We start from the raw sequence: 115,981 nt of genomic DNA, 5'->3' as shown, positions 1-115,981 counted from the left end.
GATGGGGGAAGAGTGCCCACCACCACCACCGCCGAGAACAAGGGCACCACCACCGCGAATCGAGAACCACCGCGAAGTGGTTCAGCGGTTGCGATCCTACGACAGGTGATACGCGAAAGGAAATGCTCGCTCTGCTCCCCGAGATCGCCTAGTTATTTATGTGACAAAATTTTGCAAATAATTGGATTGACTGATCAAAGCGATAGTTGGCAGAGAACGGCGAACGGAATTGGAATTTAATTCAATTAAATGCGTACTGCGGTGCAATTCCTCAAGTGACCTGGCAGTTGTCGTGGCCACAGTTTTATCTTCGAATCGAGTGAACCAGTTAGTATATACCTACCCATGCCTACAAGTAGAAGGCAGCTGACCCAGCTGACCCCAAGTTTTGTCTCCGCTGATGTCTTCATGCGACTGATATACGATCGAGTCCCCAGCTGAATGATGAGGGGACGCTTATTAAATATGTTATTTGTGCGGCAGCAGACGGCGGCCCTCTTGTTGTTGTTATTAATATTTCTTTTGGGTAGGACAAAAGCTTTCCCATAATTTGGGAATTATTAGGGCTTTATCCAGCGAAGCACCCATCGGAATGGCTGGCTATCCTAATTGGATTAGGCGGAATCGATCGAATCGAAAACAAAATCAAAATCGAATTCGAAATCTCTACAGCGATATGCGAATCATGTTTGTCATTTCCCTGGGCTCGCCGGATTTTACCTGGAAGCATTGCCCCAAAATTGTGAAATTGTTCAGTTGAGCGGATCAGCCGTGTCGCAATCTATGACATCCGCGTAATGCTGATATCCATGGGAAAATGCCCCTCCCTATATATGTATATAGTCCATGGTATACTTGATATTTTTTTTCGGGCAGTCTGAGAACGTCCCAAGATGGGACTGGAACCACAAAGACCAACCTGTGAGTCACCTATTAGGGTTTGTTGAGACAGCTTAACGCTAATGATCGTGCGGTGGAGTCAGTCAACCCATTCTTGAGACCAGTTGAGTGTGTCCCTCCGGAGAAGTAACCCGCAATTTGAGGCCACGACTTCTCCACTACACTTAATTTGAACCTATTATTTGGTCTTGCCCAAAAAGCGACTGGGTCATTGTACCCCCAACCAAACAAAAACCATTCAAATAGGGGCAGAACCTCTGAATCTTTTATGCACCCCATGCATTTCTGATTTCCAGAATGCAAATTATTAAATTCGAAATGCAAATTATTGTTACGTTTAAATTGTGGCCACTTCCCTAGCATTACCATTAATCGAATTCGAATGGGACCAACCGAAAAGGTTTGTTTTGTGGTCGGACATGTGACTTGTGGTTGCTCCCGGACTCCATTTCTTGCCTCACTGCCTCATCGACATTGCCTCAATTATACGCATGGATTGTAATGGGAATGGGGATGGTATCAAGGATGGGGCAAGCTGAGTTGGGAGTCCGGAACTCGGTCAGATGTTGGTTTACCCTTTCGGTCATGGGTTACACCTCCTGGAATTCTCTTCAGCTTACTTTCGAGGAGTCATTACTAATGCAAAGCAGTCATTAAAATAACAAATATTACTGCAGATGCCCTTAAAATTAGGGGACTGCGATAGCACTTATGGGTGGTTATATTTTAATAATTTTTAGAATTTAATTATTACCACATGTTGAGTTGGGAGTTTTAAAGGGGAGCTAAGATAAAGGATTCGGACCTAAGTTTGGTTTATTCTTGATAAAGTATTTTCTTCTCAGCTATGTGTAATTTTACTGAAGGACACAATGCATTTTGAACTCTTCATATTCCTATTTTAATTTAATTATTAATTCATTCATATTAAGTACCCACTTCTTACTTTTATAATTTTACCTATTACGGCTTGTTTATATAACAAATTCATTTACCTTATATACACACAAAAAAATTTGATTGGTAAAATTGACCAACAAAGATAGTTACGTAACTATTAAAATTGTTACGTGTATTTTGTTTTTGCTTTGGGTTTGTGTCTTTGCTAATTGTGTGTATTTTGTTGTTGTGAAATGACTATTTACTTAGTAGAATTGACAATTTTGCTGGTTGGGGCCTGTTTGACAATTATTACAGTTGATTTTACCAAGTTTTTTTTTTGTGTGTACATACCTACCCAATGGTACTACCCATGCCAAAAACTTTAGCAAATGACAAACTTAAGTACTGGTTATTCGTCTTTGTGGCAGTTCAAAAGTATTATCGTTTGAATATAATTATTTTCGTGGCCATTTTCCCGTACATCCCAGCACATCCCTTGGCTGAGGCCCAACTTTATGGACAGTAAGACAGCACAATAAATAAAGATAGCCCAGCCAAGTCGAACTGTCTGTCTGTCTGTCTGTCCGTTCGTCTGGTGCATGATTATAATGGCATGGTGGCTACTGCAGTGGCTAAAGCTCCATTCCTTGGAAGCCGACTCCGGATGGTTATGGCCGTAAGCAGCGTTGGTAAGTGCGCTGATCGCCATCGCGAGTGCTTCCTGTGCACATGGGCGGGTATGAGGGGGGTATATGTGTGGATAACCCGGGGGTTCTGGTTCTCTGGGACAACTGGCTTTGGCATGGCGGACCAGACCATGGAACTCGAGTCGCGCTTTCGAGTGCTATTCGTCTACGAAGGCGTTGTGCGGCGGTTAGTGGTTGCTTGGTGCTCGAATTTGGACCAGATAATGACCATATTTACCATTTGCATTCGCTCCCTGTACGTATAAAAATATATATCTACGTATAAACATAGAAAGTGTGCGTGTGTGTGACTGGGTAATTACGAGCAATTTTCACTCCTTTCCATGAGCCACAGGCTGACTGACTGACTTGTCCAGCGCCAGATGGCCCGGCACTGCCACGCCCCCTTTGCGCCGCACACCCCGCTTTTTACCGCCTTGAGTGGCCGCATTACACAACCTCCATTGTTTCCGTTTTCCGCACAATTATTACTTATACAAAATGTATAAATTAATAAAAAGAAAAGGCCATTGCAGTTGCCTTTGCCTTTACCTTTGGCTTCGGCCTTTTTGCCATTGCCGTGACCGCTTTTACGGCCACTTAACAAATAAATAAATGGGCCGCAAATTGCCAGGCAAAAAATTGGAAAAAAAAATAAAAATAAGAACCGAGCAGGACGTAATGTCTAACCACACTGCAAGGACCGAAACTGGCGGACCAGCCCAACCGTTTTGGGCCAAGATTAATAGCTGTAATTGTTATTCATTGAGCGCCGTGAACTGCCATTGTCTCAACACTTGGACCTCTGAGCCGAAAGGGCCCAGAACAGCTGCCTTCGTTCCGAGTATTTTGACTTTTCACTAATATCTCCAACCACAAGATCCGGGGTCATGAATTTTGCCCATACTTTTGCTCCTTCCTGCCTCTTCCGATCTCCGTTTTGCGATCCCAAATTAATATGTTCCGCTTCGGCCCCAAAATGTTTATTTAATTTGCTATAATTTCCATAATCTTCAACGCAAGATGCTCTAAATGAAGACGTCAGTGACACATATGCGAATTAATTGATTGGGATGAGACTAAATTATAGAGTAGAAGAGATGCAGAACTCTATAAACGATGTGGTGACTATAGTAAGACATAAGGAATAAGAATCCGAATTCGTTATCAAAATTTTTAGCTTGACAATTCTTCTAAGATATTTGTGGATCATATTTATATCAAAGTTCAAGTCCTTACACAATAAATATGTATATAAATATAACTTAACTACTTTAACTAAAATTTTGACTTTACTTCATTTATTTGTTGAATTTAAATTTTTTATTCCCTTTATTTTATCTTAAATGTCTTTTAAGTACAATTCAGGTTTGGAAATATTTTAAATAATTTATTTTTCTTTCTATATATTTAAATATTACTTTTCAATATATTGTCCTTTCTTTTACTTATTTTCGTTTTTATTCCGCATCATTTTTATAAAAAGTCCTCCCTAACTTTTTTCCTTGACATTGATTTATAGTACGAAATCAATTCTTAAGATCACTCATAAATGTTTTTTATCCCACTTCCTTACAGATATTTCATATTCTCAAATCAGAGCTCTTAACAAAAGTCCTTCATGGCATTGGCTTCCGTCCAAATCGGTGGATGTGACAGAAGCATATTGCGGACTCAGTCAGGGCGACAAATGTGGCAATAGCTGTGAAATGGGGGCCGAATGGAGGCAGAGGCAGAGGCGGGTAAAAAACACCGAGAACAAAGCAAACTTGGGGCGGATTTGGCCAGGTTACCAGGTGGTGACCGACGGTGGTGCGGAATCGCGGCCGTGTCCAAGTAGAAGCCGCTGGCAAAACCCGGGCGCAGAGCCAGCGAACAATGTGCAAGTGAAGCCCCATAAATATTGTTTAATCGATGTTTGCTCTACGTTTTATTGCATTTATGGCGTTTTTAATGAGCGCGCCGGGTCGCCGAAGACCCAAAGACTCGCATTCGTATTGGGATTCGGATACCCGGATGGCGAGCGTGCAACATTTTAATTTTATGTCTCGTCCGGCGGACGAATGGGGCGACTTGTAAGCCGCCAGCAACAGCAGCGGCCAAAGAAATTGCATTTGCAACCAAAGCGACAACGGCAACATCGACCGCGGGCGGAGGCATTAAAAAATCGCACAAAAGTCGGATGGTTAAGAGCGGCTTACAACATTTTTGTCAGTGACTTGGTGACTTTGAACCACAGCTCCAGATAGGATGGGGCATTACGTCTACGCGCTTTCTGCGGGTTGACTGTTACCGGCAAATGCACAGAAGAAATTATAAAGATACAAACTATTCCTAAGGCTCATCAAAAATTTACAATAAAAATATAATTAAAAAATATTTTTTCATGAAAAAATTATTAACTTTTCCTATTTGCTTGTAATTGGAAATTTGTATGGTAAAAATTTATTCTTGAAAAATATGACCAAATAAAGGAATCCTAATTCAATATTATAGCATATTCTGAAATAAAACCTAAAACAAAGAAATAAGAAAATTAGTTCCCAAGAACATTTAATCTGTAACTGATATTTTTTTTATTAAAAACTGAACTGCCTTTATAATATCATCACATTAAAAAACGATATTTTAAAATATTAAAATGCCTACACTTTTTTAACAGTCCTCTAAAAAAAATTGATCATATGTTGTTTCCTTGAAAATTGTTAAATCCAATGCCTTTTTCCCATTTCCGAAAAATGTTCAAATATTTCCCCATCCTAGAAAAGAAAATTTTTGGCAGTGCCCGCCACCGCCGACATTCATCAGCAGTTAATTTTGTGCGCCTCGGCAACAATGTAAGTGGGCAACCAGGACTGCAGCTGAGATTGGCGGAGGAATGGCATTGGAGCTGGGATTTCACTGGCAATTGGCTCGTAAAATGCGGATTTCGACGGACTACGCGTATTGTTTGTATTGGCTGGCATAGAGCGGTATCGCTTTAACGGTGATTTAGCGATCCTCAAGCGATCGCCTCGGCGTGCCATTAAAGTTTCTCATCAAGTTTTATCGGCCATTAAAGCGAAATCCGTATTTAATTAACCAGCCCAAAATGTGAGCTTGAATTGGCCAGCGGCGATTACTCCAGCGGACTCCTATTTAGTTTGTTGCTGATTATGGGCCATAAAATGGCTGCTCTGCCCAACAGGATCCACATCCACATCCCCGTCCAGAGCATCCATCTCAGAGAGATGCCGATCCCATTGCGCAGGCGTGCCAAATTGGTTAACAAGCGCCGAGCCCAGAGACTTAATAGCAATCTCAATCCAGGACCCCGACCGGACGACCTGGCAGGGTGTTGAGTGGCAGATTACATGCATTAGGCTGCCCAGGCTGTCTGGGAGACCCCTCGCCCGCCCCCTTCAGCCCCACACATCCAATTTATCGCGCCATGACAAATTTACGGCTTGTAATTGCAGTCAGCTCGAAAATTAAACCGGCGAAAAATCCACAACTTCATAAACACAAAAAGCTGCAGATGCAGACTTGAGCTCCACCCCGGCTGCAGCTTTAGTCCCACTCCCTGATCTCCCTGATCTCTCCCAGATCTCAGATCCAATTCCAGGTCCAATCCGATCGTCAGACAATTGTCGGCAGTAGTCCGCAGTCCCCATCCAACCGTTGGTTGATCTTTCGCCTGAAATGGCGCTACCCTGCAATTTGCGTCTTGAGTTTCCTGCAAGCTCTCGAACCCTGACACTGCCCCGCATTATTCAATTTTGATCAATACACTGCAAGTAAAATATCATGACTTTTTCCAAAATATAAGCTGAGATATATTCCATTGAAGTACCGATGTATTAATTTATAAGATTTAGTCTTGTCGCATCGGGATAAAACAAATAAATAATTTAATTTAATACTTTAAATATGTTCTATTATTTTAAATTTTAATTTATTTTAATTCTATTATTAAAAGCATTTGCTAAGGGCTGTCAAAACACATTTTGTCTTTATAAATATATTTTTTAAAACATTTTTAGTATAAAACGTATTTTTAATAAATTAGAAACTTTTAGTTTTTGTAATCCATTCCGTTATACTTTCAGAAGAATTGATTTTATCAAATGTATGTTATAAATAAGGATATTCTATATACAAATAATTGTTCTATTGATCTGATTTTTGCCCAGTGCATATTGGTTTCCGACGATGCTCACCCGCCGCCTTTCACTGCAACACCGATTGCGGGCTCAAATAGCCGGTATTGACTACCGGTGATTGGCGATTTTAATGGCCGTCGAATTGCGGCCACTCCGCCCGCATAGTGTCACATAATTTATTCGTAAATTAGCCTGGCCAGCTGGCCTGCCAGCCACGTCAAAGCAGCAGACCACAAACACCCCCACTGGATGGATGTGGATGAATGAGTGGATGGATGGCTAGATGGATGGCTGGCTGACTGGCTGCCCGGCCAGTAGCCACTTAGCTCCCACTCACACCCTTGGATTTCATGACTGAGGGGTGTACTATACTATATACGCTATATACGGGGTCGGGGATACAAAGGGGGTTTTGGGTGAGTAAGGAGCGGATTCGGGTGCCGCCCATTAGCGTGCGTCCGTCGGCCATGTTCATGTTGCTATTGCAGTGTCCACTGGAATTTCTGCTGCCATACAGAAAGGGGCTGAAAGTATTCAAGAATTATGTTGGCTTGTGCCACCCCCTTCGGCTGTGTTCATTAATGGATAATGTTAAATCTGCCCACTTTCTGGGCCCTTGGATTACTAATCGGCCAATTATAATTATAAACCATATTATGTGTGCTGTGTTTATATATTTGCTTGCACTCTCAATGTAAGCTTCTAAAAATATTAGCTTAGTGGTAAAAAATTATTATGAAAACATTAGAATAACAAGTATTTAAATTGCCTAATTAAGAAATATAAATTCACAAACATTTTAAACATGAAAATTTTTCATTTTTAAACAACTTCTTTGGGAAAAAAGTGTAATGGAAAATTTTATGTAATTAAATTAATTGGTTCATAAATTTCAAGTTTTTGTATACTATTATTAAAACAGATCTACCTGTAAAGGGAAACCAGTGGGAATATTTAAAATTATTGGTCGGTTTTTCTATAAAAATATTTAATTTCGAATGGGTAGGTGTTTGATGAAGCTATCGAGTGATTGTCATCTGTGGCTGGTCAGACACATTCTTGGCACTCAAACCTACCGAGAAGATGGAGTTAAGAAGGGCTTCTTCTCAACCTCGTTTCTCCAGCTGTCCATCCGCAAGTGGCTGGGTAAAAAATGAAGCCAACGTGATCGACAAAAACGCAAATAAATTATGAATTGCCGGCCGAGAAATGCGCGGCTGTGCGAGAATTGTGTTCGGTGTCCATTTGCGGCGCTATCTGCACGGTCTGATTGATGGTTCCGCGCCTACGCCGCACAACGGGGAATTAAATGGTATTATTAAAAGGTAACAAGCTAAACGCCTTTTAAAATTTTCGGTGAGTGGCCGCTGTAATGGCAGGAGCTGTGGACCGGACCAAGAAAAAAAAGGGCTGAGAACGTGTTATTTATGCATTAGTGGCGGTGGCAGAAGGGTCATCATCTCGATGCTACCGATATTGGGGGAGCTGCAACTGGAACTGCACCTGCCAAAATGGAACGGGGGCGACGAACCCCCTATGATGTGACTGACTGACTGGCTCAGTGACTGACTGCACCCTTCGCTTCCCTTTTCCTGGACCTTTGTGGATTTAAATAAATTCCAAATTAAGAAAAACCAAAAGGGTTCGCTGTTCGGCTAGGCGTTTTTCCAGCAGACCAGACCCCATCATCAATTCATCAAAACATGGAAAGGTGAAAAAGGGTCCAGGTTTCAGGCACTCGGTGATTAAAACAAAAAGGACGATAAGCAGCGGAAAAAATTAGAGCAATGTGGCCAAGGACTCGGTGAATATGGAATAAATTTGGAAAAAATGTTTTCGATAATGACGCAACATTCGAGGTTTTTGTGCGTTAGTCTTCTTTTTGTTTTTTGTTGAATAGCCGGCGGAAATGCCGATGAACAGACAGGTGAGTTTCAGCTTTTGACGCACGACAAGCCAGAAGGAGCCAGATACCAGATATAGGATGGAATGTATCGGGGACCGGGACTCAAAAGATCCCCAGATACGCATCATGCGCGTGTCCAGCGTGCGCTGTCTATGAAAATTAGCCCACACTTCAAAACTCGAACTCCGCGGTGGTTTTTTAATCAATCGCGTGCGCGCTCAGCAAGTTCGATCTTCGGATCGGGAGCGGGAGCTCAAGATCCCCAATTCATCGATATGGATGCTCTAATGCCGGTGTATCTATAAGAGCGGGCTCGCATGACGGCTCATCACCTGCCTGTCGGATGAAGCAATCGCAATCGACCTTTCGCAGTTCGTGCTCCTTCAGCTGCCGCTGCATTTAGCTCACTCATCTTGGAGTTGCGTGATTTTAGCATTTGTTTCCTGATCGACTTTAATTACGGGCTCGCTCTCTGCGATCTCGCAGCATCTGGAGTATGCCATCCGAATCGAGCCCATTGAATTGGACCACCTCGATATTCAGGTACATCATAAGTATTCAAATGTGTGTGTATTTCGATTCCATATATTCCATATTCCATATTAAAATATTTACTAATGTATGGAGAAACATTATAAAAAATTGTAAATGATTAAATCCTTTTTTGAATAAAAAGAAATAATTTTATACATTTAAAAAAAATTAACAAATGTGAATTTACAAAATATCATTTCAAAACTTTAAAAACTAGAATAGATTTTTTAATTGTAATTCAATTATATTTGCTTATATTATACTAAATTATGCAGAGACCTGCACTTTTTCTCAGTGGACTTGCATACCTGCTCGTAAAGCATTTATAATTATTGCTTTACAATAAAAACAGATTTCATTACATCTATCACCTGTTTATGTCAATGTTTTTAATGGTTTATTTTTTTATTTGACTACTATTATCGAAGGATGACGATGAATGGAGATCACATGTGTTTTTCAACTTGTTTGCCCGAGGACTTGTCTTCTAGGCAAACATTCTTAATGCTGCGTTTTATTGACTCGAGAAACGGTTAATTGGTCACGTCCCTCGTTATTGATAAATGTTTGGCAATTTATATGGCTGATCGCCCAGAGGGGAAGCTGAATATGAGGCAGTCAGAGTCGCGCGACTTCAATCGGTTAGCTGCCACACCAATTTACAGCCGGATAGTTAGCGCTGACGTTAACCCCCTGCGAGTGTCACGTTGCTCATTATTAAGATTGATTCGAGGTCTAATCACGTGTTAACACAAATGAACAGTCATTACAAAGTACGTGTGTGTGCGAGGCTTTCCCATACTCATAATTTTCACCTCCATAGAGAGGCGACAAGTGCGACACAGGCACCCGGGAGCTTCAAATTTTATATTCACACTGAAAAAATATCGGTTTTTTGTCTGGCTGTTTTGTAAAAATTATTATTACAAAATAAAAAAAATGCAATTAAAAAATTTCTCATTAAATTTATTCATTCTTTATTTGAATGACATCCTTATATTCTTGTATTTATATTCTCACTTTGTAAAGTCAATTATCTTGAATTTTTTAAAGAAAATTATATTTAAAAATCTTTAAAATATTAAAATATTAAATTATTAAACAATTACTTTTGTTATTTTACTTTAACTTGGTAATGGATAGTCATGGAATATTTGTTCATAAGTACCTTGTACTGGTAAAAATTTTATAAATTCCTTGGATGTACGAAAGATTAACTTGTGATCCAGGTTGTGCATGTTTTGAAAACTGTTGCCCAGCAAAGAGGAAGCAATAATTGCCTTAGGAATTAAATGTTTAATGTCTCTGGTACTCTAATGTTTTCGACTGAATTCCACTTTCGACTCTATTCCAATCAAAACATACCACTAATTGTTCATTTATTATTAGTTGTCTGAATAAAAACCAAACTAGAGCACTTTCAGATTTCATTTAAAACCTAGTGATTGCTGACTTGTATTTTTAATAAAAATCGTTCTTAGATTTCACATGAACAATGTTTTTCTCTCAGTGCACTCACCCCAGCGGCGTATCTTTCATAACCTTTTATCAGCTTCGACGGAAATCTCTTGTTCAACCCACACAGGCACCGCCGGCTCGTCCTTTATGAGCTCTGATACCTCAATACAAAACATCGATCCCTTTCCGATGATGATTTTTGATTAAGTGGCCTGCGATTTGTCAAAATATTTCACGCTGCCGCCAGAGGAGTAAAAAACAAAAAACAAACCGAAAAGAGAGATGGTAAGGGGCGCACGTGAGCGAAGGGGGGAGGACTGTACAGATCCAGGTTTGTGCGAGACTCGGTGTCATCGGGAATCTGTCTCTATATCTCGACGGCCTGTCACACGGCGGCACTATCCAATATCCAATATCCACGGTGACAGCGACACCGACAATGACAATTGCCGGCCACTCGGTTACCTGCAACTGTGCGACTCCCGGCCAAATACAGGTGAGCACACCAGATCCATATCCAATCGGGCGACTGACATTTAAAAATGCCCATAATGCGTTATACGCTTTATGTTTCAATAAATGGCCGGCAAGACAATGCCGAAATAGTAAACAGCAAAAAGCCCGAGGTATTTCGTTGAGAATTGTGATTCCTATTCCGTGATTCCCGGCGACAAAGAGTGACTAATTGACGACAGTTCGGTATTGATCTGTATTATCAATGATTTGTGCCACTTTGCTTTTGCTGCCGGCGGTATTTGAGATTTTTGTCCGATGCGAACACCCGCCTGAATGCCAGCTAATTGATGTGCACCAATAAATCTGGAATCTTAAATTCGCTGCGAGTGAGTGAGAGTGAGTGCGTTCCCAGGGGCCATCTTTTAGGAACTCAAGCGATATTTTGGCAGTGCTGGGAAGCCAACTCAATCCAATTACCCGCAACGCCCCAAGAGCCCAGTTAAGTGGGGCTAAGCCGCTGCCCCGGAACGAAACGGATCGAACCAAACCGAAACGGAACGGAACCAATGCCAATGTCCAACTCGATCGAGGATCTTGCCAATGCCAATGCAAAAAGGCTGGAGGATCGCGAAAGGGGGCGCCGCGCCGGGTGACACATGCGAGCTATCTGCTGCCATAAAAGCAGCAACAGCAACCTGGATAAAAGCGGCTTTCACGGGTCCGTGGACAGTGGGTGAGATTGGGAAACAGTATGGATACAAATATTTATTTTTGCCAGCTTAAAGAGCCAAGTTTTAAAATATTTGCAGAGTTTGTACTTATACAAATTTAAGAGATAAATATTTGGATAAGGACAAATATATATTTTAAGTTTAAATTTAATTACATCTTAAGTTCGGAACAATACTAGATTTTATAGATAATTACATTGTTTCAAATTAATGATTTCCATACATAACATTTTATAAGTACACACAAAAAAATTTGCTTGGTAAAATTGACCAACAAAGGTAGTTACGTAACTATTAAAATAGTTACGTGTATTTTGTTTTTGCTTTGGGTTTGTGTCTTTGCTAATTGTGTGTATTTTGTTGTTGTGAAATGACTATTTACTTAGTAGAATTGACAATTTTGCTGGTTGGGGCCTGTTTGACAATTATTACAGTTGATTTTACTAAGTTTTTTTTTTGTGTGTATTCAATACTTTGGCTATCATACGCGGATCCACGGGGGGTGATATGGGTGATAGATCACCCCCCACTCGGGTGAAAAATTAAAGGAATTTTGGTATTTGAAAAGTATGCAACAAAAAATTTTTCTAGTTTCACCCCCCATAACAAAATCCTAGATCCCCCACTGTTGGCTATCATAAGTTATTAACATGTTTATAAACGATTTGATTATTTAAAAAATATTTTTGCAGTTGCCTTTATCTATAAAAAATATTGATTAAATATTAAATTAGTAACCATTTTCTTTAAGAGTTTACAAAAGTATTCTAAAATTGAATAATTTTATGATTATTTTATAGTTCTTATAAAGTCATATGTTTCCCCTAAAAACCGCAGCTGTGGTTTAAAATTGGGGCAGATTGGTGTTTCAATTTGCCAACTCGGATCCCAATCTCACCCACTGCACTATGGTCCAAAAGTCGATTTTTTTGGCATAAACTCTAAAAATTGAGTCACAGACTTCAAACTTTACACATTCTGTTTTTTTACAAAGAATAGTATGCAAACAAATTTTTGAGTCTGTGCGACCACGCCCTCTTTTGCCTCCCATACAAGCAAATTCATAATACTACACTGTGTTATAAAATTTAACCTTTTTTTAAATACCTCGATAAAATCTTAAAAGTCCTATTTGCTTTAAATAATCAGCGCTCTAAATGTGCTCTCGAAAAAATGTTCACACCCAAGGATTCTAAAAAAAAGGACACTAAAGTTGGAAAAATTCTGTTTTTGGCAAACTTTGAACCTATTTTGCAGACGAACGGATTCTTCGTATGTAATGTAACTCAAAACATTTAAAAAGTGCAACTCTGTATCTTTCAAACCTCACACTCATAATAATTTTTGTAATTTTTTTAACGGAATTATAAGCAAAGGGAGACATTTCCTTTTCTTTCTCTTACGAATGCTTAACAAAGAAAAATTCAAAATAACTACTTTCTTAAATTTATTTTTGATGTTTTATCATCTTTTAAGTGGTAATTGATATTTTTTACAGAAATGCAATCCGAAAAAAATTAAATTTTCGGTTTTTGCTGCGCCAAATATCCTAGAGATCGCTGCGAAGAAACTTTAAGGTCCCTGAATAGTGTGGAATTGCGTGAAAAGGGGGACGAACGGGGAAAAGGTGTTAATTAGCGCTGAAAAACGACATGTATATGTACAAACTGGCGTACTTAGTTTTTGTGGGCAGACGTCGGGTCGTTAGTTTTATCCCACTAAATACAGGGAAAAAAATTTTAATTTTCTATAAAAATACACATAAATTGGAAATTAAACACAGGTCGAACACTAAGATTACACATAAATGTACTATACACACTAAATATTACATAGCTTGATTTTTCATTTCCATAATTTACTTAATTTAGTCGGGACAAAGAAGTTTTATTTTTTTGCACAAACGTAAAGAAAATATTATGGCGCCAATTTCTTAGTCCTAAGCAGCTGATCGATTGTGTACTTTTGAAAGCTCATAAAAAGCGTTAGTGTAGCTTCTAACGCTTTTTTTTTTTAAGTTTGTATATGTATGATCTATTAACTTTAAGAATTTAAAATAAAAAATACAAAACATTAACATAAAAATTTCGACTTTATGCCAAAAAATCGGCCGCTCGGACCATAGTGCACTGTGCAAGGGGACGACCGGCTCGGCCGGGCAGCGGCGACAAAGGCTGACGCTGAAGTGATGACCGGACAACAAACTACATTCAGCAGATAAATACTGAATTTATGACTTAATTTAACTGCGAGCCAACGACAATTTTGATGATACGGAGGGGCGGGACGCGATCGGCGGACTGAGTGGGCAGTGGCAGCCACGGAGCGGACACAGGCAGAGCCACAGCCCGAATCCAGTACATTAGCCAATCCTGGTCGCACATCGCTTCATTCACAGCCCGAGACACACATAATTCAAGTGGTCCCGAGAGTGGGAAAAGTGGCGAAGGGACTGGGGGCTGCGATGGGTTAACGCCGATGGTGATGTCTCTATTGGCCGCAGAATCAGGGAAGCTGGTCAGAGTTTTCCCCGAAGCCTAAATGCGAGCTGGGGAACAGGATCTGGGCAAAAGGGAGTGGGTTCGGGGGGCGATGGATCGGCGGATCGGGAGGAAACGATGGTTATCACTCAGCTAGTTGGCCAGGGCATCAATTAATTTATGGCCATGCGCAAGGCACAAATTGAGGCTGAATTAGAGCAACACCAGCTGAAAAGGGGGGAGATTCTCAGTTTAGACAGGCAAAAAAATACAACAAAACGTGATCTCTAGGGAATTTGGTTTACCTAGAGTTACATACCATCTTAAGGTAAATAGAATGAAAATATAATAATTATACTTTAATCTTGATAAATAGGTTTTGTATATCCCAAAATGGGAAACAAATTAAAAATTATTTAAATAACTTTATTTAATTCCAAGATAATTATGGGATCTTTGTGAGAGCACCAAATACCAAATTTTTAAAAACACTATATTATTTATTCAATTTATAAAACTCAACAGATTAATTCAAAAAGATTAAATAAATGGAAAATTAATCAGCATTTCAGTTAAGATTTAAATAGATCTCCCTAAAAGAAGACCGGATGTAAAACATACTGCTCGAAGCGCCAAATATAAACTGTAACTTTTTAAAAGATTATACATTTTTGAGCCCAAGCAGTTTATCAAATTATGGTCTAAAACTCTTGTAATTAAATGACAATATGGATCTTATATTTTAAATGTATTTTCCCAGGCAGCAACAGATGACGGAGCAGGAGCACTGAAATCTGACCGAGAAGGAAATCACTCAGATTCGACTGACATTCAGCCAACTGACGGTTGAATTAGCCATGTCGGGGTCATGAAGTTAAGGTTCACTGACAGGAAGGAAACGCAGCTCGCACACAAAATGTGTTCTGCACCTCTGACTGGCCTTGCGTGTTCCTCCAGGTGGGTCTACGCCTTTGTCTTTTCCACAAAAGATTTTCACCTGCAATTCACCTCCAATTCCACATCCAAGTCCACTTCCAATTCCGATTCCCAAACACTCCATCTCGACCTCGTCTTTTGTGACAGCAATTAACCGTCTCAGTCAGCCGGATTGTTCCGTCTGGAGGCGGGTCAGGTCGCCTTTCCTTCTGGCTTCTTTCACCCAAAAATTCAAACTACAAACTACAAACTGTTGCCCTCCAGTTCACAGGGCCCCGCGATGAGCGTTTCGTGACCCAAACAAATTATTAATTATTAATTGGGGAAAATATGCTGTAATTGTAGCGGTCGCTTCTTCTACTGCTCTTTCTTTTTTTGGCTGACTGGCTGACAATGCCCGAAAATTAAATGAAATTAGCCAGCCAGCCGGGTAATTTCACTTTGCATGTGACGAATTTTCCCGGGGAGAAAGGTGCGTGAGCAGTGGCAGATATCCAAAGACTTGCGGTGGTATCGTGGTTGGCTGGGTGATCCGTTTGATTGAACCGACAGCTGGAAATGCGACTCATCCTCTCGTTTTGCAGGCGATAATTGAGGCACTAAATGCAATAACCAAAAGAATCGCCATAATGAGCACAAGATTTGTATTTCGTTCATTCCCACAAACGAGCTAATGGAGAGATGATGCCGGGGATCTCGGGCTTAATTCAAACTGCCCAATCAGTCGCGACAAGTTTCGCAGATTGAATGCATTTAACACTTTCGAGCAGTTAACAGGCCCAGTTCCTGACGCCCCTGCCCCCTGCTCCATTTCGATTCGGATTCTTCGGAGCCACAGAACATATAATACACACATACGTTCGCCTCTCCGGAGTCTGCTGGGTCGATAATTTTGATTTATGTGGGTAAATCATGAAGGGAACGCAAAGATTTACGATGGATCAGGGGCAGATTTATTACTTTTTGATAGCGGGCGAGAGCCGAGAGTCAAGAGTCGAGTGAAAAGGATTCGCAGGTCTCTGGTTTTTCCCCCCTTGAAAAATCGAACCGCAGTGAGTAGAACAGAACTGAAATCGAGAGGAGCTGGTCGGATGCCGATTCCTTTAGATGGTATCGCCTGCAGCCGCTTAATGCGTGCCGCCGTGTATTTAAGTTATTCTAATTTGCCTGCCGATGCAGATGCCTCTTGCTGTTGTTGTTCTCAAGGTGTCAGCGGCACAAAAGTGTCCCATTGTCGTCGCCCCGCAGAGGATAAGGTGCCTATAAGGTGGAACTGCATAGTCAGGTAACAGGTCAGTCCCTGAGATAACCATCTGTGGCGGTGCCCGGGCAACAGCCTCCTTAATATGACCAATTTATTCAAATTCACCGCTCTTTATCAAGTCACTGAAAAACAGAATTGGTTGTACATTGGTTGTATAGACGAGTATAGTCGCTTTGATTAATAATGATTATGATTATAAGCTTGGGCTGTCAATTCTAATTCGTAATATTGCTGATTCTGGTTTGGATATAATATTTTAAATTACTTAAAGTAAACAAATGTGTCTTGTTAGCAAGGAAGAAATCTACACATTATTTGATATTAACTATTTTAGTTTACTTCCCTATTAAGAGGTGTTTGCCTCGATCTTTAATAATAATATGGAGGTATTTTATAAACATGTATTTTTGTATATTTTGTTTTACTTATGATATTTTGAGCGAAGGTAAATAAAATTAAGTCAAGTAAAAAAGGCAAGATTTCCGATTCATGCGAATTCAATAAGATTTTAATAAAATATAAATACAGAGATTCACCAAATTAAATTTAAATTACATACTTTCACACTTGATTTGTGAACAATAATAAAAAAAAATTCGTCTTCTTACTTTAAATTACAAATCTTTCTTGGGCAGCAAAACATATTAAGTCCGAAGTCTTTTAAAATATGTAATACCAAGAGGGTGCCATCGTAAAACTTAAAAAAATTGTAATACCAACCATCGTGGCTGTTTGTGTCTGCCATTTAAACGAAGTTTCGAAATAGCCAAGCGGATTGGGCTGCCAAGGGAGTCTCAACTGAGCAGCTACTGCAATTAGTGGCAACAACATCTTGTTGGCGGTTTCGATTTTCCACTGTGTTTTTCCATTTCGGATGGGAGTAGCGGGCTGAAAGCTAAAAACGGCAAAGCTGAAAACTGAAAACTGCGAACTGCAATCGCGATTTCTAGCTGGGCTTCGAGTGCAATTATAACGGTGCAGCGTGGTAATTACCTGTGAATGGCATTTGCATAATAACAGCCGTGCCGGCGGCACAATGGGTGATATCAATGCAGGCTAGTGGGGTGTGGGTGGTAGTTGGTGCTTGTGGGAGGCGGTGGGGGTTGGCACTGGTGGTGGAAGAGGAGTTGGGGGACGCGGGTGGTCGCGTTTCTGCAGCCAATGCCCCGCCACTCGAACAAAAACAATTGCAATTACCAGAGTAGAAGAGAGAAGTGAGTTGGTGGTATTACTCGAAGATGGGGCCAAAGGGCTCCACGGAGGACTGGGAACACCATCAACAAAAGAGCTTGGTACACTGAACTTAGGAATTTAAAAAAAGAAAAATCCAAATATTTTTATTAGCTTCAACGTTAAAATATTAACTAAAGAAATAAAAGAATAAAGACTTTTCCACATTTTTTACTCTAAGTAGGTACTATAGTATAATAATATAATTATAAGATTGATGCCCCAATTTAAAGAAATATGAAACATTTGACAGTAAGTTCTGTCTTCAAAATTCTAAAACTTCTGGGACTTACCATCCATGCCCGGATCCACAGGGGATTTGGGAAATAAATACCCCCACTCAGGTGTAAAGTGAAATAAACATTATTATTTAATTTAAAAGGTATTCAACAACAAATTGGATTTGAAACCCTCACACTACCAAATCCTTAATCCGCCTCGGTTATTATCAAAAAGTAGTAATATAATTATTTTGAAGTGTTGCTCAAAAATTAATTTTTAAATAAGTAAATAAATAGTCTGAAATGATTACTTAGTCTATAGTCTCCTATACACACAATTGGTTTTATATTTAAAGATATAGTTATTGAAGTTATATTTTCAATCCGATAACACCAATAAATATAATCGTTATTTTACAAGATTTAGTGGTTGATTTCCAGGAATCGGGTGTATTATATCCCATCGATTTCTTTCACTGCACTGGGTCGAGGCCATCGCCGTGGCAGTAGCAGTAGCAGTCCCTTGCTCAGCGACCCAACACGCTTGATGGCATCACCATTAGCAGCGGTGGGGTGTTGGTTTTGGCTTGGTTTTGGTGTTGATGTTGGGAGTGGAAATGCGGATTCCGGAGGGGAGGAGTTCGAGGAGTACGGGCGGTTCGGTTTGGGGTCGGAATCCAGGCTGTTGGTGGTGTTGTTGCCACGCTCTGACGGCTGTTCCGCCATTTTGTTGCGCTGTTACTGTTGCCACTGCACTTGGCTGCAATGTTGCGAGTTGCTCGTTGCTGGTTGCTGTTGTTGCCCCCCTGCGGCGCCTCTGGCTTCCCACACGCCCCCTTCTCTTTAGGCGGTCGACAACAATGTTAATCGCTCCTATGGTTTGCTCAAGATTCGGGTGACTAAAGACGTTTCTACGTCCATTTATATGCAAATTGCGGTAGTTATCGCCATTTTGTTTTCCATGTTTTTCATTTTCATTTTCCCCGTGTTTTTCCTATTGCGCTTTTTGTGCAACTTCTAATTGCAGCTGCAGTGGAGCTCGGAGCTTGGAGCTTGGAGCTAAGAGCTCGAAAACCGTGGAGAAACCGTCGTGGAAACGGGAGCTACTGGATCTGCATTTAATTAACCCTATAACGGTTCGCTAGCCATTCGATGGTTTGAATTTGAATTCGTGAATTATATGATGCGGTCACTAGCCACGGATTTTTCCCCCATTTCTTTCGGTTTTTCTTCTTCGACGAAGTTCGAATCGAAATTCGCCCCGACATGTTTTTGAACGTGGCTCTGGAGGAGCGGCTTTTGTTATCGAATGCAAAACTATTTAGCCATTGCATGTTGTTAATAATTTTAAAATCAGATTTCCGCAAGTTTGACGCAGACACGAAGGTAGAGTCGGTCGTCGCCTTAGCTGGAGGAGCTTTATACGTGTGTTTTTGTGTGCTTTTTTCTGTAGTTTTTTAGCCCCATGACGTGTCCGTGTCTTGATTGCGGTTTCTGCCCTTAAAAGCGGCGACTGCGGGGCCAGCGCCAACTGCTACTTAAGGAGGGTCATTCAGGAGCGGATCGGATTGGAATGGGGGGCCAGGATGAAGGGGCATATAGCTCCTGACAATTGTTGCGCAATTACACAGAAGACCTATGGGCACGCAACTTTTGGACGGTTTTGCGGTCCACAGTGCGGACTTTGGCTCAACTCAAACTCAAAACTGGGAGTCAAATCGCATCGAAGTCCAAGTCCAGGCAGACGCTTAAACTCAAATCACGCCTCAGAAAACTGCAGCAGCAACACAAGTTGCTGCTTGACGTGGCTAATGTTGCTGCTGCTCTTGATTTTGCACGGTGAGAAATTAAGGAACAATCAGTTTACTAATGCATTGATGTACCATAACCATAAAGTCATTACTAGGAAACAAATACGTTAATTTTTCTGTACGTACTTACGTATTTCCTGGATATTTTCAAAAATTGAATTACTGAATCCGGTTTAAAAACAGGATTAAAGTACCCTTAAAAATAAATATGAAATATTATTGGCACCGAATCGTGTTCTTTATGTAAAGTAAGCTTTTAGGTAAAGTCGCATTTTATTGATAAAGATAATATAATATGTGTAACTTCAAAATCCTAATAAATGTTTTGTAAAATTTTTGTAATACAACTAATGACATTTAGAAAGCTCTTTGCTCAATTGTAAGCTACATCTTAAATCATTAGCTTAAAATTAAAAAACAAAATTAATAAATATTCAACTAACTACAGATTTGAAGGACATTTTTTCTATGTGTGCGTGATGATGTTGCTGTTGCTACCGCTGCTGATGTTGCTGTTGTGCAGTTGCTGTTGCTGCTGCCCGTGTCCTCGGGTTCGTCCTCAATCACGCCATCGCCATGCACATGAACTACATTCTGTCCGTCTTTGTCTTGGAGCCGCTTAACCCCCACATGCCCCCGAATCTGCCGTCGAGTGTATCGAATCCCTGTTTGGATGTTTCTGTTTCTGCAAAATCAATGTTGACGCAAATACGTGTATGTAGAATCATTTTGCCGACAGTTCAGACTTATTTCTTTCGCTACCGAATTTAATTGGATTTTCTCCCTGACTTAAGGGCTTTAACTGCTGTGGTATGTGGAAATCATTTCTGGCCCCAGTCGCAGACACGCAATGCGATGCCCCCGAAGCCCCTTTTCCCGCTCCTTTTCAGCTGGCCAACTGCAAATTTACTCATGTCGATGATGCAGGAGCCCCGGCACTGCGACATTCTGCACTCCCCACACCTCATAGCCATAGCCTCATCCCGATCCGGGCAGCAGTAAAAACTCACTTAATTTAGCAACTGCGAAAAGTTAATCATTACATTCCGCCGGCCGAGTGGTGCGTGCTCGCCGTGATATTGAGGCACATGACTCAGTCGCCCGCCAATTTCAGTATCTAAATTTGAGTGACGGACCCGAGAAATGGATTAAGGGATTATAACGTTACAGTACCAAACGACAAACATAAACAATTGAGGGTCTCAAATCGCTTAATAAATTTGCAATTGCATTCTACCTATTTCCTACAAAATTTTAAAGTTGTCATTGGTTCCTTAAATAAAGAGAGATATATAACAGTATTTTTCATCAATTTGCACATTGCTTAGCCATCCAAAAATGGCAATATAAAAATAGGCTAAGATATAAAAATTATTCATTATAGAATCGTTGCAAAATAGGAATTAATTTACTAGAAAAAGTACAATTACTATTACAACTTCAAAATAAAATTAGATGAAACGTTTAAAAAATATTTACGCGATAGTTAATGGAAATAGTGCCTTATCTTTCCTTAAAATAACCTCCAGCAAACACCGTTTGAATTAATGGCATTTCCAAATCAATTTCGCTGTTACATCTACTTTTGAGAAGAATCAGGAAGTCTTTGCAATTTAACCTACAATAGAGTACGTAGATTTGTTCGCTTTCGCATTAGTCAGCAAATTTTGAGGAACATTTGTATGCAAATGGGAAAAGGCAACTGGAGCCAGACAAAAAGCGACACTTTAATCATTCTGAGCAAGCGCTAAACATTTCCGACCAACAAAAACAGAAACTTGAGCATATTTCCGCTGGCTCTAGTCTCTGGTAAGAAGGTCTTACGCTGAAAAAAAGATTTTTTGTTGGGAATTTTAAAAATAAATATTTAACTTTAAAAGCCCAGATCTTACTTAACTCAATTAATCAAAAATTGAGAATTTCAAATGAAAAATAGTTTAAAAGTCTGATTCAAACTTAGCTTGCTAAGTTTCCATTTTTTCATTGGGCTCTGAAGGTAAATATTTAAAAAGGCTTTACAATATTAAAATAATTGGTAAGCTGTTTAATTAATGTTGCAAACAGTGGAATTTTTTACTGAGACCCAGAAATGTATTTCGCATCATCTCCTGAAGTCCATTTTCTCGTCAGCATTAAAGATTTAAATTTTAAATTTAACATGAAGTCGAGAAAGCAATCTCGACAATCTCTAATTTCTTAGTGTTGATTTTTTCTCTGTGTAAAGACCCTCTAGCGAAAGGTGGCCGCTGGTTTTTCTCCATAAGGAAGGTACAACGCTGGCCTAAAAGTTATTTTCTATTTGTTTGTTAACATTACGAAATTCCGATTCTCCGTTGGTCCGGAGTAGAATTCTACCCCAGGGTTTTTCACGGTTCACCAACTCGACGACCCACTCCCTTGCCCCCCAGCCCCCGCTCCGCCCCCAAAAAGTAGAACCCCCTAACCCGTCCGGTGGAAATCAGCATATGCATATGCCTACATGTGGGTAAACACCACCGCGTCGCTAACCACGGGCACAAAAACTCCGCCCGGCCTGAGCACTTCTTGTCTACATTGTTTGGAATATTTTCAGCCGGACAAGCGGACAGCGGACAACGGACAGGCGAGCAAACAAAAACAGGAAGCGTGGCCACCACAAATATGCACGGCACACAGGGCTTGGCTCTAAGTTCGGGTAAGTTTGGGCTGGGATGTAGATACTAGATGGCTATCTGGCTGGAACTTGGCCACTTTGCTACCGAAATAATGGCGGCCGGCAGGCGTTAGCCAAGGCGGCCATAATTAATGCGCCCATCCCCAAAAAAAAGTTGCACGAGACGCAATTAGAAGCAGGCACACAGTCGAACATCCCTAAATTGAATTGGCATCTGTTTTATAAATTCAACTTTAATTATTAGAGGAATTCAAAAAATGTTAATAGTGTAAGGAAATCGTCGTTTCCTGCTTGTTTGCTCGTTTAAATTATAAAAAATTTTGAAAATTTTACTTTAAATAATAGTTACAAAAACATTAAGACAAAAATCTTAATCGTAGGCTAACATAATTTTGGAAAAAACATTACTCATTATAAAAGGAGGTGGGATAGTTAGGAAATTAAATTAATTCTATTTGCAATTGAATAACACTTTAAATTATAGTAATTGGGTATTCCGTTTTAAATGGAAATAAATATCAAACGTTCCAGTTATAGAAGTTGGCCTGTAGTAGCAGGCATAATTTGTGCTACTTTGGGAGGGTTAATTTGAGCCCCTTCGGGCGGTTTGTGAGATACAGTGATAAATGTTTAATTAGCCGCGTTATTAATCTAATCAATCATACCGGCCGAAATCAATCAGGAGGGGGCTAGCAGAGGGGTTAGGCAAGGCGAGTTAATTCCGCTGCCTAACATCCGATCCCCACTAAAAAACCCCCTTCCCCCTTTGGTTTTCTTTGAGTTTTCTTGGCCTTCTGCCATTGGGCTACCCATTTGCTTGGGGTTCAGAGGAGAGCAAGAGGGACAGCTATAGAGGCCAGTTCGCAACTGCGAGCCTGCTCTTCAGACACGCCTCTCACTTGCTCTCACTCAATTTGATAGCCAGTTTGAGTTTGGCTCAAATTATGTAAGGTGAGCCGAACTCAACGAGCTTGTGTTTGCCCTCTCTTTTACACATCCCCCACCCCACCCTCTCTTTCTCCCTCTCTCTACCGACATATAAATATTTTTTAGTGGAAGCAACTTTTGCCTAGTCTTTTATCAACATAAATAAATTAATGCGACTGTTTCGAAAAGATCTATGTGCGTGTATTGGCATTTTGAATGGCCAAAGTTGTGCCTTTCAATTTGCGGAATTATTGTTATTTTGCGCTGGCAAATTATAGGCCATTAAAATTGATTATTTTGCATTATCAGTGTGGGAGGGAGGTTGGCCGTTCGCCGCCTCTCTGTCACACCCCCTTGGCAAAGGCAATGGGTGGAAAAAGAGAGGCAGCGATGGGGAGTTGCAAAAACAACACCTCCGTTTATGCAAAAATGCAAAAGTCATTTAAAGTTTAAGGGCCAAATGAAGAGACACACTCGCACACAAGTGCAGTTCGGCGGCCATTATTACACGGCTCCTGATTTCTGTAATTCAGCCAACCAACCAGCGAACCAGTGGGAGTGAGAGGGGAACAGTGGGCGAAATAAATCAATTAGCCGACCCATCTTCACCTCGTGCCGCTCCTGTCACTCCACTGCAGTTGCATTGCCTCCCTCTCGCTCTCGCATCCTTTTGCTGCGCAGGTTTCTCTCGCTCCCTCTTTCTCTCTCTGTTGAGTGGCGCTAATCGGTTACGCCGCTGCTTACCACCTCCTTACCACCCCCTTCCCCCACCTGACTTACCACGTAACCAAGACAGTGGTTGGCCAAAACGAGTGGAGTCGCGTCCAACGCGGATTCATTGGTTTCTCGTCCGGCCGAGTCACTTATGTCCGCCGATGTCCCGCGTAATGCGTTTTTTGCACGTCCCCGTTTTCAGGAAAGAGTTGGGGCCACGGGAGCTAGGGAGCTGTAACTGCGATCACGCAGAAAAATTACATATCTTAAAAATTGATTTTAACTAATTTGTCAATTTTTTGTGTAATTCAAATGATTAAAAAATTGTCATTTTATGTTACAAAATTGGTTATTTACTTTAAGGGGTTATATACCTTTTTTGAGCGAAAAAATTGGGGGAACTTTGGATTTTTTTTTGGTGTGTAGCAATTATTTTATGACAGTGAAGTTATTATTTATTGATAGTACATGTTTTTATCGAAACAACAAGCCTTTGTTCTTGAAAAAATAGGAATAATTTACGAAGTTATGGCAATTCTTTTGGAACCCTTTTTTTTTTATAGCGGCTTGCGGTGACCACGATGGAAGTCCAGCAGGTCAACTTATATCAAAAAACCAAAAATTTTTAGTTAGTATAATTCGTGAACGATTATTTTTAAGAATATTTGCTTTTTTCTGCATACAGTAACAATTTTTCCAAAAAGTTGATTTTTCGAGTTCTAAAAATTTTATTAAAAAAATCTGATCTGCGAAATTAAAATTGGCGCATAAAAACTGAATCGTTCACGAACTCGGCACAATCATTACGAATAATTAAAAAAAAATTGAAGAAGATCGATCAAATAGTTCTTGCGCAATCGTGGTCACAGCGAAGGCACTTTTGGAAAAACACGACTTTGAGATAATCGCATTCAAAGTTTTACGTTGACGTTGCAACTATTGAAGTCGAGCGCGGCAAAACGCTGTTTTCCTATCGAACTATTATTCGGATCTGTATGAAAATTTGGGAAGATGTTCTCTAGGGGATATACTTTAGGATTCAGCAAAAAAAAAAATTTCGTTTTTTTGAAAACAAAAAAGGTATATAACCCCTTAAAAAAACCTTAAGTTAATATTTTTATAAATTTTTATTATTTGTTTTCTTATATATAAAGAGTAAATGAATTATACCTATACAAAGTGCATTATGCCGTAAGAAAATATTCTGTTGAATAAATTTAAAATGTTTAAAGTTAAACAATTTATTTAGAACTTTAGAATTTCAATGAAGACAATAAATAAATAAAGGTAGATAAAATCTGACACCCAACTAAAATACATGAAAACCAATTTAATATTAATACATATTTATCAGCAGTTTTGTGAAGAAATGTATTTATTTATAATTTTTATGTTATTAAGATAATGTAGACAATAAAATTGTATTTTGACTGTTAATATTAATCTCCTAATTATTTTTATTCTGGTCTAAGCAACACTATATATTCTAAAACATTCAAAATCGTTTTCTGTAAAATAATTAAACCTTAGTAAACAGCCAACTTTACTTTTCAGTGTTTGCTTCGCTGATCGATGATTGACAGCCATTTCTTGGTGTCGGCATATCCATAAAAAAACTTTTCGAACTCGCAAACACCACGTATGTATTACCAAACAAAATCGGTCGTCAATTAAAAGGCCGAGAGCAACTGGTAGCACAGGTCTAGCCTGAAAGTTTGATAAACAATGCACTGAAATCGAATGCCCGAGTAATTAATTATTGAACTTTTACAACTGTTTCGGTTTTGGTTTGGGTTTCGTTGGCTTAATACATATTTTTTTTTGTTTTTTTTCCTCTCATTTCCACAGTGAATACGCTCAATGGGGCGACGCTCAAACGTACACACACTCACAGAGGCAGGAAAATAAAAAAAACCCCTGAATGCTCAGTGGCAAACCGACCACAACCACAGGCAAACCAGAATGCAGCAACAGCAACAGCAAAGGCAACCCGATCCGATCCGAGTTTTAGCCAAGTAAGATATTGCGCTGCCGGTGGCTCTGAGCTCAGTCTCATTCAGCGAGTCGGCGGGCGTTGAGTTTGAGTGCGAAGTGCGGTGCGCGTCGAGTCAGCGAGCGTTGAGCAGCAGCAACAACACGGCGACAGCAGCAGCAGCAACAGCGGCAACACCACCAACTAGCAACTAGCAACACCAACGGCAGCAACACAAGCGAGCGGTTCCGGTTCGCGTTTTCGAGTGGCGTCTGAAACGGCGAAAAAAGCATAGAGTAGCACGAAAAAAAGAACCGTCGGAAAAACAGGGGTCCACAAAAATGAAGCCCTTTCACTAAAAGTCCCCAAATTGAATCCTCCTCCCGTTTCGCTGGTCTCACAATTTGGAAGCGTGGCATGGCAGCCACCACATCACCCGGCCCCACAAGGACAACCAATAAAGTTTCCATACCACTAGCAGCAACATCCGGGATTTCAGGGAGCGGCGAATCCCCCGGAGCAATCATGCCCATGGCCGCCGTGCCATTGCCGTCGCATCTGCAACTTTTGGGCAGTCCCGCCGGAGGCGTCGGCCAGCCGTCGGCAATCACGCCCGTTTCCCCCACGGCAGCGGCCACAGGTAAGCGATTACAAAATGTACAAAGCTTGTTTACAAACAAAATTTATTTGTTATACAAATTTAGATTTTTTACAAAAATATTTAATTTTAAATTATTATTCTTTTGATTTTATTGGGAGAATAAATGGATCATCGTCAACTTGATATAGACTTTCTTAAACGGCCAAAAAAATTGGATTTCTTTTTCTTAAAATGTTTATGATTTAAAATAGTTCATTCAATAGTTGTTTCAAATAGTTCACTTTTGGTAACCATTTACAACATCCCTTTTTCTAAGATGAAACAGTTTTGACGGTTTTTTTAATGTTCAAACCACCATACGAAATAATCATCTTTTCCCATTTTTAAATACGGATAAACCTATAAAAAACCAAATTATGTTTTCTTTGGAATATTTTTTATTTCGATATCAACTTGATATTATTACAAATATATTCCATTGTAAGATTAATGTTTTCAAATTGTTATTTGTATGTTAAACTAACCCAAACTATTTTAGTTCGATTTAAGTTGTTAAGTTAAAGCTACAACTTAGACTATCCTAGCTACCGAATCCGCTGACTTTGCTATTGCTTTTACTACTAATGTTGCTTTAAAAACCGGCGATGTTTCAGCGATATCCGCTGATATCGCCTGTATTATTGGTGTTGCCTTTGTAGCGTTGCTGTATTGCTGCACGCTCCATTCGAGCCGCAAGATTCGGGCGAATTCCGTGAACTGACAGGGATATCTGAATCGGGGGCCCGAAACAGTTTAAAACAAAAGCCAGCCACAAGAAACTGGTGGCACTAGTCAAATGCCTGCTGGAGAAGTGCAATGATTTGGAAATTTCACAACAGCAACAGCAATGCAGCAGCAGCAGCAGCAACACACAGCACAAATCGCACAGCACACAACTGTGGCAACTGTTTTGGTCTTTCGCACATCAGTGGCAATTTGTTTTGCACAAGTATGGGTTGTCAAATAAAATTAGTTCACGTCGGCGGCCATCGAGTGTATCTGCAAGATACACACTGGTTCCCTGATGGAAAATAGGGGACTCTGGGGCGATGGGGAGGGCAAAGCTTTGACTTGTCTCTTCGAAGGTGTTGGAAGTTGCACAATAAATAAATAATTATAAAAAGAGCCCCGTCGGCGAAGTAGAGAGCGAGACGAGAAACGCTGGAAAAGAGACACGGAGACCCCAAAGCGGTGGCCAAAAGGGGGATTCGGGGGTTCGAGGGACAACAGGGGTACATGGCATACATTGAAGTTTAAGCATAGGGCAGAAACCATACTTAGGGGTCTCAGGTTACGTGGTGCGTGTATTCGCATTATTCTTAGAAAGCCAAGCGTATAAAAGGTGTGCACAATGATTTTGAAGAGTGCCCCGGCTCGGTTTAGTATGGTATGGTATAGCTTGGTTCCAAAATGCACATGGTCCGAACTCCTTACGTTACTTTTGCCTTGCGTTACGTACATGCATATGTGTGTCACCCCAGTTGGTGGTTCTGCCGCCTAAGGAACCCGGGTTATCATTTCACAACTCTTTAGGCTTTCTTAAAGAGTCGAAAAAGGAAACAGTGATATTATTGCCGACCTAAGTGTGTCGCCTCTGTAAATAATTACCCAAGTGTTTTAGAACGCAATGAAGATTTATCATTTCATAAATAGTAAATAACTTTATTTAAATCATAATTTTAAAGTTTAAAGCCATTAACAATTTAGGTATCCATAAAGTTATTCTTCAACTGCAAGGCATATAAAATACACTTTTGTACGTATTCCATTTTGTTGTTCTTTAAAGGGTATAAGATTGTATCCCATGCTAGACTTCATTCTTTAATGTTTAGTTTAAAAGGTAAAAATCGAATCTAAAGATTATATTAAATATTTTAAAACCTATTTTATTTTAAAAAGGCAAGAATTTAAAAATATAAATTTAACAACTTGCTGATATTCAAATATAATTCAAAAATATATATACATTTAAGTCCCAACTTGATTTGTTTTAAGCTTAAGATGTTTTATTTCAATTTGCATATTTATACTCCGCTGGTTAGCCACACTTTAATAGCAAACTATGTATAATCCGGAACCGTACAATAAAATCCAATAAAGGATGGCATAAAATTAGAGTGACTTATGTAAGAGCACATCTCCCCGCAGCGGAATTCTTGGAGCTTAGGAAAATGTGCGAAGATCGCAGTAATGCGCACTGGCAGTAAAAACCAGAAGCTTTAGAGGACGAGTAATGCGCTGCGCGCGACAAACAAGATCAGCGAGCACTAACTGAAGGGGCTGGGGATGTGGTTAAAGACGAGGATGGGGGGATAGGTCTCGGGATGAGGATGCGTTGAGGAGTCGCATAAAAAGCGAGCAACTTTAATTTATATGCAGTGCCTGGGAGAGGGGCGCAAGGAGGGGGCCAAGGGGATGCAGCGGCAAAAAGTTACCGGTAGCAATAAATCAAACTATCAATTGAATTCCGAGGCGATCATCACTTGTGGCGAGCTGCGATCCCGAGTTCGAGCTTCAGCCCGAGTCCGATCGGCATCGCCTCTTGTTATAAGTCTCACGGTGACGTACGATCGGGTACAGAGGGAGAAAAAATATATTTATAATATTTCCAACAATTTTCCATTTTAAAAAATATAAATTTAAATTGTAAAGTCTTATACAAACATTTAAATACAATTGGATATTCTTATAACTGATTATTATATTTTTTAATAAAAATTTGACTTTACTAGCGACTTGTTTTGTATTTGCGAAAAAAAGTAGAAAGGTTGTTCCGTCTTTTTTCAAATCTGCATACGCCTCAAGCTTATAGCAATTTTCTAACATATTTTTTTGATTTCTCTAAAGTTCCTTCATTTAAGTGCGAAAATATTACAGATACTAAAAATCAAAATCTGTGATATTTGTTTTCTGTGTAGAGGATTGAGGGGCAGGCCGAAGGGTTCGGGTTTGGGCCGTGGTTCCAGCGATTTTAAGCCGCTTTTGCAATTGACTGAGGCGCATCGCGGAGTCGGAGCTGTCGCATTGCGTAGTAAATCATCGGTCGATCCCGAACCGACTTTACCATAGAATCTGGACTGCAACTGGGTCTGAGACTGGGACTGGGACTGGGGCAATGGAAATGGCAATCCGGAGGCACTCAGTGCTGTTGACATCCAAGTTGGCCGGCTGTTGCGGCGGCATAAATCAAGCATGGCCATGACCACGGCCACAACAATTGGCGCAACATGCGAGTGCAACAAATTGCCGCGGCCACTTTTAAATGGAGTAAGCCCGACTGGTCCCATCTGCATCGGGCTTAATTAGCCAAGAAGCTGGAGGAGATTCCGCCACCCGATTCTCCATTCCCGATTCCCGACGCCCGATCGACATGCCGTCGCCACACACGGAGCTCGATCGCACCAAAAAAGAGGTGTTAAAATGTGTGCAGTTCTCGCGATCAGATAAAATGTCAAAATGAACATAAAAGCTTCTACATCCGAGGAATGGCCAATTGCTGCCAAGACTCTGACAAGCGATCTGCCGTCCCATTCTCATTCCGATTCTGATTCCGATCCAGAGATCCAAAGATCCAGGTCCAACAAATTGCCAGCGAGAATTTCATAAATTCCGACTGGAATCAGCAGTCAGTGTCAGCGGTAATGGACCACACCGCGTCCATTATGCCCATAAACGTTGACACTTCCGCCACTGGACGGTGGAGCCCCCCCATCCATCTCAGGCTTCGACTCTCTGACTTTGACGTCGTCGATCAAAAACACACCGAAATTTGTCCAGCCATCTCGTTGTCCCAGTTCCCCCCAAATCCTCGAGGCCCACAGTCGATGATCGGGCTACAAATTTCTTGGTGTTTCTGTGTCACGCGCGGAATGCCGGCAACAGCTTCGTTTAAATTCCAATTGACGTTTAATGATTTTGCGCCTCTACACTTAAGAAAATATATTTTACAAGGGTAATTTAAAATTGTTATTTTTATACAGAAAATATGAATTTATTCAATAGACTCTTTTCTAATATTTTTGGGTATCTTTCAAGGCTTATGGTTAAAATATATTTTACAGGGGTAATTTAAAATTGTTATTTTTATATAGCTAATATGAATATATTCAATAGACTCTTTTCTAATATTTTTGGGTATCTTACAAAGCTTATGGTTAAACAAAAAGGATTTTATTAAATCTTAAAAATTAAAACAAATAAAAATCACTGAACATATTGAGCTGATCATAATTGGTAAAATGTAATTCGTAAAGGATAAATTGCTTTCATTTCTAAAAAAATAATATTATATTTTTTATTACATTTTATATAACAAAGCTTATAAGTTTTTAACAAATATTTTTCTAAAGTATAATATTTTAAGCTGAATTTATTGTTAAATCTTTTTAAAAACTGCGGTATTTCATATATATTTTAATTTCTAGTGTTCAATTCTTTTAATTTTCCTCTCTGTACTAATGATTTTTTCTTCTCCCATTTCAGTTCTTGCCCAGCCACACAGTTTGAGTCCCTCCACGCCCATCCTGACCCAGGTGACGCCTACTGCTCCGGCGATGGGCGGCCTCTTCTGCGGAGGCAGTGCACCAGCGGGAGGACCAGGAGCTGCGGGGGCGGCGGCAGCGGCGGCGGCCACAAATCTAAACGCCCTGGCCTCCCAGCATCGACTTCTGGAGCTGTCCCGCTTCGGACTAAGGGGATATGATCTGGCCCAGCATATGCTATCCCAACAAGGAGCTGTATCCAAGCTGCTGGGTAAGTTATTGGGCTTAGTAAATTTAGGGGGTTACGAGGAAGTCTGGACTCTGGATTCTAGACCACCCTGACCAATGCAATCAGGGGCATAACGCGGAACCACGAAACACGCGCCCCAAATGCAATCGCCATGTGTCCAAAAGCGTCCCAATCGATTTGCACGGCTCCGTTGTGGGGTCACGTAAACACGACAAATCGATTGGCAATCGCCGTCGCCCCCACCTGCACCTGGACACCCCTTCGTCCTCTCTTCCTTCCCCATTAGCCCCCTTTTTCCCGCCTGAGGAAGTCTGCAGCAGCCGCACACCTGTTGCCACCTGTGGGCACAACACCCAGCCATGTCATTCTCGATTTGCAGCCGTCTCCACTCAAAGTGGCTAATTTCAATTGCAAGCTTACATCTTGAGCCGGAAACACAGAATTTTCATCACTTGTGGTTAACCGAAAATAATTTTTGATCCCAAAGATTGAATTTAATAGAAATTATGTTACCAAAACTATTGTTACCCAAAAACCCGTAGCAAACCTTGGATTAAAAAAATTTAATTTTTTTTTATAATTTTCATTTAAACAGAAAATTCTTATTCATTTTGAATCTTTAGAAATTATGATCCAAACATATTTTTTAAAATAAAATATTAATATTCTTCCAGTTTTGCTTAACCATAAGCTTAGTTTTTTTAAAATATATAAGTCAACATATTAATTTTTTACCTGAATAATAAGATAATAATAATAATAATAATTTGTATACCACAGTGGCGGATCCAGAATTTTTTTGTGGGGGGTGATATCAGAACAATTTTTTTGTTGCATACTTATTGAATACCAAACTTTCTTTCATTTTTCACCCGAGTGGGGTGTGATATATCACCCATATCACCCAACGTGGATCCGCGCATGGTATACCATTTTTACTCTGCGCAGTCTTTTTTCACTTTAAATTTCTAAATTCAAATACAAAGAATCCTCAGATGAATAGAGATCTATACTATAAGTGCTATTTTATCACCAGCTAGTTTAGTGTGTCAGAAAAAGATACGCCAAATAAATCTGCCCATTCACAAATATTCATTAGTGTAACTTCAAATCTCACCATCCGATCTGTGTGGATGCCATTCATTCCCATTCAAGTCAATTTAAATTGTGTAAATAATTTCCGTTTTGCACACACAAAAAGCTAGAAAACAAATGTACTAGTACATTTGTGCCCATTCATTAATTTAAGGCAACCGAGTGCACCGAAAACAAAATCCGACAGCCAAGTGTAATAAATTCCAAATAAATTAGTGTGCTAATTAAAGGCTAAAGATAATAGTTTTCGCCACTCGAAATTAATTTAATGACATGTCCGAGTGAGCCGGCTAATCTGGTGATTCGTAGCGATATCTTTGGGATTTTCTCTGGGTGTAATTCAGCGACAGAGCTCAATTTACAAGATAAACGCGCGCGCCTGTCAACTGCTTCCGACGAATTATCATTTGAGCCGACTTTGTGACTCTGTGACTGCGACTTGGAGTCTGAGGCCGCTGATGTTGTCAAATATTCAAATTAGCGCTCCGCTGAATGGACGCCGGCTGCTGGCTTAATTGTCTAGTTAGTTAGTGGCTCGGAGCAGGCAGTCAACAGGTAGCAGGTATCTGCTATTTGGCATCTATTTCGAGTATCTGGTATCTGGAAGCCCGTAGTGCCGCACAATGCACACACTGCGGCCGGAGGGCTTTTGACCTGTTCGAAACGCCCACACGGGCACACCGGCTTTGAACAATGTGAAAATTATGCGAGTCGCACAATACACGAGCCCAAGGCACCCAAGTAGCTGGAGAAGTAGGAGAATAGCCAAATTGATTGCACAACTGGGATGGGGTGTGCCTACCAAAATTTACACAGCCTGCCACGCCTTCGAACAGTCAGATTTTTGGGTCTCCAAAAATTAATTTAGTTAATTGTGAACATTTTTTAAAAACAATAAGGGGCTACTGGCATGGCTTTAACAAAAACGGTCTATGATTATTAAATAAATCATAGTGATTTTTAATTATTGTTTTCTTGTGTTTAGGGTTTGTTTTGGTTTTAAAATGTTCAGGATTTTTTAAATCTTGGAGGCCAAAATATTACAATCAAATTTTAATGTAATCAATTGTATATTCGTATAATCGTATAATAGTTATTACAAATCGTAAACCTTTTAAACTACATTTAAATCATTATAAAATATTTTTAAAAAATGATTACATTTACCATATAATTATACAAATAAATTCTGTCTGTTTTCTTAAGCTCTGCCAACTTAATACGATTGATAATAGCAATAATACATTGACTAATACAAATATAGAAATCTTGAACACATCCAAATTCATTTGAAAAGTTTTTAAAAATGTTACATCTTAATTTTATCAACCAATCCATATCCTAAAATATATCCCCACAATGTCGCTTGAATGCCTAACCCACAATTTCTCAATCTTGCAGGCACCCTGCGACCACCGGGCCTAATTGGCGGCTCCAAGCCCAAGGTGGCCACCCCGACTGTGGTCTCCAAGATCGAGCAGTACAAGCGCGAGAATCCGACGATCTTCGCGTGGGAAATCCGCGAGCGACTGATCACCGAAGGTAGGTTGGGAACAATGAGTTTAGGTCCAGGGGATGTCGATGCCGATCAATGGGGATAGTATGGAATAGGGAGAGACACAATGCGAGTAGCTTGGCTAATTAACTGACAGGGAACCCCCGAAAGCGAAATTGCCCAACAAATGACAACGGTTGCGACAAGCGTTTGGTCTTCTGGTTCCAAAGTTGCTTACGCGCTTCTTCAGCTCTTCAGATCTTTGAGATCGTCAGGTTCCTGAGTTCCTGGGCTCAGCTTCTTCAGTTTGCAGCGGATTGACAGGAGGAACTGAAAGAGCAGCCATCAGCAACAGGCATCGGTGGTTGGGATTGATGTGTTTATGGTGCTCGTAATGCGAATGCCCGCCGAGGGCCCATTTAATGTTGTAAGAATCAGGAGGATATATATTGTTCCACCGCCGGCAGATTTAGATTTATCGATTGGCTAATTTATGAACATCCGCTGCCAGTCCGATTGATATGTAAATGTGCTCACATTTGTGTCACTCATTTTGGGTTCCCTCCTCAGAAGTTGCGAGATAATCGCGGACAGAATAGGAGGCCGGCCAATAAGTAGTCCAGTCGGCAGCAACTAGTTGACGATTCTCTGCTTGCCGCTTGACAGTTGCCCGTGGGTAGTGGAAATGGTCAGTGGAGAGTGAACAGTGGACACTGGACTGAAGACTGAAGTCTGAGGATTGTGGTCAGTTCGCATCGCTCGGTGCAATGAATTGTTCCGATAGCCATCTCTCGCATGAGACGCACGAACACACACACGGCGAGATCCCAATCGGTCCTCTCATTACAGTCAATCTCCAGCTCATTTCGGGGTCACCAACAGGTCATGATGCACAGCATCCGGTACAGGGAACAAACAATCAAAGCAGAAAATTTTTTGTAATCTCAATTTTTTAAAATAAAATGAGCTGTGGAATACCATATCCTAAAATATTTCCCCACTATGTCGCTTTCATGTCTTACCTTGACTTTAAAGTTTAAACCAAAATTGTAGAGATTTTAAAGCACTCATATAGGGCTTTCTAGTAACAATTTTTATATATTTCAAACAGTTTTGAATAATTTTTTTCCGATATATGAACACCAATAACAAGTATTTTTAATATTTCTTTAACCTTTTGTCCAGGTGTCTGCACTAATGCCACGGCTCCCTCGGTGAGCAGCATCAATCGAATATTGCGGAACCGAGCAGCGGAAAGGGCTGCGGCAGAGTTTGCCCGGGCGGCGAGTTACGGCTATGCCATTCATCCCACGCATCCGCATCCGTACACCAGCTTCCCCACGTGGCCGACGCATCATCCTCTGTGGGGAGCCGTCCCCATGCCCGCCGCAGCTGGTGGATCGCTGCAGCCAGGCGGAAGTGGCAGTAGTTACGGCAGCGACAACGGCAACATGAGCTCAAATCCCAATAGCAGCAACAGCAACACCGCCAACAGCAACGGCAACAACACCACCAGCGGCAGTGCCTGCGGAGACAGCAGTGCGGGCAGTGGACGCCTCTCCTTGCCGGCACTTTCTCCGGATTCGGGCAGTAGAGATAGCCATAGCCGCTCCCCGGACGCGGAAGCCAATAGGATGATAGGTGAGTCTTCGTTAGATAGTAGGATAATATTTTTTAAAGATTTATAATGGTTTTAATAAAATTATTATTTAAGGACCTAATGAAATATTTATATCAAAAATAAAATAGATTCATGATTTAAATTTTTTGAGTGCTAAGAATTATAATTATCATATTAAATCATATTTAACCATAAAAGTATCCCTTAGCCAAAACTTTATAAGTAGAGCTGTAAAGTTGAAATATACTTAATCCGAGGCCTTTATAAAAAAAGAAGAAAAATGTATTTGGACTCCATATTTTGAAGACAGCTCTACAACAAATAATTCTCTTCAACAGAATCTACACACAAAAAAATTTGCTTGGTAAAATTGACAAACAAAGATAGTTACGTAACTATTAAAATAGTTACGTGTATTTTGTTTTTGCTTTGGGTTTGTGTCTTTGCTAATTGTGTGTATTTTGTTGTTGTGAAATGACTATTTACTTAGTAGAATTGACAATTTTGCTGGTTGGGGGCTGTTTGACAATTATTACAGTTGATTTTACTAAGTTTTTTTTTTGTGTGTAAGCTAATTTTTAAGAGATTTTTTAAGAAACCATAAGGAAAGAAAAACAATTGATTTTCAAAGTGTATTAATTTATGAATCATAAATAATTTTAGTGCATTCTGACGGGTTGTAAATTATAAAGACTGACAAAAGTCTAAAGAATTTTTTATTGAACTTAAATGATGGGCTATCTCAGTGATGTTTTGTTAGTGTTATCAATGATCGAAATATTTAAATAATATAATAATTCAAATCTTTACTTCCCCCAGACATCGAGGGCGAGGACAGTGAGTCGCAGGACAGCGACCAGCCGAAGTTCCGGCGCAACCGCACCACCTTCAGTCCGGAGCAGCTGGACGAGCTGGAGAAGGAGTTCGACAAGTCGCACTATCCCTGTGTGAGCACCCGCGAGAAACTGGCCGGTCGGACGGCTTTGAGCGAGGCCAGGGTGCAGGTGAGTCGAAGGAACCTCCTTATTTTTGGTATACCAAACTCCCCCGACAATCAAAGCACACAATGGAATCGATACAACACCCCCCTGTACACCTTACACCCTACTAACCATCATCGATCGGAGCCTCAGCAACTCCGGAGATGAGCACACACACACACACCGATCCCCGGCTCTTTTTTTATCGACTAACAAATTGTCTCTTCACCGATTGATCAACCAGGTTTGGTTTTCCAACAGACGAGCGAAATGGCGGCGCCACCAGCGGGTCAACTTGCTCAAGCAGCGCGACTCGCCCTCGACATCGAGCTCACCCAGTCCGGTGGTTGCGGTGGCTCCAGTGGCTCCAGCTACAGTTCCAGCTGCCGAATCTGGCCAGCAGAAGCAGCAATATCCATACAGCCACATCAAGAGTACAGGGAGCAGCAGCAGCAACATCTGCAACAGCAGCAACATGAACAGCTGCAGCAGCAACCACGTGGCAGAGCCACCTCCAGAGGCACTAGTGGTGCGTCCAACTGCCTCACCCACAGCATCAGTTCCATTATCAATGGGCGGTGAGAACAGCGCCTTCCGAGCTTTGCCCATGACCTTGCCCTCGGCTTCGGCGGCGGCCTTTGCCCTCAGTTTCGCCCGCCAGTACATAGCCAAATATATGGGCACGCCCATGAATCTGGGCCACAATCCTGGCCCGAATCGGGATCAGAATGAGTCCGGGGATGAGGAGGAGGAGGTAATCAACGTGGAGCACGACGCCGAGTGACCATTTTTCCTATCGCTTTAAATCGAGAATTTAGTGCAATTTTTACTTAATTTATTCAGTTTGTAGCACCGTTTTCAAACCGCGTGCTGAGTACAAATAAAATCGAAACGATGACATGCGTGCGATAAGTTCTCACGAGTTTCGTATAATTGGTTTGGGAATTCAGAAGATGACACCCTTTGACACCAGGGGGATAAAGGGGCATCTCGAAAGAGACTTTTCGAAAATAACTCAAGTGGACAAATCTGACAATTTTGTGGCTACCAAAAGCAATGTGAAAAGCAGACACAGAGGCAGTGGCAGTGGCACAGGCTCCAGCTCAAGAAACTCGAACTCAAGTACCTGGCATGGATGGGTTTGGGATCTCGGGGATCTCGGGGATCCCGGGGATCTTCCGAAGGGGGAAAAGAGCAGCTTCATTGCTGGAGCCGGGCGATTAATGTGGCTTTAATTACATGCGCTGCCGAGTCGTCGCCGTCCTCGTTTTTGTCGTCAATGTGTATGCTCGGATGGATCACTATAATTATATAGATGGCCGAATTAAATTTTAATTTAACGCCTGTCAAATCAGAAAACCACTGCCATAATCGTTCGCTCAAGAGATCCCCGATGATGTCCGATCCACGGGGGCAGCCCCCGAAACAGTTATTCATTTCATACCGATGATCGGTGATCGTTGATCGGTGAGAATCAATCGAACTATGCGCCAGCCGCTTTTTTACCATTTTACCATCTTTCCATTATTGATTGTTCGGATTGTAATGAGCCACCGAAGGCGTCAACTCCAGCGTCGATCGGTGATGAAAGAAAGACGCCTGCCTCTGCCAAGAGAATGCGAAACAATTAAAGCCCCGAATCCGAAACTCCAATCGGATCCCGGTTACCTGCGGCTTTCGATGAGTCGTCCAAAACGGATTGCGCCACCAGAAAGGGCTACACCGGAAAAAATGTAATTAAAAATCAATTTGACATGAGCCGGTTACAATGGTGGGTAGTAACTGCGGAGAAAGGGATTTATCTTGTCATCAAGGCGCCATTAAATTGACATACAAAACAGTGATCGAGGAAAAGCGATTCTTCGAAAAATCTAATATTGATCAGAAACAGAAGAGAATAATAATTATAATAAATATATTTGAACTTGTAAATTGTACTCAGTTATAAATTTGTTTATCAGAATTTGGATCTATATTTAAATCGTTGAAAATCGGGTTTCACTTTTATCTCAATGAATCTTATAGATACTATAGCTTCTTGAAATAGTGGCGCTTTGGGGTAAAGTGTCGTTCCAGCTTTCAAAGCATTATCCCCAGTATCTCTGAATGGAACTCCAAACCCAACTGAAACTGGAGTGCATATCATCCGAGAGTTCCGATTGCATCCTCGACGCTTTTTTCAAGCGTTGTCCGTTGCCTGTACCTGTACCTGTTAATTGCCAAAGGCGTTAGTATTAAGTGGTTTTCGTGCTTATTATAAATATCTCTTAATTTTCGCCATCCCCACGTTGTGCTGGTGTGAGTGGCAAAATCTTGAAATGGCAATCACCGACTTGCAATTCCAATTCCCAACTCCCGGCCAAAAAGGCAGCCAAGTGGACAACGTCTGCGGACTCGTCGTCTGCTTTGTTGTCATTATGTTGTGTTATTTGGCACGATTTGTTAAGCTAAGGAGCAGGAATGGGACTGGGCTGAAGACTGGAGTTCAGGGGCGACGCGAAGGAGGGTTTTTTTCGAGAGACATTTCATAAAAATAACTTGAAATTGATTCGGCTATATAGGTTGAAATGTTAGTTTAATGCTTATAATGGCTTCAGAAAAATAGAAACTGTCGACTAAAAATGTTTTTCCCTGTTTCTTTTTATCTTTATTTTAAAATAAAAATTTGCTTAAATTAAAATATATATTTTTTCTATAAAGTAACTTAATTTCATAAAAATTTTGGAAGTTAAGGCTTAGTACTCAACCCAACAAAAAGTCGTCCAAAACAAAAAACTTCATATGAAAAACAACGTCAAAAAATTTTGATTCATATGAAGTTTTTGTTTTGGACGACTTTTTGTTGGGTTGAGTACTAGCCCTAAATAATACAATTTCTGACTATGTTTTTAGCATTTTATTATGTTTTTTAATACTTTAATTAATTTAGTAACATATTTAAGTAACTTTATTGGAATTAAATAGAAGAAATTCAAACTTTGTAATATATCATCTGTTTTAAAACTATTATTTTGTTTTAAAATTCAGAGAATCCTCGAATTAAACTTTAGGATCAGTAAGAAACCCCATGAAACCCTCCTGGAAACGCCTCTGCCCATGGATCTCGAGTCGAAACTGAAGCTGAAGGCTGTGCGCGGTTGCATGATGCTGCCGATCGATTGGGTCCGAATCGATCAGCGGCGAGGAGCGGCACCAGGAATGGCTTGGCCAAAGCCTTGCGTCTCCGGTAGCCGAGATCACTAGTCCTGGTGGAGTTCCCCTCCCCCCAGCTCATCCCCGCTGCTCCTATTTTCGGCCCTCTTTGAGAGAGCTGCCGCTTTTGGATGCCATGGGATCGGGAGCCAAACTGGCGTCGCACAGCACACAGGGCCCATATAATTGTCGCATGCAAGATCGCGGCCATCGACATCGGCATTGACAACTCGGAAGAGGGACTTTCAGGGAGGGGGAGCCCCGAGACAGCAGGACATGAAAGGTAACGCATTGCTGCGACCAGGAGAATAAGTAATTCACTTAACGCTTTAATATCGCTGATAAATGCAGACCAATCTGCATCTGAGGGGGGGATATACGCCCCTCTGTCCACCGGAATAACCCATACATTTCCCCTTAATTGGTGCAATTTCGAACAATTTTATTTTATTTCGCCAGCGTTTTTCCCTTTCGGATCCGGGCTGCCTTGCAGAGGAAGATCACCTGTGCCTGCGCAGACTTTGTGGCTGCGGCGTGCGAACAGTCTGCTCATTTGCATAAATTCAAATTCATTTGCACGTCATTGGGAATGGGAAACCCTCTGCAAATGCGAAAGCGAATGCGACTACGATTCGAGCATTGTTTTGCACGTGTTGACAAGTTGCAAGGGGACCGGCGGTTGCAGGAGGTGGAAATTAAGCATAGGAGGGACCGGATGCCCCGATGATAAAATGCGCATCCTCTCCAGAACCTCGAACCATCGATCCCCTGGAACCCACCTTCAGTTTTGGCCAACCGACGACGTCTATGCGAGTTTAATGCAAGCCTAAGCCTATAATTTGATCGTATCCACACAATAACTCAGAATCGGACTTTGGGAGCGGACCCAAGCGAACCTCAACGGAGTGCAAAATGCCCAGTGGCGCTTTTGGGGGCGTGGCCCCGTCGAGCAAGAGCAGTGACAGAGCCGATAATGGATGCGCAGCAATGCCATTTCTGGCAGATCGGGGAGTACTCCGCGGCTTCTGATAAGACCACCAGCGGGGTCACACTCGAAAAATGATACGGCCAGCCAGTTTCAAGGTAAAATGGTGGTCTTTGAAAGAAAGAAATTGCTTTACAAGCTTTCATGAGGGATGTATCTTAGAAGACTTTTATGAAGTCTAAAATATAGAAAGTCTCGCTTTCTTGGAAGAAGTATTAAACTTAGGTCAAGTAACAAAGAAATAATCGTTGTAACGTAAACGTTAATAAATCTAAAATGAAAAAAGTTGTTCAGAGGTTTTAATTACATTTGTCTTCCCAAAACCAATACTAGAAAGACCTTTAAAAGGAACCACAGTGATTGATTTAACACTTCATTAAAGTATTAAATATTAATATTTATTTAATATTTATAATATAATAGTCAAATATTATAATAAATATTAATTTCATAAGAATTGTCGTTATTACTTGTTGAACTAGGAACTCAAATTTATATATAAATAATTATAATAATAATAATACGAGAATTTCTGTAGATACACGTAACAAGAGAAATAAAATAATCAACCAGTTCACGCGAATTCTTCAGGAATCGGTATCCATTGATTATTTTAATGCATTTATGCGCCGCTTTATTCCAATATTTGATTTTCTAAGAGAATTCTCTTGACAAATATTTAAATTGAATATTAAACACTACAATTCACCATTTGTCTTTCGAATATTTCCCAATATTTTGTTCAGTGCATCGGATCTGCTCCGGCAGCAGGACAAGTAGTTGTTGAAAGCGTCGAGCGAGTGCCCAGCCAGGAACGCCCGGCTCACTTAGCGGGCAGGAGTCGTAATTTAACTGCGGACCCGAGGACCAGGATCGATCGATCGGATTACCCGGCAGGCTTTTCAATTCAACACATCCTCCGGTCGCCGCGGCAATTATATGCTCGTACCCGCTCGCATCCAGATCCGATCTGCCACGCCCCCCGTTTGGGCGTGCGACGCCAATTATACGCGCAGAGATCCCAGGACGCTGACTTAAATAAATGCGCGAGTTTGGAAATTGAAAGGGAATTAGCGGTGGGCAGGCAGCCAGCCGATCTGCAGAAATATTGTGCATAATTATATGCTAATCCAATGGCATTGAATTATGTGCGGCCGTGTGTGTGGTCACTTACCTTTGTACTTTTGGGACTGGAAAATGGAAAAATGCTTTTCGGTCGGCGCCTAAATTCAATAATTGGGATTTCCCGGCTCCCCTTTTTCATCTTTGGTGGCCTCCCACCCGCGGTCTGTTTGCATTGAAGTCGTTCATGTAAGTAATTTCCCCTGCCCGGGATTCGAGAGCCCAAATTCGAAGCCAAATTCAAATTCACCGACAATCGGTAGGAGATTGATTACTGTTGGGAGTGTGATAAATCGCTGTTTTTATTAACTTTTTCGGGATGACGCAGCGAAATTGGAGCTGCATCTCCAGTCGCCAGTGGTCGGCACTTGAATACGACCGATCTGGGAATCAGATCAGCGTGATAATGTATAATTTGTTGGAGTGTTTCGGTGTGCTCGAAACAAAGGCGATGCCATCGAGTAGGGTTAATTGAATTTGCTCGAAAGCGGAGGGAGATTTTCTGCAATGTTTAGATGCCTGAATTTAATTTAATTTTTGTATAAAACGCAGGGACTTTTTTTAGTAATTCTTTTCAAAGTAATTTATATTTTTCAATACTTTAAAATAACTTAGGGCCGTTTTCTCGTCCGTACTTTAGTTTGCCTGCCGGGACAACGGAGCGATAAACAAAAAATGGTTTACTCGTCCTTATGTTAGCGCAGGTAGGGACAAATTTTGTCTCGGTACTTCATCCAACGTGCAAAATTTGTGCGGTTGGATTGTGCGCAAGTGTTGCCAGACATTTGAGCGTTGTCAATCTGGTTCCACTCTTCATTCGAAAACAGGTGATTCTATTTACAGTTAAATACAAATCAAAATTGTTAATGTCATCCAATTGATTTTAAAATGAATTCCCGAGCGATTTATCTTCAAACTCTTTGGGATATCGTCGAATTGTCTGAAGTGCGAACCTATCGGCGCAGATATCACGACCAAAGAAATTACTTCGAACATTACAGTGATGAAGAATTTGTTAAAAGGGTTCTCTTAAGAAAAAGCGGTGAAATTTGTTTTATAAAAAAATGTTTTGCGACTTGAATTTAAAGTAAAGCAGTAAGTGCATTCATTTGATTTAACTAATTCCATATAATCACAAACCTTTATTATCGGGAAATGATAATACATGGGTTAAGCTTCTAATAGCTCTTAGATTCTACGCAAGCTGCAGTTTTCTTATAACTGTAGGCAATTTTTTGTGGTGTTAGCGTGGCCACTGCCAGTCGAGTTGTTAAGGGCGTTAATTTTGCTATAGCGTCTTTTTCAAAACAATTTATGAAGTACCGGCGTATTAAATATCTTCAAGAAAATGTTGTTGATTTTTATAAAATAGCCAAGTTTCCGAAAGTCCAAGATAGGAGCCATAGATTGCACGCATGTAAGAATTCAATCTCCCGGAGGCGATTCCAAAGACACCAGTTCTACAAGAATTGTGTCCTGTTCATCGGTATAATTTTTACCGCGAAACTTTCTTTCTGCCGACATTGTTTTTTATTAGTTTGAAATTTTGTTTATATCATCATCTGTTAGTATGACTGTTTTATGGTATTTTTCGACAGTTTTTCGATTAATTTTTGACAATTAGTTAACTCTTCTATTGTGGGGCTGCCACCCAGTCTCAAATTAGTGCGCCTTTTATTTGGAGTTTTAAATGACGGACGAGAAAACGAAAACTGATTTGCCACCGGGATAAATTTATCCTTCTATTAGCTAAATTTTACTTGCAGGACGGACGAGAAAACGGCCCTTAATCGTATAAATCTATCAAAATGGAGTTATTTTTGTGCAATCTAATAGATGACCTTTTACTAAATGGTAAACTTTGAAAGAAAATTGGGTTTTAATCTAGATACCATTAACATATCAATTTAAATAATTGTAAACTTTCAATACCTGTTTTAAACATTTTCTTCAAATATAAGCTAATCATGGAAAACTACGAATAAATTGGAAAACATTGTTACTGCAAGTAATTTAAAAAGCCCGCCCTTGGTCTTTGAACAATCGATATATCGATATCCTCCAGTGTGACCGCGGGCTCCCCATCTTCTGTATTTAGCACTCTGCCACCTGTGGTCACACTGCAACCCCATTCCAATTGGGACACGCTTAACAATTTTTTTTTTGCCAATTTGCCATTATTTCATTTAAAAAATTCGCCATCCTATTAAATGTGTTTTACCAAGCGTTTGTCGCAATCCGTAGACTTTAAATGCTCTTAAGCGACCGTGGGAGCTCAGCACCGCACTGTGTGGCCAAGATTGCACCGAAATCAGCGCCAGCGTCAGCAAAATCTAATTGGAAATCAGCTGCGGAAACGGAACGCCAATCAAATTTCTAGATTCTTCAGAGTGACCATAAACTGGTTGCCATGGCGAGTCCCAGGACGCGCAGGGTGCTCCAGGAACTGAAGCCCCAGGATGAGAACTCGGTGGGTATTGCTCTTTTGCTCACATATTTATCCATTTCATTGTTCTCCCCTTGGAATCCCCAGAAATGCTTCGAGTGCGGAACCCACAATCCGCAGTGGGTTTCCGTCACCTACGGCATCTGGATCTGCCTGGAGTGCTCCGGCAAGCACCGCAGCCTGGGCGTCCACCTCTCCTTCGTGCGCTCCGTCACCATGGACAAGTGGAAGGACATCGAGCTGGAGAAGATGAAGGCGGGCGGCAATCGCAATGCCCGCGAGTTTCTGGAGGATCAGGCCGACTGGAACGACCGGGCGCCCATCACGCAGCGCTACAATTCCAAGGCTGCCGCTCTCTACCGCGATAAGATAGCCACCTTGGCGCAGGGCAAGAGCTGGGATCTCAAGGAGGCGGAGGGCAGAGTGGGCAGCAACAATAGTTACGGAGGAGGTGGCGGCAGCTCCCAGTCGCGACCCAGTGCAACAGGTTACGGCGGCAGCGGGGGATATCAGAATGGAGGAGGCGCTGGAGGCGGTGGCGAAACTGGAGGCTATCAGCAGTACCAAACGCAGGAGTTCAAGGACCAGAAGGAGGAGTTCTTCAGCAAGCGCCAAGTGGAGAATGCCTCCAGGCCAGAGTAGGCAGCTTAGAATATTCCCCTTGTTATCTCAGTTTAATATTTCTTTCTTATTTACAGACACTTGCCACCGAGTCAGGGCGGAAAGTATGCAGGTTTCGGGTTCACACGCGAGCCCCCACCGAAAACGCAATCTCAGGAGCTCTTCGATTCGACGCTGTCCACCTTGGCCTCCGGCTGGAGCCTCTTCTCCACCAACGCCTCCAAGTTGGCCAACACCGCCAAGGAGAAGGCCGTCACCACAGTCAATTTGGCCTCAACGAAGGTGAGTTGTCTTGACTTTGGTGTCGAGTACTAGAATTTGATCCTTTATTTGCTTAATTTCTCGGATTTTGTTCAATTTTATATTGATTTTGTTAACTACAAATGAATATTATTCTTATTTCTTTGTGTACAGAATTAGTAAAAAGTAAAATTTTGATTTTAAATTACTTTTTTGTTATATTTAAAAAATACTAAATACATTAAATGTATTGCTGAAGTAAAAGTAAGTCTTCTGAGTGTTTTTTGAAATATAAAGTAACTCATTAATATTTTAAAATTTGAAAAAAAAGTTATTTTAATAAACTTTTATAAGAAAGAGAACAAAATCTATTAAAGTAATCGCCCGATATTGGATTGTTTGTTTATTTAATTTCTTTATATTTTTATTTGTATGATTTATTTTCGTCTTTTTTGTTGTAGATTAAAGAAGGAACTTTGCTAGATTCCGTTCAGAGCGGAGTCACCGATGTAGCCAGCAAGGTGTGTAGTTGTGAAAGCTTCCGCTTAATCCTGCCGGGCTGTCATAAAGCTAATTTCCCCAATATCCTCATAATTTTCCTCCATAGGTCACCGATATCGGCAAACGAGGCTGGAACAATTTGGCCGGCAGCAACATTTCGTCTCCCCAGGGAGGATACAACGACCCGAACTTCGAGGACAGCGCCTATCAGCGCTCCAATTCGGTGGGCGGCAATCTGGCCGGCGGACTCGGGCAGCAGAGCGGCGTCAGCGACAGCGACTGGGGCGGCTGGCAGCAGGACAACGGCAACAACAAGACGCACCTGACCGGCTCCAGTTCGTATCACAATCAGCTGAGCACCAGCGGCACCGGCGGCACCGCCACCGCCGGCCTCACCCGCGACGACGACTGGTCTGGGTTTGAGGCGTCCAATTACCAGAGCGCGGAGACCTCCTACCAGAATGCTCCGTCCGGCGGATCGACCGCCCGCCGCAACATGAAGCTGCAGGACACTTCGCAGAAGCTGAGCGAGGGCTTCGAGAATCTGGACGTGAAGAGTGTGAAGCCCAAGACGGCTGCCTCGTCGGGCAACAAGGCCACCGCCGAGGACGACGCCTGGGACCTGTTGATGAACTAGAATCCGAACCGATTGTAACGATTGTATTTTGTATTCCATTCAGTTGTGTTGTGTCTCCTTCTTTGTTACCTGTGTCTTGATGTCAGGCCGAGGCTGCTGTGCGCGCATTTAATGTAACTAACTGAACATGTATTCCCCCAACTAACGGCGAGCTCCAACTTCAAACGTACAGTGCAACTATTCCCGTTTATTTCCACAGTTTAGACCAATTTTGTATAGATCTACTTAACGAATTACCTAGCTTAAAATATATAACAGGATTCTGAGGGAGGCGAGATGAGAAAATACATATTATGTTAGCAAGTGTAGAAGATGGATTTTTATTGGGGGAGTTCATTTTGGCATTCATATTCTTAAATTTAAATATTTATAAATTATTTTTAAGTTTCTAGTGTGACCTGGTAGTGTGACCTGGTAGCCAAAATCCCATAACCGTTTGATTACCGGTTAAGCAAAGTCATGAACCTCTGCCGTGGCATATTTTAGGGTATTCGAGGCCCCCAAGAAGTTTATCTAGATAAACCTCCGTGGTCACACTGTCAAAACCCCAAATTTCGATTTCGCTTAAATTAAAGAGTCCTGTATGCTTCTGCCTAAACCCAATAGAGCCACAGAAATAGCATAAAACCAGACTATCCTCTCCACAGCCCGTTCAGTAGGTAATGGCCATAAAAACAGCACCGATGCACAAATAGTTTACCACTTTCTTTTGCATATCCACATTCCAATCGCTTGAGTGTGCCTGTGTGTGTGTGCGTGTGTGCATGAAAATCGAGTGCAGAATAATTTTTGCCAAATTGGCAACAATGCGCTAGCGTTTCGCGAGAAATTTGAGTCACACCCGGCTGGAGAAACGCTGAGAAAAGCGGAGAATTGACAGAAAAGCGGCGAGAAAGTGAGAATTCCCCCGTTTTCAAGCTGCGCTTGCAAGTAGAAAGTTCGAGTGGCTGGGGAAACTCTCCCTTTTCCCTTCTCTCCGCCACCCGTGGAACTTTGGAGACATGTGCGTGCGTGTGCGTGAAGCTGTGGGGTTTTCAAGGTTTTCCGGAAATTCGCTGGCCTTCAAATTAGCAGCGAAAATCAATGGGGTCCAGAAAAATTGGCAAAAAGACATAAATTCGAAAGCAACCCAGGATGACTTCATCGCGGGGAAACTCGATACGCTAGGCTGGTTTATTTATCTTTCGCCCCAGACACATAAACATTAAAAAATAACAAATACAATACTTTATACCATTTTCAGGCCAGTTTTCCACTTAATTCCCCAAGGAGACCAAAATGAGCCGGCCATAGGAGACTCAAGAGCAGCAGCAGTTATCCCCAAACACGTAATCCCCCAGAGAAACCGAGAAAACCCGAGCAAACCCAGAGAAATCCTTCAGCTGCCAGTTAAAAGCAAAAAAAACTCAAGGTAAACTGTAAGCACGAGTGTGGAGAATGGTCAGAAAGCAAGTTGGAATCGAACACAGCGCCTCCTTAGCAGTAAGCACGCAGCAGGATCAAAGGGAGCAGGACTTTAAGCGAGAGGATCAGAAGCCGCAGGATCAGCAGCAGCAGCACATCGACATCGACTTGAGCCCGAACTTCGCCCAGCAGGCGCAGGCCACCTACTCCGCCGCCCGCACCCGCACCCTCGCCAACAGCCATGATCTCGGCCAGACGACGACTCTCGGCCTGCAGCATGCCCATCTCGCTAGCAACCCCTCGCCCTATGACTTCCTCGAGGTCGCCAACTCCGGCCAAATCCTGCCCACCGAGATACCCATCGAGGACGAGGAGCGGCTGGAGAAGATCTTCAACAAGCTGGACCGCGACGGCGACGGCAGGATCGACATCCACGACCTCTCGGCGGCCCTGCACGAGTTCGGATTGTCGAGCGTCTACGCGGAGGTGAGTGGGTGATATGAGGAGGAGATAGGTTGAGGATATAGAAACTATGGGGAGGAATATCCAGTTATCACTTTAAAAATGAACAAGTATTTTGTAATACAGAGTTACGGGTCAGATTTCGATTTTATTTTCGACTTTTCACAAGAATTAGATTTGCTCTTATAGAAGTATTAATTATAATTTGCTAAACATTATTTGGTATATTTATTTTATAAAATTTAAAACTATGTTCTAAGAGTATTTAACTACTCTTCTGCAAGAAAACAAAAAATTATGGGGCTCTCATTGAATTAAGTATACTTTTTTATGAGTCGATACTTCAAGCAATCTTTTTTATAAGACTTTTTGTCGACTTTTCACAAGACTTAGATTTGCTCTTATAGAAGGATTAATATTTGCTATATTCATTTTATTAAATTTAAAACTATGTTTTAAGAGTATTTAATTACTCTTCTGCAAGAAAAAATAATTTTGGCTCCTTATTAAATTAAGTATATTTTTTTATAAGTCGATACTTCAAATAATAACTTTTATAATACTTCTTCAAAATAGACAATATAATTTGCATTAACTTATTGACTGAGAAAATTCACCTACACGTTCCCGGGGCTCGCCATTCTCTCGGGGAACTGCAATGCCTTTGTTATAAGCTAAAGAATATTTAGCAAGCATACAACGGCAGAGATCAATAATATGCGGCATTGAAGAGCAAATGTATCTGAGAATCTTAATTTATACAATGTACATACGGGCATTAGAATGCCCTGATCTGGGTGAAACATTTGGCACGGCTGCTGACCCTGGGCAGCTTAACCCTCAGTTTCAATGTGTCATATCTGTAGTTGCCAAAAAAGGGCTCATTAAATCAAGAGAAATGTGTTTTGCCAAAAAGGAGAAAAAAATCTATTTTTAGACGAGCACATTGCTTTCGCCCGTAGAATTGTTTTGGTTGACTAGCAGACTTTGTTCTTGATATTAATAGCTGCTTTATTTACATTTTAGACAAAACAAACTGATGGTTATCGTTTTTAAAGGTAGAAACACTAAGATAAAAATAATATTATTAACTGATATAAGAGGTTAAGAATTTTTTTATTAACTTTTACGCTCAGTTAGCTATTTTTTCCATCACCCAAATTACTTCTAGTAAAATCCCTAATTAATTTATCCTGCATAAATCATCAGATTGTGAAATTACATGCAACAAGTACATATTTCCACCAGTTCAATTAGCAATTAGAATTGGATTAGCTGGTATACAGAGGGTTAATATGCAGACGACTGAGGAGATTTTTATGGTTTCCGCTGGCGAAGCCCTCGTGATACGTGAAATTGATTTGTATTCGCGATTCAGGTCGATACCACAGTCAGGGGCTCATTATGCTCCCAGCTTGCCAGCGTGTGGCAGTAATTTCGAGTAATATTCCAGGAGTCTATCAGTAATATTCCTCGATAAATTCAAGTCAGTAATATTCCGCAATTAATTTCCATTCCAGAAATTTCTTCAGCAGTCGGACAAGGATCAGAGTGGCAACGTGGGCTTCGCCGAGTTCCTGCACTACGTGCGGGAGCATGAGAAGAACTTGGTCCTGCAGTTCTCGCACCTAGACAAAAACCGTGATGGTGGGTTAATGCTGCCCTCTAATTGGATTCGATTTTATAAACTGAATTGCTATTGCAGGCAAAGTTGACCTGGAGGAGCTGATTTCCGCATTCAAGGATCTGGGCCTGGACATTGACTTGGACGAGGCTAGGAATCTGCTCACCAGGTTGGCATTCCTATCAACTACTCACAAGCATCTCTCTATAACTAAGTTTTGCTTTGCAGAATGGACAAGGACGGCAGCCTGAACATTAGCTTTAACGAGTGGCGAGACTTTATGCTCCTGGCGCCCTCCACGGATATTCACGACTTGATTAAATTCTGGCGGCACTCTACTGTAAGTCCCTTGAATGACTTATCCCAGAACCATAGTATTTAGTGCAAGTTCTTGAGTTAAAACTGCAGAGGGCAGTGGATCTGGAACAGGGTCGCACTGCCCATCTGAGATAGTTTCTGTTCTATCGCGTTTGTTTTTTAAATTAAACATGTACATAACATCTAGTACCGTTGTAGCTGTTTAACGTTCTCGTATTTTAAACTAATTGCCAACTTTTACCCTTCTTATCCTCGCCCATATCCAAAACAAAATCGAAACCGACAAAAACACTCCACACCCTAACGATCTAAACTGTCGAATGTAGTTCCTACACCCACACTACTCCTGACTAACTGAGGAAGATCTGAAGGTACATATCCGTCAAGTTACATATTACGATTACCATTAATATTGTTGTAGTCCCAACCTCACCTAGAAGCAGGGCACTCGAGAACACAATCGTACATTTAAAAACGCCCGGACACCGAACACACCCATCCCACCCACCGAGAAAGGCTTTATCATCAGTCCCATTCGCTAATTAGCCACAAATTATATTGCCTGCATGTGTATTATTTTCGTAGTATTTTACCTTCACCCGAGAGAGCATTTCAATCGGCCAATTCTCGAGGACTGAGCTTTTGATACCCATGAGATCGCACTCTCTTAATCACTCTCTTTAGTCGGGACTGACGTAAATGTTGCGCTTATTTCATCAGACTGTTTAAACTGTCGCTTTATGGGAAGTCCGTTTTGATATCGTTCCGCCCGCTTATCGGGATGATTTTCACATTGTCATAAAGATCCAGCATTTTTAGTTACAGAGCAAAAAATTATTGCATATTCAAGAGATGAGATTCAGGTGAAAACATGTACGTTTGCGTTAAAGATAATAATATTCTAAAGAATCGACATCTGAATTTCTAGCTAACAATTACACTATGCAGCATCAAAAATTAACCTCGATGAATGCTATATTTTTGGATTCGTTACGAATTCCCAAGTTAAACTGCGTTTTTCAAAGAGTTCCCCGACGCAAGGATTCTTAGCAAAAGGACCTCAAAGTTCGAAAAATGCTGAAATTGACCAACTTTGCGGAGCTCTCAGAGGCAAATGGATGCATGGCTTGGTTCGAAGTTAAAGTTTTTTAAAAGATACACCCATTATCTTTTAAACCCCATACATAAAATAATTTTAGCATTTTTTTTAAGGCAGAAATTAATTCCAAAAAACATAGTCAAAAAACTGAAAAACATACAGCTGCGGTCAAAATAGTAGCAGTGTTGCCGCCTTGTGTTTTTAAAAGTTTGATGTTGTAATTTTTTCTTATTTTATAGTCTAATAGTAAAATTATGATCAATACAATATTACCAGGAAAAGATCAATCACAACAACAAACTTTTAAATACACAGGGCGGCAACACTACTACCATTTTGACCGCTGCTGTATACTTTTATGTTTTTTGACTATGTTTTCTAGAAATTGTTTCTGCCTTAAAAAAAATCTAAAAAATTTTTTAAGTATGGGGTTTAAAAGATAAGGGGTGTATCTTTTAAAAAACTTTAACATCGAATCAAACCATGCATCCATTTGCCTCTGAGAGCTCCGCAAAGTTGGCTAATTTCAGCATTTTTCGAACTTTGAGGTCCTTTTGCTAAGAATCCTTGCGTCGGGGAACTTTTTGGAAAACGCAGTTTAACTTGGGAATTCGTAACGAATCCAAAAATATAGCATCCATCGAGGTAAATTTAAAAAGCACTAAAAATGCTGCACAGTGTTATTATTTGCATACTTTACATATCTTCTTTGAAAATATTTATTAGAAATATGTGACTCTGCATTTAATGACAAAGTTTTCTTATGAGTTAAATTTTTTCTTTAAACTAAGATTTGTAAAAATGAAGGGAAAAATGAATTTCTGTACTAATATTTAATAACTCATGAAAACTGAAACAGAAGAGTCTAATAACAAACAAGAGAGAACGCTATAGTCGGGTTGTTGTCCCGACTATCTAATACCCGTCACTCAGCTAAAGGGAGTGCGAACGCTGTGTCGGGTTGGTGTCCCGACTAATAATTGTAACTCAGCTAAAGGGAGTGCGAGGGAGATAGATATATAATTTTTGATTGCGTATAACTTTTTAATGAATGGTCCGATTTGAAAAATCTCTTCTACATTTCGATAGGTATAAATATATACAACAAAATTGCATTTATACTTCTCGGAAATCTTTAAAGATGTGGGCGCAGGACCCATTTTAAAATCGTTAGTGGGCGATTGTGGGCGTTAGAGGGGGCGTGGCGCTCGGCTAAAATAAACTTGCGCTGCGTAGGAAGCCAAAGAATATGTGTGGGAAATCTCAACCTTCTAGCTTTTGTAGTTCCTGAGATCTCAGCGTTCATACAGACAGACAGACGGACAGACAGACGAACAGACGGACAGACGGACAGACGGACAGACGGACATGGCTAGATCGACTCGGCTAGTGACCCTGATCAAGAATATATATACTTTATGGGGTCGGAAACGCTTCCTTCTAGCTGTTACATACTTTTGCACGAATCTAGTATACCCTTTTACTCTACGAGTAACGGGTATAAAAAGACTTTTCTAAATAAAATTAAAATTATTTTAAGGTACAACAACCCAAAAACAAAAGTACTGAGTCACTGCTATTATTGCTTTATTTGTACTCTAGAGTAATTAGAAATATATTTTGATAATATTTTAATATTGATAGCTATGACACGCGTTTTTGTTGTTAATATCACCGCATTATCTAATTTCTTTCTGTGTGCGGAGGCAGGTGACGATGTCATCGCGCTTTGTTGTCTGCGTAATCATTTTGTTTACTTTTATCATCTTTTGCTCACTGTCACTGTTAATTTCCACAATTTATATCAACCCCATGTAACTGGGAAATCACACCGAATGAACGCCCCTGTATTATTGCCATTTAGAGGAATCCCAAAGGCGTTGATCGTCTGGAACAACTTTTTCAAAATTTAGATTATCAACCGAGGTTTTTGTTTTATTTTATTTTTTGCTTCTCTTGGCGACTGTGCAGACTTGAAATCTTAAGGTCAACCGGCTCCAGGGGATTGTTGTCAAGCAGACTTGGAATGGCGAGTTCTCGGCAGCCGGTTCATTGGCTCTGACGTACTACCTACCAGCTAGTCGGGTCCCGTTTTGCTTCTATTTTTAGGAACCTTGCAAGGACACAGGTCCGGAATAGCAATCGTCTTGCATTAGCCTGATGAACAGGAAAAGTGAACGGCTAGCCACGTTGAAGCCTGCGCACTAACTGGGCTTTAATTAAGTTGCGGCCATAATTAAGTTGCCCGCTATATGATGATTGATTCGCCCAGAGATTGGACGCATTTTTGCCCCGATAAGACCTATATATGTGCACTAGTATTTGCTATGTAGTTAGTATGTTGCGAAAAATATTTACGCGAATTGCGCCCTGTAATCACTCTTGGCCAAAGTCCGCAGTCTAGAAGTTGTAATTGTCGCGCACTTGCGAATCTTTTCGAGAACTCCGGAGGCAGCTGCAACTAGTGATTGATTCCTGCTTGGAACCTCTCGAAGTGAGCTAACAAATTAAATATTGTATAAGTTTAAAAGGCATAATATAGACACGCAGTTGGTTCTTAGACAACTCTATTCACTTAGTACGTGAATGATACTAGCATGACTGTGGCGATCATATAATTCAAGTGTTTCTGGGAATTGTTGTTAATTATTCGAGACACTGGCAATTTAATGCCGATGGGGGCTCGTTAAGTAGGCAATTGAGTAGCACCCGGTGCAGTTAACCACATCTATTTATTCGGCATCGTAAATTAATTCCAGCTTGTTAAGGTATCACTTACTACTGATACATCACCAGGAACCGGTCCTAAAAATGGGTGTGTTTGCGGCTTTCCCCCGAACTTTTTACTCTTATCTCGGGCGATAGTCTAGAATCTTGTGGTCAGAGCTCAGTTTTCAATGACTAGCTTGTTATTCCACTGTATTTTTTTCGGTTTGATAAGAGCTAGCCATTTTTATTTTGCGTTTTTATATATTGAATTTGAAATGTGTTTTCTGTTGACGACACGCGAAAGATTCGCCCCGGACCTTTTGGACTGGGCCTGGCCTAATCGGGAACCCTGTTTACAAATATGACGTATGCATAGTAATGAAGTGGAAAAAGTTTCCACCGTCTGTAAACATTTAAGATCACCTCTGGAGAGAGCGTCATCCTAATAATAAAGTCACACGCCCGTCATGTGGCTATCAACTTGGTGGCAGACCCTCGAGATGGTGCTAAATCGGTGCGATCCGGTTTGGCATGCGAAAAGTCGCTTTTGTGATAAAGATTCGAAACGTGTAAACAATAACAGGCAAATAAATGCCAAAAGTGTCTGGCCCATTGACGAAAGGTATCGTTTATTAGCTACTTTTCATACCCCATTTTTTGATAAATGTGGAAGAGTGTATTCACTTTATTCGAAGCTACTTTTCATGATGTTTATTTCTTATAACATTGTTATTCAACAGAAACATTATATTATATTTTTTATACCCTTGCAGAGGGTATTATAATTTTGGTCAGAAGTTTGTAACGCAGTGAAGGAGACGTTTCCGACCCCATAAAGTATATATATTCTTGATCAGGATCAATAGGGGAGTCGATATAGCCATGTCCGTCTGTCCGTCTGTCCGTCTGTTTCAATACCGTTTGCGAGCTCAGTTTCACAGTCGTCCTAAAACATGTGTACGCAGATCAAGTTTGAAAGCCGACCCGATCGGACGTCTATATCCTATAGCTCCCATAGGAACAATCGGATATAGCTTTCACAAAAATGAAGATATTTCGCTCAGTGTTAGAGCTATTGGCATGAATCTTTCCAAATCGTATTTTTTTGTGCGTACCTTGATCAGGTTAAAAGCGCGTGCCGATCGGACGTCTATATCTTATAGCTCCCATAGGAACAATAGGGTGAAATCGGTCAAAATTTGACGTTTTTCAGGATATTTCGCGCAAAATATTAGCTATTCCCATGAAACTTTCCAAATCGTATTTTTTTGTGCGTACCTTCATTAGGGTAAACGCGCGTGCCGATCGGGCGTCTATATCCTATAGCTCCCATAGGAACAATAGGGTGAAAAATTTTAAAATTTTATTTTTTCAATTATAAAATATTTTGTTGTTTATTAATTCATGTTGCTAGTCTAGTCAAGTTTTAATTCGTAAAATCTGCAAGGGTATTAAAACTTCCGTCCTCGTTAAACAATATTTTTGATAGGAATTTTTATTTATTTAAAAAGGCTACTGCTGATAAATATTGTTTCTGAGAATTAAAAATGTTTATTAATTAGATTAAATGGTATTTTATATAAATGTAGGTGATTAAAGAAAATTATATTTAAAATCCATTATTTGAAGTTTATTAAAAGCATTTCAAATGAGTTAGAAAAGGAATTTTCAATATACATTTTTTAAAATTAAGTACTCATTCCCGGATCTTTTAGATAGGGTACATATAGCTTCGACACATCATTCCCAGACGATCCATTCTTTTACTCGTTTGTTTTGGCTGTCACAAAAAGTGGGAAATAACGCAGAGGGGTATGGGAAATGCGTGTCAGAAAGGCCCAAGCAATGATAGCTAATTGGGAAGAAGCCGATTCTGGGCGGTGGGAGTTTGTTTTCCCTTTGGCAGGGGTTGTTCAGAGGCCGCACGCGCGCTGTCCCATCAAATTGGAGGGAAAAAGAGAGGTAGTCGCGAAAAGCACAGAGCCACGACGAGTGTACTTTGCTCTCGGGAAGCTACAAACGAACATATATCGCGAAGCTTCGGCCGCGATCGCCGACGCTCTCAGGTCCGCCGATTGCTCAGATTCGGTTTTAGTCTTCAGTCAGCTGGCTCCCGCGTTGGTTGTGCGCGCGTCAAACCCTCAAGCCCCCCAAAAAATATATAAAAGGCCCTGCACTGGAGCGTGGTTATATAATTGAGCTCGAGCGCTGTTCTCTTTCGCGACAAGTGTAAACACAATTGCAATCAAGCGAATCGGGCAAAGTCTGGCCGCTCTAAAAGGCCACAGCATCAACGAGATATTATATCTATCTAGAGGAATAATATAGAAAAAACCAAAAGCCAAAGAGAGCTGCACACAAATATTTTGTAACGGCTGCGAGTGAAAGTTTGCAATTGTTTTTTCGAACAGTGAAAGCCACATTCCGGCGCTAAAATAGGCGGAAACGGAAGACGGAGTTTGAGATCGGATTCGAAATCGGAAGTGAAACAGTGCAAACTCGACAAAATGCTGCGGAATAGCACCTATCAGTACAATCTGCCCGTCGATTACCACAATATTCAGCAAATGGCAGTCGCAGGCGATATGATGGAGGATTTCGTGGTCATATTTCGCGATATGATGGGACGGGTAGGTTGATGACAGGCCCCTCTTTATGAGCCTGCTGTTCGTTCAGGCTGTAGTTCTAAGAATCGATACTTTATATGGCCAACTGCAGCGGAAGCTGACTCATTCCAGCCAGCTATTTGCTGGGTTGGGTATATCTTATCGTCTGCGGTTTTTCCTGGAAGTTCAACGGGGATCTCCATGAGGCAGTCTCTGTTTGAAGTGAAGTCTCTTATAAGGCAGAGAAAAATATTTATAGACTTATAGATCTTTAAAATATTAAATCTTTAAAAATAAATATTTTAAAAATATTTATAAAATATTATATTAAATTGTATTGAATTTTAAAAACATTTGAAGGAGAAATGTAATAGGTTTTCATAGGTTTCACTTATACTATCCCTTACATGTGATCCATTTTATTGATATTTTCTCGCCGTGCATCTAAAAATACCCTTCAAAATGGCAGCGATTTAATTTCCATTCCGCTGTTCAACTTCGCAGCTGTTGCAATTGTTCGCTGCACTTGTGCTTACACAATATTTCATTTGGTGCTTCGTCGCGGTTTTGGTATTCGCTTTTCAAGTTGCCCCATGGGCGCAAAAGTCGCCTAGCAACAGACGATCCATCGATCGGCGGGCTAAAACGAGCTCCGTCGGGTGACGTGCTGATATGGAACCGGTCCGTCCTTCCCCCCGCTCACCGAAGTCTCCCTGCGGCGAGTCTTCAACTTTAACGATCGCCGAAGACGACATACTTTGCTCACAAACACACACATGGTTCTCCTAAGATTTGCGCTTCGCGTGGCGGCTCTCCCTCTATTTCTCTCTCTTTTCTACTTATGCCTTATGTTTTTTGTTTTACAACTTGTTGCCAGGCGCCTGCAAACGTCACGGTTTTTTTGCTCTTGGCCAACAGGGCGTATGTGTGTTAACGTGCCTCAACATAAAATGAGTGTAACAAGTATACGCATAGTGGGCGCCTGAGTCAGCGCCATGCGATGTTGATGATGATGACCCCCTCCCTTGGCCCCTGCTTATCCACATTTCGGTCAAGCCCCCACAATTGGCGTGACGTCAACAGTTTTCTCTCTTTATAAACGTGTTGATATTTACATTACACTGGTGTTTACTTTGAAACCCGCTGACGTCGACGGGGGATTTAAAACGCGTCAAGATCGCCGCAACAAATTCTGCGGGTATGAGTCAAGTTCATCGGTCGGTCGATGATCTACTCTACTCTGCCTATATGCCTTGAAAAACCCCAGATATCTGACTCCGATAGCCTTGCTATCTTGTTGCCTTGAATTTGTATTAGTCCATGGAGTTTGTAAGTGGCTATTTGTAATCAAAGATCATTCATTCATTTATGGTCTGTGAAAAACCCAGTTAATCGTCTATTAACCTGTATCCTTCACAACCAAGTCTACGCTCCTTTCACGGCCATTTCCACGTTTGTGCGCCAAATTCACGGCTACCTTATAAATAGATCATTGTGTATAAAAAAAGCTCTTTTTCGCAGTCATGTGACTCGCTGTTTATATATATAAAATATATATAACAATTCGGAAATGATAAATTCCATTGAGAATGACGTTGCACTCAGAGGCCAATTTACATTCCGTAAAATTGCCATCGCTCTTTTTTTCCATCGAATTAATATTCCATTTTGTTAATTGACAAACTGATTCCCACAATCCGCTGAATGGGCCCCATGTGATTGCTAGTCGCTAATTATGAGGGCAAACTCAAGTCGTTTCAGTTGTTAAGTACACTTAACCCATTCAGTGAACTTAACCCTCCTTTGCCGTCGCTATCAAAGGTTAAATTCACATTCTGCGAAGAAGAATTTGTTCGGAAATTGTCACCGTGTGAATGTGACAAGCACGCAAAATGATTTGGCACATCAAAAGCGGATGTGTTTACCGGGATATACTGGATATATCTTGTTCGGCTAAATAGATAAACAAATCACTTTAGTGCTGTTATTATGCGCCTGCCTATTGTCCAAATTGGCTTCAATGACATTTGGCCCTGGGGGAAATGGGTGTAATAACCTTTTTTGAGTTCGCCCTGAACTTGTGGGCACTTTTCTTTATAACTCTGCCAGCGGGAATCAATCGGATTCAGTTCGGTTTTTGCTTGCCCGAAAGCTTTAGACATCACAAGACTTGATAATTGTTATCAATTTCAGACAGCTTTCCGACTATCAGCGGCATTAATTCGATTTAAAGCCAAAAGCTGTGCAATTCATAGAGACAAATAATATTTCGCCTTATTCAGGCCCACTTGGCGTTAGTTTTTTAAAAGAGATCTGCCAAATTGCACAACCAATTGGCGACAGTCAAAGGCGAGCCAATTATAATTATTTTCGGGGGGGGGCACGTCTGAAGAAGACAGAAATCGAGAAAATAAAGTACATAGATGCGGCACGAACCCGATATATAGTTGCATCTGTGTTTGTAGGCACGAGTAGCACAACTAATGTGAATGATATAACTTTTGTTTACGGCTCTTGCATCGTTCTTTTTTTCGCCCGCTTCCGCAATTCTCACACAGGCGATGGGGATTTTAGTGGCGCGTGTGGATTGCATAGTTCACTCTTTTGCATTTTGCATTCTGCATTAGCTACCTGCAATATTATTTAATATTATTACACCGTTGAGCCACCACCTGGATATTTTTAAAAGCGAGAACAGTCAGTGCTGCATTGATTAGATCATGGCGCTAGAGGTTCTCAAGGAACTTGTTCAATTTGAGGATGAAATCCAGGAATGTCGACGTTCCGAGGAAATTCTGGTAGTATTATCAAAAAGATTTTATCAGCTGGGATGGAATTCCATCTAGTCTAGTTTTATTAATTAGTAAATTATGGATTGCCTCTTTTATATTCCCATTTATATCTTTCTTCTAATAACCTATCATTCCATTTAGTATAGATATTTAGATTTATAACCACAAACCCAGAATATACAAAAGTTCTAACCAACTACCTTTTGATCCTTGCAGTACCTCGACATTGGCGAGGATATGAATGTACCTGATGACTTCACACAGAAAGAGATGCAGACGGGCCTCTGGTGGCGACACTTGGTGGCGGGTGGCATAGCTGGAGCGGTTTCCCGGACATGCACAGCGCCTCTGGACAGGATTAAGGTGTACTTGCAGGTGCGTCTTGGCGAACAACTAACTTTTTCCCTCAAATATTAACAAACGAATTCTCCCGCCTAGGTACAAACGCAAAGAATGGGAATCTCAGAGTGCATGCACATCATGCTGAACGAGGGCGGATCGCGGAGCATGTGGCGAGGCAATGGCATCAATGTGCTCAAGATTGCCCCCGAAACAGCCTTCAAGTTTGCCGCCTACGAACAGATGAAGCGACTGATCCGCGGCGACGATGCCAGCCGGCAGATGAGCATTGTGGAGCGTTTCTACGCGGGCGCAGCGGCCGGCGGAATTTCACAGACCATCATCTACCCCATGGAAGTATTAAAGACGCGCCTGGCGCTCAGGAAAACGGGCCAGTACGCGGGCATTGCCGATGCGGCGGTGAAGATCTACAAGCACGAGGGAGTGCGCAGCTTCTACCGCGGCTATGTGCCGAATATCCTGGGCATCCTGCCCTATGCCGGCATCGATTTGGCGGTATACGAGACACTCAAGAGACGATACATAGCCAATCACGACAACAACGAGCAGCCCAGCTTCCTGGTGCTCCTCGCCTGCGGCAGTACGTCGAGTACACTCGGACAGCTCTGCTCCTACCCGCTGGCCCTGGTGCGCACTCGGCTACAGGCACAAGGTGAGAAATGCTGCTATTATTTAATTGTTATCGAAATGCTATAATTATTTTCCCCAATTTTCTCTTGCAGCCGCCGAAACAATTGCCAATCAAAAGCGGAAAACGCAAATACCCCTCAAGAGCAGCGACGCGCACAGCGGCGAGGAGACGATGACGGGCCTCTTCCGCAAGATCGTGCGGCAGGAGGGTCTGACGGGGCTGTACCGCGGCATCACGCCCAACTTCCTCAAGGTCCTGCCGGCGGTGTCCATCAGCTACGTGGTCTACGAGTACACGAGTCGCGCCCTGGGCATCAAGATGTCGTGAGATGTCTGTCCCAATCTCGCTCCGATCAGGTTAACTCGGCAACGGCCCCGCTCTGCAGGGCGGATCGGGCTGCGGCCGGGGATGCGCTGTGCTCCATTTTGTATAGTAGTAGCGATAGGTTAGGTCGGCGCCACTCGCCACTCGCTCTCTGCTTTCCTTAAGTGTAAAACAGCAGGCCTCTTCCATGTTCTGGGTTATCCTTTCTAAGTTTCTATAGTTGAATTAGTTTGGTTATTTTCTTAAAATACAAAATAAGTGATACTATGGCTAATTTATTTATAAATGCGAATGAGAAAATGTTACATTTTGGCGCGTGGCAGACGTGAGCTAATCCCACACATTTCTTAGGCTATCCTGCGACCTATATGTAGGTTTAGGCCACTCTATCTCTTAAGTGCTAATTTATTTACAATTGTACGTAGGCTACTTCGGGGCAATCATCCTCGGTAAACTGCTATAAAAAAAAAAACAAACACATACCAAAAACGGAACCGGCTTCGAAAAGTTTCACGGGTTTTAAGTTTGTTGTCCCATTTGACTGCTTTCGAAAGCGAAATAGCGTAAATCAGAGTGAGCGAGGCAGGCTGAATGATGATGATGATGTGAGGGAATCAGAAAGCTAATCGACGGATATTCGGCAGCGTTTTAAGCTTAAACACAAAAGACATTAAAACTACGATGTACTCGTTTTTGCTTAGATTAATGGATTACACAAAATAATGAGAAACACTTAACGTTTACAATGTGATGATAATAGTTTATAATATACACATATACATATACCTACTATAATACCGACTTGTAAGCTTCGGAGCTGTGTCGCAGTCTTGAACAAGTTCGGCGGCGAGGCTGAAATTTTGTAGCATTTTATTTGTTAAGTTTAGTAACACTTTCTCTTAGATCGTATTGCAATTGAAGCCAACGAGATTAATTGTGACTAAAGCTAACAAACAAAAAACAAACACAACAACCCCACAACCCACACACCATGTAATTTATTTTATATATCATGTGAATCTGAACCCGAACGCAAAACCGACCAATCTTAAGTTCAATCCTATTTTATATACATTGTAACGGTTCTGAATTTAAAAGTATATGTATAATTTGTACCCTACTCTTAATTAGCCAATTGAATTTTGTACGTCTTTAGTGAAAATAATGACTCTAAATATGATTTTTCATTATCCCAAAATATGCTCTACCATAGCACCGCATTTTAATGAAGTCTTTCGAAGTATAAAACATTTCAATCATTTGACCTATTTAAATAATCTTGATCATTGAAACCATGCAATCATTATTCGAGCAAATAAATACAAGAATTAAAATAAAATTAAACACCAAAACTGTTTATAATTTATTAGTCTTATGTTTCTTATTCCACAGGACTTTCTGATACATCTAGTCGGACATAATTTTAAGTTTATCCATGACTCTTTGGCGACCCAAAATAACAGAACAATGTTTATAAATACTCTTTTACTTTATTTAACGCTCTCTCCAAGCTGATAAACAAATGGTTGACAAAGTCTATCTAGTCCATGAGAAAAACTAAATATTAATGAATATTTAAACTCAACTTGAACATTTTCCAGGCGAATGAAAATATACTTAACATATTTAACTACGAATATATAACTACGAATACTCTGATATACATATTGTTATATTTTTGTACGTTTAGCTAATTTTTAAATAAATTATTTAATGTGATTTATAAGCCCGATTCCAGTTACAAATAAAATGAATATTATAACTGATCGCTTGCATTTTAAGTGGAATAAAGTTAATTGAAAAATCAAAGAAAAATGTAAATATTTATGGTTAATTCTGAAATAAATAAAAACTCGAAAACATATCGAAAGTGAACACCGATGACGACCGGTACTAGTTCAGAACTCAGTGCCGAGTATTTATAATGCTGCGAACTGAACGATCGGTGCTATTTTTGGAGGGCGAACGTCCGCCAGCTGTTTTCAATACTCAACGGCAGTGCGGTGATCAGAAAAACGCGGACGATACGATTTTCCCAACCGTTGCACCGAAAATCTGAATCAGATTTTACATAATTTTGGAGCCATAAAATGGAGTTCGACGCCTCATATCACCACATCTGCTCCACGCAGACGGTTCAGTCGGAGAAGAGGGGATTCTTCAACGAGTTCTGTGTGGATGTGCGGGATGCATGTGGCGACAAGTGGCTGCGGAACTACTTTGGCAAGCTGAAGTCCAATGCGGCCAGGGTTCTCTCGATCTTCAGCGATCGCGAGGTGTGCGATCCCGTGCTGGGAGTCCTCGAGCATGTCCAGCCGGTCTTCAAGCAGAAGGATGCCCTCTTCTCCGCCCAACGGCGAGCGCAGGCGGATAAGTTCTATCTGATGAGTGGCAGTGGCGAGAGCGAGGAGAGTCGAGAGGTGCTGCAGCAGGCCCTCATGGCTGCCAATCTGGCCGTGATGCGGGCTCCCGACCGCAACGCAGATCCCTCCATCGACGATGGCCTCACCCTGGCACTGGCCTACCGGTCGCGGGCCTCCATCCTCATCCGACTGGGCGAGGGGGAGGCGGCCCTGAATGACCTCAAGTTGGCCATCAACTTTGGCCTGGAGCTGAAGACCAGCGTGGATTACTACTGCAAGATGGCCAAGGCTTATGCAGGTAGGAGAAACGTTAGGATTAATTGAATATATATTGTTCTTGGCTTAAAGATTTATAAAAAATTGCCATTTCTTTTTAATACCTACCACTTTAGATAATATATGAAATAAAAATTAAACCAATGATATTTATTAAACTTTTTCAGAGATCTTATATAAAAGATATAGTATCCTTCATAGAAAACCTCTAAAAAAGTTAAATAAATATTAATGTTTTAAGAATGTGTTATGAAGATAATATATGAAATAAAAATTAAACCAATGATATTTATTAAACTTTTTCAGAGATCTTATATAAATGATATTGTAACCTATATAGAAAACCTCTAAAAGAGTTAAATACATTTTAATGTTTTTCAAAATTAATCTTTTAATAATGTGTTTTGGAGGTATCGTATAGATTGTGTTAGTTGCCGTTTTCATGTAAAAAGTTTTTACTAAAAACGTTTTAAAAATAAAAATGAAGACGTTTTAAAAATGCAAAGTAAAATACAATTATTTGAAGCGTTATACTTTTTAAATTGCTTCACCCCTTATTTTGCACCTAAAACATTTGATAAATTTCTTTGTATAATTTTATTATTATTTTATAGTTAGTTTCCGTATCCCTTTTCTTATAAAAACTTGTTATCTTCTAGTTATGGGCGAACCTGCCCGTGCCGAGATCTCCCTAAAGATAGCCGAAAAGATGACTGGCTCCGATCCCACCCACATCGCATTGTGTCGCAAGGAAATAGCCGCCGTAAAACCGATTCCCAAGGAAGCCTCCTCGGAGGTGGTGCCACAACTGGCTCATGGCGAGAATCCCGAACTGAGCGGTGCCTCCAAGGTGGTGCGGCTGGTGGAGACCAAGGACAAGGGTCGTTTTGTTGTGGCCAACGATGGGCTCCGAACAGGCGATGTCCTCCTCTGCGAGGACCCAGTTGCCGCCTGTCTGGATCCCATTTATTTCGGCACACATTGTCATAATTGTTTCAAGAGGTGAGGGTTTTTAAGATTTAAAGAATATCTATTCAAAAAATCCCTAAATTGCAGGCTGCACACTCCGGTTTCCTGTCTCCACTGCTCGGGAATCGCCTTCTGCTCCGCCCAGTGCATGGGTGAGGCCTGCTCCAGCTACCATCGCTTTGAGTGCGAGTACATGGACCTGCTGATCGGTTCCGGAATGTCCATCCTGTGCTTCATCGCACTGCGCGTCTTCACGCAGGCGGCCAACTTGGAGCAGGGTCTGGCCACCGCCAATCTGCTCTTCGAACACATGTGCTCCCACGAGGACGTGCGCCAGCCGGAGGACTACCTGCAACGATCCCTGATGGCCGCCTTCCTGATGCGCATCCTCCAGAAGTCCCTCTACTTCGGTCGCCGCAAGACGGAGGGCGTGAATCCCACGGCCGTGGAACTTCAGGTGGCCACCGCTCTGCTGGGTCTGCTGCAGGTGCTCCAGTACAATGCCCACCAGATCTACCAAACGCAAGTGACCGAGGAGCATCGATTCGACGGCAGTAAGACGGTCTATATTGGCGCTGGTCTGTATGGCACCGGTTCCTACTTCAATCACGAGTGCTGGCCCAGGTGGGTTTTAATTTTGGATAAGGAACATTTCAAGTGCTATTTTATGTTCTTTTAAAAGTATTTGTCTTTGTATAAAAAAAATCAAAAGTTTTTTAGCCTGTTAAAAACTTAAAAAAAGTTTTTAAAACGTAAAAATTATTATTTTTAAGATATGGTTAAATAATTGGTTTTTGGGAGTGTATTTTTAACGAAGCCATTTATTTTTTCCATTTTTTCCAACTTTTTCAATTTTGACGAAGTGTAGCTTCTAAACTAATAAATTGATTTCAATGATGTGCAGAAAAAAGTTAAAGGGCAAATCGGTTTATCACAAATCGAGTTAGAAATAAAACCAGTGTCAAAAGCGTTTTTACACTTTAAAAAAATTGGTATCATACAAAAAATTGCAAGTGCCCTTTTCTTAACCAGAAAGATGTATCTTACCGAAAAACAATGGTTTCCTTAAGTGCGTATTTCATCGATTTTTTTTTGTAAACTGGTGTAATCAAAGTTTTTAATAATTTCTTGCATTTTATTATACTTTTAGCACTGCTGGTTACTTTGTCGGCAAGAAACTGGTCCTTACGGCCACCAAGCCACATCGTCCCAACGAAGTGGTGGCGGTCAACTACGGACCCATTTTCATCAAGAATAACCTCAAGGAGCGGCAGAGATCCCTGCGGGGACGCTACTCCTTCAACTGCAATTGCATGGCCTGCCAGGAGAACTGGCCCCTGCTCCAGAAACTGGACAAGCAAGTGCGTTTCTGGTAGGTATTGAATCCCTAATAGATTGGGATATTTTATTAGAAATATTTTACATACTTAAAGGTGCACTTCGGCAAACTGCGTTAATCTGCTCAAGTTCCCCAAGGACTTGGCGAAGGATGTACGTTGTCCTCGTTGCCGCAAGAACATCTCGCTCAAGGAGAGTGTCGCCAAATTGATCAAGATCGAGGAACTTTATCGGGAGGCCGCTCGCGCCATGGAGGCCCAGAAGACCGGAGAGGCCATCGAACTTTTTAGGGAGGGCCTCGAGATGTTCTTCCACGTGGCTGCTCTGCCCCACAAGGATACTATAGTGGCCCAGCAATCGCTGACAAAATGTTTGTCCGACACTGGCACCACCTTTAAAAAGGAGGGAAAATAAACAAACAAACTAGTCACTGGCTTATGCATGTATTATTAAATCGTTTTTTCTACTTGAATACACAATAAAATTGAGTTTACTGATCTAATTAAATGGGTGGAGGAACAAACTGTTATAAAATAAACAAATCATGAAAGTAGTGACTTGTTTTTTACATTTTAACAAGCCTTAAAGCCTCAAACGTTTCTTCATTTTAATTGTTAAATTCAAATTTAACCGTAAGCTTTCAAATTCAAAATGTTCTAAATTTTAAAGTACTAAAAACAACAGAGTCTGTTATCGCGGCTCCGTTAAGGTGGCTGTTAGCCAGCATTCATGGTATATTTCAACGGCTAATAAACGGTCACACTGTCCATTTGTTTTGAAATATTTTTTAATTGTTTTTCCGGTCGAAATGTTTAAAAAACTGAAGCCAGGCGAAAGTGAGGAGGATGTCCTGCGAATGGCGGCTGAGTTCAATGCGGAGAAGGCCAAGGATCCAAATTTCCAGCCTGCAGCGGCCTTTGTGCGAATGGATAAAGGTAGGTTAAAAATGCATTTTATACAAAATGTGTATTAACTATTGTTTAATACATTTTATAGCTCCAAAGAAATCGATGTTTGCCAAAAAACGCGAGCAGGCTAAATTGGGACGTGTTACCACTGCGGTAGGAGAAAAACAGGAACAGATTTTACCGGCTGCCAAAGAAATCCCAGAGATTCCAACAAGTGTCTCAAAAGAAAGTGAGCCACCACATGTCAACCAAATTTTGCTCGATGAAATCCAGGAAAACATTCTGGGCGATGTGAAGGGCAGTAGAATGAATCCCAGTTCCCTGGGAAATGTGCTGGGTGAACTGGTAGAAAGATCTGGTAGAACCAGAAGACCTGCCCTCCAGAGTAACGAAAAGGTTAATTTATTTAATCTCAAACACTTAGCAATATTTTGTTTAATGATCCCCCTTATTTCAGGCCAACAGCAGCAAGCCACTTAGCATTTTCGCCAAACAAATGTTGAAAGAGAGTTCGTTCAATCCCGAAATCTTAAAAAACCAGTCTGATTCACCTAGAAATGAAAGGAGTTCCATAATAAAGGATGCCAAACTTGGCAAGGAACTGCATCAAGAAAACCTAAATGTCCTCCACCAAATGAGCGAACACGACATTTTGGCAGAGAAAGAAAGGTTGCTGGCTTCTTTGGGTAAATAAATACCTATTTATCTTTCTACATTTCTTTAAACAAATGGATATTGCTTTACAGATCTCTCGTTGATTGCTTTGCTGTCCAAGAAGCGTCAAACCAGTCACAATTCTATGGAAAAGAAGACATCTCCCAAGATAATTGAGGCACCACCGCAGCCAACGACGTCCTTAAAATCCCAAGATTCACAAATTTCTTCCTTACCCGATTCAAATCCAGCTCTTGAGCTCTTGCAGCAGAGCGATAAGGGAAATTGGGTCAATTTCAACCTCGTGGAGGATCATAAATTAGCCTGGATGCGAGATATCCCCGCCAAGATAAGCGAACTTAAGCCAGGAGAGCAGTTCAATGCACGCTTCGACTGGAAAGGAGTGCTATTGCCCCACTCGCTCAAAGAACAGGATTCTTCCACTCAACTGGATGAGCGAGAACTTTATTTGCATGGCGAAGAGGCAGATCGTCCTGGTTATGCACTGCAAGAGCTTTTTCGATTGGCCAGGTGCGATTGAAATTATCTACACAAAAGTGGTTACTAATTTTAGACTGCTATTTTCCAGATCCACTGTCTTACAGCAAAGACTCTCTGCCTTTGGCGCCATTGCGGGTATCTTCAGCATCTATAACCAGGGATTCTATGATCAAGTCTTGTCCCTACCAATATCAAAAATATTCTTTCTACTGCGCTTCGGACTCGACGACAATGCGCCCGCTCAGCTGGAGGTTGTGAGCCGAGCTCTGGCCAACCTATTCTACAATGAAACGGACGAAGTCCTCCTTGATCATATCCAAGATAATGCCTACTGTCATTGGCAGCCAACCCTGCAGGTTTTGGGGAATGGCAGTGATGACAAAGAGGGAGATACAGATACCAATTCCATAGCTTTTCTACAACGCTACATGAAGCTGCTGACCACCAGCCAATCTGTGCGCGCGGAAGTTGATGAAGATGAGACGCAGAGTCGAATGTCCATGGACGACTTTCAATTGGCTGAAACAGATCTCATGGACTGCCTGCTTAGAACAAATATATTGCAAAGGATTCGGTAAGCAAAATTCATTTTTTATAATTTTATCCAGCTAACAACCTTATTTTTATAGGTTTATCTTGGACTCCGTGAAACCAGATAATAGCACAGTGGAGTCCTGCCTAAAATTACTTATAAGGATCGCTCGCACAACCATAAAAGTCGCTCGGCAGTTGGCGAATGAAAGTCACCTAATGGAAAAACTCTTCATCTACTTTTTACCCTCTTCTAATGGAAACCAGCAGTTTTATGGTCAGCCGCAAATTCTTTTTCTAAAACTAATTCGTGTGTTGATTTGCCAACATCTGGATATTGCCAAGAGTCTTTCTAAAGGGGTCCTAATTGTGCGACTTCAGCAATACTTGTTCCTTCAAGACAATAAGGTTTGTTTCCGTATTTATTTGTGGAAGTATTTAAATTCATGGTTAACTCTTCGACAGGTCCAGATGGTGCGCGTTCAGATCGAGGCACTGCGCATTCTGCGCTGCCTACTGCTTCTGGGAATCGTGGATCGGGATATATTCAGGTGGGTGTGCGCTACCCAAGGAGCACTATTATCTCGTCAAATATAAATTTACCGTTTACATCGATGTAGCACTTGACGGTTTCGTAAGCGGTTTCACAGCCATCTTTTCCCTCTGACAAGAGTTTTAGATAACTATGAATTATTTGAGATATTATCAAACAGTTTACGTACTCTTTGTGCCACAAGCACCAACTAATCCAATAATTGTTTGGTGTATTTCCTCTGGTAAAACTTCCAAGAGTGATTCCAAATGCATAACGTTCTGTGAGTCAATCTAGGGTCAAGTAATTAATGTATAAGCTATTTAACCCATGTTTTAAAGCAGAGGATACATACCAATCCGAACATGTCAAACATGCAGTGCAGAAAGCATTTAATTTCTGGATCTCTGGGTAACACCTTGTCCCTTATAGACTGGTCCATGATTTCTTTTGTAATAGAATGATGTACTTAGTCTTATTCAGGTTCTTAAAAACTTCACTTACCTACAGAAGCTCCTGTCTGATTTAAGCATCGCATTCGCAGTTTCTTCACTTGTTTTATAATCATTGGCGGAATATCCAGCTATTTCAAAAAACATTAAGTACGCTTTTAAAGCTGCTCTAGCAAATACGTACTCCTTGATTTGCAGGAAATAAATCATTTATTATGACTAGAGCCAGCAGAAGTCCAAAATGCCAGGACGCCATAATACAAGTGACTTTCAATCCGCCTTCGCAATGACTTAAATACAACTGAGCTTCGTTTAAACTGGAGCCCATTTTTATAGCCAACCGACTGCGGATAATAACTATGGTTGTCTATCATTTACAGGCAGTTCCTGCCCGCACTGCGACAGCTGCTGGACTGGCATGGCAATCACTGTGTTTTCGATGGCGTGGGCGGATCGGGGCTGGTGCGACAACACGCAGCCGCCCTGTTGGTCGCACTGGTGGCCAGTGGCGAGAGCGGAGCATGCGACATCGAGGGACAGAAGCTGCTCGTGGAGCCGCTCAACAACTGCTGCTGCGCCTGGCTGCATTCCGCTTCCCGCGTTGAGAAGATTAAAGATGTAGGTTCGAGTAAAATGTTATGAGAATCCTCAACCAAACTCTATTTGTATTCCCAGTTCAGTCAGATGACGCTGTTGAGTGCCGTCCTATATGCCGTTTGCTGGTTCTCCCAAAATAGCTTCTTGGGAACCACAAGTTTCCAGACCTTCCTGCGCAGCATCCTACCGAAATTTGTGCAGTCCAGCGGCTTTATAGCCACCGTACATGACCTAGCGTAAGTTGAGCTTGCAAGTTATCTATTAAATCACACCTAACGCCTGTCTCCCAGCAAGAGCTCCGTCATGCTGAGACGCCCTATTGATCGCCGCCATGTGCACGCAGCGTTGCCTAATGTGGGCGCAGTGCTGATGCACGACTACGGGCCGCAGCTGATTGTCAGTGAGACGTATCCGGTGCCTCTGTTGAGTAACCTCTGGGCCCTGCTCGCCGTTTCGCTGGAGAGCGGCGAGAAGCCATTGTTCGCGGCGCTTATGCAACCGGCGGTGCTTGAACCCCTCGCCGAGTATCTTCGCCAGCTGGGCTCCCAACTCAATCGTGTCCTGGCCACCAACTTCTTTGCCCGCAGCGAGCTGAGGTTCATCCATCAGCTGCTCGCGACGGACGGAATGGAGACCTATCTGGAGCGCCAGCAGCTGCTGCAGTTGGTCTACAACTACCTCTGCTGCCTGTCCACCGCACATGCCACGCAGATCAAGAGCACCTTCGAGCGGTTTATCTTCAATGCGGAGTTTGTGAAATTGGACGAGGCAAGCCTAAAACTGCTGCAACAATCCTGCCTGGAAATGGTCTATCCACACATAATTGCTGTAAGTATTGATTTGCATTTTAACAAGGGAAAACTTAGTTTCACTTTCAGTGGAAATTATTTATTTATTTATTATACATATTATATTATATATTGATATACATATTATTTCATTAATTTAATAGAGCTTAAAATCCTCTAGCTAATTTATAGAGTGTTAACTTTAACTACATTAAAAGCAAAAATGTGGCAGCTATATTTTTGTTTGTATTTATAAAGTCTCAACTTTAACTACATTAACAATCCTGTCTAAAAATGGTTTACCCACACATAATAGCTGTAAGTATTTAGTTAAGTTTTAACAAGGATAAACATAATTTCACTTTCACTACAAATTATTTATTACTATTTATCATAATGTGATTTCTGGATATTATATATTATTTGATATACATATTACTTAATTAATTTAATGAATTTACCAGAGCTTTAAAAAAACCCAAGTTAATTAATAGAGTTTGGACTTTAACTAATTTAAAATGTGGCAGCTATATTTTTGTTCAATTTTTTAAGATTATGTTTAAGGATTTATGGATATATTTATTGCTTTTTTACCTTTCCTCCAGGACAACTCTGAGCCGTCGCTATCCCTGAGCTACACCCAAGCGCCCATCCTGCCCGCCGACTGGCCCTTCTTCCAGCTGCGCCTTATCCTCAACAATTACTTGCAAAATGTGCAGCAGCGCCCTGCGGCCATATACTCGGGTGAGATCGCACACTTTGTACTTTGCTTTTCTTGGGGATAAACCGTATGTGTATTTTGCGTGAAAAGAAAACCAGGTGGTCCGCATGACATTGACTTTCGTACGGCAGCTGGAACGAGAGGGCCTGCAGATTGTTAGCCCGCTGGAGAAGCTCATGTATCTGATGATTGCTTTCATGGGCCCCGACTCCCAGTTCCTGGCACCGGATTTGCATGAGCTGCTGCACGATTGCCTGATGGATTTCTACAAGCAGAATGGCACCCATGACTTTGACTTTGATGCGGAGTTGGCCGATAAGGGTCGCTTCGAGCCGCTTTACTATCTGTTCGTCGAACACTTCGAGGCGGCCAGCTATGGCGATGAGCTGTTCAGTTCCCTGGTGCTGTTGCCATTGGCCCAAAAATATGATAACAAGTGGCGAAGGCGTCTTTGGTCCGAGCATGTGCAGGCAGTTCGGTTCATAAACTGCGATGAAAATTTGGTAAGTACTTATAAAAGTATATAACTTAAAATTGTTATAAACTAGTTATCTATCTTCAGTTGATGGGCGGCCTATCTGCCTATTTGGAACCCGTGGAGGAGGAGCCTTCGCTGGTAAAGCTGTACGGCGATGCATTGCAGCAAAAGATGGTGCGTCCTGGGAGCATTGCCTATCGGATAGCTCAGCACCACTTTAACAACTCGACGTCGCTGCAAAAAGCCAAACTGTTTTGATTATCTAAAGACTAATTTTCGATAGTAGCTCTTCAGGGGCTGTGGTGAAACTGCGATAAAGCCTTTTAATTTTGGAATCCAAAGTCTTTTTAATGTGACAATATTCTATTTTTAAAGCTGACATTTTAGAGTGCTACCTTGCAACAGGGGAGTATAGGAATTGATTTCTGCTGCGTAAATAATTCATAATATTTTGAGTTGCCTTTTAAAGATATCTCTTTTATATTTGGTTTACTTTCAAAATAGTTAGAGTTGGTTGAATAGGTAAATACTGGGAACTCCCACAGATCTGATAGGCAGCTCGTTTGTCATTATTGCACTGCACTTTGGCGAGAGTGGCCCCGAATAGACGAGGCGAATAATTAGTTTTGCGGGTGTATCTCGTTTAGAGGATTCCTTGGTTGTGTAACAGTGCGTTTGGGCTAATTGCGTTGGGCAACAGTAAACTGCCTTTGGCAGGCTGTCGACTGCAGAGCATTTCGCTATCGACCTCAATTAATTAACATCATTTGACTTATTGACACATGGGCCACGACAACTCGCCTCCTCCTCCTCCTTGCGACTATCGCAGTCGTAAGCTTTGACGGCTGATAAAATATATGTAATTAAAATGAACACAATTGAGGGGCCAGTGCTAATTAAATCATTTGATCTAAGTACTCGTGCATGTTGGTTTTTGTTACTTTCCTATATGTCTTGGGCCTAGCGTCACCCACCCTCGATTGGCAACTGACTTGTCACGGGGCTTTCGCTTGACACATGGCGTATGCGCAACATTGGGCCACATAATTCAACTTTCGCATGATTTACACCCATCGAAATGAAGAACCCAACACCGCGAGGCGTGAGCCTATGATTGTTTATGTGATAATTGGCTTTAAATGGACGCTAATTGTTTGATAACTGCGGGGTGTTAGCGCCGTCGGTAAATATTTGCGAAGGCCCCATAAATTCAACCAACGCTAATCTGTTAAGTCAACTGAAATTAAATTTCGATCGAATGGTCTATTAATAGGCAGTTCGAACTTGATTGCCACTTGAGAATGGAAACTGATATAGTAAGTGCTGCATACAATTAAATTTCAAAGCTTATTGCATTGTTATCATTGATTTCTTGATTGTGTCCTTCTGTTTAAAGTTCTTATATTTCTATATTTTACAAAACTTTTTTAAGAGCACTAAATTGCGTATAAACAACTCAATTTTAACCAAATATGTACATATGAATATTCAATCTATATGCTCGAATTCTGTTTTCTTTGCACAATAAAATCAATAAAGTGGGGCAATGTTTTTGTTTGATAAGGCGCCAAGGTCTCAGGGAGTTACATTTGGTTGTAGGCCAAATTCCCAGATATTTGTATATGCACGCCGGTATCCGGAGTCGCCCCTTATCTTTGATAAAAACATTCAAAATGCCAGATAGCGAGCTCCCATTTATTGGAGGCCCTCGATATGACTGTGCCAGCCAGTTAATAAAAACCTATTGGCCTCCGTTGGCGATCACCATGACCAAATATTTGCATAGCATGCACTTGACAAAGAAACCGGTTTTGATAGCCACCCTCCTCTTGGGATTTCCCAATCGTCATCCAGCTCCTTGGCAAAATATTTGCCCTTTTCAAGCGAAGGTGTGCAAAAAAGTCATAGTACGGTATCTGACTCTTGTATTTGCCAACAGCTGGTAAATATTTGAAACAAGTCGTGGTGAAAAAACAACTGTCAGGTTTGAAAAATTACTTTCTGAGTCTTCCTTAAGCTGCTGTTCTCCTATGGAAGTTGAGTTTTTGAAGTGATGTATGGCAGTTTAATGTTTCACAAATTTTTTAAGGTAAGAAAAAATATTTTATAACAGTTCAAAATTATGATATGTTTAAAGGAAAGCCAGAAAGAGTGCAGTGTTCATTTATTGCAAAGGTGATTAACTTGAATTTTCATCGGTTGCAGCGTATCTAAAGGCATACAAACGACTCATTTACAAAAGTTCTGGTTGCAGTTACCTGAGTCATCTTCCAACTCATTCAAAATACATCCACATAGGATTGTATTTCCCTAACGGATCTATTGTGTCACCGCTTATAAGGGTGCAAAAGCCACCACCGCGGAAATAACTCCAGATATCTCACAGATACCATACCAAACTCACTCAACTCCCCGGCTGCGCGTGTATGAAATGGAATTTTTATGCCGCATGTTTGGGTTTGGGAACTCTCGAGTTCACTCGATCGTACTATACTATATACCATATAGCTCGTTATGCTGTCGTTTGGTGCCTCAGCATTTGTTTGTTCGCCGCATTCGGCGGCGGGCGAATTCGTTAGGTTCGTTCGCCGCCGCTTTGGATATTTTGTGGCGATCGCGGCCCGAGTTTGCCTCAGTCAGTCGTCGACTCTCTGCACGTGCGTTTGGGATAGCTATAGCTGCTCATCGGAACCGGGAGTCGGATCTGCTGCCACGTTTTGAAACCACCAAGAAACATCCATCGATTCGACGAAGTAAACAATCGTTTATTTTCGGTGCTGGATATTTATTTTCGAAACAGGCCCCTTTAGGCAAGTGCCCGAGTGTGCAAGATACAAAGCGTATATAATAAAACAACGTATCCGTATCCCAGAGATACAAAGGCACAGTTCTCGAGCTCGGCCCCACCTAGGAAACCCCATCCTAGGCGGCTGTGTTCATCCTACTGGAACACAATTAATTAGCTCGAAAAAGCGTTTTGCAGTGCGAGAAAGCGGAACATCGATGAAAATGCAAATGCAATAGCCGTTTTTAGTGTGTGAAAGCCTATGAAGTGCCCTTCTGTATAAACCAATTTGTTGTGACGGTGCGAGAGTACTTTTGGGGAATTTCAAGTGGGTCTTGCGGCTCGTTTAGGAATTCACCCGAATCTCAAGTACTTGCAGTTCATGGGTTCCGTCCCAGCGCTGATAATACAATAATTACTTGTATGCCCAGTCGTAAGTGAGCTTTGTTTTCGTTTTCGTTTTCCGATTTCGATTTTCGCTGCCGCGGGTAAATATTCACCGAAAAAGCCATAGTGTGTGTTCCAGTGAAAAGTGCTTAAGTTTCAGAGAAATCGGTACTCACAGAACAAAAAATGTATTAATTACCTGCCAGTTGGATATTAATTTTTTGTGTTTCGGTGAGTTTGCAAAGCGATAAAATGTATTTTTTGAATTTCTGTAGGCAGAGTGCCTGCGGTTTTTCGGCCAGCTGTGTTGGCTTTGTTTATCTCCCTGTGTGCGAACGTGGTTTCTTTTGTCTATGCTCCCCTGCAGTAATTTAATAAACCTCACCGTCCCCACCCAAAGTCAATTTAATTATGAAAGCTTTTAACAAATTCTTAAAATTCTCTCTCTTCGATTGCCACCACTTTATCATTTTTTTAAATAAATATCTGAAAACGTGATTCATGCGGGTCAGTTGCTTTATCAAACCGCTTTTCCGTGGTTTTCCTACCGATAAACGCACTGAAACCCCTTCATCCAGCATCTCTGTAAGTGATTGCCATGCACTTGAACTTGAGAGCCATTACCAGGTTTCCGGGTCCGGTCTCGTCTATCTTTGGCAAGTGCTCTCGTTCATCTCCATATACTTGTCCACTAAATAGGGTAATAATTCATCGGTGCAGCCGTCCGTCCTTTTAAAATTCTATGACGACAATCTTGAAGAGGCTGTAATAGAATCAGCCAGCTTGGACTGCGGTCAGTTGTCATTTGGTGGGGAGCATTCGCATATCGGGTTATTTGCTCACATAGCTCTGGCACTTAACTTTGCTTTATAAAACCCGAATCCCAGTTTTTTAATATAAATTTAAAGTGCTTTTTGAATTAACTTATAGTTTTTAAATTATAATTTATAAGTACATATTTAAATACAAAATAGTGAAATCAAAATATTGCCTAATTTCATGAATAGCTTATTTTATTTATTTAATATTTACAATTGATTTAATTTTTTGTTTTCTTCCAAATCCTTAAATTTGACATTGTTTTTAACTTGTAGAGCTTATATAAATTATTCATATTTTTTTTATTACGTTTCTCAAATAAAAATTGTTTTGTCTAGTGCCATTTGAAATCTATTTGAATAATTTAAAGGGGGAAACCATAATAAGTGCTCTTGAAAGTGCATAGCAGAGTGAAAGTAAACAATAACAAATTTGTTTGCATTTAAAGGCCGTAGCTCTCGAAAATAATTAAATTCCGTAACACATAAGAGACATTAAAGTGGTTATACCATAAAAAAAATGAATACAATTTTTTGAAATTACGGAATCAATTTTTCTTAATTTATACGAATTTTATGACCAGGAATTTTAAATTTACTTAGTTTAACCATAAATGCTGATCTTGTGATATATCATATTTTTTTAGAGAAACATAATTTTTGAAAAAGTGCTTGGCAACAGAAATCGGATGAATAGGGTTGTTCTATTGGTTCTTTAAATTCGAAATCTGTTTTTTTCTTTTTCAAAGGCCTTTAAAATGTGCCAATAAAAACCGCTGTTATGTGATATATTTATCCTTAAACGAATGCTAACTCGATGAGTGGATTGCATAATTTTAGAACCTGCGCAAACAAGAAAAGAACCCTATAAGATGCAGCTGCATACGCGACTCAAAAATAGCGCCTAGCAACCGAAATCCTGGACATGGGGTTGCACTAATTCCACCCCGAAACCCCGATGCCCGATCGAAATTTTTTATGGGGTTGCATTTGAAGGTCGTGGCCTATATAAGTCGCTCTGCCACACAGCCGACTATATATATGCATATAGAGCTGAACTGGATTCCGCGGGGCTCAGCTGGTCGCTGTCGGAGCGCATATAGGCGAATGGAACAGAACACATGCCTCGATTAACTTGTCCATTTGCCAAGCCATTGACACAGCCCGACTAATGGAAATGCAACTCAAATTGTCACTGCTCCTCTTAATGATTGTCGACTGACTATGTGACTGTGACAGTGGGAGTGTGGGTGTGGGTGCGCCGGGGGCTTGGATTTGCGGCTCAACTGGCGCTAAAGCCGCCTGATCCAAGAGCTTCGGCTGTCAGCCACAGACAATGGGCGAAAAGTACGGAGAAAGCAAGACAACGAACCGGAGATCACAACAGAAACAGAACGCACCGCAATGGCGAACAAATAAACTAATAAATCATTGACCTTGCGAACCTTGACAAAGCGACTAAGTGCACGGGTTAGACGCTCGACCAAAAAGTGCACGGATGCTATTTGGTGACTAGACTGGGATGCACTAAAAATAATCGTTATTATTCCTAGCTCCTACATGTATTTTTGAACTTAAAGATTTTTGAGAATATTATAATAATATTTCAGAGCCAAATAGGTGGCTAAAAATTATTCCTAATTTCTACATTTATTTTTTTACCTAATGATTTCGCCCGATCAATAAATTCATCGTTAACAAAATAAATCTAAACTGCCATAAAAATGTATAAACAAAGCTGATTGCCCAAAAAGCAGATGATAAAAGCCATATATTACGGAAAATTACGAACAATTTCTCGAAAACATTTTTTTCCCATCATCAAAAAAGAGATATAATATTTGCCTTGTTCAAAAATACAAAATAAAATACTAGAATATCCTAGAAATTGATTGACTGTCGTATAAAATAATTTAGTATTTGATGAAAAAAATTATTGAGTTCTGTTTATCATATCTTTGTACAAGATCTCTAAGAGCTCTCTTTACAAATTTCTCCCTGTGCATTGAGTAATTGCAGCCCATGGCGGAAATGGGAATGGAAATGTGAATGGGAACGGGACTGAGAATAAGAATCAGAACCAGAATCAGAATGGGAATGGGCTCATATGAGTGCCCAGGCTGGAAACAGAAATTATGCAAAGCACAGCGCCAAGTCAGAGAAATACCGAGTAGTAGCGGTGCAGTCGCCACGGCGTTGACAATTTTCACCTTTCGCCTTTTTGTCTTTGCACGTTTAATAAAGATTTATGGCAATTGGCCGAGTGATTCCTGCCGAGATAGCGATTGCGTGGGCGTGTGTCGGTTGTCGAGAATCGGGCGTCCAGTGAGATTCTTTTGCGTAAGAAATCCGCTAATCAAAGTGCTGTGACGTTGCCTCGTCTGCGTCTGCGGCCGCGGAATGGAATTCATAAATTGAATACCCGTATAATTGAAATTAGCCACCGTTCCCCCTTTTTTTGTAAGCCAGAAATAAGCCAGAAATACCCAGTGTGCATTAGCATTAAACAAATTTTAGATTAGAGAGCCAGTTGGCTTTGATGTTGCCTGATGGCCACTAAATGGGCTAGGATTACGGGGGGCCCATCCGAGATATTTAAATTCCAGCTCCGAGAGTCGGAAACAAACGTTTTGTGTTTGGTCAGAACAGAAAAGAACAGAACGGAATACCATGGCCAATTGGCCAGGTAAACGGTTTGCGGCTCTCCGCTTTGCCCTGGCATTCTTATTGGTTTTTTAGGGCCACAAACTTGAATTTTCACATGTCTGTTGGGCTCGTATTTATCATATTTTGCTTTGTTGCCACTATGTACGTACTATATATGTACATTAGGGTGGACTTCTTTAAGGTCAACTGAGCTCAGGATCTTAAATGGTAGGTTTCTGTGTCCAATAAATTTATGCGAAAACAGAAAAATTTTATTTCATCGTTTAGGCAGTGCGCAATGGCCCTAAAGTTTCGCTGAAAATTATGTCTAAAACTAGAAATTTACCCCATTCCATTTCTTGTCAGATTTTAACATGTCAACTTTTTGGTTTCGCTCGAATAAAAGAGTCAAGTAGAAATTTATTTCATGAATATTAACAGTTGGACGTAGCCTAGCCAGTAGAGCTTTTGTCTCCAAACAAAAAAAACCGAGTTCGACCCCCGACTCATCATTTTTTTTTTTTACTCACAATAAAATAGTGATTCTATTTTACAATTTTGAAGATTAACTATCACTTTTGCGTTCGCCAATAAAAATTTTCGTCAAAGAAGAAAGCCAGCATTTAGGATACAACGATATTGACTCTTATTTTTCAGAGACCGTAATATTTATAAGTTTTACTCTAAAAGTCCTTGATTATTCGTTATTATTGTTATTTTTAAGTTGTAATTGTCTCCCAGGGACTCGAATTTTATCAACGACTTCATCCCTTGTTAAAAAGCTCGGGAAAGTTAAAGATACTTTTTAAAATACTGTCAAAGTATAAAATTAAGTCTACGGCATCTAGATGAATCTGAAATATGCGTAATAAACTTTAAAGCCGTTGCGCACCGCCTAAAACTAATTATTTTTTACTTTTTCTTTCTTTAATGGATTAAGGATACAAAAATGCTATATATGAAGGGGTGAGAGCATGGCCTTAGAAATTTCATACAAAATAAGTCCACCCTAATGTACATATATATGGATTTCGAATCATGGTGGATGGGCTGAATGATCCACAACGAGTGCTGAGTAGTGTGTTGGAAATCTGACTGAATCATCCTGACGCCGGTTTGTTACAATCCGTGCAATGACCTGTGAAATTATGTGGATTATATGAAGTTATCCCACCCCCATTTCTGTGGGATTCCCCGAGGGCTGAACTTGCAGCCCAAACGGATTTGCTATTCCTGGAACTACTCGAATCTTTTCTTTTTTCGTTTGCCTAAAAGTTATTTTTAAGTTGAGTTTTAAAGCTTCAAAAGTACCGGAACCCGCTGGCAAGCAGTCAATATTTTATTTTACTCATATATCACCTACTTACCAATATTTCGATTTGCATAGCAAACCTGAAATTTAGACGGGTTTCGGCAAAGTTGCTGATTAGACGGCTTAGAATTCGCTAATTGGCAGCCAAAGTTATGCTGTCCAGGGAATTACTATCCAATCAATGTAAATAGCGGGAACGTGCAAATGGCCCAAAGTCCGCTTCGATTTCGTGCCCTCACGAATTACCCAGTCGAAGTTTGCAATTGGCGAAGGTGTTAACTTGGCTTACTTAATGTCGTAGTTTTCGCCCTAACACAGGGCTTATTTGGCACACATTTGGCTAATATGTGTCTAATTAAATTACCTGTGGAAGGAACTTATAGGCAGCATCGTAAATAAACTGCAATCCTTAGAATACGTGCTTTTGCCCAGAGAACATGCCATCGCAAAATGTGAAGAGTGATGGAATGCATGTGCAGTTTTTTTTGCATTGAACATGGCTTTTGACCACTTTTCACTGGGAGTCATGTGAGGCACTGGTCACTAGCTGACCGGGAATTGAATTGACTTAAAGGTAGTCACCGGCACATGCCACATGACCCATATCCATTTTTATTGCACACTTGGGCAGAGTCATTAAGCTGCGGTTAAGGCGACTATATTCATATGAGACGTCGCTCGGCTTTACGATTTAGCTCTGCCATTTCGCCAAGGTTTCCATGTGGCTCTGTAGCAGGTGCTCACTTTAATAAGTTGCCTAGCACAACAAACTGAGCAATCAGCACGATTTTGGACCGCCATCTCGCATCGTTTTGCTGCCTCAACAGAAACGAATACGGTTCATCTGCCACTTACTCAATTCAAGTTATGGCTTTCCGAGAGTAGGAAATTGGTATAATATATTCCTAAACATTGTTTGCTTTATTCATTTGTATTTATTCATTTCGGAAGCGTGGACCATTGGGGCGTCCTGTTCTAAAGAATTCGCTTTTAATTGTGATCCTAAGTAATTATTATTACACACAAAATCCTTGCTTGTAATTTCTTAGAAAATTGTATTAAACTAGCTTAGTTGCCAGCATAAAATATCATATGTAATTTGTAGTAATTAATATTACACACAAAGTCATTGCTTGTAATTTCTTAGAAAATGGCATGGAAACTAGTTCAATTGCTGGCATAAACTATCAATAAATCTGTTGAACCTTAAAGTCGTATTGAGTTGCAAGCTCGTACGTAATTGGTTTCTTTGAACCGACTTTCTCGAATTAGTGAGGCAGCTTTCCGGCTAACGGCCTTGAAATTCCAATCAGTCCTTGTTAAAGCTTTCTTTTTCTGCGAATGGCAAAGAGTGTGCATCAAGAGATCTCGTTTCGCCCCAAGTAATTCTTCTTTCCTGCGTACGAATATCCCCCAACCTGTGGCAATTGCAATATATTTTTATTAACCTTTCTTTCGATTCGGCAGCTTTTGTTTTCCCCGCCTGGTGTGTGATTTGTCCCGTGTTTGCTCCTCAGTCCGTGGGCTTTTGCACTTAATTTATGCCGCCACAAATGAAGCGGAATAAAAACAGTGGACCACCATCTCTTTTTCGGGGTCCAAAGTCAGCTGGGTACTTACCAAATGGCATGATATTTCCATTTCCGAGTCGTAAATACTTGCTGGCTTCTTACGCTCTTTACGACTTTAAATCATAAAAAGTCGTCGGCTGTTCCCTTAGACTTACGAGGCCCCCAGATCTTCAACCACTCGAGGCAGGGGCTTCTGTTTGCGGCATAAAAGGCCGCGAAATATTATTTATGGTTATTTTCATTTGAAATTTATAACCGAAAAACCATATGATATAAATAAGCAAGTGTGCCGCACCACGGACAACTTGTCCTGGTCCCCGGATCCGGTTTTTGGCATTGGGAGAGGTCAATCCCCGGTGTCCCACAAACTTGTTACGCTTTATTGTTTCACGGGGCAGCAAAACTTATGGCGAAACACTTGGCTGCCTTGACTTATTCTATTTATTTAAAGCGTTAACTTGCCACTTGTTGTTCACCTATTTGGTTGAGCCCCTGACTTTGGGGGAAAAACTTATTGAAGTGGTCGTGGTAATGTGGCATACAGTCGATTGCACGAACTAGAAACCGCATTTCAGGTGAAATGATTTTCTTTCCTTACATTTTAACCAAAAATATTTTTTAATAAAGGCGAATAGCATGCTTAAACGAAAAAAGGTTGAGGATACATGGATATACTTTTTAGTATGCACCTTTATTTCTGCAAAGTTGCTTTTCTGGAAAATATACCATTGAATGTTTCACATCTTTTTCTGCAGTCCCTTCTCAGAGTTAAATGCATTTCAATTATCTTTTATTGATTGAACATGGACGATTTATTCATATTTCCTTGTGGATTTATGTGTGTGCACGTGGCTTACCGTATGCAAATATGAAAGTTTAACGAATCAATAAGACATTAGACCGTAAGGCAACATTTCAAAACGATTTTCCATTTGCTCAGGGCAAAACAAATTAAAATATGTTACATATATGTATGTACCAGGTACATTGTACCTACATGTTTTGACTGATGTGTTGATTTGCCAAATTTATTCATGACGATTAATTGCGAAAGTGCTTAGTTAGTCTCTGTTTGTCCAAACCGGGTATTTGTGAAATTGGGCCAAGTTGAAATAGTGTATAGAGTATATAAGCTTTAAGCAGAAAAGTCAATTTCAATGGCAGAAAATGATTCATATATAATCGCAATTAAAATAAGCTTAGATCGACAAAATTTAAAAGGAGTGCAATCTATTTGCTAACTTAAATTAAATAAATAAAATAGAATTAGAGTTAGAAACATATTACTTGTATTTAATCTGAACTAATGAAATTGCGACGCTGTGGGTAGCTCCATTTACTTATACGAATCTGTGTCCTCCCTTTCGAAAGGATTTATGTCAACATGGTATACGGTTCATGCCAAAGGATGTTATTTTTTCCCAGAGTTAACATTAAACTGTGCGTGGATCCAGAAACCTGTGTGGGCGGAATGAGGAATGTTGCGTCATTTCTCAGGACTGACAACACGGACGTTAATGCTTTAATGCCTGTCAGTCGCATAGCTCCTTAATCGCTTAAGCGGTTGGCGCTCGAGGCGAATTTCCGACAACCCTTTGGGCCGACATGAAATGTGGGCTAAAAGAATTAGCCCGATTGCCAAAATGACTTCCATTCTTGTTTATTACCAAACGGTTTGCATTTTTTGGCTTAAAGCGAGCTTCCGTCCCTTGGGTCTTGGATGTCCTGATGTCCTGTTGTCCTTGTTTCGAAGGCACATCCTCCATTCCCCAGCTACTTTGCATTTTTTCCACATTTTTCCCTCCATTCTCCGCTTAGTTTTTCCTGCTTTATTCCTTCTCGCCGGCTAGTTGCTAGTTTATTTGGCCGTTTCGGTGGGCGTAAAATAATGTAATACAAGGCGGATCAGCACGCTTGACTTGCTCAACTTCTGCTGTGTGTTTTTGACACTTTGTTGCTCCGGCCCCTCCGCCTTTTCCGAATCCTCCGGCTTCTTGGGGTTTCGGTTTGTTAATCCGCTTTGATGCCCATCTGCGAGATACATATAGAATGACCTCCTGTCATCCACTGATGAACGGATACGGCTACCGACATCAGTCAGTCAGCTGGGCGGCCGAAAGTTTGTGTTTTTCTCCGTGCGTGCCACATCACTGATTGCCGCTTGGGATTGAAACGAAACGGGGACGCATAAAAACGATTGATATCAATATATATCGGGGCAATGGCAGTGGCGACTAACACGTGACATGTGATGTCCTGTCATTAGGTCCTTCTTAGTTTGCTGACGACGACCAGCCAGTGTTTTATGGCCATTTGGCCATTGCTTTTTTGCCGCTTCGAGCATCTTGTAATTGAGGTCGTGCAATAAAATGCCCAAGCACTTGTGATTTAATGACCTCTGCCCGTTTCGCATTTTTCCCTTGTAAATTACACTCGCTTCTATTTAACTTTAATATTATACTCCCTCTTTTTCCTAAAGTTATATCCCTGGGATGGCCTCAACTTTTCAGCTGATGCTGCCAAAGAGTTGGCAACTCCGCGGGAGGAGCCCATTAAATCTAAGCATTTAATTCGGCTCAATAGCTACAGAGCTCTGGGCGTTGAACAAGCTTTATATGCAATTGTTGCCAAATACCAGCGACGTTGTAAAAATCGTATTTTATTGTGGCAATTGAACTGCGAATGGGCGTGGAATTGAGTAATGAAAAGCAAAGCGGGCACCGCTTCAAATAAAAAATTCCCAACGAGACGGAAGCCCAGTGGCAATCACAACTGGGTCCCCGAATGTCGGTGGCACTGTCAACAATTATTATTCCGATACGTTTTTACGGCACCCAACGCTTTCCATTTCTGTTCCCGCCCAATGGCTTGCCTAGAGCCTGCCCAACCCCACAAATGGCCAATTAATCAGAGATGGGGTCATAAATCAGGCAAATGTCTTTGGAAAGTGTCTAAGAGTTGATGCATGGAGGAAAACATAAGGCGCATATTTTATATATTTATGTTGAATAAAAAATAAAATGCTATACATAATCTAAAACCATAAAAATATCAATGACATAATAACTAGATTTTTTTTAAGTTTATTTTAATCTTTATGCAAAATACTCATAGTTATTTAAAAAGCTTAAAATAATGTTAGTTTAAATTTTTTCCCGATTTAAAATTCTGGATCTTGAACATCAAATATTTGATATTTAATATAAAATAATAATAATCTCGAAACAGTTTAAATTGTATTCTCCTAGTTTACTTTCACCTTGCTAATATTTGAATAGTTCATTTTAATGCCAGCTAAATCTCTAATTCTGCTTTAGACTACAGCTTTTCTTTTCTGTCTGCATGTTTGCCAGGGGCTAAGGACTTGTTTGCTATCTGTCGAAGGCCAGCTGACGCCTGTGAAACTTTTAACTCTGCAGCTTTTCCACTTCTCCCCGGTCGTCTGATGGGAGGTGAAGGGTCAACATCATCCATCCATTGTGTCTCACGCTGATAAGCTGGCCAAAAGCAAAAGTTTCGCTGCACCTGCCCGCCCAGGATGCCTGTCAACTGTCAGCTGACATCTGTCCATCCACGAATTGCCGAGCGGCGGGTTCATTGAATTAAGATCTTAATTGCTGCAATAAATTCGTGCAAATTCTGCGCTGCCCAGCTGAGCAAAGTTCCCACAATTCTGTGTAAAAATGTCGTAATTGGCGTAATTAGCCAGCGTTTTGCAATCCCTTTCTCGCAGTTTATCTCGGTCTCTTTTTGTGCCTATGTTTGAGTTTTCCATTATGTGCTATTGGGCGTTTTGTTATGGTAATTGTCCGCCTTTGTTTGCCTTTCGCACTTGTCGCTCTCAACTTGACCTATAAACGGCACATGCAGCCCGCCTGTCATGGAAAACAGTGACAAATGGTCGTCGGTTCACGCACTTCTCTGTCACTTCCGTTTCCGCTTTCCCCTTTTCGCTTTCTCTGCGCCAGGTGGGCCAAGGGATTCCCATGAATCCCATTCCCATTCTTCATTCCACCTGGCAACCACATCAGCCGACTAATCATGATTAATTTGCATCAATTTGAGTTCGGGCTATTTTTAGTCGGACGGCACTCGCTGCATTGTGTTGCCTTAATCGTTTCGAGTGGAGGAGGTCTTTTATTACCTCACGGGAATGCCAGCGCTGCTTTCTCGCATTTCGTCACTCAAGTTGGATGTGGCACTCGAAAGCCGATATATGACATGGATACGGGCAATCAAATCGCGAATTTTGATATATTGATGAACTTTGAAGACCCTAAAAAAAGATATGTCACTAAAACGGGGTTGCTTGAAATATGAACTTGATAGTCTGAAATCATTTGAATACTTAAATCCAACTGTGTATCGTGTTCGCTCTGGCATTCTAAAATTTCCATCTCACATTTCTGGCTTGTGCAAAATTCTATTCTATCAAATTCAGATTAAAATATTTTTTTAACAGTTTTAATTGCCTGACCCTCAAAGGTACATACATGTTTGTTTTTTTAATTTCTGTCTGTGATTTATTTTGATTATGACAATTATGACAATGCATACTTATTTATTGCGAAATAATAAAAGTTAATTAAATTCAGTTGCAGGTTTTTAGTTTTCATAGTACTTCATTTGTGTTTACTGCCAAATTTAAATGGCACATTCATTGTTTGTTTGCATTATCGAGCGAATACCTCTGTGTACATATTTGCTAGGGCAGGATATTCAAACATCGATGTGGAAAAATAAACATTCAGCTGTTTTCCTCCTAAATGGCCAGCCAAAAAGGGTTGTGGGATTCTCGTCATCTGGTCAAAGCAGACAAGCAAACTTCAGGCAACTCAAGAAACACGCTTACTCTTGTATTTTCTTTGTCCGGTGATAACAAGAAAAAATGTTTTCGTTTCAGTGTCCCTAACAACAACAACAAACAAAAAAAAAAGAAATAAAAAAGGGCACAACCGAAGACGGGGATTAGAAAACTATGTTTAATTGTGTATGCATGGGTCGGCAGCCAACAAACACCGTGGTCCTAATGCATAATCGAGTGTGTTTTCATTAGAAAAAACCTTTTCGCTTTTGGCACACTCACTGATTCACTGATTCAGCGAATTCGGGTCCTTTTGATGGTATTTCACTTCAGCTTGATTTATGGGACTCAGACTCTCGTTTCTTCGTCTCTTCTTTGCAGATAGCTTTAAGCGCCACTTTAACCGCCAGTAACGGATGTCCTGATTCTGCTTCGTCCCACAGACCGACGCGGGAATACCTATATATACACAATTAGCCACAGTGGAGGGGTCGATTGAGTGCGCTCCGAAAAGTTTTGGACCCGCACACGGAAACCGCATAGGCATTTGGCGAAATCTTCCCGGGGCGAGGACGCAGAGCCCGAAAAAGCAAAACACCAGGCAAACAAACACAGGCCCAGATGTCGGACACAATCTCCTTCGAGTTGGGCTCGTCCGCCGACCGGCCCCCCAACAGGTTTCAAGTGAACCCGGTCAATGGCAACAGTCGCAAGTCGCAGGACGGCCCAGGAATAGGATCCGGATCAGGAACTGGGCAAGGACAAGGACAGGGAGGTCTCGGGGAGGACGGGCCGCACGAGGTCTATCGCCGCCTCACAAACGCCGAGGGCGAGCTGCTCGAGGACGACACATTCGATGCGACACAAATGCTCAACCAACACCAGCCCAGGCAGCAGAGGTGAGTCGGATGGGTGGGTCAGGGGTCAGGGGTCAAGCGGCAGGGAGGTAAAGGCACTCGAAAAAACTTGGGGAAAAATACTTTAACCAATATTAAATTTACATCGCAAATATGTAGGTATTAGATGATATACGTGACAAAAGATGATAATTAGTAGGAGATATAATTAACAATTTAATTTTTTGTTTTAAGCTTTATATTTTATGTTACGGAACAAAATGATCTTCTTTTTTATCTCAGCCTATATAGTTTTTCACCAGAATCCTCACAGTTTTTCACCTAATATTATTGAATTTTTTCCATCAAAATTATTAGGCTCTTTAAAAAATCGTCTTTTGTCTGCTGGTTATTTAATTATTTATGGAAAGTGAATTCCATAATAGAATAATTAATGAGAAATATATTTGTGTTTCTTAAATTTGAATAATTAATATTAACTTTAACTATAGTTATAACGTCACAGTAATCAAAATAGGTTAAGTTAATTTTTTAAATAATTCTCATCGATTTGTGGAACTTTTCAATTAAAGGTTTAAAAATAGTGACTTTACTTAAATTAATTTTAAGCAGTTTCACCCATTTCTTTGAGTGCAGGGCTTAAAACGGTTGCGGTTTTTGGGGCTCTGTCCCAGTCGACCTTTTCCTTTGTCTATTGTGCCGGAGAATGGAAATTTCTTGAATTTTTCATTTTCTGGTAATTGTTTAGTGTTTCATCAAACAAGGATTGCTTTTGTCGCCTCCTGTATTTTGTCCTCGCTTAATTATGGCGTTAACATTCCGCCCATGTTCCATCCGGTCACAAAAAGGATGCCGGGCCAGAGGAAATGCGGAGTGCCCGAAAGCGCCTCGAGAATTATTGCTGCCATGGCAGAAAGGACCTTCGAATGAATTACCGAGTTAGCAGGGACAAAGTTGAATATCATTTGCGCACAATATGGGCGAAAATGCAGATGAGATTGATGTGGGATAACGCAGAACCAAGTAACTGGATTGCAAAGTGCCAACATACCAGCTCAACGAGATGCCGGTTAATCATTCACGCCACATTTGCTGCAATTGTAATTTTCAGTCCATCACTTTCGAAGGCAATCATTCAAAATTGATTAAAGTCGGTTGAATGCCGAAGCGCGTGAACAAGTCACGGATCGGACCATTCGCATCTATCAAGTGGCCAAGGTTTGCCGACCTGAGGCGCCAGGTTCAACACTCGCCTGCAAAAGGTTCAACACTCGCCAGCAGGAATCAAACAATACCACCAATCACAGACTATAGTAATAACCATCATTTACGCTTGTGTTCCCCATCGGCAGTGGACAGCCCATTTGCATAGTCCGGGAAATTCCCCATCGACAATTCTTTGTCTCGCTTTGCCAACTATAAAATGCTCGATTCGATATGTCGCCGTGACATTATGACCACGTCTGCCAAAAGTTCCACCCGAGTTATGGTAATGAGGCTCATGAAAATATTATGGCCCCGTTTATTGCGCCGCACATCCTGCGAAGCCAAGGCAACTGAATTTCGGCTACGGGGAAAGCGCTTTCGTATAAAAATGCCTTTTAATCGGCTCAAATTGGCAGCCATTGAGCAGCGAGTTCCTGCATAAATTAATGATAAGCCTACTTAAGGGTCTGCTCCGGTTTTAAGCGGCTGCCTTCGCCTCCCCAGATTGATAATTAATTCCTGAATTTTCCTCTCATTGACATACAATCGACTGGATCATCATTATGAGTGCGCTTCACGTTCGCGGCTGCCAGGCAATCCGAAGAGCCGAGCAGACAAACCACCCATAAATTGCCCCACTGACAACAGAGCCAACATATATCATATAAATATCTTGAGGCCATTGAGCAAAGACTTTTGGTAAACTGGAGGGAGCTAGCAGGATTTTTAGATCGACTACAGGATACTTTTTCATTTAGATGATTCTAAGAATTAAATGGTTGGGAGTTTGTTAATGAGTTTTCAATTTATTACTCATACGCAACGTTGTCCTTTAATTTACGACCTTTTTGAGTGCTGGATACATACATATAATATTTTACAACATTTTTATTTTAATATAAATCGTAAAATTGAGTTGTATTTCCCCTAGAGTTTTCTACTTCCTGAAAATAACAATAATTTAAAGCACGGTAGTCTCAGCTCCTCTCGATTAGCGGGTGCAACCAGCAGGGTGTCAGGATGTCAGACGCTCGCTCATGCAACACATTATCGGTTAAAGCCAGGGAAACTCGGGGTTGAACGTCCTTCTAGGCGCGTGGGCGTGTCCTGGGGCCGTCTGCTCTATGGCAGACTGACAGGAATCATCTGGGGCCTCCGCACAATGGGTGGCAATCAGAAAGTGCAAGCTTGTGTTTGGGGGCCGCAGCTAACTAAATCGAAGTAAATTCAATTGAATTTCGTTGAACTGAATTGGCTGATAATGAAAGTTATTGGCTGTGGATTTAAAATTGAATCCCTGTTCACTGAGTGTGTCAAGTCGATTGGCCTTTTTAAATCTAATCTGAACCTCTGGTTCAGCTGCCAATTAATTGCCTTTGGGCAACTCAAATGTGACCGACAAATAATAAGCAGTCTTTTTCTCACACAGGCAATCCATTAAAAGCAGTTTCCGCGACAAGGATAAGCCGTCAAGGTTCAAGGATCTGCAGACCACGACCCGCTTCCAGGTGGACCCGCAGAATGAGGAGTCCGACGAGTCGAACGACTCGCTGGAGGAGCGCGAGCTCCTGGACAACGAGTACGACACAAAATATGGTAAAAGTTTCCGGTCAGTTTGCATTGCTCCCAACCTAGTTACACAGAGAAAAATGAGGATACTTTTTTTAAATTTTATAAATTAAATAAATAAAATAGAGTCAAATAATGCATATTTTACCATACAAATTTTTATTATTTATCTTTTATTTGCTAAAAAAATATTTTGTAAACCATTTATAAGTTACAAATAAATTCAGATAATGCAGTCTTTAAATCTTAAATCCATAAAATTCTTTAAAGTAATAAGTACTCAACTTTCCAATTTTTTCTCTGTGTATCCTCTGCTTCGCTGTCGAATATGCGAAACTAAATTTCCCCGCTTCCTTCGTAGGCATTTTACCCGAGAGGCGCTGCCCCGTTTGGACAACTACCGCAACATGATGTCCATCCAGGCGGCCTACCGTCCAACGCTCGACGAGCTGCACAATGCCACTCTGGTGGGCAAGGTGAGTTCCAAGTTCCATGCTCCATGTTCCATTCCATTTATGTAGATAAGGAAAACTAAATGAAAATTAACGTCTGAGTCGTAAACACACCACAGGACCCTCTGGGGCCACAAATTACAATTTCACAGGACCCATAAATGCTTTACGATCTGCAGGCGAGGCCGCCGTCGCAGTGAAAGTCAAATTTGAATTTACGCTTATGCGCCACCCCCACGAAAATTTGAAAAATTCAATACCCTCTTAACCCGAGAAGTGACCCGGACCCGGCAGTGTCAATTCTTCGCCGGCAAGTGTCAACCAAAAAGCCAAAGAGCCAAAAAGCCAGGGAGCGAGAAAGCCATTTGCCATTTGCCACTTGCCATTTTTGTCGCAGGGGCACATGAGCGTGACTGCGAGTGCCGTCAGGATTCAAATTGGGCGGTCGTTGGCACTGCACGCCGGGAAATCCCTGGGAAATTGCTTGTCAAATGCAATTCATGCGGTCGGGCTCCACACTTTTCCGAAATTTATTCCCGAAAATAGAATAACTTCGGCAGACTTAACCGATTAAATTCGACTCTGCCGCTGTTAAATCTGACAGGTCCATTGACTTTTCATTTGACTTCTAAGCCCCCCGATATGAATCATTTCGAAAAGTTTTCTATTCCGAAAGACAGTACAGTGCGGTGCAGTGCCGCCAATTGGCACTAATTGGTTTCCACACTTTTCAGACTAATTGCCTGTGTTTTCGCTTCACAATTGGCTGAGCAAATGACTGTCAATAGGAGAAAATGAATTGTTTTGAGCTGCAGCATCTGAAGGTCTATTGAGAAATTGATGCGTTGCACAATGGGATATCGCCCGAAGATCCACGAGGCAAACTCAGATAAAATAATGTACACACAAGGCTTGGTAATTAAGTATAATGTCCGAAAGACTATGAAAAGAGCTCGCTCAATGTCACTTGGACAGCCTGTAATAATCAGCAATTAAGCCGGGGTCTCGTTAAAAGTGCAAAGTTCAGGAGTTCAATTGGCTCAACGGGTGCCGCGGTTTCGGGGGCGTATGATTAATCTATTAATAATGCCCTGCGACTGCGGGAATGCGACGGCTGCCCCGAATTCCTGGAAGCTGAAGTCATCTATTTTCAGCGGGATTTTTTCGTTTGACAATGAAAGGGCCCTTTAAATTTCCCTGCTACCTACCCGAAATTTCCGAAAGAAAGAAAGATATTTACCCCACCTGCAGCGCCAGGTTGTTTGCCGAATCATTTATCAACACTAGACAGCTTTATTGAAATTTTCTCAAGAACACTCTACCCTTTGCACTTAACGCCCACTTGTACAGAGAAAATAATCTTATTAATATTGAGATGGATAAGTCGATTTTATTTTGATCATAAATGAAAACCCTGAGATTTTTTGTTTTTATAAAAATACATTTATGATATTTATTTCCTTAAGGTTGACAAAATGTTAATTTAATTTAACAATTTAATCAAATACCTTTGTAGATTCTTCCTGACCTATCTTTATGTAGGTTTTAAATATTTATTTATTTTCTTAAGGTTGACAAAATGTTAATGTAATTTAACAATTTAATCGAATACCTTTGTAGATTCTTCCTGACCTATCTTTATGTAGGTTCTAAATATATTTTGATAAGAAATAACATACATTTAAAATATTTTCTAAAATATAATAATTTCACAAGGATAATAAAATATTTGTTATATCTCTTATATGCAACGAGTAATAATTTTCTTTCTGTGTAAAAACACAGAACACGCACAGCTTGACGCGCAATCAGGACCCGGAGTCGGGCATCCTGAATGGGGTCCTGAAATTCGGCTGGATCAAAGGTGTGCTCGTCCGCTGCCTGCTGAACATCTGGGGCGTGATGCTGTTCCTGCGCCTCAGCTGGGTGGTGGGTCAGGCGGGCGTCATCGAGGGATTCGTATTAATACTGACAACCACGGCTGTCACGACCATCACGGCCTTGTCGATGTCGGCGATAAGCACTAATGGTGTCATCAAAGGAGGTGAGTTCGCACACCCAACTCCAACCCCTGCCGCCCCTTGGTGGTCGCTTTTAAATGGCTCTAAGTGGTTTTGACACACTCGCCTAGGTGGCACCTACTACATGATATCCCGGTCCCTGGGGCCGGAGTTCGGTGGCTCCATCGGTCTGATTTTCTCCCTGGCGAATGCGGTTGCGTGTGCCATGTATGTGGTCGGGTTCTGCGAATCCATGTTGGCCATGATGACGACCTTCGAGTGGGAAATCGTCGACGGAGGCGTCCAGGACGTACGCATCATAGGTTGCATCACCATCCTCTTGCTGCTGATCATCGTCGTTGTCGGCATGGAATGGGAGGCCAAGGTGCGTATACGTAATGTCCATCCAAACAAGCTGTTATGCACTCACTACCTTTTTCGGTTAGGCCCAAATCGGACTACTTATCATTTTGCTGGTGGCCATCGGTGACTTTGTTGTGGGCAGCTTTATCGGACCGAAGAGCGATTCGGAACTGGCCAAGGGTTTCTTGGGTTACAATGGTGAGATGAACGAACTATGGAAGGATTCTTTTTACTAAATCTTCTGTTTTCCCCCCAGCTACTCTGTTCAAAAACAACCTGTTTGCCGACTATCGTCGGGAAAAGAGTGGCATTCAGCACGACTTCTTCTCCGTCTTTGCCATTTTCTTCCCTGCGGCTACGGGAATTTTGGCGGGAGCTAATATCTCAGGAGATCTGAAGGTTAACCTAGTGATTGTAATCGATAGCAGGACTCTTAATTAAATTGGGATATTTTTAGGATCCCCAAAAATCAATTCCTAAAGGCACCATCCTGGCCATTGTCATAACCACCGGAACGTATTTAATTATGGTCCTTCAGTGCGGAGCTACAGTGGCTCGTGATGCAACCGGTAATCTGTCGGATGTAGTTAATGGCTCCTTCGCCTTCCTCGACTGCCAGCCTGGTAATGGATTTTTATTTCAGAGCTGATTACATTTAAAACGAATTACAATTAAATCGTTTACCTCCGCAGGTGAATGCAGTTATGGTCTGCAGAATTCCTTCCAGGTGATTGAGTTGGTTTCTGGCTTCGGTCCTTTGATTTACGCCGGCTGCTATGCTGCCACTTTATCCTCTGCACTGGCCAGTTTGGTCTCTGCCCCCAAGGTTTTCCAGGTAGAGATAAAAACACATATTCTTCAAAAAGATTTAATTTATAAACAAGTAATTTTGTTCAGGCCCTGTGCAAGGATGAGCTATATCCGAAGATTGTGTGGTTCGCCAAGGGTTATGGCAAGAACAACGAGCCGGTTCGTGGCTACGTACTAACCTTTATCATTGCCTCAGCGTAAGTAGATTATTGAGGGTGTTATAAGAATTTATCATTTATAATGAAAAATAAATCTTGAATATCCTTAAAAACAGTAAAAAACTTTCTTGAATTTTTGCAAAAACAACTCACTTTTGTTTAAAGAAAACAACTGTCTTGTTTTAAGATAGAAGTCTTAAAAGCAAATTAATTTGTGATCTATTAAAAAAAGTTTACATTTAGAAAGATCTCATAACTGTTTTTCTATTACACAGGTCAACAAAATGGACTTTATTAAAAGGTGCAGGCCTATTGGCATTAAAACATGTTAATATAGACGTATATAAGCATATCTGCATACTTAGTTTTCGCGTTTAACGGGTGGTATTTGGGCAATCGCGGTTTGAAAAAAATAGCAACATTTAATTTTTTGATTTAAGATATCTTCGAGGGTCTGTGCTCAGTTGTAATTATACCTATGCCAAAAAATTGCTTAGATGCCCTTCTACATTATTGCACTTAAGATTCCATCATAATTTGAGTCAATCACAGCCTATGAGCCATTGAAGTAATTTGTTCACCTCTATTCCCAACCAACTTGATGCGGTGAACACGCTTAAAAAAATACAAGGAAAAATATATGCCCTAAAATATTTTACAGGCATCTAGAGGCGTCTTTCACCGAATTTTTAAGACAAATAAGACCATTGTACGTCGAAGGATGGAATTTATAGAATTTTTTCCGTAAGGACTTAAAAAGTAACAACTATTTTTAAATCTCATTTTACATAAATATCTGACACATTCGTAAAAATTTGCCTTTCAATTTGGTTAGCAGTAGGCGCCGAACATAGACAAATTATATTTTTAAGGGGTTAATATGCCTTAAAAAAAATCCCCACCACAATTTTAAGGCGACTGTTATCTTTAAAAAGCCTACTGTGTAAAATCACGACAAACTCGTTACGTAAGAGTGACTCTAAAATACTTGTTACTTTTCCCATTCTTACGGAAAAAATTCTATAAATTCCATTTTTCGAAGTACAATAGTGGGACTTATCTCAAAAATTCGGGAAAAGACGCCTCTAGATGCATGTAAAATATTTTAGGGCACATATTTTTCCTTGTATTTTTTTAAGCCTGTTCACCGCATCAAGTTGGTTGTAAATAGAGGTGAACAAATTACTTCAATGGCTCTTAGGCTTTTATTAACTCAAATAATGATGGAACCTTAAATGCAATTATGTAGAAGGGCATCTAAGCAATTTTTTGGCATAGGTTTTATTACAACTGAGCACAGACCCTCGAAGATATCTTAAATGAAAATATAAAATGTTGCTACTTTTTTCAAACCGCGATTGCACAAATACCACCCGTTAAACTCGAAAACTAAGTATGCAGATATGCTTATATCCGTCTATATTAACACAATTTAATGCCCATAGGGCTGCACCAAAAACACTGTTGGCCTGTGTTATTTATATTATTCGATCCTTTTGAAACATCTTTCTAAATGCCATATAGCTGCCATACTCCATAATGTAGTTATCCGAATTATGTAAAATTTAAATTCCGAATTCTGAAATATTACAAAATGGAATAAACCGGAAATTTAGTTTTGTGTGTGTAGATGTTTTATTTTTAAAATTTATATTCTTCTTCTTACTTTAGTTTCATTTTAATCGGAGAACTGAACCTGATTGCCCCGCTCATCTCGAACTTCTTCCTGGCCGCCTACATGTTGATCAACTTCAGTACCTTCCATGCCAGTCTGGCCAAGCCGGTGGGCTGGCGACCGACCTTCAAGGTGGGTTAATGAACTAGGATCCCTTAGATAATAATATTCCATCTGGATAATCAACTTTCAGTATTACAACATGTGGCTGAGCCTGCTGGGCGCCATTCTCTGCGTGGCCGTCATGTTCCTCATCTCGTGGGCCACGGCACTCATCACCTTTGCCGCCGTGCTGGCTCTGTACTTAATCGTGGCCTACCGGAAGCCGGATGTCAACTGGGGCTCCACCACGCAGGCGCAGACGTACAAGAACGCGTTGATGTCGGTGCAGCAGCTGAACAACGTGGAGGAGCACGTGAAGAACTACAGGCCGCAGATCCTGGTCCTCTCCGGTCTGCCCAACACTCGGCCCGTGCTCGTTGACCTGGCCTACATGCTCACCAAGAACCTGTCGCTCCTGGTCTGTGGCCATGTCCTCCGGGGCTCCAGCTCCCAGAAATACCGAACATATCTGCAGGAGAGGGCGGCCAACTGGTTCCGAAAGCACCGCGTCAAGGGATTCTATGCTTTGGTTGATGGCGAGGACTTCGAGTCGGGCACTCGGGCACTGATGCAGGCCTCGGGCATTGGCAAGCTGAAGCCAAACATCATCCTGATGGGCTACAAGACGGACTGGCAGACGTGCGATCGCAAGGAGCTGGATCAGTACTTCAATGTGATGCACAAGGCGCTGGACATGTACCTTTCGGTGGCCATACTGCGAGCGCCCCAGGGTCTGGACTGTTCGCAGCTGCTGGGCTCCCAGGATGGTTGGAAGACCACCGCCGATGTGCCGAGGACCCTGCAGCCCAACGAGAGCTCCGGGGACCTGCAGGGGGTGGATAGTAGTGCCCGAAATGGTTTAAGTGGCAGCATTGACTCGCTCAGCCGAAATGTATCGCAAGGTAAGGCGACCGGAATCCGTTGCGAACTAATGAAACTTGCTTTAAAATATCCAATTATAATTCTAATTGTATTCCGCATGACTCTCTATCTCCCGATTTCCCCAAACTCGCACCTGAATAACAAAAAACCACCACAAACCCAAATGCACCTTTTGCACCGCAATTGCAATCACGTAGAGGACCGAAACCGCAACCAGTTGGTCCACGGCGAGCAGAACAGCCTGAAGATAGTTAAATGTGAGTAGCATGCTTGGTTAAATGGTGAAGGTCAAAACTAGGGTGGACCTGCTGCAAAAAAAATGGAAAATAAAACCAAGCTCGAAATTGTTTTTAAAAAATTTTAAAAATCGAAATGAAGAGGATAGTTTGCTTAAAATAATTTAAACAGTACCTAAATTTTGTTTCAACATAAAAACTTAGCAACATTTTGTAACACAAGGTGCACTTAAAAAGCAATCATACGACCCGTTAGCCCGGTAACAAAGTCCTGATTAAATTAGCAAAACTTTCTAGAATAAACTTAATATAAATTAGGCACGAGCTCAGATTTGTATCCAAAAGCAGAGGTCCACCCCAGACATATATTTTAAAAGCCAATCTCGAACAATTCTCCGTAATTATTTGGGTATTTTCGAATCTTCTGGGAATTCCGAGCCGCAGTGCGCTTCAAGCAGAGCCTGCGGAGAATGCGCTCGTGGCCAGGTGCAGGTGAAGTTGTGTTTTTGCTAAGATTGCGTGTCATAAAGTACTTGAATGAAATGTGAAGTTGTTGTAGGCTCCCCGTAGGTAAATATGAATACGAATGGGCACTGAACGTTCACCACCCCGCATGTCGGCTGCTGCATGTTTCTTGCTGCCCTCGCAATCAAGCCATAAAGTTTTCAGTAAATTGAGGACATTTAACAGGGCAAACTAACCTGAATCCAAGACATGAAGGTCCTGGCTGCCAGAAGGAAAGGCCTTCTGGTCCTTCGACATCTGTGCGCGCTCCAAACCTTTTCCGGCAATATGCGGCCCGAAAATTAATGCAATGCTCGTAAATTTGAATTTTAAATTATATTCGTACACAATAGCCGGACGGCTAGAAGTGGTTGCTGCTCCTGTCGTTGGGGGAATCGAAATTCCTACTGCCCCACATGGTCGCAGCACGTGGCCCGAGGGGTCTGCTGTTTGCTTTGAATATACATATATATATAGTCGGAAAATGGAAAATCTGTTGGTCTGCTACTGCATTGTTTGTTGTCTGTGCATGCTCGGAATGAAATGATTTTGCCGTAGCAAAGTTCTTTTTTGCGCTACTTTTAGCTAAAATGTTCTTCAATCTCCCATTTAGCCTCCAGCACGAGCGACCTGTCCTTCATTGCGGGCAATCAGTCGAAGGATGTTTCCGGCATGCCCGATCCCCTGGACGCCAAATCGGCCAATTTAGTGGTAATTAAGAAAGCAATTTAATTAGCGTTGCATTAATTAGCCTGCATTCCATTCCGTAGAGCAATTCGCTGCGCAAATCCAAGCTGAAGCATGACGACCCCGCCTCGCTGTACAAGGGTCCTGGCGGCGTCGAGCTGCCCAAGGAGGTCCTCGCGGATCTTACCCAGTTCACCAGGAAGCGCAGCCACGCCGTCATCGATGTCTGGTGGCTTTACGACGACGGAGGCCTCACCCTCCTGCTGCCCTACATCATCAGTACCCGGCGCACCTGGCAGACGTGCAAATTGAGGTGAGCATATCGCGAATTACCGCGAAATTGTTGTCTGCTTTATCGTTGGCCTGGCTTTTGGGCTAACGAGCAACTTACGGCAAGTAATTTTCGCCCGGGGAATTCAGCCAACCAGCCATCCAGCTATTTAGCCATGTGTTCGTCCTTCGAGAGTTGGTTTTCTGATTATCATCTCAAGGTCGACAAGTGGAACCATCATCAGCAGATGCTTGGGGCCTTTTATTTTTGTATTTATTCCATTTAATTTTTCACCCTACAATTTCTTCGAAATTCCTTAAAAGGCCCCTTTTCACAGTAATACTTGTATCTTTCTGGTAACCAGCCTTTTGAATTATTGACCTTGCAATTGCATTTTTCATCCGAAGAAGAAGTGAACAAATGTTGGTCAATTGACTTTGTAATTGCATATTTCGTTGGAAAAATAAGTGAATTAATTAAATTTTAATATCGACAATCTATTCTTAGTAAACAAATGTTAGCCAAGCAGAACTATTAACTCAATTAGCAGAGTTGCTCGTAAATGTTAAACCGATTTTGCATCATATTAAACCTTCCGGAATCATCCAGACATGATAGAGAGCTTTGCTAAAAATATTCATAAAGTTCTCTGAAAATCTACAATGGCAGCAATCAGCAATGATGTGTTATGAAAAAAAAAAGTGGAAACAAGCAATGTGAATTTCATACGATATTTTCCTGTTTGCGCCCCTAGGGTTTATGCTCTGGCTAACAAGAACTCGGAGTTGGAGTTTGAGCAGCGCTCCATGGCCAGTTTGCTCTCCAAGTTCCGGATCGACTACTCGGATCTGACGCTGATTCCGGACATTACGAAGAAGCCGCAGGAGACGTCGACGCAGTTCTTCAACGAGCTGATCAAGGACTTTGTGGTGACCGAAAAGGAGGGCGAGAACGGCAGCAGCAGCAGGGCGACTCTCAACGAGGATGATGGTGAGTCTGTTTTGAATATGGCAAAGAAAAGTACTATTATAAATAATACCATGTAAATATTGTAGTAAAAGCTAAAAAAAGTGAAACTTTAAACAAAAATATCTGCAGTTTAAATGCAATGATTTTTTTTATATTTAAATTAAATACCAAAACGTAATTTAATTAAATCTAAAATATTTAATTGCTCAATATAAATTCAAGATATTTGAGTCCATGTAAAATATTTCGGACATTTAATATATTTTTATTATTTTTCAGTGGTAGGCTCCAATAGAATAATTAAATTAATTTAAGCTCTTACGTTATAACTAGTATCTTTATATTCATACATTTTTTGTATATTTTTATTTTTTCAGCCCACATAACTGATGACGATCTGCTGGCGGTGCAGGACAAGACGAATCGATACCTTCGCCTGCGGGAATACCTGAGGGAGCAGTCGACCAAGTCGGATCTGGTGGTGATGACCATGCCGATGCCCCGGAAGAACATCGTATCGGCTCCGCTCTACATGGCCTGGCTGGAGAGTCTCAGCCGGGACATGCCGCCCTTCCTGTTCGTGCGCGGCAACCAGACGAGTGTGCTGACCTTCTACTCGTAGGATCTGCAGGCCGGAACGGATGGATCTATTGTATTCTACTTACACCTACCTACCGACACTCAAACTCACCGTAATTGTTAGGCGAACGAGTATTTTATCTCTTAGAAGTACCACCCATGTACATAAATTTAGGGACACCCCACGGAACGCACAGAGGCACTGGCAACTGCGGAGGAGGGATCGGGAAGTATCCGATGGCCCATTATCCGATTATCCCGGTCCATCTCTGCGCCGTCAATATAAACATTGTCCTAGAATCGAGTTTAAATCGTATTTAAATGCAGTGCAAATAATTTTTAAAATTGCGTTTTCTTTGGGAAAGTGTTAACCTATTAAATCAAAGTTATCTAAATGTTTAAAATATCAAAAAGAACGATTACATTATTTCTATAGCCCCTCTGACTCCAATGAAAAGCATGATAAACAAATTGGAAAAAAATTTGTTTAGATTTAGGCAGCTCAAAAATCCAAATCCTTCGTTATCTCGTAATCCATCAAATTATCGTCAAACATCTTCTGTGTTGTCAATTTAGGTGTCTGTCGTCCATAATTTAAGCCGGAGTAGGGTTCACATTTTCGTCTTGTCCATGGAAAACAAATATCTACATAAAAATGAGATTTACTCTTTTCTTTTTGCCATTATTTGGTAAAATATGTTCCTAAATTGCATGGGAATTTCTCAGTTAATTTTCTACTACTCAAAAAGGAAAATATTTGTAGAAGGTGCTTTGTTTAGTTTGACTTCGTTTAATTTAATAATTTAAAGTAATTACTGGAAGTTGTCATTTTTCCTCTGCATATGGATGGCGACAACCACTTTTCTAAAAAGTTAAGAACCGCATACAAAATAGTTTTCTTTTTGGATTTGTGTGTTTAATTTAAACTTTTTCCTCTGTCAGGCCAACTAAACGCAGAGCTAATTTTATATTTGAAAGTTATGGAGCAGCGCGGGTAGGTATAAAGTTAATGCAGTTTTGCTTAAATAAGAAAAGAAGCACTTTTCTAAATCAAACAAAGAGATAAACATAAAACTAATTTTATCTCTCTGACTTTCTGACAGACAGACAAAAATATGTGTTTATACCCGTTACTCGTAGAGTAAAAGGGTATATTAGATTCGTGCAAAAGTATGTAACAGGCAGAAGGAAGCGTTTCCGACCCTATAAACTATATATATTCTTGATCAGGATCACTAGCCGAGTCGATCTAGCCATGTCCGTCTGTCCGTCTGTCTGTCCGTCTGTCTGTCTGTCTGTCTGTCTGTCCGTATGAACGCTGAGATCTCGGAAACTATAAAAGCTAGAATATTGACATTTTGCATGCAGATTCTAGGAGTTCCTACGCAGCGCAAGTTTGTTTCAAAAGGGTGCCACGCCCCCTCTAACGCCCACAATCGCTTATATACGATTTTAAAAATTTCAATATTTCGGAAAAGTAAAAATGCAGTTTTATTGTGTTTATGAATACCTATCAAAATGTAGAAGAAATTTTTTAAATCGGACCATTCGTTAAAAAGTTACGGCGGATCAAAGTTTTTATCTCCACCTCCTTCGCACTCCCTTTAGCGGAGTAACGGGTATCTGATAGTCGGGGCACCCGACTATAGCGTTCTCTCTTGTTTTAATATTTACTGCTTTTTCGATGAGCTTGACAGCTTAGAATCGAGTTTATTGGTTTATTGCTCAGTGAGCATACCAGCTTGTTAGTTATTTTAGTCGTCCGTTTGGATCCCTACTATCCAATTAAATTTGTCGAACTGTTACCATGTGAGTTTGTGATTTGGTAATGTTCGCTCCAAAACACTGCTGATAACGACAAACAACTATCGAAATATAAATACTTTACACTGCTTTCAAAGAGCTGAAAGGAAAATAAAAATGGGACCGAGTCAGAGGCTATTTACGAGTGTTTTTTAGGGAATTGAAATGTCGAATTCGGTTATAGTTGCACAAGAGAAAAACAGGATTATCGTTCGTTGTTATAGAAACAATTTAAAGTGTTTTTGTTTTGTAATTTGAGTCATGTCGCATAATTTGCTTCATGGCGTCGTTATTAAACTATAAGGAGAATTTTCATTAAAGCCAAATATGTCGACCATTACTAATGGTCATTCGAGACTTATTTTTTACTTCCTTTAGCCTAGTACGTGTTCTAGCCTTTAGGCTCTTTTATTTTGTGGTTTTTCTTAGCCAAGTTTTATTGTCGCTCGGCGACTCTGCGCAATTCGTTTTTATCCTGCATTACATGGTTTATTTGTGGTGAAATATTAGGGCTTAACTTTATGTCTCCTTCGGTTGAGATGAGTTGGGTACGACATTTATTCGTTTTAAAATGCAAGTTGCACGGGGGCTTAGTAAATTGTTATAAACGGACATAAAGCGTAGCAATTGCGGCATTAATATTAATGCCCTTGCGTGGGTTTAATACAGCGGAAATCGAAGGGAGCTTTTACTTCTTCTCCTTTTTACCAGGAGATTACCTGGAGGAACTTTTATGGCAGCTCGCAGTTATCCTGAATGCGTCTCATCGGTGGATCAACTTAAATTGAATTCAGCGGCAGTCAATCGGTATTTCAGTAAAAGTACAATAAAGTACTCGGTTGTGATCCCCGATTTTTAACGTTTCGACTCGAAACCCCCAGAGGCGTTGGAAAAAGCCACAAGTGAAGGTCACCGCCCGGGGAGGCAACGGACTTGTTGATCTCTTGCTGTGTTTTCCTTGTGCTCCAAGCGTGAAAACATAAATAAATATTTAACGAGTAAGCCATTGTCATTCGCACGACACCGACACCACAAAGGAGCCAAAATCGAAGAATCGGAATCGCGTCCATCGAGTCCATCGAGTCTCAAGCGGCCAACAAACTCTTCGCTTTTTGGCCATTTGTCCCACACGTGGCCATTTTCGAGAACTTTGCACTTTGCCTTCAAAAGAAAACAGTAAACAACATGTGGTCACTCGACAGGATGGTCACTTTTACATATGTATCTTTTTCTACTTGCTCGTGGCTAACTAGTGACTGGAATAATAACCTTGCCAACCAGTGGCATATCCAGGATTTGCTTGTGGGGGAATTTCGTTTCATTTTTCACCCAAGTGGGGGTTTATCTTTTTCTTCAGCCACAACGAAATATTCTGTTAAAAGAGCAAACAAAACCTGGGTAAGCACATTTCTTTATGAATCACTTTTCCACTCGAGTTTTCCACTTTTTATATTTGACAAAAAGAACACACAAACAGAGAAGGGACTCTTGACTGCAACTATTCCTTCTCCCTATTTCCGCCTGTCTCGTCATGAATATTGACTCGCATTATTTGCTTTTAAAGTGCTGGAAAAATGTTTGTAAACCCCTCTTACTTCTTTTTGCACTGATTTGTGCAAGAGGTAAACTTTACTTTACTTTATAAATTTAGTTTCATCTTTTAATCGCAAATTTCTTGATGCTTTTCCTTGACCCGAGAAGTGACCTTTCCTCTATGTCGACAAGCACTAATCGGTACAAAATTTATAAAAGTTTGTTGTTACTCCATACCGGATGGTCTTCATATTTTTATTCCTTTCGCCTTACAGGCAAAATAAACAGCAGCTTCACCTGCAGGCACTACATTTCAGCTTTTATTAAAAGCGCATTTTATTTTTCAGCTTGTTAACTGAAAATAGCCTTCAGGCTGCTTGTAGTGGCAATTAAATTTACTGGGAAAGAATTATATTTTTACAATAGCGAGGAATGCAAGGTTATTTTTTGCCATTTAGTCAAGATGGCTTTTTATTAAAAATACACAGTACAGAAGTAATGAAACGTTATCGTACCTAGTAAAGCTATTATAAATGAGTTTAAAAACGGATTTAATTTAATTAAATGCAGCCAAATTTGTTTTACAAATATTTGAAAATTGTTATTTTAATTTAAAATGTTTAACATGCTGCCAACTTTTCCCTAAAATTGTATAGCTACAGGGTTAAATGTTAAAGGTAGTTTAATTGAGCAACGCAAACATGGCTTTTTGCTGGGTTAAATTTACCTATTTGTTCTCTCTTCTGTTTGCAATTTAAAGTGTTCAAAATACAAGCTTAATATTCCTTTAAAGCTACCGGTAATTTTCTTCGCATGTGCGTTGGATAAATCAATTAGGCGTTTTGACAGAACAACAAATGAGCTCGTGCGTCGCCAAGCGGTTATGTGTGGGTGTCAGGACTCAGGACTCAGTTCTCGGGATCCTGGATACAGGACTCGAATCATCTCCTTGCCAGCCGATTAAGCACTTTACGTGCTGCAGTTAACGCTGGTGGCTGACGTGACGGATGTGGCCGCACCACAATAACATACGTTCTCGTACATCAAAACTAATGCTCAGTGGGGCGAAAAGTGGTGGGGGCCAGTGTCACGAGGAGTAAAACTTTGTTATTTCATTGCCCGGGCCTGTCAACACATTGCGGCCTCTTAATAAGTGGCCTCCCGGCCGCAGCGTGGCGTTGGTCCTTCATTGGGTTACATCTGCAGGATGTCGAATGATGGAGCTAGCTCACGAGAGTGGGAATCGCAGGACCCGTGCGCTTCGAACTCTTCCTATTTCCTTTCCCAACAAATTTATACAATTTCCTTTTTGCGCAACTGTGATGCTGATTGTGACAGCAGCAGAGGAGTTTCCATGAAAACACACACTTGTAGGTCCTAGGTTTTTAAAGAAGTGTGGGTCCATTGAGAAAAATTATTTGGAACGAAGTTGTCTGTGAAAATTTGATTAAATAATAGCTCAATTTAACTCTACATTTTATGCAAAATGTTCATGAAGTTTTGTGAACAGCCAATTAGTTTTAAGTTAGAATTTTAAGGCAAAGGACACACTATTTTTTAGAAATACATTTTAATTTTAAAATCAAATTTTAGAATCAAGGTGTACTCAAAGTTGCTTTACAATGCTTGAAAATTATTCTGAAGATTTTCTAAGTTAAGATTCTGAGATACATTTTTGGTAGTGAGTTACAAAAAGTAAGGATAAATAATTTAGAAATTCACCCAGATGAGTTTCTGGGCAAACTCTCTTAATTTATGGGCTTCTCAACCCTTTTCCTTCCCCATTATCATGTTCCGTTGTCTTAGAAGGATTTTATTCCCAGTGTTCGCGGATGTGTGTAGTTCCTTGTGGCGGTTGTACTTGTTGTGCGTAATGTAAAGCGGCGTTGACGTTGCCGCTTTCAACGCAATGTTGCTGTCACTGTCTGTTTTATGAGATTCACGCTTGGAAAACAGCAGTGCTTCAAATATCGCCCCTTCGCCCTCTTTGAAGAGGCTCCATAAATCGTATCACATTTTCGTTGGCCCTCAAATTGAATGTGTGGTGCAGATGAACATTCTGAAGTGCGCCGTGGGGTGGGGCATTTGTTATTTGTTATTTGCGCTGCTCCTTCACTTTGTACTTTCGCAACAGAATGTCTTTCATTACTTTCAAATGGAAAAGTTGGTCCTTGTCGGCATCTTATATGCAGCTGATTCATTGATTATAGGCGCCAAATTACACGGTTGCTTATGAAACGGCAATGGTGGCCATAACTTCCCGTTGACATATTGGACTCCCATATCCCTGTTCCACCGGCCTCCATTTTCCAGCGCAGAACTGAGCCGCTTTGCCGGGAATCCATTGTAAGTAGCCTAAGGATGTCTGTCGCTCGATTTTGTCTGTTGTTGTCAATTTGCTCGATAAGCCGCTTTCGAAAGTTATTAATGCCGTAATGACAGATTTTAGCCTCAAGTTAATAGCCTTAAATCTTCAGTCTGCTCGATAAGCCTTTATGCTTTGATATTTTCCGCACTCAAACCATTTAACCAATTGAAAACGGATTTTCATTGTTCGAATTCAATAAAGGCGACATCTGAAGAAGCCAATTAAAATGTACTGTTTTCAATTTGTGAGAGTGGTAAGCAAATGAAAGAGGAAGCTAACAATTATTTTATTGAGAGAGCCAATTGCCTGTGTCTGCAAAAAAGTTTACATATTATGCTGAAGCTGGTCGATTGACAATATTTTAGGAAATGTACACACAAAAAAATTTGCTTGGTAAAATTGACCAACAAAGATAGTTACGTAACTATTAAAATAGTTACGTGTACTTTGTTTTTGCTTTGGGTTTGTGTCTTTGCTAATGGTGTGTATTTTGTTGTTGTGAAATGACTATTTACTTAGTAGAATTGACAATTTTGCCGGTTGGGGCCTGTTTGACAATTATTACAGTTGATTTTACCAAGTTTTTATACCCGTTACTCGTAGAGTAAAAGGGTATATTAGATTCGTGCAAAAGTATGTAACAGGTAGAAGGAAGCGTTTCCGACCCTATAAAGTATATATATTCTTGATCGGGATCACTAGCCGAGTCGATCTAGCCATGTCCGTCTGTCCGCCTGTCTGTCCGTCTGTCTGTCTGTCTGTCTGTATGAACGCTGAGATCTCGGAAACTATAAAAGCTAGAAGATTGACATTTTGCATGCAGATTCTAGGAGTTCCTAGGGTGCCACGCCCCCTCTAACGCCCACAATCGCTTATATACGATTTTAAAAATTTCAATATTTTGGAAAAGTAAAAATGCAGTTTTATTGTGTTTATCAATACCTATCGAAATGTACGGACCATTCCTTAAAAAGTTACGGCGGATCAAAGTTTTTCTCCATCTCTTTCGCACTCCCTTTAGCTGAGTAACGGGTATCTGATAGTCGGGGCACCCGACTATAGCGTTCTCTCTTGTTTTTTGTGTGTATTTATTCAGTCAAATGTGAAATAACACTGTGCCACACGTAGTTTGGATTGAAACATTAAAGCACTCATAAAAAATTCGAAGCCCGTAAATCTCGTTTGGAATTAAAATAGAATAAATATAAAATATAATATATTTGTAAAATTTTTAAGGCTATATCCCGATAGCTGCTCTTTATCATTAATCATTAATCAGCATTATTAATCCTTATGTCCACAGCTATAATAATCCTGAATATTTTAGACTATAATATTATTCGGCTCTCGAGAAAACTTTAAATGACAAAGTTTAACTCATTTCGATCAGTTCTTTCAGATTTTAAAATCGTTTGGATTTTACAGTACAGAGCAGTTACACTCCACAACCCTAGAAATGTTGCACAGTGTAATTATTCGTCACAAAATTGTATATTAAAACTTTTGTGTGTTGAATCGTAATAACATTTTACCTCGTTAGGAGGAGTTCTCAATTTGATTGTTATTTGTTGAAATGTGAGGAATGTTAGATACTGAGAAACTCAAGCTTTCTGGTTCAGTGCGCGTTGCATATTATTTTCAAATTTTTCTTTGTCAAGATTCGCGAGAAAGCAAGTCAAAGGATTTTTTTTAGCTGTCACAAATGTACTGAAAATACTCGGAATACATAGAAAGGGATAAAGTTTTTCTGCCATGCCCAAAACAAACAATTTACCTTGGGTTGGACTAATAAAATGGGTTGGTTTGTATTCAAGGGAATTAAGTCACAAACAAAAACGCATAAAAAAGCAACAGAATATTGTCGAATTTATGTACCTCTAGGTGGCTGATACATCGAAGCCTGCACCTCGTGCACTTCAGATTCGATGAGGTCTTACTTTCAGTTGTCAGGCTATTTCCGGCGATACCGTGTGCTCTCTGACCTACATCAATAATTCAGTTGTAGGCCCGCCAACGGGAAAGCAATTAAAAACTGGCAGCACGCACATCCTGGCCGCTTGGGCGTGTGTCGTGGAGTGTTGCCTACTTCTGCGGGCAGGATGAGGATTGGGATCGGAATCGAGACCCATAAAGCATAAATCACACGCACCAACAACACGTGCCCGCCGTAAAGGCAGCCCGCTCGCCGCTGAGCTGTTGAGCTGTCAGCGCTGCCGTCAGCCCGCCACCGGAAGTGGGCGGGGCACTAGGCGGTGTAATTGCAAATTCCATGCCACGCACTCGAGTCCTAAATCAAACCGAATGCGAACCATTAATGTGACCGCAATTGCATAAAATTATCACGCACCAAACGCGGGGTGAAAAGCCAACGGGAATGTGCGATGAAAATTGAGGAGACTCTTAAAGTTCCGCCTTGCGAAAGTCCCGTGTCAACGGCCCGCGGCATCTGAAAAGCGAACCGTACAACACGGCGTATGTGCAACGTTTTCGCTTCCACTTTTTAATTAAATAAGCCATTATTGTGGTGGCCTGGCTGTCTGAAAAGTTACGGAAAACACACACAAATAAATATTGGCAATGACTTTTCAAAAGAGCGCGAAACTTTTCGCGAAAAGTTTCCCACACTTTGGGGCTGCTATTAATTGGCAGCCATTGACTTGGCATATTTCATTGAACAGACTCTTAAACGATTTCGCTTACGGCAAGTGGGGTGGAATATATATATATGTAAGCCTGGCAGCGAATGGAAAAATTTGACTAAGTATATAATAAATATTTTATTGCCGCGACCCACGACCCACGTTGTCTAAAACAGGAAAATTTGCATGAAGAAAAACGAGAGAGCAACAAAAAAATAGGTCAGAGGACACTCTTCTGCGGTCCTGATCCCTAGGATGCCCTAAAGTGACTCTCCGAAAAAAGCAATATAACAAAATGCTGCCCCCAAAGTTACAAAGCTACTCAACATTGTTTCCGTTTTGTTTAATATTCCCATTATGTGAGAGCAGATGACGAAAGTTTTTGGCTACTTTAAAATGTAAAATGTCCTGCAACCGAAGTAAATCGGTGGGTCAAAATGCAATAATTATCATGCGCCACTGGGTGGGGTGTTTTGCATTATTAATCAAGTCGTCATCGTCAGGGCGAGAACATCTCGGGAAAACCATTTGAGCCGCTTGCCTCATCGTTTTGTTTTTAACTTGACTTGACTCGCATTTCGCGTTCCTGCAGATGCGTGAATAAAGCACTAAACATTTTTAATGAAGCCTGAAATCGAATGCTCGTGCTGGCCGACTGCCCCGGGGGAACACTTTCGTGCCAAACTCGACCCATCGTGTGTCACGTGTGGGCTTTAAAACCGAAGGGACGGGCCCGGCAAGAATAAATTGTCGGGCTTATTTATAACGACCGGAATTTGTCGAGTTTGCGTGAGTCGGGGTACTACTGGAATTAGAAAACGACGGAGGATGTAAGTGCCGGGCTCCAGGAAAAAGCTCAATCCACTGGAGACTTGGACAGGAACTCGGTCTCACATGAGGCATTAGCATGTTATTTATTCTCAAGTGCGAGTGCTTCGCTTCTTACTCGCCCGCAAACCAAAATTCCCTCACACTCAGTGCCATTTATTTTTGGCAGCCGCATCTGCTCCATCTGCAGACAACAGGACTATGACATGATTTGAAGAATTTTGATGATACATTCGTTTTCCGAGCTGACGGCGAGCACTTTCATGGTCCGAACATGTGTGGCAAGCAAAGGTATCGTGCTCATGAAATGTTTATTTGGCTTGTGGCTTCATAAGCTCTGCCTCACCAGAATTTCCTTTGGACGTAAGCAAACACAGAAGTTGGATTTATTGAAAGCAGGCACACAAGTATATGCACTTTGTGGGAAAACTTATTAGTCAGTTGTCGGAAATATAAGAAACCCTATTTGACTATTGCCTATTTTCTATTTGCACTCGATTCCCAAATATCATGCTTAGCCAAGTAAATTCACAAAGTACCCTCAAAGCTTCAGCTTCTTGATAAAGTAATTGCTTGCTTTAAGAACACACGCTTTAGGGCTAGTGCTCTTCACACCCATAAACCCCCATTTTGCTGCCTGATGATGATGTGTTAATGAGCCCAAAGGGGTAACTATTCGGTAATGATTATTTGAGCATCGTGTCTCAGATGTGGGAAAACTTTTGGGAAAACACACACGCTTATCCAAGCTAATGTGGCTGCTGGCTGCTACGTATTAAAGTAGTGTATGCATAAATCATGGCGTTCGGCTGAAAACTGTATTTATTTGTGGATTAGATTTTAAGCTGGGTCGGAGGACCCAAAGGAATTACCAACAACTTTCGAGAGTGACCTTGAAGGAGGCTGCCAGGCAAACAAGGGCGAAATTGTATGTACATTTCATTCGACTTAATTGAATCGCCCGGCGTTAATAAAGACGCTTCCAAGGACCAAGGACTAAGGACTAAGGACCTAGTACCAGGAACGAAAGCTCCCATACGCTCAATAATGTACGTTTGGTGGGCGGCTCGTGCTGCTCGACCAGTTTGTTATGATAATAATGTAAATTAATTACCGCTAGCAGTCATGGATTAGGCCGTCCGCCGTCTGTCCGTCCGTTTGTCCGTTAAAATGCGCCCGTTTTCTGCTTTTCGACCGTAATAATAATTTCCGCAGCGGAGGCCCCTTAATGGGAAAGTCTTAACTTCACATTTCCGCCTTCTCTCAAGCTGACGGTGAAAATGTAAAAGTGTCTGACTGCCTTCCACAATCACTTGGCTCCTCCTTGGTTAACTGCAATTTGGCAGCACTTGGCCTTGTCTGATCCCCGTAATTGCGATCAACTGCCTGAGGCCGTATCCTTCCATCGAATTAGGGAAATCCTGCGGTACTTTAATTTATTGGTAGTCCACTTAACTATTTTCGGGGTGGGGGTGATTTTTATTACTAATTAGCTTTTCAATATGACGCAGGGCGGCGGCGACATAAATCACGGTCATCCGGTTCGCACAAGGTATTTATTGCCTTTTTAACTAAATGCCACTAATTACCAAAAGTAGCTTAAAGCCACCTCCTTGCCGCAGTGCCAGTTTTTATATGGCATAAAATATTTATGACTGGCCAGGTTCATAAAAAGCCAGACTTTTGGGCCGTCGCCAGGGCTGCCAAAAGACCGAAACACTCGCCAAAGCCATAAAACCCCAATAGGCGATACCCAATGGGTGAAATGTGACAGCGGAGCGGGTTCGGTGGATCACTGGCCAATGGCCCGAGGGGCTCAGGATCCACAGACCCACTCAGAACCCCCCGACTAAACCACTTTGTATGCACAGCGTTGTCGCCGTTTTGTTTGCAATAAATGTTTAAACTCTGCATAACTTCTTAATAATTAAGCGCCGCCCATAAATCACGTAGCCGACTGTGGGCCGGCGTACATTCCATTAATTAAATCGCTGCATTAAATGTATTATCGTGCTGTTGCTCCTCTTATTGTTATCGTTATTTGCCGCAGCTTTCCCAGTAGCTTTCCCTTTGGCCATTCCCAGCTGTCCTCCTAGCTGCCGGTTTCGTCCTGCTGGTTTATTTATGCTCCTGTCTAATTGGCTCTGCTAATCACAATTTGCGGTGCTCAACGATTCGGGCTGAGGACCGCAACATGTGTTCCCTGCCCCCCGAAATGTTTGGCTTTGCTTGGAGAGCGCGTAGCTATGAGCTCAGGTTTTTGCGGAGTTTAAGCGTTTTGCAGGTCACTTTAAGTATTGCACACTGCACAGCATTTAGTTTGGTATTTAGTTATTTTTTTAAAATGTATTAAATAATAAATTCATTATTTTAATTGTTTAATAAAATCCCTAAGCCACTGAAGCATAATTTAACAGCACTTAATGCTAATTAAATTGAACTAGCGGCTTTTTGTGGGCGGTTGGCTCCGATTTCCTTTTTTTTTTATTTCCCTATGTGGTATTTGTTTTAATTAGTTGTTAAGTGGTACATTCGATTAAAAACTTTGAAATAGAACAATACCTGGGGATAATTACAATTAAAATAAATTGTTTTTGTCGGCACCCTTAGAAAAAATTGTTAAATTCAATTTACGGATATTTATTATATTTATGTTTACAAAAGCACCATTAAAGTTGAAACTTGCATTAATAATCTACACAGCTTCTGTACCTTGATCTGCAGAGCTTTAAACGAGAAATGTTAACAAGTTGTTTTATAAAATTCCAGGATTAACATGTGAAAAATGCCGCAGCGCTCGCATGAGACACTGATAAAGAGTTTTCCCTGCAAAGGGGTGCTGCACTCCGGAGTTCAGCATATAAATCCGTTGGGAACTCATGAGTGGGTAAACGCTGGAAAAGAACAACAATCCGAGGAGGAATAATGTAAATAAGCCGGTGCTCACCAGACTTTTCCTTTCGGCTGGCTGTCATTTTGTAAACCAAACAGGTGACTCACCTGCTGCCAGTCAGAAATAAATGTTTTGCGGTTTGTTGTTTTGCTTAACGCACGAGTTTCTTAACCCGTTGCCGTTTATTTATTGTGCCAAGAAAATTAGCCTCGGGCTTTGTTAAAAAATCGTAGCATACCTTTTGGGGCTCCGCCTTTGAATTACTGAGAACAATTAATTAATTAAATGCCTGGAGTCCACAGAAGCGATTACTCTTGAATATTCAAGTGTTTGCATCGAAGACAGGAGAAATCAATTGCCAAGCCAGACACCTCTGAGTGATCAACTCCATTAGCCGAGCATTAAACGATTGTATCGCCAGTGATTAGACATTTTCACTTGGCTGTCGTGACTCTTGATTACTTGTTTACTTCGGGCGGCAACTTAGTGACACTTACGAGTAAATACTCTTGAACTTGGGTTCCTTGAACTCACGTCGAAAACGAAACACAAAGCCCTGTCCCACCTCTCAGCCTTTTGACATTTGGCATATTCATGGGGTATTCATATGAATACCCAAACTCGCACACATTTGTTTGATGTTCACGTGCGATTCCACTGCTTTATCTCATTGCGTTTGGGATGTGATGTACCTGCCTGTTTGTGAGATTCCATTGGATTGTTTACACTGCCCACCGGGCATCCCAATCCACCTCCACCTCCGCCCACAAGTGTCTGTGTCTGGCACTCGTTAGAATGTCCTTGTTCTTGGCGTGTTTGCCTTGTGTTTAAGGCGGCCAAAATCAATAGACTGCCAGGCACTTGTGAACGTGCCCCGAAGTGCTAGTTTGGTGTAGTATGAAAGCACCTGGTCTTGAATAAATACCATCGACACTCCAACCCAAAATAACCGAGAACGCTTTATTATTTTAAGTATACGTTTTCCGTGTTTTGATTTAACACCTTTACAGGTGCTTTGGCGTTTCCGGACGCCCCATCAATTCTCCGCCCTCCATTGGGCACTCGTTTAATCGGGAATTTTGCCTGCCCGGGTGATTTATAATTTTAATGATGCTGCCATAGCTGGCATAAAACCAGAATCGGCAGCGCGTGTTTTCCTTTCCTTTCCACATTCCCACCAGTCATTTTATTACACACACCAAACACCGAGTTCCTGGTTCATCCGCCTTCTGCAATGTTTGCCTGCCACGTTTTGCTTTAATTTCGGGCCCAACACCTTTCGATTCGATTTGCGCCGATCTAGGCCTGTTGATTAAGCTGTTTTGCCAGAATAGTATCACTACTTCAACCGGATTTTCCGGGGGCACAAATGCTGGGGCGTGGGCCAATTGGCTGTGTGTAATGGACGTGGCCGCACGGCGTATACTTAATGTATCAGCAATTTGCCAAGTGTATTGATTTTGATTAGACACCAGCGCAAACGCCAACGCCAACGCCCCCACCGCCATTAATTTTCTCGGCAATCCAATCTCTTTGATTTCGATAATCGCCGTGGACCGAGTTAAGTGTTTTGCGAATTGCGTTACCTGCTGATTTGCGATACTCGCAGCCAGCGGCAATTTTGTTTTAAAGTGTCGCCATGATGGAAACGTGTAGTAGATTAACTTTGACATTGGAGTGGGCAAGGGTTTTAGGTATTTTCACATCCAGTCAATGTGTCAATCACATTGGGTGGGGGGGTTGACAAAGTTCCTGTTTATCTATGTAAAGGCTTTTCGGCTTGTCCTTTGAGTTGTTTAAAAACAAAATCGGCTTGGGCGCGTGTACGAAAATATTTGTGTATCAGTTGTGACCCCAAAAAACACCTTCGAGGTCCTCGGGGCAGGGACTAATACCAGACTTTGGGCGACGATGACAGGCTAAGCCACGCTCAGGAGGCCAGACAAAAAAGGTGATGCTATTACCGATTTCCTTTGTTATTGCTCGAATTGACCGTTGACGCGTTTGCGTCGAGCAGTCACATTTTTAAGCGCATTACAGGACGCTCCCTTCCCGTCCTGCCAACGGAACAAATCCTGCTGACGGGGCGTTTCCTTTCTCTTATTGAACTTGTACATGGTACATCGTGTATGGGCTTAGGGCTCATCCTCCAACTTTTTATGTCAACAACTGTACACCGCAAGAGAAATTGGGAATGATTTTGGGAACAAAAGTACAAGAAATACTCAAAGGCCATGAAAATATTTACTTATTATACCCGTTACTCGTAGAGTAAAAGGGTATATTGTATTCGTGCAAAAGTATGTAACAGGGAGAAGGAAGCGTTTCCGACCCCATAAAGTATATATATTCTTGATCAGGATCACTAGCCGAGTCGATCTGGCCATGTCCGTCTGTCCGTCTGTCCGTCTGTCCGTCTGTCTGTCCGTCTGTCCGTCTGTCCGTCTGTCTGTCTGTATGAACGCTGAGATCTCAGAAACTATAAAAGCTAGAAGATTGGCATTTTGCATGCAGATTTTAGGAGTTCCTACGCAGCGCAAGTTTGTTTCAAAATGGTGCCACGCCCCCTCTAACGCCCACAATCGCTAATATACGATTTTAAAAATTGTAATATTTTGGAAAAGTAAAAATGCAGTTTTATTGTGATTATCAATACCTATCGAAATGTAGAAGAAATTTTTCAAATCGGACCATTCGTTAAAAAGTTATGCGTGATCAACGTTTTCTATCTCTATCTCCATCTCCCTCACACTCCCTTTACCTGAGTAACGGGTATCTGATAGTCGGGGCACCCGACTATAACGTTCTCTCTTGTTTTTAATTACAAATTATTAAATTAATAAAAAAAAAAACAGGTCTTCAAAAACTACATATTTTATATTTTATAAATATTTTAACCATGGTAAAATTTGTATTGTTGCCTTATAAGAAATGGCATAATTAGTTACAAAATCGTAATAAAATTCTCTAAATATTTTCATTTACAACAAGAAATACATATCTTACCTACCTTTATGTGTATTAATTATAATAAAAATAGTTATACATTTTCCAAAAGTAAATACCATTTTCCTGTAGTATTTTTAATGCCAGTTTTCGATTTCAGTGGAAACTTGAATATTTGAAGGCATCTGCATTCACTATTTGGTATTAGGCCCATCGCCGATGCCTGATAGTCTGCATGCATTACTTTGTCGCAGATAAAATTTTATTCGCACTTGGCGGGCCTGTCTGCCTTTGCCGGGAAACTTTTGACTAGCCAGCTGGCGGTTTGGGCCACAGTCATTTGGTTGCGGTTCATTTTGCGTTCAACTCCCTTTGACATTATCGACGGGAATATTCATCCGAGGGCTGAGTTTGGCGTTAGTTTCTGCTACATTGGGCAGCACGTGATGCATACAGAGCTCGAGGATTCAAGTGCTGAGAATGCCAGATGATTCTGTATTCATTCCGCTTTTCACTGGACTGCGTGGGAGTGTCCTGGCCCGATGTCCTGCCTATTAGCCGGCTCATTTATGCCATTCGTGTGCGGTTCGGCTAAGAGCGGCTAACGGAACGTATACGTAATATGTATATATGCTGTGTATCTCTTCTCGACAGATTTGTGTGACTCCGGCACGCATTCAATTGTGCATGTGAGAATGTCCTCGTGTGTCCACAAAAGAGGCATTCGGCAGGATAATAAGACAATGCCGAGTCCGCTTAGCTTAATTAGTACACATGACCGGCGACGCTTATTAATTCAAGCTAATTGGAGGCATCCGTCACTCGTGGCATTTAATAATTGTTATATATTAGTGAAGCACTAAAGTCTCTGGACGAATGGGCGCCTAATTAATCGGTTCGCAGTGTGATTTTATTCAACCTGCCTAATTGTTATGGCTGCTGGAAAGGAAGGGAATAAAAGGACGAAAATTCAAATTTAATTATACCGAATGGCGCGTATTTAAAGCTCGATTCCTTTTACGACACTCAAAACGGAAACTTGCCGTGCGAGAGCCTTTATGAGTGCGGCGTTCCTTTGTTTCCTTTATGTCGAACAATTTGCAGCTTGTCCCGCTCCTTGTTTGCATGGCTTTTGACACGCCACCAGCCGGAGTGAGTTGTCGTCGTCGCAGGATGTGGGTATGGGTTCCAGGACCTCCCCCTCTTTGGATTCATCCTGCGACTAGAGAAAAGCCACACCTGCAAGTTTCATTTGCAGGTTTTTGGTTGGCAAAACTGGCTGAATGGCTGACTGGCTGCCTGTCAGAAGCAGTCAGGATCAATGCCTCGACGGCTGCTCACTTTGGCCCCCCACTGCTGCTGCTGTTTATTTGATTAAATCAATAAAAACACTCATAGCACCGGGGCACTGCTTAAACAACAGGAGCTTTATGTCTTTATGACTGATGAATGTGCAAGGCGCGAGGCGAAATGGCAGCGATATTTCCGGAAAGACCTCTTAAGTGTATTATTCGTCCTTTCTGAAAATAACCAGGGCAAGTAAATGGCAATCGGGTTCCAAGAAATTGAATTTTCCTAGTAATATCAATAAAAGTATGCTGTTGCAGCCCCGACACTCAGCCAAAACAAATACGAAATAGAAAACAGTGTCCAAAGTATTTGAAATATCTTTTCATCCGCTT

At 41.1% G+C, this 115,981-nt stretch overlaps 7 protein-coding genes and 2 long non-coding RNA genes across 21 annotated transcripts; 7 read left to right on the top strand and 2 right to left on the bottom strand.

Annotated features, from left to right (window-relative positions):
- Positions 1–15,423: 15,423 nt before the first annotated feature.
- Positions 15,424–17,351, bottom strand: LOC138912839 (uncharacterized). Its single transcript, XR_011418408.1, has 2 exons — positions 17,096–17,351; positions 15,424–16,497 (listed from the first exon to the last, which is right to left on the bottom strand). It is a non-coding gene; the product is annotated as an uncharacterized lncRNA (long non-coding RNA).
- Positions 17,352–19,268: 1,917 nt separating this feature from the next.
- Positions 19,269–20,624, top strand: LOC138912838 (uncharacterized). 2 transcript variants are annotated; one of them, XR_011418406.1, is made up of 3 exons: positions 19,269–19,665; positions 20,086–20,351; positions 20,432–20,624. It is a non-coding gene; the product is annotated as an uncharacterized lncRNA (long non-coding RNA). The 2 variants fall into 2 exon arrangements; XR_011418407.1 differs by lacking the exon at positions 19,269–19,665 and adding an exon at positions 19,999–20,016.
- A 5,318-nt stretch (positions 20,625–25,942) lies between these two features.
- On the top strand, positions 25,943–37,377 carry toe (twin of eyg). Of its 2 annotated transcripts, none has more exons than XM_070214326.1 (6): positions 25,943–26,543; positions 31,026–31,295; positions 33,771–33,911; positions 35,050–35,505; positions 36,305–36,489; positions 36,710–37,377. In XM_070214326.1, the coding sequence occupies exons 1-6, from the start codon at positions 26,321–26,323 to the stop codon at positions 37,247–37,249; spliced, it is 1,815 nt and encodes a 604-aa protein (XP_070070427.1). In that variant the 5' UTR covers positions 25,943–26,320; the 3' UTR covers positions 37,250–37,377. The 2 variants fall into 2 exon arrangements, with proteins under 2 accessions (XP_070070427.1, XP_070070428.1); XM_070214327.1 differs by having other exon boundaries at positions 36,727–37,196.
- A 6,528-nt stretch (positions 37,378–43,905) lies between these two features.
- ArfGAP1 (ADP-ribosylation factor GTPase-activating protein 1) lies at positions 43,906–46,520 on the top strand. The gene is made up of 5 exons (XM_017150977.3): positions 43,906–44,234; positions 44,298–44,848; positions 44,909–45,113; positions 45,533–45,592; positions 45,679–46,520. The coding sequence occupies exons 1-5, from the start codon at positions 44,175–44,177 to the stop codon at positions 46,207–46,209; spliced, it is 1,407 nt and encodes a 468-aa protein (XP_017006466.3). The 5' UTR covers positions 43,906–44,174; the 3' UTR covers positions 46,210–46,520.
- A 219-nt stretch (positions 46,521–46,739) lies between these two features.
- SCaMC (Short Calcium-binding Mitochondrial Carrier) lies at positions 46,740–61,896 on the top strand. Of its 3 annotated transcripts, none has more exons than XM_017150919.3 (8): positions 46,740–46,868; positions 47,453–48,099; positions 49,596–49,722; positions 49,781–49,868; positions 49,928–50,039; positions 59,440–59,598; positions 59,662–60,235; positions 60,306–61,896. In XM_017150919.3, the coding sequence occupies exons 2-8, from the start codon at positions 47,647–47,649 to the stop codon at positions 60,539–60,541; spliced, it is 1,749 nt and encodes a 582-aa protein (XP_017006408.3). In that variant the 5' UTR covers positions 46,740–46,868; positions 47,453–47,646; the 3' UTR covers positions 60,542–61,896. The 3 variants fall into 3 exon arrangements, with proteins under 3 accessions (XP_017006408.3, XP_070070567.1, XP_017006410.1); XM_070214466.1 differs by having other exon boundaries at positions 46,746–46,864; XM_017150921.3 differs by lacking the exons at positions 46,740–46,868; positions 47,453–48,099; positions 49,596–49,722; positions 49,781–49,868; positions 49,928–50,039 and adding an exon at positions 55,923–56,455.
- A 608-nt stretch (positions 61,897–62,504) lies between these two features.
- Positions 62,505–65,986, top strand: Smyd4-2 (SET and MYND domain containing, class 4, member 2). The gene is made up of 5 exons (XM_017150986.3): positions 62,505–63,199; positions 63,837–64,179; positions 64,234–64,770; positions 65,297–65,518; positions 65,580–65,986. The coding sequence occupies exons 1-5, from the start codon at positions 62,629–62,631 to the stop codon at positions 65,896–65,898; spliced, it is 1,992 nt and encodes a 663-aa protein (XP_017006475.3). The 5' UTR covers positions 62,505–62,628; the 3' UTR covers positions 65,899–65,986.
- A 240-nt stretch (positions 65,987–66,226) lies between these two features.
- LOC108063764 (RNA polymerase II-associated protein 1) lies at positions 66,227–72,073 on the top strand. The gene is made up of 13 exons (XM_017150967.3): positions 66,227–66,419; positions 66,481–66,788; positions 66,850–67,078; positions 67,139–67,577; positions 67,636–68,121; positions 68,177–68,486; positions 68,544–68,629; positions 69,443–69,680; positions 69,738–69,895; positions 69,950–70,487; positions 71,053–71,191; positions 71,259–71,671; positions 71,731–72,073. Exons 1-13 carry the CDS (start codon positions 66,293–66,295, stop codon positions 71,902–71,904), a joined length of 3,645 nt encoding a protein of 1,214 aa, XP_017006456.3. The 5' UTR covers positions 66,227–66,292; the 3' UTR covers positions 71,905–72,073.
- Positions 68,483–69,376, bottom strand: Obp69a (Odorant-binding protein 69a). The gene is made up of 5 exons (XM_017150968.3): positions 69,247–69,376; positions 69,115–69,193; positions 68,966–69,057; positions 68,801–68,903; positions 68,483–68,741 (listed from the first exon to the last, which is right to left on the bottom strand). The coding sequence occupies exons 1-5, from the start codon at positions 69,316–69,318 to the stop codon at positions 68,641–68,643; spliced, it is 447 nt and encodes a 148-aa protein (XP_017006457.2). The 5' UTR covers positions 69,319–69,376; the 3' UTR covers positions 68,483–68,640.
- A 2,200-nt stretch (positions 72,074–74,273) lies between the features above and the next one.
- On the top strand, positions 74,274–99,634 carry Ncc69 (sodium chloride cotransporter 69). Of its 9 annotated transcripts, none has more exons than XM_070214242.1 (18): positions 74,275–74,456; positions 86,413–86,868; positions 89,462–89,641; positions 89,963–90,077; positions 91,839–92,097; positions 92,185–92,438; positions 92,500–92,614; positions 92,673–92,815; positions 92,874–93,039; positions 93,109–93,251; positions 93,314–93,423; positions 95,056–95,191; positions 95,253–96,063; positions 96,241–96,300; positions 97,397–97,494; positions 97,554–97,783; positions 98,496–98,731; positions 99,088–99,634. In XM_070214242.1, exons 2-18 carry the CDS (start codon positions 86,591–86,593, stop codon positions 99,330–99,332), a joined length of 3,579 nt encoding a protein of 1,192 aa, XP_070070343.1. In that variant the 5' UTR covers positions 74,275–74,456; positions 86,413–86,590; the 3' UTR covers positions 99,333–99,634. The 9 variants fall into 9 exon arrangements, with proteins under 9 accessions (XP_070070351.1, XP_070070350.1, XP_070070343.1 ...); XM_070214241.1 differs by having other exon boundaries at positions 86,351–86,868; XM_070214243.1 differs by having other exon boundaries at positions 74,276–74,399; positions 86,351–86,868.
- Positions 99,635–115,981: the final 16,347 nt, after the last annotated feature.

The sequence above is a fragment of the Drosophila takahashii genome, chromosome 3L (genome assembly GCF_030179915.1).
Source record: "Drosophila takahashii strain IR98-3 E-12201 chromosome 3L, DtakHiC1v2, whole genome shotgun sequence".
NCBI classification, from domain to species: domain Eukaryota; kingdom Metazoa; phylum Arthropoda; class Insecta; order Diptera; family Drosophilidae; genus Drosophila; species Drosophila takahashii.
The sequence above is the reverse complement of the archived record's forward strand: the minus strand, read 5'-3'. Positions and strand labels throughout refer to the sequence as shown.

Bases quoted from the DNA above. Each gene is read 5' to 3' on its own strand.
- SCaMC (XM_017150919.3), top strand. From the start codon at position 47,647: ATGGTCAGAAAGCAAGTTGGAATCGAACACAGCGCCTCCTTAGCAGTA. The intron at 49,869-49,927 runs GTTGGCATTCCT...TTTGCTTTGCAG, and splicing joins GCTAGGAATCTGCTCACCAG to AATGGACAAGGACGGCAGCC. The intron at 60,236-60,305 runs GTGAGAAATGCT...TTTCTCTTGCAG, and splicing joins CACTCGGCTACAGGCACAAG to CCGCCGAAACAATTGCCAAT.
- Obp69a (XM_017150968.3), bottom strand. From the start codon at position 69,318: ATGGCGTCCTGGCATTTTGGACTTCTGCTGGCTCTAGTCATAATAAAT. The intron at 69,058-69,114 runs GTAAGTGAAGTT...CTATTACAAAAG, and splicing joins TCAGACAGGAGCTTCTGTAG to AAATCATGGACCAGTCTATA. The intron at 68,904-68,965 runs GTATGTATCCTC...ACTTGACCCTAG, and splicing joins TGTTTGACATGTTCGGATTG to ATTGACTCACAGAACGTTAT.
- ArfGAP1 (XM_017150977.3), top strand. From the start codon at position 44,175: ATGGCGAGTCCCAGGACGCGCAGGGTGCTCCAGGAACTGAAGCCCCAG. The intron at 44,235-44,297 runs GTGGGTATTGCT...TGGAATCCCCAG, and splicing joins AGCCCCAGGATGAGAACTCG to AAATGCTTCGAGTGCGGAAC. The intron at 45,593-45,678 runs GTGTGTAGTTGT...TTTCCTCCATAG, and splicing joins TCACCGATGTAGCCAGCAAG to GTCACCGATATCGGCAAACG.
- Smyd4-2 (XM_017150986.3), top strand. From the start codon at position 62,629: ATGGAGTTCGACGCCTCATATCACCACATCTGCTCCACGCAGACGGTT. The intron at 64,180-64,233 runs GTGAGGGTTTTT...CCTAAATTGCAG, and splicing joins TGTCATAATTGTTTCAAGAG to GCTGCACACTCCGGTTTCCT. The intron at 64,771-65,296 runs GTGGGTTTTAAT...TTATACTTTTAG, and splicing joins AATCACGAGTGCTGGCCCAG to CACTGCTGGTTACTTTGTCG.
- toe (XM_070214326.1), top strand. From the start codon at position 26,321: ATGGCAGCCACCACATCACCCGGCCCCACAAGGACAACCAATAAAGTT. The intron at 33,912-35,049 runs GTAGGTTGGGAA...CCTTTTGTCCAG, and splicing joins CGAGCGACTGATCACCGAAG to GTGTCTGCACTAATGCCACG. The intron at 35,506-36,304 runs GTGAGTCTTCGT...TACTTCCCCCAG, and splicing joins GGAAGCCAATAGGATGATAG to ACATCGAGGGCGAGGACAGT.
- Ncc69 (XM_070214242.1), top strand. From the start codon at position 86,591: ATGTCGGACACAATCTCCTTCGAGTTGGGCTCGTCCGCCGACCGGCCC. The intron at 89,642-89,962 runs GTCAGTTTGCAT...CTTCCTTCGTAG, and splicing joins AAATATGGTAAAAGTTTCCG to GCATTTTACCCGAGAGGCGC. The intron at 92,098-92,184 runs GTGAGTTCGCAC...ACACTCGCCTAG, and splicing joins TAATGGTGTCATCAAAGGAG to GTGGCACCTACTACATGATA.
- LOC108063764 (XM_017150967.3), top strand. From the start codon at position 66,293: ATGTTTAAAAAACTGAAGCCAGGCGAAAGTGAGGAGGATGTCCTGCGA. The intron at 67,079-67,138 runs GTAAATAAATAC...ATTGCTTTACAG, and splicing joins AAGGTTGCTGGCTTCTTTGG to ATCTCTCGTTGATTGCTTTG. The intron at 71,672-71,730 runs GTAAGTACTTAT...ATCTATCTTCAG, and splicing joins TAAACTGCGATGAAAATTTG to TTGATGGGCGGCCTATCTGC.